The sequence below is a fragment of the Ranitomeya variabilis genome, chromosome 5 (genome assembly GCF_051348905.1).
Source record: "Ranitomeya variabilis isolate aRanVar5 chromosome 5, aRanVar5.hap1, whole genome shotgun sequence".
NCBI lineage: Eukaryota > Metazoa > Chordata > Amphibia > Anura > Dendrobatidae > Ranitomeya > Ranitomeya variabilis.
Window position 1 is genome coordinate 190,560,352 of NC_135236.1, and position 144,179 is coordinate 190,704,530.

Here is a 144,179-nt window from a genome sequence, read left to right on the forward strand (position 1 = left end):
ATTTCTTTTGCAGTTTCACATTTACATACATGCACAATCATCACCTATACAGTCATCACCTATACAGAGGGAGACAGTCCTTTGTCCTTTTGAATCCTTCTCATTCTTCTGGTAGTGGGTCAGGTCTAGACTCGTGTGTATTTTCACATACTGTCTCTTATCAGCAGCATCTTTACCTTGAATGTCCAGGATTGGTATTCCTGGTTAGTCAGATTTGGCACTGACCTTCACAGAGTTGCTGCTGGTGGCCATCTTTGCGTCTTCTTAGTACATTCTTGTGCTCTCTGCTGTGGGCTATTCTCTTGGTCTTTGGGTTTCTGGGTCTTTATTTTTCTGGGTCCCAGGGTCTCTGGGCCCATAAACTTTTTGCAGCAGCTTAATCTCTGTACTGTCCAGCCTTTCAACAGTGAATATATATTTATTCAAGTACAAAGATAACAATGCTTACAACTGGTATTTCTTGTAGCTTAAGGTACCTTCACACATAACGATTTCGTTAACAATATCGTTGCAACGTCAAGCTTTTCGTGACGTAGCAACGATCCCGCTAACGATCTCGTTATAGTGTGACAGCGACCAACGATCAGGCCCCTGCTGGGAGATCGTTGGTCGTAGGGAATGATCAGTGTAGCGCCCCCACTGCCGCAGGGCCGAGGGGTACCCGGTACCGGGCCTCTGAGTCTCTGCTCTGGGATTGTCACGGTGGCTAGACCCGGTCCGTGACCCTGCTGAGGGGCGTACAATGAAGGTGGTGGTATGGGATGTCGTTATGGTGTGGTGAAGTGCCGGTCGCGGTAAATAACGAGGACACCAGGTTGCAGTCTCTTTACCTCTTTACTGAAGGCTTCAGGGTCCTCAGTCCGGAATATGGTTAACCAGGCTGCGCAAGTCCGGCCGGTCCGATGGCACCTCCAGAGTTCCCTTTGCAGGTGGAAATCTGTGCCTACCTTCTAGCGCTTGTGTGTTGCGGTCCTCCCCTGCTGTGCTCACGGGATAGTCCCCACAACTGTTGTGTCTGTTTCTCGTGTTCCCTCACAACTCGATTCTGATGTTCTTCCATGTCCCCCCAGATCTTATGGTTAGGACGCACCCGTATAACGGGGAGGCTCAGAGCTCTTCCGTGACTCTAGCGTCGCCCCACTCCTGTTGTTACCCCCCTGTGTCTTCCTAGGTCAATTGGGTGAGACAGCCCGCCTATAACTGACTGTCCTGCCGTAGGTTTGAAGTTTGGCCTGGAGCTCTATACTTCCTCGGCGTTCCGGCCACCGGTTATGCGCCTCAGTGGGATGTTGCCTCGTCTTACAGCACGACTCCTACTGGTATTCTCCTTGTTGCGTTGATCTCGTTTCTCACTCAGCACAATAAACCTCGCTTCTTGTCCTTTCTTGGGGTACCACCGCTATATCGTGCAGGCGCGGTCCCGTAACGTTCTCTCCGGTTGCTAGGCCTCTGTCAGGATCCCACCCCTGACAGGGACCCCTCTGAGTCTCTCCCCGCAACACCCCATGCCACAGGGTGTTGCCTGTTCGATTCCCAGTCAGCTTTCTCATCTAACTTCCTGCCTAACCCCCGGTTTTACCAGATTGTGAGGAGTGGCCTAATACATAGAACCCTTAGCTCCCCCTGGAGGCCAGACTGTGAAGTGTATTGGTGTCTATGATACCTGGTCAGATGAACTCCTTCAGTGCCATCAGATGTACCATAGCCCCCCTTAGCGGCGGAGCAACAGTACTGCAACGACCAGGACTCTGGGGTGCTGCACTCCCCCCCGGTTAAATCCAGTACTCCTGGACTGGGAAGAAAACAACAATACATGTCAGCAAAAAGACATACAATTTTGAAAATGCAAGTACAAGTAAACTTTTTAACAGAGCTTCCCTTTATGGGAGGTGAGGACACTTGAACGTTACAAACATGGTTAAATACTTTAAATAACATACTATAAATACTTTTCTTACCCAACCGGGTATTCTACTAAGTGCAAAATTTTTGAACAATAATTTAACATTGCCTTTAAGGACGTACTCGCTGAATCCACTAAAGACCTTCTTATAAAACATTATAAGGCTAATCAACTTTTCTGCATTCTCCTTCTTCACATCTGCAGGACCGCCTGTCCTAACTGCTCCAGGCCTACTGCCTCTCCTTTCTGTTACAGGACCGCCCCTTTCCGCCCGGGCCTACTGCCTTTCTACTACTATACACGGTATAGAACTTATCATCCATCTTTCAGTTCGGATTACTGAACCAGCTCTGTATGGCTCCTAGGAGGACTCACTGACTAACCCCTAGTCGGGTTGTAGCAGCAAAACATCAGAAGGACAAACAGTTAACTATATACATATTCAGAAGATCAGGATATTTACTTGAACCAATCAGGGGGCAGCACCGGCGGAGGCAACCCCTTTGGATATTGCCCGCCGCCTGGTACTGCGTAAGGGGGAGTACTGTCCCATCTGGGGGTCTGCGTACCCACTGTCTTCCGTTCTGGGGCAGCTGGAGCACCGACCACCTGGGAGGACGCCCCCTTGGCCACGACAGTGGTTGAGGTGACAATGTTGCAGGTCATGGTTTTAATGACAGTGTACGTCGGAGTGACCTCGGTGGTCTTGGTGACGATCAGGGGCTGACCACGAGGGGGCACCTCTGTCACGGGGGTCAGCTTCACTGGCACCTTAGTCGGGGGTGTCACGGGGCTCTGCTTCTTGTGGACATTCAGGGCGAACCACCCTTTTTCCCCAAAGTGCCTGGTGTAAATAACTTCATCCCCCGGGCAGAGATCCTGGTCTGGGTGGCCCTCTCTGAGATGAGACTCCACATCCCATCGGTTAACAAAGACTTCGGCGTACAGGCCCGGCTCTTTGATAAAGCCCCAGCCTCCGCGGAGCTTGAAGGCGACAACGGTGCCCTGCCTGCGCGGGGCCTGGTGAGCGCTGGGGTCCTTGCGGGTCCGGTCCTTGACCGCCAAGTCCTTTTGGTGGTAGGCCTCTAGCCCAACCTGGTACGCCCTTTCTCCCTCCTCCCACTGCTGTTCCAGCTGGACCTGGTATTCCTCCCAGCTCAGGGCCTGTACCATCTCCCCTTTCTGTGTCTTCACCCCGGGGAACCCCATGAGGTCGGGTCCTAGGTTCACCAAGCGGCATACTGTACGCTCCGCATGGACCTCACTCAGCGGGGTAATTGGTGAAATCGGGGCTTTCAGGAAGTGTTCCATACCCGTTGTCTCCTCCCACGGTAACAAGCGCTGGAGTCTATGGGTCCCAGGGAGAGGGGGTGCCACGACGGGGCCTATCAACAGACCCTCAGCCAGCGGGGCAGGGTCGGCGGACTCACCGGTCGGCGCGTGTCCCTCCTCCTCGGTCGGCTCCGCCAGCGGTATGGTCAATGGGAGCATCGGCTGAGGTTCCGGCAGCAACGCAGGGTCCGATGTTAGAAGATCCTCCGCTGGCGTCTCCATCCGCAGCTGGAGGAGTTGTTCGATCAAGCCCTCCATCTCCATTTGCAGGAGGCCGGTCCCAATCGCGGAGAGCTGGCCACTGGGCTCGTCCGGGTGGCTGGGGAAGTCTTCGGCTTCAACCCCGCATTCCTGGTCTGAGCGACTCATCATGGCATCCTCCGCATGGGTCGCCTCCTGGTTCTTTTCCCGCTCTCTCCTTCGTGGGCGGTTTCGTTTTCTCTGTCTCCGCCCACCATTGAGAATCAGGAGGCGGATCTCGGCCGCTGACGGACACGTCCTCACGGTGCAGAAATATTTAGACTAAGCGGCCCATGTCTTTCGCGCTCTTCAGCTGGTCCACGCCTACTCCACGCCCCTCTTCTTCTCCTGCGCTCTCCTCAGCGCTGCAATGGCGGCGGTTTTTGGCGGCAAATGGCAATCCACAGTCTTTGCAATAAGTCACAGTCCAAGTATAATAAATCACAGTTCCAAAGCACACATGACCTGATTCTTCAGGCTTAAGTAGATCCTGTTCGTGACGCCAAGTTGTAGCGCCCCCACTGCCGCAGGGCCGAGGGGTACCCGGTACCGGGCCTCTGAGTCCCTGCTCTGGGATTGTCACGGTGGCTAGACCCGGTCCGTGACCCGGCTGAGGGGCGTACAATGAAGGTGGTGGTATGGGATGTCGTTATGGTGTGGTGAAGTGCCGGTTGCGGTAAATAACGAGGACACCAGGTTGCAGTCTCTTTACCTCTTTACTGAAGGCTTCAGGGTCCTCAGTCCGGAATACGGTTAACCAGGCTGCGCAAGTCCGGCCGGTCCGATGGCACCTCCAGAGTTCCCTTTACAGGTGGAAATCTGTGCCTACCTTCTAGCGCTTGTGTGTTGCGGTCCTCCCCTGCTGTGCTCACGGGATAGTCCCCACAACTGTTGTGTCTGTTTCTCGTGTTCCCTCACAACTCGATTCTGATGTTCTTCCACGTCCCCCCAGATCTTATGGTTAGGACGCACCCGTATGACGGGGAGGCTCAGAGCTCTTCCGGGACTCTAGCGTCGCCCCACTCCTGTTGTTACCCCCCTGTGTCTTCCTAGGTCAATTGGGTGAGACAGCCCGCCTATAACTGACTGTCCTGCCGTAGGTTTGAAGTTTGGCCTGGAGCTCTATACTTCCTCGGCGTTCCGGCCACCGGTTATGCGCCTCAGTAGGATGTTGCCTCGTCTTACAGCACGACTCCTACTGGTATTCTCCTTGTTGCGTTGATCTCGTTTCTCACTCAGCACAATAAACCTCGCTTCTTGTCCTTTCTTGGGGTACCGCCGCTATATCGTGCAGGCGCGGTCCCGTAACGTTCTCTCCGGTTGCTAGGCCTCTGTCAGGATCCCACCCCTGACAGGGACCCCTCTGAGTCTCTCCCCGCAACACCCCCTGCCACAGGGTGTTGCCTGTTCGATTCCCAGTCAGCTTTCTCATCTAACTTCCTGCCTAACCCCCAGTTTTACCAGATTGTGAGGAATGGCCTAATACATAGAACCCTTAGCTCCCCCTGGAGGCCAGACTGTGAAGTGTATTGGTGTCTGTGATACCTGGTCAGATGAACTCCTTCAGTGCCATCAGACGTACCATAGCCCCCCCTTAGCGGCGGAGCAACAGTACTGCAACGACCAGGACTCTGGGGCGCTGCAATCAGGACCTTTATTTGGTCTCTGATCACCCGCTATCATCGCTGGATCGGCGTGTGTGACACCGATCCAGCGATGTGTTCACTTGTAACCAGGATAAACATCGGGTTACTAAGAGCAGGGCCGCGCTTAGTAACCCGATATTTACCCTGGTTACCATTGTAAAAGTTAAAAAAAACCCACAGTACATACTCACATTCTGATGTCTGTCACGTCCCCCGCCGTCAGCTTCCCGCACTGACTGTGAGCGCCGGCCGTAAAGAAGAGCACAGCGGTGACGTCACCGCTGTGCTCTGCTTTATGGCCGGCGCTGACACAGTCAGTGCGGGAAGCTGACGGCGGGGGATGTGACAGACATCAGAATGTGAGTATGTACTGTTTTTTTTTTTTTTACTTTTACAATGGTAACCAGGGTAAATATCGGGTTACTAAGCGCGGCCCTGCGCTTAGTAACCCGATGTTTACCCTGGTTACCCGGGTGCTGCAGGGGGACTTCGGCATCGTTGAAGACAGTTTCAACGATGCCGAAGTCATTCCCCTGATCGTTGGTCGCTGGAGAGAGCTGCCTGTGTGACAGCTCCCCAGCGACCACACAACGACTTACCAACGATCACGGCCAGGTCGTATCGCTGGTCGTGATCGTTGGTAAGTCGTTAAGTGTAACGGTACCTTTAGGATCTTAGCATCTTGCCTGTCAGCTTGCAAAGTAAAGTGTTCTCCAGCTACACACAGTGAACAGGAACTTCCTGGTTCTTTTATTATTTTTTTTACAATGCTTTACTGGCATTATAACACTATTGTTGGAGACAGACACCCATGCACTATTAAACACTAAATAGCAATATATACAGTGATAAGCATTATTCCAACAGAGACTCGTATAATTTTTTGCATGCATGAAAAATAATGAATGTCTGAAATAGGTCTAACACATATTATGGCTACTTTCACACATATTTCTTTACTCCTTGTTGAAATAGGTGTTTTTCTTGGTTTTGCTGCCTTTAGTCTTAATCAGCAATGTGCACGACAAGGAAAACTACTGCATGAACAGGTGTGTCCAAATTTTAGACCGATGCTATACATCTAACACTTGCCAAACGTATGAAACGCACTTTCAGTTCTGTATCTCGGATGGACTACGTATTTTACCTCCTGATTATGGGTTTTCTAGTCTGTATCTGTTTGCTGCTTGTAGTAAGCAGAGTGACATGGCCTCCACACTTCTAAAGCTTCTCTTTTTGACATGTGAAGAGTGGTGAACAGCTGCAGGAGATCTATATTTGTCATCCTCCATTACTGCTGGGATATCAGTATTCCTGGGCACAATGTCTAAAATTACTTTAGGGCTTTCATGCTCGTCTTCCACAAGCTGATCCCAGAGTCTCCTCTATGCGGTTATCTCACACAAGGAGAGGAACCCAGATTATCAGGTAATTTTGTGCATGGCTAATTTATACCTCTAAGCCATTTATTAGCTTCATGCTGAGCTTCTGATGCCTCTTTCATGTGATAATGGCATGCCCTTTATAGTAAAAAAAAGTCAAAATCACATAAACTGCATCCAATATTGCATTTTAATACCTTGGCAGACACCAATTTCTGCAGTTAGTAGCTGGTTTATAGAAATCCTGATGTATTGTAGAATAAACTACCGTATATGAAATAAGAAGCTGCTTATTCTGTCTTGTTTCCTTACATACTTTTTTGTTTGTGTTCATTAGGAAGTCTACTTTTGCTCTTGGCTTCTGTATTTTATGTAATAGTAATAGTTAATGTGTGTCCCTGAAAAAATAGATCAGAAAATTGCATATCTAAAAATTCCCTAATAAATTCTCATAATTTAAATATGTTTCTTTAAAGCTTAGATAGTCAAGTAGTAATCTTGCAGCGCTTCTGTGAGTTCAATTTATAAATTATTGATATATTTTACTTGTACGTATAGGACAAGTCCAGCTCAGCATACACCGACCAACAGATGCACAGAGTTCAGAGCTACATATCCTATAGATAAATGGCGTGAATCCGGCATCAGATGCAATGTTAGAAATTAGCCCTCTAAGGCCGGGGTCACACATGCGTGTTTTACGTACGTAAGAGCGCAGAAACTACGTACGTAAAACTCGCATTACATACGGCACAATTATTCTCAATGGCGCTGCTCCTATTAGCCGTATATTACGGTTCAGTATTATACGGCTTTCTACGGCCGTACAAAATCGCAGCATCCTGCGTTTGTCAGCGTATTGCGCAAAAAAATCGCCAATGAAAGTCTATGGGGGCGAGAAAAATACGGATTCCACACGGACCAGCAGTGTGACTTGCGAGAAATACGCAGCGGTGTTAGTGAAAAGTCGGTAATTCAATTGCCGGCTTTTCATTTCTCCTGCACAAACCCGACAGGATATGAGACATGGTTTACATACAGTAAACCATCTCATATCCCCTTTTTTTTTTGCATATTCCACACTACTAATGTTAGTAGTGTGTATGTGCAAAATTTCAGCGCTGTAGCTGCTGAAATAAAGGGTTAAATGGCGGAAAAAATTGGCGTGGGTTCCCGTGCAATTTTCTCCGCCAGAGTGGTAAAGCCAGTGACTGAGGGCAGATATTAATAGCCAGGAGAGGGTCCATGGTTATTGGCCCCCCGTGGCTAAAAACATCTGCCCCCAGCCACCCCAGAAAAGGCACATCTGGAAGATGCGCCTATTCTGGCACTTGGCCACTCTCTTCCCACTCCCTGTAGCAGTGGATATGGGGTAATGAAGGGTTAATGCCACCTTGCTATTGTAAGGTGACATTAAGCCAGATTAATAATGGAGAGGCGTCAATTATGACACCTATCCATTATTAATCCAATTGTTTGAAAGGGTTAAAAAAACACACACACGATTTAAAAGTATTTTAGTGACATAAACACAGCGGTTGTTTCAGTATTTTATTGCTCTCTCAATCCATCAGCAACACCCTTGCTTGGAAAAATAATAAACGCACAAGATACATACCCTCAGCTGAACCGTCACGTCCCACGAGGTAATCCATGATCTGAAGGGGTTAAAATATTTTACAGGCAGGAGCCCTGCAAATGCAGCTGTGCTCCGTGCCTGTAATCCCCGGCAAATGAATGAAATGTAGGTCATTGACCTACATTTCCTTCAGTCGCGGTGATGCGCCCCCTGGTGGATGTCCTCATATGACCTGGAGCGTGGGAAAAAGTTCCCAGGCTGCAGTTCATGAGAACATCCAGCAGGGGCGCATCACCGCGACTGAATGTAAGTACAGATCACTGCTTTCCTTTCAGCACCCGGGGATTACAGGCACGAGCGAGTGGTTTATCGCAGCTCGTGCCTGTAATATTAGTTAACCCCTTCAGATGGATTACCTCGTGGGACGTGATCGGACATCAGAAGGTATGTATCTTGTGCGTTTATTATTTTGCCAAGCGAGGGCCTGGAAATGGATTGAGAGAGCAATAAATTATTACAACAACCGCTGTGTTTATTTCATTAAAATACTTTAAATCATGTGTGTGTGTGTTTTTTAACCCTTTCAAACAATTGGATTAATAATGGATAGGTGTCATAATTGACGCCTCTCCATTATTAATCTGGCTTAATGTCACCTTACAATAGCAAGGTGGCATTAACCCTTCATTACCCCATATCGCACCGCTACAGGGAGTGGGAAGAGAGTGGCCAAGTGCCAGAATAGGCGCATCTTCCAGATGTGCCTTTTCTGGGGTGGCTGGGGGCAGATGTTTGTAGCCACGGGGGGGCCAATAACCATGGACCCTCTCCTGGCTATTAATATCTGCCCTCAGTCACTGGCTTTACCATTCTGGCGGAGAAAATTGCGCGGGAGCCCACGCCAATTTTTTCCGCCATTTAACCCTTTATTTCAGCAGCTACAGCGCTGAAATTTTGCACATACACACTACTAACATTAGTAGTGTGGAATATGCAAAAAAAATGGGGATATGAGATGGTTTACTGTATGTAAACCATGTCTCATATCCTGTCGGGTTTGTGCAGGAGAAATGAAAAGCCTGCAATTGAATTACCGGCTTTTCACAGATATCGCGCTGAATGAAATCTAAATACAGAATATATATATATGTGTCTCAATGACATATATATATATATAAATATATATATATATATATATATATATATATATATATATATATATATATACTGTATATATGTTTTCCCTAACATTTGAGCACATAAATCCATTAGATGTCGGTTTTGCAAGCCTGCGCGAAAATCTCGCAGTACGGATGCCATACGGATTACATACGGAGGATGCCATGCGCAAAATACGCTGACACACCCTGACTACGGATCACTATTTTGGGAACATTTCTCCGTATTACGGCCGTAGTACGGACGTATAATACGTGGCGTATTGTCTTACGCCAAGTGTGACTCCAGCTTTACAGGAAAATAGGTTCTAATTGATAGAACATCACATAGTCCATTCTAGTACTAAAATGCTAATTTGGGCTTTAAACATTGGAAAAAATGTATCTTTGTGTGTCATATACCTTATTTGGATATTAAAATGAAGACTGAAGTTTTAAAGGGGTGGTCAGAAATACAACTGAATTTTCATTCTAAATCCCTATCCATTTAATGCTGTAATCTAAACTATTTTTTAATATACTTGAATTTAAAATTTCCCTTCTTTCCCCAACTCCACTATATAACTCTTTCTTTTTTTTTCCTGCCTCCCTTTTGATGACGCTTTGAGAATCCCAGTGCGTGCAGCAGCAGCAGCTGGAGTCACTTCCTAAGCATCTGCCCCCTTACTGAAACAAAACGTCTTCAGTAACCTTCATTATAGTGGCTGGACTAGTCCCAGAGAGATGTGCACAGTGACAGTGCGCTCTCTTGCAGGCTCTGATGAGCAGTTATGAGTCGGTAACAGCAGAGCGCACTGTCAGTGTGTGTTGTCAGAATACCCGGTGACAACACTTACGTGGTGATGCTCATCTCTGCATGACAGGTATTCTAAAAGCATGCACTGAAAGTGCGCTCTGATGGTGGTTCATTACTGCTGATCTAGGCTGCACAGAAAGCACGCTGTCATTTTGCACATTCCTAAGGGAGTGGCTCAGGGCCTGAAATGAAGGTCACTGATGAGGCTTTGCTTCAAGGAGGGGGCAGAGGCTATGACAGTGACCGCAGCCTCAGCATACACTGGGATTCTCAAATGCAAACAAAGCATCATCAATAAAGAAGTTGTAAAAAGAAAAGAAAAGCTGATAGATAGTGTAGTTAGGGAAGGTTAGAGAATTTTTAATTAAACTATATATTATAAAATACGTTCGATTATGGCAAAAATTAGATAGGGATTTAGGATGAAAATTAAGTTGTATTTCGGACCACTCCTTAAACAGATCAATTCTGGGCTCACATCATTTATTTGTAGACTTAGCTTCTTCAAATGTTCTGTTCTGTCAAGTTGTGAAGGAAGGGTTATATTTGTTTGTTATTCTGTTCAAATTGTGTTTTGCCATACAGTGGCATAGCTCATGCATACTTGTTAAAAAAATAAAAGTTTTCTGCACAGTATACTTTTTATAATGGCTAACTGTACAATAAACCCAGCATTTTTTTAGACAGTTAAATGTACACTGACTCTTTTGACACGCAACAGTTCTGTTGACCTATATAGATAAATTCAACATACGCAGAGAGAATATTTATTGCTAGACGTACACAAGAAACATCGTCTGAACAAGTTGTTAGTTACAACATTCTGTAAATTTATATTAAAAATTAAAGACAGTGACAGACACTGAAAGCACCTACAGCAGTTTCTCCCATCCTATCTAGAGTCTAAAATGGCAAATTTGCCAATCTGTACAACTGCATGGGTAAGGGACACGTAAACCAGTAGATTTGCATTTAACAAGTCTTGGAGAGGAGGATGAGAGATTATTATTAGTCTTTTAGATGTCCCAAAAAATAATTATAAAACACTGGAATAACAAAATCCTTTTCTTTCCTTGTCACTTTCCCTTGGCCATGATAAAACATCATGTAGATATTGGTGAGTCCAGTAATGGAGCTTGATAAAGTAAAGGAGCTTGAAGTTGTCAGATCAACTGATGATGATCCATCTATAGATCAAGCAGAACAATCAAAATCTAAAGAAGAAAAAGAGCCAGAGCAGAAGGGTCTGGTGTTTTATCATACTGATCTTTATGATTCGCACAGCGGGTTAGAAATATTTCCTGAAAACGAAGAGCAAGTACAAGAAGAGACATATGAACACAAAGACGTAAATAATTCTGGTGCAGAACAGACACAGGAGAATTTACAAAAAGAAGTTGAAGAATTGGCAAAAATGTATGGATTGTCTGAGGATAAAGATGCAGAAGAATTTCCATCCTTTACAGAACCATATCACCAAATGCCTACAAGACCTAATGTCCCTCACCCTGTGCAAACCAGTCAACACCCAAAACAAAATACAGAAAATAACCAATCTAAGCATGAAGGTGACATAAAACCTAAAGTTCTGGAAGATGTACCTCATACAGACAAACAAACTACAAAAGAGGATGTCGGAGAGGAAGTCGAAATTTCTTTAGATGGTGAAATTAAAGACAAAAAACAACTGCATCAAGAACATGTAAATCCTGAATCGTCTGATGACAGCTCTGGACATGTAGATGTCAAACAAGAAATCCCAGGACAACTTCCAGTTGACGGCTGTGCAGATGCGAGAACCAATGTTAACCAAGCAGATGGTACAGAGGCTTCATGCATCGAATCAAGTAATCAGGTCAATGAAGACAGAGAAGAAGCGCCAGACATTTTCTGTCTTGTATGTCAAACACCTATTAGAGCCTTTGAAAAACTATTTGGCATACACAAAGATCATGATGTCAAAGAAATCAGAGCGGCTGTAGAAGAAATCAAGGTACGATTTTTAGTACTACATGTATTTTAGTAATACATTTATTATACAGTTATTAATATCTTAAAGGCAGTTTGTCAGGTCAGAAACTGGTTTTCAAGCCTTTACAGTAAGAAGAGATGACATACTGTGCCTTAAGATTAAAAATCTGTGTTCACTAGGTTTATATACAAATGAGATACTTGTAGCCAGGAGCATACATAGAAATCAAGGGTTCCCATAGCAAAAGTTCTGATTGGATCCCCTGCCGACACATATTTGGCGGAGTAGGTGGGTTCATACCTTACTCCCAACTTTTCAAAACAGGGAGATGGACATATACCGTGGCACATGCATTGTACTTATGACAATACTAAAGCCTCTTGGTGTTCTCACCCAGTGCTACACACTTTTGATAACCCTTATAGAGTTTGATGCCCTAATAATGTCACTCCCCACACACACTGCATAATACTCCCACAGTAAATTCCCTCCCAGTACACAGAATTTCACTGCACAGTCCCTCCCACATTCACAGATTGATGACCCCGCAGTGCCTCCAGAAAAACTATAATGCCAGATGCCACAGTACTCAACTTACATTATGATGTCCCCACAGAGACCCCCACCACAATATAATGCCTCCCACAATACTCAACACAGCATAATTCCTCCCACAGCAATCATGCCCCTAAAGTGCACCCACACAGTATGTTTTCCCCGTCATTCCCCCACACCATATGATGGCCCTCACAGCTCCCTTATACACAGTATAATGCGCCCACAGTTCCCAATACACAGTATGATGCCCACATAGAACCCACATGTCACCAAAGCCCCTTGTACAGAATTATGGCTATCATAGTGCCCCTATTCACAGTATGATGGCACCATAAGCAACTCATATAGTATGGTGGCTCCTAGAGCTCCTCTATACAGTATGATGCCTAACTAGCTCCCTAAAAACATATGATATCCCCCACAGCTCCATATACACACTATTGTCACCCATAGCTTCCTATGTCACTCTCTGTTCCCTTTATGATAGCTGTGAAGCTACCTATACACAGTGTAACAGCCCCCACACACAGTATGATACCCCCATAGTTCCCTATACACAGTATGATAACCCCACAGGACACAACACACATGATCCACCACATAGCTCCCAGCACATATGATGGGCCCCACACAGCATCTTGTCCCTCATGCAAAATGATGGCCTGAAAGCCCCCCACACACACACTATGATGTCCCCTACACAATATGATGACCTTGCAGTCCCCTGCATAGCATGATCCCCCCACAGTTTCCCACACAGTATGATCGACCCTAAAAGTACTGGCATTTAAAATAAGTAAAGAATACTCTCATTCCGTTGTTTACCCAATGTGTAGCTTTGTTCTGTGCAGTGCGCAGACTGAGGTTCCATGCCTCCGGCACGATCAAGGGACATCATTGCACAGAATGGGCTGAGTCTCAGAAGGACGAAACAGAGGCAGGTCCAAGCACCTCTTGTCCTCGTGTCTCTTCATCCATTCTGAAGACTTCACCAATGTGGCCTTGTTGTTCTTCCAAATTCTAGAAGCCCTTGGAGAGCACTTCAACCTCAGGGATGTCAGAGGTAGTAGCTACATGGAATGAAATATTGGGATGTTGACCATACACAATAAAAAAAGAGAGACTTAGCACTGAACTCCCTCACATGGTTACTGTAGGAAAATTAGGCCCAAGGCAAGAGTTTGGCCCAGTCACTGTGGTGAACATTGATGAAATGCGGCAGGAAATTGGTTAAGATCTGATTGACTCACACTACCTTGCAGTTGGATTGAGAATGGTAGGCTGAAGAGCAGTCCAGGGTTACATTCAGTAGTTTACAAGAAGCCTTCCAGAACCGTGATGTGACCCATCAAGATGGGGGTTATGCTGTATGAACTTCTTTGCAAGCACAGGAGCAGAAGGGAGACAACAACGTAAAGTGGGCCATATTTGAGAAGTGATCCACAACTAGCATACACTGGAAATTCAGTAATGAAGTCCATCACAATATGCTGCCAGGGAGCTGCTGATATAGGCAGAGGTAGTAACCGACCGGGCAGAAGCTGTTTCTGAATCTTATTCTAGGTACAGAACAACAGGCCATGATGAAAACCACACTATCTTTGCGCCGGGATGGCCACCAATGATGCTGTGAAATGAAAAGAGCCATTTTCTTCTGCCTGTCATGAACACCCAATTTAGATGAGTGACCCCACTGAACAACCTGCTTCCTATCTTGTTTCCCGGTAGAACCTGAGACAAGTCCACAAAAGCGATAGTAAGCATCCTACTCCTGGACAGAAGATAAAAAAGACCTAGAAAGCGCATCCACCTTAACTTTCTTGTCCTCTGGCCGGAAATGGAGACCAAAATCAAAGCCAATGAAGAGCAATGACCTCCTGGTTTGACATGGATTTAACCTCTTTGCAGACTGCAGGTAGGCTAAGTTCTTGTGGTCAGTGTAAATAATTACTGGATGAACCACTCCTTCAAGTAGAAAGCCCCACTCTTCCAAAGCCAATTTAATTGAGTAGTTGTGTTCAGGAGCCCAGAAGGTTTTGGAAAAGAAGGTCACCATACGTCTGGTAGAGGACTTTTGAGTAAGAATGGCACTGGCCCCAGAGACAGAAGCATCCACTTCCAAGAGGAATTGCTTATTACTGTTAGTACTGTGCAGCACTGTAGCTGAAGAGGCCTGTCTTAGGGAGGCAAAGTCGCTTTCAGCCTTCAGAATCCAGACCCTAAGATTAGTACTAGAGATGGACGGACACCTGGATGTTCGGGTCTGGCCGGTTTGGCCAGTTTAAAAAAGTTTGGGTTTGGATACCAGAACAGTCCCCAGACCCGAAGCCCTTACCCTATTCACTTGTATGGGGGCCTGAACATCCAGTGTTTGCCACACTGTTATGTGCATGACATTGCCGGTCAGACAGCCGCAGTTCCCACGCTGTCAAAAGACAGAGTGAGGGTGCAGCTGTGATCAGAGGTATAAAGTTTACCTCCGGTCACTGGTATCAGCTGATGGGACTACTGCTCCCATCAGCCGATGCTTGCTGCCACTAATAACAGTGAGAGCAGGTGGCGGCTGATGGGAGCATTCATCATCCGGCGTCCGCATTGTAAATAAACAATTAGAAAAAAAAACGGCTTGGGTTCCCCTGTATTTTTGATAATCAGCTATGCAGAACTCACAGTTGGGAGCTGCAATTCTCAGCTGTCAACTTCAGCAAGACTGGTTATCAAGAATAGAAGGGTGCCCACACTGATTTTGTTAATAATTGAAATAAATAATTTAAAAAAAACCAACATGGGGTCCCCCCATTTTTGACAATCAGCCTTGCTAAAGCAGACAGCCCACAGTCGCTGAGAAAAGGCACATCTATTAGATGTGCCAATTGTAGCTCTTTGCCTGGCTCTTCCCACTTGTCCTATAGCGTTGGCAAGTGGGGTTCATATTTGTGGGGTTGATTTCACCGTTGTATTGTCTGATGACATCAAGCCCACGGCTTAGTAATGGAGAGACCTCTTTAAGATACCTATCCATTACTAATCCTATAGTTATATGCAGGTACAGACTGGGGCCGAAATTCAGCCCTGGCATTTGAAATCACACAGGCCCATGTTGTCTCCATCCCCAAGCACTAGATGGGATACATTACTAATATTTCCCTGGATGGAGGAAAGCAATATTTACTGCAAGACCAATATTTCTAATTATACCCGTGGCCTGCTGGGGTAAGTAATGCAGTCAGCAACTTTGTGCTCCATCACAACTCTTAACAGTATGGGTATCTTGAGAACTCCGATTCTGTTAATAACATTGCAGCAGGGGCGTAACTACCGCGGTCGCAGCGGTCGCAGTTGCGACGGGGCCCAGACTACTTAGGGGCCCCATGGACAGTAGTGAAGCCGGAGAATGAAATGACCCATGATTGCACCATTTGTGAGTGACCCGCGGCAGGGAGCCGTCACCGCTCTCTAATTATACTTACCTACTCCCGGCGCGGTCCCTGGAAGTCCCTACTTCTTCCAGCGCTGCAGATTCTTCCTGCACTGAGCGGTCACATGGTCCCGCTCATTACAGAAATGAATATGCGGCTCCACCTCCCATAGAGGTGGAGCCTCATATTCATTTCTGTAATGAACGGGACCATGTGACCGCACAATACAGGAAGAAGATGCAGCGGTGGAAGAAGCAGGGACGCAGCGCCAGGAGCAGCCTGCAGGTGACTGGTGGTGAGTATACAGCGCTGCACAGCGCTGGGCGATATTTACCTCTCCTCGTTCCGGTGCGGCTCTGTCATCAGCGTCCTCTGGCAGTGACGTTCAGGTTAGAGCGCGCGGTGACGTAGTCAGTGCGCGCCCTCTGCTGAACGTCAGTGCCGAAGACGGAGCCGCACGAGGAGCAGCCAGGTAAATATTGATAGTGCCGGGGGTCCTGAGCGAAGAGAGAGAGGTGAGGTGAGTATGTGATTTATTTTTTTTATGGCAGCAAAAGCAAAAGGGGCAAGTCGCAAGTGGCTATACGGAGCATCTTATGGGGCCATAACACTTGTGCAGCGCCAGCACTATAAGGGGCATTGACTGTGCGGAGCATCTTATGGGGCCATAACTCTTGTGCAGCACTATAAGGGGCAGTGTCTGTGCGGAGCATCTTATGGGGCCATAACACTTGTGCAGCACTATAAGGGGCATTGACTGTGCGGAGCATCTTATGGGGCCATAACTCTTGTGCAGCACTATAAGGGGCAGTGGCTGTGCGGAGCATCTTATGGGGCCATAACTCTTGTGCAGTACTATGCAGTGGCTGTGCGGGCTGTGCTCTATATACCCCTGTGCGGGCTGTGCTGTATATACCCCTGTGCGGGCTGTGCTGTATATATCCCTGTGCGGGCTGTGCTGTATATATCCCTGTGCGGGCTGTGCTGTATATATCCCTGTGCGGGCTGTGCTGTATATATCCCTGTGCGGGCTGTGCTGTATATACCCCTGTGCGGGCTGTGCTGTATATATCCCTGTGCGGGCTGTGCTGTATATATCCCTGTGCGGGCTGTGCTGTATATATCCCTGTGCGGGCTGTGCTGTATATACCCCTGTGCGGGCTGTGCTGTATATACCCCTGTGCGGGCTCTGCTGTATATACCCCTGTGCGGGCTGTGCTCTATATACCCCTGTGCGGGCTGTGCTCTATATACCCCTGTGCGGGCTGTGCTCTATATATCCCTGTGCGGGCTGTGCTCTATATACCACTGTGTTGGCTGTGCTCTATATACCCCTGTGCGGGCTGTGCTGGATATACCACTGTGCGGGCTGTGCTGGATATATCCCTCTGCGGGCTGTGCTGGATATACCACTGTGCGGGCTGTGCTGGATATACCCCTGTGCGGGCTGTGCTGGATATACCCCTGTGCGGGCTGTGCTGTATACAGTATATCCCTGTGCGGGCTGTGCTGTATATATCCCTGTGCGGGCTGTGCTGGATATACCCCTGTGCGGGCTGTGCTGGATATACCACTGTGCGGGCTGTGCTGCTGGATATATCCCTCTGCGGGCTGTGCTGGATATACCCCTGTGCGGGCTGTGCTGGATATACCCCTGTGCGGGCTGTGCTCTATATACCCCTGTGCGGGCTGTGCTCTATATACCCCTGTGCGGGCTGTGCTCTATATATCCCTGTGCGGGCTGTGCTCTATATACCACTGTGTTGGCTGTGCTCTATATACCCCTGTGCGGGCTGTGCTGGATATACCACTGTGCGGGCTGTGCTGGATATATCCCTCTGCGGGCTGTGCTGGATATACCCCTGTGCGGGCTGTGCTGGATATACCCCTGTGCGGGCTGTGCTGTATATATCCCTGTGCGGGCTGTGCTGTATATATCCCTGTGCGGGCTGTGCTGGATATACCCCTGTGCGGGCTGTGCTGGATATACCACTGTGCGGGCTGTGCTGGATATATCCCTCTGCGGGCTGTGCTGGATATACCCCTGTGCGGGCTGTGCTGGATATACCCCTGTGCGGGCTGTGCTGGATATACCCCTGTGCGGGCTGTGCTGGATATACCCCTGTGTGGGCTGTGCTCTATATATCCCTGTGCGGGCTGTGCTGGATATACCACTGTGTTGGCTGTGCTCTATATACCCCTGTGCGGGCTGTGCTGGATATACCACTGTGCGGGCTGTGCTGGATATACCACTGTGTGGGCTGTGCTGGCACCCAACACCATGTTGCAGTGCAGGAGATTCCTGCAACAGTCCGAGGCGTATCTAGGGGAAGGTGGGGGGGGGGCCCCATTTGGAAGTTCGCACCGGGGCCCATGACTTTGTAGTTACGCCACTGCATTGCAGACAAGGCAGCCCACAACCAGACAGGCCCTTCTGGCATTTGCCAGAATTGCCAAATGGCCAGTCCGGGCCTTGTTATATGGTAAATAAAGACAGCCAGAATAAAGTTCTTTATTTGAAATAAAACAAAACATACTTTTCCATTTTTATTTTAAAATGACAAGCACAGTTATACTCACCTAACGCCCATTCTACTTAAGCCCTCGTCTTTTGTAATACAACAAAAATAAAAAACAACAAAACAACAATATCCCTCACCTGTCAGTCGTTCTGTCCAATGCCATAATCCATGTTTGGGGGATAAACAGTTTTCAACCTGAACAGTTCCAAGATGTGACCATCCAGGCTGAGTACCACTGGTGAATGAGCTGCAGCGAGCGCAGCGTCAGTGACTAGTGATGATGTCATCGAGGTTACTGCAGAGCACGAAGGCTGCGTTCCCATCAGCTGCCGCCGGCTCTCGCTGTTATTAGTGGCAGCAAGCGTTGGCCGATGGGAGCAGTAGTCCCGTCAGCTGACACCGGTGAACTTTATACAGTACCTCCTATCACAGCTGGCACTCATGCAGCCTCTTGACAGTGTGGGAACCGTGGCTGTCTGACTGGCGGTGATGATTTTACCGCCTATCAGAAGCAATGTTTGCCGCACTGTCATGCACATGACAGCGTGACATATCCCCGGTGTTCAGGGGGCCAAACCCAAACAGTAACATGGACTTCCTGGTGAAGTCTGTGTTCGGTGTCCATGCCCAAACAGTAGGTGTTCGGTACGGATGCCAAACTTTACTCTTCGGGTTCGTCCATCTCTAATTGGGATGGTTCAAGAGGACAGATGTGGCATGAACTCGTGGTAGTAATTAGCGATTGCTTTCAGGCCATCAGGATGGGCCACTTCAGAACAGCAGACAGCTTCTCTGGATCCATCCTTAGTCCGGTCTCTGAAATAATCTATCATCGGAAGGAAAGAGAGGTTTTCTCGAAGACACACTTCTCAAACTTGGTGTACAAATAGTTCTCCTTCAACCTGTGCAGGACCTGGCAAAGTTCCCTCCTGTGTGTGGGCAAATCGAGGGATAACACCAATATGTTGCCCAAGAAAACCACCACACATGAGCAGAGGAGGTCCAGGAAAATAATGTTCACCAGTTCTTGGAAGACCACTGGGGCACTGCAGAGCCCAAACGGCATTATGTGATACTCATAATGCCCATCTGGGGTGTTAAAAGCAGTAGTCCATTTGTCCCCCTGGTGTATACGGATCAGGTTATATGACCTCCACAGATTAAGCTTAATAAAGACTCTGGAACCTCTGAGACGATCAAACAACTCTGAGATGAGGAGCAGAGGATACTTATTTTTCATCGTTATCTGGTTGAGGCCCCTATAATTAATGCAGGGGCGAAGTGAGCGGTCCTTCTCAACAAAGAAGAAATCTTCTCCAGTCAGGGATGATGACTTCTGGATAAATCCCCTAGCTAGATTCTTCTTTATATATTCAGACATGACTCAGGTCTCTACTTGGGACAGAGGGTAAATACGGCCTCGAGGGAGGGAAGAACCACAGAGAAGGGAAGTAATAACTAATAATAATAATATAGGAACTAATTTTTAATAGTAATTTAATAGGGAAATTAAGGGCAGTCGTACGGCCTGTGTGGAGGTAATGTTTCATCCTTCTTCTTCTTACAGAAGACATCCGTGTAAGTCCAATAAACTGGAGTCAAGCCAGGTAAACTCAATGGAGTAGCCGGAAGTCGAGCAGGACAGTTAGGGACAAGACATTTCTCATGACAGGACTGACACAAATGGAGTACCTCTCTGGATCTCCAATCCAAGACATGCTTGTGCACTTGTAATCATGGCAGGCCCAGGAGCAGAGGATGGGATAAAAGGATATCTTCTCTGAGTGGAACATTTCTTCCTAAAGTTGAACTGGCTTGGAAACAAAAAAGAATGGCTTCAGATAGGTCTCCCATTCACGGATGATACCACTAAAGGACTCTGACGACGTTGGATAGGGATCGGATACTGGTCCACCATGGCTTGTTTTATGAAACTTCCTGCTGAACCAGAGTCAAGATAGGCTGATTCAATGAACGGGTGTTGCCAAAGGAAGTTGACTGAGTCAGTGAGGTAGAGATGTAGCTCTCACTGAGGGTAGCCTCTCCAACTGAACCTAGGTTTTGGAGTTTCCCGGCGTCTCAGGTCAGGAGCAAATTAAATGTTCGGGACTACCGCAGTAGAAGCACATACCCTCGGAACAACGGACCTCCTGACAATACTTAGCAAGCTGCACACGGTCAACTTGCATAGTTTTGGAGGGGGAGTGTTAAAGCTGAGGTCAGTGGCATGATCGGCCTCTGGAAGGTGGGAGCCAGGCGCATAGATTTTTTTTCTCTTGGATCACCTCCCTGGAGCGCTCCTGAAACCTGAGGTCGAACATCTCAACTGGCCAGTTTGTCCTTAATTCTCCCAGATGGCAACTACCAGCGCCTTGTTATTTCAGATGAGTTTGGAGGACCGAATACGTAAATGGACAGTGTACTGGCCCACAGTGAGATTTCTCTGGCGCAGTCTGAGAAGGGAAGATGCTGCGGAACAAACATGGCCAGGCTCATCAAAGACTCTGCAGAAAGCCTCTAGGAATGTCTGGAGGTTGGCAATAAGGGGATCCCTTCTCTCCCATAGGAGTTGAGCCAGGCGAGAGTCTACTAGGTGGGACATGATAAATGCCACTTTGGCCCAGTGAGATGAGAACTGATGTGCCAATAAGTGCACTGATTGAGGAAACCACAGCATTGTGTAGGATTGCTGTCAAATTGTGGTGGAGCTGACAGATGGGATCCAAACTGGAACATAATAGTAGACTGGTCACAGCAGAGGTTGCCACAGCTTGGACAGGAGCAGATGAGGCCAAAGACGTTAGGTTGTGCTCACTGTCCGCAGATAGGACGTGATGGTCTTTCTGACAGGAAACCTCCTGTTACAGCTGAGAGACTGGGTGTGAGTATGTGCCCTAAGTGAGGTGTCCGAGGATCTGCCCCCGAGACCACAGCACCAGGAGGAAGCGTGGGACAAGGGCCGAGGTGATTAATCGGCGTACCTGCCGAGGAAGAAGAGTATGGGAATTGAGCAGGGACACCGGCCTACATTGTGATGAGCTTTGTGGGTAAGAATGATAAGTTTGTATTGTATTCTTTAGTAAAGGGGTGGGCGATTCATTTTACCTAGAGGCCACATGAGAGACCGTGACTTTTGTGGAACCAATAGTCTAAAATTAATTCTGCTCAATATTAATTTTAATGCATTAATTCTAATAACTTTACATTAATATTAATTGTATGACTTAATATTGAGCAGAATTAATTATGCTGACATCCCCCTATATACCGTATATACTCAAGTATAAACCGACCCGAGTATAAGCCAAGGCACCTAATTTTGCCATGGAAAACTGGGTAAGCTTATTGACTTGAGTATAAACCGGGTATGCATTGTCCCTTCATCCCTGTCCAGCTATGCGTGGCTTCCCCCGTCACTGTCCTGCTATGCGTGGCTTCCCCCGTCACTGTCCTGGTATGCCTGGCTCCACCCATCCCATCATTGCATGCATGGTTCCCCCGGTCTTTGTCGTTGTATGCATGTCTCCCCCTGTCCCGTTGTTGTATGCGTGGCTCACTCCTGTCCTGGTATGCATGCTTCCTATTACAAAAAAAAAATCCTACTTACCCTCTTCCTCCATGCCATCACAGGGTCTCGTTCCGGCTTCCAGCAGCTCTTCCTATGCTGAGGAATCACGTGGCACCGCTCATTAAGGTAATATATATGCGCTCCACGCCTATGGAAGTGGAGCCGTGTGCATATTCATTACCTTAATGAGCGGTGCCACGTGATCGCTCAGCACAGGAAGAGCTGCCGGCGCTAGGACCAACGATATGATGCGACGGCGTGGAGGAGGGTGAGTATGATGTCTTCTGGAAGCCAACGACTGCAGCTACACAGCAGCTGCACAGTTACAGCCACAGCCGCCGGCTCCTGCTGGTGCTCCGCCGCTCCCCTCCCCCGCCGGCTTTCTGGACAATGACTCATGTATAAGCCGAGGGGTGCATTTTCAGCACAAAAAAAGTGCTGAAAAACTCGGCTTTTACACGAGTATATATGGTACCTTATGAGCCCACACACAGCCTCCCTATATACCGTATGAGCCCACACACAACCCGGTGGGAATGGCACGATGCTGCCCGTGGGTCACTCTTTCAGCCCCTGGTCTGTGTTTGTCCAGGTCTTCTCTAGGGCATGAGCATTCGGTGAGGTGACTGTCACAGGATGGATGAATTCATGTAGCAGCTGGGCAAGTATAATAATCTGTGTGTTGCATTCTGGATAGATTGGAGAGGGGAGAGTTTAGTGAGATGAATAAAAGTAATAAAAGGGCGGATTGTGGAGATGTTTTTGAGGCAAAGGAGACAAAAGCATGACACTGAATTAAAAATCAAATTAGACATGTTGCCTTGTAGCTATGGTCCTATCACGTATAGAAATATCAAATTTAGGCAGGTTAGTAGGGTGTAAAAACACAAGAAATTCATTTTTTAAAAGACTAATTTTCAAATAGAGGTAATAATGGTGACGGGGTCCAGTGCTAACCACAGAGCCATAGTCCTACAAAATATTGCTTTGACTTAATAAACTTTAATAATTTATGCAATTCAAATAGATCATTTTATGTTTTTTTCAAAATTCCAGTAGCAAAATGGAAATAATAATTCCTTTTTCTTATGGATCATAAAATACATTTGTGGTGGACAAGTAATTACAAATTACCTAGATTTGTTGAGCTTTTTTAAAAAAAAAATTCTAAAACTGAGAATTCTATTCCATCTCAAGAACACACGTTTGCATAACAAAACTTTGTCTCACTCTTAAGGAAGAAATACACAAAAATATGTGTAAACTGGAAGAGCAGATCACCCAGATGGAGAATTTTGCAGGACACCTTGAGGAGATGTATACCACAATAGAGGTGAGTTATTTGGAGTGTATTTTTGTTTAGCTATTTACTAAATAATTAGTTATGTTGTAAGTACAGTGATAAATATCTGATATTTTATGGTATCCAGGAGAATTCGGGGAGACAGGACCAGAATCTTGAGTTGCATTGCACAGAAGTGATAGATACTATTGCATCTAAACTTGAAGACAAAATGCAAGCTCTTGGAGAAGAGAAGAGACTTAAACTGGAATCCTTATTTGAGCAATTAGTTGACTGCGGGAAAAGTCTTGACACTTCGAAAGATTTAATGGAGACTATACAGCAGTTATTCAAGCAGAATGACAAAGTGGAATTTGTGAAGGTATAAAAGCTCCTAAAGGTCTCAATTTAGTAATGAAATATATGTACATACTAATAGCATGCCAACAACATAAATATATTTGTAAATAGACAAAATTCTTGGTGTGAATGATTGACACTCAGGTTCAGGAGGTTTGAAATATTTGTTCTTTTAGGGCAGATTGTTTCATGCATTATGGCTGTACCTATACCCCTTCCCTTCATCCTCTCCCTTCCCTCAGTTGAACATGATTAAAACATTATTTTTTCAACCATATATAACTATGCCCATGTCAGCAGTGATAATTTATAAAGATTTAATTGATATTTGGTAAGCCGTGTATAGTTTTATGTGGTAGATAATTAATTCCTTTATTTTTACAAAATTTTCCTACATTTTTAAAGTAGTTCACAAGTCAATGTTGCTACTGCAGTAAAAGTGTTTTTTTTGTCACATGAAATGTATCATTTATCCAAGAGATAGGTGATAAATATCTGATCATAGGAGGCCCCAACAAATCCCCAAAATAGGGGTCACGATTGACAGTAGTAATTCACTTCAGTTGGGGTTGAATGGACTGGTTTGGTTGCACATGACCACCTCCTTTCCATTTAGTTACAACAGGAATGATGGATGTAGAGCAAGACTTACTTGTTAATGTATACTGTCCTCATATATAGGAATATTCCACAATGCCAATTTCTGAATTTAAACTTTATTAAACTTTTCAACATACAGTACTGGTCAAAAGTTTGGACACACCAGTTCATACAGTTGTTTTCCTTGTTATTAGAATGTGCAATTTGTTAATTTAGACTGAAGACAGAAAAATGACGAGGAGACACATGGAAACAAGGAGTACAGAAGCAAGGGTCAAACAAACCAAAATGCATTACATCTTAGATTACTCAAAGTATCCCTCTTTTACACAACTTTGACATTCCCTCAATCAGTTTCCTCAGATAGACACCTGAAATGGCTTCCAGTGAACATGTTTGCCTTATCAACAGATCATTTGTTATCACCAGCCTTAAGAAATTGTTTGTGATCATCAGGTGTATTTGGCAGAGGCTGCTCAGTACATATATCCTTACAACACTGATCCCAATTCATCAACGAGTCTAAGCCAAAATACGGCAAAACCCACTCAAATAAGTAAGGAGAAACAACAGTCCATTAATTTAAAGGGGTTGTTCAGTCCAAATCTGTGGACTTATGAATCCCCCAGTCCAGGAATTGTGTGCTGCAGGGGGTCGCCAGTTTCTGGGCTGAGACCGGTGGGTAAGTATGAGTTATACACTGGACGGACTCTAGCCGGGAGGATGTATAATGCATACACACCATCCGGAGCCAGCTCAGAAACCGGTGAGTACCCGCAGTGCACAGTGCATGCGTTGAGGGGGTTCATAAGTCTGCAGTGACACAGAGTGACTGCAAACTTATCAATTTGGACCAAACAACCCCTTTAAGACATGAAGGTCAGTGAAACTTGAACATTGCTAGATGACATGGCCACCACAATCACCTAACCTCAGCCTATGTGAGATGTTTTGGAATGAGTTGGATCAGAGTGAAAGCAAAGCAGGCAGCAAGTGTTCTCTCTGGGAACTCCTTCAAAACCTTTGAAAAGTCACCTAATGAAGCTGTGAGCGCCATACTCGTGCATGCCAGGCGCCATCATCCCTATGCACCAGTACCTGGTCTTTTCTTACATTATTGAATTTCCTATTGGCATTCTATGTTGCAAATTTGTGAGACCCTACAGGTATATCTTGATAAAGGCCAGACTTAGGCAGAAACGTCGTTTATTTATCTGAAATTCATTGGGCAACTTTACTTTTTTTGTCAAATAAACGTTATTTTTTGCAACATATTTCTGAGTGCCGAAGTTTAACGATCTATAATATTACCCAGTAGCATATCATGGGGAGACTGAAAGGGCAGTTTAATTGAGTGCTAAAGTCTATTGGGCTGCAAAAAAAATGTCTTCCCAAATCCTCAATATCAAATGGTCAGCACTGGCAAGTGAGGCTTCTTCTTGGAGTGGCACGCTGCCAGATTGAGTTCCCCCTTGCATTGCTTGTGCAGAACGCAGCACTCAAGATGACAAAGCTCTCAGCACAATAAATTAGGCTTTATCATCTCAGTCGCTACCTATGCAGAGCATAGATGATAAACTTATCTTGACTAATACGTTCTGCATAGGCAGCAACTGAGTTCACAGCAGCAAAGCAGCTAATGAATGAAGACAGTAATGAATCATGTTTACGTTATTCAATACTGGCTTCATTCATTTCTAAGAGCTGTTATTACATTTTGCATGTTTTCTAACCCTAGTTGGGCTAGTCTTAGGCTTACGCCTAGGGTTAAGAATAAGACTAGGGATATGGTTATGACATGCATTAGAGTGACAGCTAGGGAAATGGGTAATTTTAGGGCTAGGAAAAGAAAATTGTTTTCAGAAAAAATGTAAAAATATAAAAAGTTGAAAACGTATACAAGTATTATAACAATGTATTACTTGTTATTTTTAAGTTACGGTATGTCTGAATTGAGCAGAAAGCTGAAAAACTAAAGGATTAATGGCCACGCCATGAATACTTAATTTTTATCCTCAAACTTCAGTACATACGCTTGGGAAATTGGGGGTTAAAAACTAGACTGATGGATGGGAGTTAGGAAATAATAACGGTCCACAGGTTATGGGGCGCACAATACTTACATTGCCCTGGGCACTGGCAACCCATTCTACACCACTGCATTAGCAGTGATGTCACTTGCTATATTTTGAATTATTTGCATACTATTTGTACATATAAAGATAGTTTTATTCCGCTTAGTCATTTTGTTTGCTCACTTCCTACAAATCTACAAAGTTTGGCCAAATAAACCTTTTAGATTCATATTGGCTACTAACATTTTTCTTATTTTCTTTTGCAGGCTGCACTTCACACAACCAACAGGTAAAAACAATTATGATTTCTGCACTGTAGAAAACTTTCCAGTAGGACAGTGATTATAAAGGGTCATTTATTTGATCACCATGGGTTATGTTCTACGTCGCATGCTTTACGAGAGTATATAATAGGTTGTTATGTACTTACGGTAAAGAGTGTAATGGAAGCAAGGTGCTTGCTCAGGAATTGGAGCATATTGATAGTTGATATCACAAATACCAATGAGAAGTTTGTGGATTACATATCTTTATGATATGATTATTAGAGGTTAGCCATAACAGTATTTTATGTCGGCCTCCTCTGTTCTTCATCTCAGTATACTCTGGATCCGCACTGTATGCTGTATGCACTTTACATCTTGCCCATAAGACTGTCCTCTAGTATTGAAAATCGGCGGCTTCCAGGAGGAATAATGTTTTTGTGATGCTAGTCACAACCCACGGCCAGGCCGTGAATCAGCGAAATCAGACGTTCTGGGGACAATACCAAATGAGCACGTGGTAAACCTAGGGAAAAATCCAAAGTTGTAAGTCAGGTCACATGCCAGGGTCAGAATACCAGAGAAATAGCGGATAAGCAAAGGGGCAATAACAAAGGGGTAGTCAGAACACGGTCCAAAGGTCAGCAGCAGAATATCAGATGCAAAAGGGGCAAAGACAAACAGGCAGTCTGAACATGGTCTACAGGTCAGCAGAAGAAGATCAGATGCAAAAGGGGCGATAACAAAGGGGTAGTCAGAACACAGTCCAAAGGTCAGCAGCAGAATATCAGATGTAAAGGGGCAATGACAAATGGGTAGTCGGAACAAGGTCCTAAGGTCAGCAGCAGAATATCAGATGCAAAGGGGCAATAACAAACGGGTAGTCGGAACACGGTCCAAAAATCAGCAGCAGAAGAAGATCAGAACGTACAGCACTGGAATCAGGCGACCACACCAGAGAGCACAAGCTTAGAACAAGCTTTTGACTTGTAGTGATCTGAGCCAGACAGCTCACCTAAATAGCAGGGCAATTACCAAGAGCATGGAGCACCTGTGGAAATCTCCAGCACCTTCCAGTCAAATAGGTCAACTGAGCTGTCAATTAAAGCATCGACAGCTCAGCTCGCCCCAGCACAGCTTAGGATAACAGAACTGTCCATTACAGAGTCCCAGACAATCTGAGCAGAGGAATCATGACAGTTTTCTTCTGGGTATCACATTTTTGGTACTGCAGCCGGACCCCTTCATAACGCTATAAACATGTAGATTAAAAAAAAAATGGAAAAAATGGCATGGGCTCCCGTGCAATTTTCTGCGCCAGAGGGGGAAAACCGACGGCCGGGGGCCAATATTAGTAGCCTGGGAATGGGGTAATACCCATGGGCTTCTTCCCAGTCTATGAATATCAGCCCGCAGCTGTCTGAATAGCCTTTACTAGCTATTAAAATAGGGGGACCCCCCAAAAATGACGTGGGGTCCCCCTATATTTTATAGCCATAAAGACTATGCAGACAGCTGCGGGCTGATATTCATAGCCTAGGAAGGGGCCATGGATATTGCCCACCCAGCTACAAATACCAGCCCCTAGCCGCCCCAGAAATGGCACATCTGTAAGATACGCCAATTCTGGCACTTAGCCCCTCTCTTTCCACTTCCATGTAGCGGTGAGATATGGTTGTAATAAGGGGTTAATGTCACCTTTGTATTGTAAGGTGACATTAAGCCCGGTTAGTAGTGGAGAGGTGTCAATAAGACGCCTATCCATTACTAATCCTATAGTAGTGAAAGAGTTAAAAAAACACACATACATAAGAATAAAGTATTTTAACATTCTTAATTAAACCATACTTACAAGCACGCCTAATTCCTGCGACAACCTCGATCGCCTGCAAAAAATATAAAATAATAAATCAACCGTATATTCCCTTTCAGCCGTAGTCCAATTAATAACGAATGTCATGGTTAGGGATGAGCTAGCAAGCTGCAGGGACAGGTAGTGATGGCTACTTGCGGACATGTGCGGCACTTGCGATTTTGCACTTGTGGTGAGACAAAAAAACACTACTAGCAGCGTTTTTTTTCCATTGCTGCAAGTACCGCTTTTGCCGGATTGCAGCAAAACCGCAAGTGCCGCACATGTCATAGGGAATGAATGAGGCCGAACGCAGTGTTGCTGTAAGTGATCTATTACGTGGCAGATGCGGAAAAACTGCCGGATCTGCTGCAAAAGGCTACTTTCACATCAGCGATTTTTTTCCAAAGTCACTGCCGATAGTGTCATACTCACCAAAGGGGGAGGCAGCACTAAAAGTGCATAGGGCAGCAGAAACTCTAAATACTGCTGGAGATTCAATACATTTTCAAACTTTCTTCTAACAACTTTTGAAAGCTTTGAAAGACCTATTACTATTGCTTAAAGGGAATCTGTCATCAGGTTTGTGCTACCTAATCTGAGAGCAGCATGATGTAGGGGCAGAGACCCTAATTCCAGCGATCTGTCATTTACTGGGCTGTTTGCTAGGAAATTATCATTAGGGGACTAGTACACCTGCTTCCATGTAGTCCTCCATATTAATGAACTCTATTTGACCCCACCGTCACCACTGATTTGCAGCTTTCTGCCTATGCACAGTGTACACAGAAAGTTGACAATCAGAGGTGTGGGCGAGTTTATACAGAGAGAACTGCTAGATCCGCAGCAGATATACCGTTGACTTTATGAAAACTGCAGAAGGCAGCCTAGTAAGTGATACACCACTGGAATCAGTGTTTCTTTCCTTACAACATGCTCTCAGATGGGGTAGCAAAAATCAAGTGACAGATTCCTTTTAAAAATCAAGTCACTAGAATACAAAATGAACACTGCATACATTATTAAATAAATGTATTAGACTTGGTAAGACTTATGCACTTACTTTGAAAATTTATTCCAGAATGGCTGTGTAATTATAATGGTACAATTAGCAGTTTATGAGTCCATCTTTAACAGTTTATATGTAATAACAGGGGTGTAACTACAACATGTGCAGGGGTTGCAATCGCACCCAGGCCCTGGAGCCTAGGGGGCCCTAAAAGTTCCTTTGGCCTATAGAAAAAGACTATTGCTATTAAAGATTTAAAATATTTAGGGGCCCCGATGGAGCTTTCGCATCCGGGCCCATGAGTTTCAAGTGACGCCACTGTGTAATAATGTGTGCAGTTTGTATTGTGAGACAGGTGATTGATGGTCTTGAAATCTGTATGCGTACAATTCTGTTTAAAGTTGTGGATTTTTTTTTGCAGATTACACCAATACTTCAATACGGATATCAATTTAAATATTTCAACAAATGCAGATTTTAAAAGCATTACTTTAGACTACTCAGATGTGGATCAGCTTTTGGATTCCATCAATTCTCTCCCAGGTACTTGTACTTCCAGTGTAAGGCACATTGCATACTTCAGTCTCTGTGTTACTCTAATGATGCATAGTATTTTCAGTGATACTTCACATCTAGAGAGACTAACAGACGTAGGACGAAAGCTGTGTGTGCGATAAACTGACCATTGTCATTAATAATAATGAAGCTCATCTATATCAGGGTTTGCCAAACTCCAGTTCTCAGGGCCCCCACATGTCATGTTTTCAGGGTTTCCTTAGTATTTCACAGGTGATGGAATTATTATTAAGGTATTAGGTGAGTCTGTGGCAGTTTCTGTGTAATACTAAGGGAATCCTGAAAACACAATGTGTTGGAGGCCCTGAGGGCTGGAGTTTGGGAAACACTCATCTATATTGTATTCTATTCACATACAATGGCTTGCAAAAGTATTCACCCGCTTGGCTTTAACCTATTTTGTAACATTGCTACAACCTGTGTTTAAATATTTTATAATGTAATCTGATTTGTGTGTGATGCATCAGCACTAAATAGTTTAAGTTGGTGAAGTGAGAACAATATAAGCAAAAATTAAATTTATGAGATCAAAGAACTAAAAATTGGCATATGTATATGTATTCACCCCTTTTGTGATGAATCCATTAAAAACTTGTGCACGCAATTACCTTCATAAGTCACAAGCTTTAGTGAAAGAAAGCCCACCTGTGTGTAACCTAAGTGTCACATGTCTGTCAGTATATACACTTTACCTTTTCTGAAAGGTCACAGAGGCTGCAACACTATTAAGCAAGAGGCACCACTAACCAAACAACACCATGAAGACCAAGGAGATCTCCAGACAAGTCAGAGGCAAAGTTGTTGAGAAGTGCAGGTCAGGGTTGGGTTATAAAAAAAATGCCAATCTCTGATGATCCCCTGGAGCACCATCAAATCCATTATCATCAAATGGAAAGAACATGGTACCACAACAAACCTGCCAAGAGGCGGCTGTCCACCAAAACTTGCAACTGTAATTGCAACAGGAGGCTCTACAAAGTACTGACTTTATGAGGGTGAATAGTGAATCTGTCCTATTTGTTGTTTGCTTCAAAATAAAAAATAAAACCAAATGTTAACAGTTGTAGGCATGTTCTATACATGAACTGATGCAAACCCAAAAAATTGCAGGTTGTGAGATAGCAAAGCACGAAAAATGCCAAGGGGTGGGGGTGGGGGATTGAATGGTTGATTACTTTTGCAAGCATTGTATACTGTATTGAATGCACTTTATCCTTCGTTGAAATTTGAGTGTTCATTTAAGAAGTTACGGTGACCATGCACTTTCAATAGCTGTTGGCTGAATGTTTCTTTGGCCAACAGCTGTCATGCACAATGTGGAAAGACTAAGTGCAAAACAAGGGGAACAAAGCCCAAACGCTAGGGAAAGGGGGAGTGGAGACCTCTAGGCTAATCAAATAGCACCCTTCCTACCCTACAGTCCCTATATTGGTTCCACACCAGTCGCCGAGCAGAAAACCTAAGCCCTGTATATCCCTAGAGATAGGTCCTGAATAGAGAAGGGGGTGAGCACTGGTCAGTTCCCACTATACTCTAAAGACAAGAAGGGAGACAAACAAGGGAGAAGAAACTTAGCTTGAGCAGACTCCAGAGAAGTAACACCAAACGACCTTCAAGAGCACCAGAGAGGAAGTAAACCGACTGCTATAGCTCCAAGCCTTCACAAGGGAAAATGTGAATATCACCAGCGGCTCCTTGAAGCAGACAGAGTCTATAACACCCAGGTCCAGGTGTGTCAATTAGGGCAGGAGGGAGGTTGCCACTGGGTCCAAATGTCAGAAGGATTAAGAAGGCGTCTGCAATGCCAAACGCAGAGACCTTCTGCAGCCAGATGCAGAGCGATTGTCTGTTGCCGCTGACACACCCATGACAACAGCTATCTCTAACTAAATTTCTACACACCTGCATGCTCTATTCAACTGAATGTGCATGTGTTTTTCAAGGGGAGAGGGATGTAGGCCACTGCCAGAGACCTCTGATAACAATGAATCTTTTTTGAGAATATACATTCAGGGCATGTTGCCTGACCATGACATGAACATACACAGTCTAAAGTTCTTGGCTTTTAGCAGTCTTACTTTACATACCCTTCTACTGCATTCATATAGCAGCAACATTTTTGGGACTATTTGAAGCAGTGTCCAAATAAGTTTGAATGACTGGCTAGGAAAACAGTTTTATGGAAACTATTGTGGTTAGCTTTACATTATTGGAGCCCAATTTGTAGCTTTGCCTCTTCCGTTTTGCTGGGGCAGATGATTGGTGATATAGCCATAGAGTAAGGAGTACGAGTCAAATATCTGTGACTGCACATCCATGTATGCAAATAGCTTTTTCAGAGAGGAAGTGTCACGCTGCTGCAATGCAGGTAGTTGCAGCCTCCACTAGATGGCAGATGATTAGAATCAGGACTGCACCGAAACAGAGCTGGCCTGCAGTGCAGCAATGGGGCTAGCACGAGAGGCAGCAGAATAGTCAAACAAGCTGGGTCAGATCCTAGACTGTAACACAGTACGAAAGGAATAAGCAACCTCACGGTCAGAGACAAGCCAGGGGATCATTAACAGTCAGGAGCGGATAAGCCAGAAGACAAAAAACAGAAGCAGGTCAGGATACTGTACATGCCAAGTCAAAACCAGGGAGTCCGCACACTATAGAGAAACATTGAGTCAAGATGGGAATAGGGAAAAACAGAGACATGGGTTCAGACACCAAATGCAGCAGGACAAATCAGAGCAATCAGAGTCAGCTACAGCAGCCCTAGGCAAAAACTATAACTGACATCACCTGCAGGAAGCAGCAGCGATAAATAGCCAACCTGAGCCCAGACTTAGGCTTGGAAAGGTTAACTCTTGACATGATTAGACTGGGAAAAAGGGGAAACAGGACTCAAAACCCGGTCTGGATCATGACAGGAAGAGGGCTTGGACTCTAGTGCCACCTATTGGATGTAGCTATCCGCAAAAAATCAATATCTACTCTTTAAGGAGTTTTACCATAAGCACATTGGATTGCTGGCAGATTTTCAAGTCAATTCCAGGGCATCTGAATTCTCTGCAGCCTTGCAAGCATATTGTTTTGTTGTACAGGGAATCATTTCAAAAGTATAAATTATAAAGTTTATTCTGTTCCATATCATTTAAGTCTGGGTTCACCAAATATGAATCTAAAAGAACCTACTGTATATCTACTGTATGTACAAAACAATAATGGTCCAAAATTCCATTTGCGAGGTGTAAGAATCTTGTTGATAGTGATAGGAAGTAATTGATTACAGTTATGTATTCCAAAGGGTGTGCAATCAACTATTAAGATGAGGGGGCCAACAATTTTGTCTGGCCCATTTTGGGTGTTTTGTGTAAAATAGTGTCCAATTTTCCAATTTTTCTCAGTTTTTGTGTTGTTCCAATAAACACAAAGAAAATAAACATGTGTATAACAAAACTTGGATAATTGCAATAATTTTCTGGGAGAAACACTTAACTGACTGAAACAATTTCAAGGGTACCAACACTTTCGTCCATGACTGCATAATGCAAGTAGTACTAAAATAAAAAAAAATACTATATTATAATAAATTATTTCCTTGCCTCATTACTATGAGAACTAGTCACATAACTATGTATATGCTTTGTTACTATGAGCATTGTAGACATTTAGGATCATACAGTAGTTTTCGGGTTTTTTTCTATTCAAAGTGAAGGTGAATAGCTGTACAATGTTTGTGTAACTGAGCAATAATCTTTCATATTGCAGTTCCTTCTCCTCCTGTAATCAACCCACAGACACCCAATTCTGCCACAGCGACATCCCTCCGTGTGTGCTGGAGTCTGTTTTCGGATGACACAGTGGAGCATTATCACCTCTACTATAAACCAGTGTCCGATGTCACTCCAGGAGGGAATCGGGAAGGTACAGTAACTACTGTAAAATAAAAAGTATTCATAGGTGTAATAAAATATACTGTATATACAGCATTCTGCAAAAGTTTTAGGCAGCTGTGGAAAAAATTCTGCAAAGAATGCTCTGAAAAATAGAAGTGTCAATAGCTTATTTTTTCATCAATTTACAACATGCAAAATGTAAATCAAACATTATTGGTGTGACCACCCTTTGATTTCAAAACAACATACATTTTTCTAAATACATTTTCACAATCAGAGATTTTGTAAAATTCTAGTCAGGTATATGAGCAGATAATGATTATCACCTGTTTATGATCACCATTTTCATTGAAAACGAGACAAAGAGTTAGCAATGCAATTTTTAACACCAGGCACATAAGACGCCGTAACATACACACTAATGGACAAGCAAGACAAAATCAACTGACGAAGAACCCTAATAACTGGAGGCGAAGATGTCGTTAAACTGTTAATCGCACATACAACTGCCATAATGTCACAATTAAAATGGACACGTTTGTTTTGGAAATCATCTTTCCACAGATGAACCGCCACCAAAATTGGAAAGATCTCCAGCAACGTGATGTTCTTCACCAACCCAGCCACAAACCATTCTTTCGGCCATCTAGTGGTGCACCACCGGCCCCCAAAAAAGGCCCCAAAACCAATACCACCGGAAGCGTCAGTAAAAAGATCCAAATCCACATTACCCACCACCTCTTCCATTAACAAAGAACGACCATTGTAACGTGTTAGAAAACGGTCCCAAACCTCCAAATTGGCCTTGTGTTCACCCGATAAGCGAACAAAATGATGTGAGGCCTTAACCCTGGCCGTAGCACTAGCCAGCCGCCGGGAAACCCCTCCCCCCCCATTGGGGTAATCCTGCACGCAAAATTCAATTTCCCAAGAAGCGACTGAACTTCACGCAACGGCAACTTCTTCAACCGTCTGGCTCGAGCCACCTCACTCCTCAAATCAGTCACCTTTTCGTCAGGCAACCTAAACTCCCATCGCACTGAATCAATAACGATGCCTAAAAAAGAAATGCTCATGCACGGACCCTCAGTTTTACCGTGCGCCAATGGGACGCTGAATCACTCAGCTATCCTAACAACCGTTTTCAAAAGGAGTTCGCAATGGCTAGACTGGCCCGGCCCAATGCACAAGAAGTCATCCAAATAGTGTATCACAGAATCCAAACCAGACACATCCTGTACCGCCCATTCAAGAAAAGAACTGAAGGCTTTAAAATATGCAACGAGCAACCCATCGGCAAACGTAAAATCCCCCATTCCAATAACAGCCTAACAGCCTCACGCTATTGGGGTGAACCGGTAATAAACGAATAGCAGACTCAATATCCATCTTAGCCAACAACACGCCCCTGCCACAACTACGCACCCATCGAGCCGCCTCATCAAAAGACGTATAAACCACGGAACAAAGCTCAGGGTCGATCCCATCATTCACGGACCTCCCCTTAGGATAAGACAAATGCTGTATAAGCCTAAACTTGTTCAGTTCCTTCTTAGGAACCACACCTAAAGGCGACACCACCAAGTCGTCTAATGGAGAAACGGGAAAAGGTCCAGACATCCTACCTAAGGAAACCTCCTTACTCAATTTTTCTGATAGAGCAACCGCATGCAACTCAGCCGATCTGAGGTTTTTCAAAATCTGAGGTATTACAAAAGTAGGGGGCGGGTATATAGAAACCCTTGCTAAAACCCGCCAACAGCAGCTCCGCCCTATCCCTATCAGGGAATCTATTTAGATAGGGGACCATCACGTCCAGCCTCACCGGCGTCACCCCCTTTGGAATTGCCATCTGGCTTCCCTTTGCTTCTTAAAACATCTGGAGACGCCATGAGAAGAACCATTGCAGTGCGAGCACAAGTGCTTGAACTTACAAGTGGTTCCAAACTTTCACTGGCCCTCATTGAACTTATACGCCGTGTTTCTGACCTCCGGATTGTCCTGACTGACCCCCTGTACCTGAAGAACTGCCTTGCGAGGCGGCCTGGCCGGAAGTACCGGCTCCGCTTTGAAAGGAATGACCAAATTTTGTTGGAGCCATAACACGCAACCACAACCCTATGTCCTTCTGATCCCACCGAATTGCATGACGAACCGCCTTCCGCTGTCTAAACTATTCATCGTAACACAACCATGCTTGCCCCCCATAGGCTCTATGAGCCTCCCCTATTGAACCCATGTAGCAAAATAAGGCAGAACAATTCTCGGGAGCCTTCTCACCAATAACGCTTGCCAGAATCGCAACTGTCTGAAGCCAATTCACGAAAGTCTGAGGCATAAGGCTCCATCTCCGTTTTTCCTCGTCCTCCTTCTTGCTATCTTCCTTCTTATCCAAATTAAATTTCTCCAACGGCAAAAGCGAAAAAATCTCCACGTACTCATCCTTCCAAATCTTCTCACGCACTTCCTTTTTTAAATGAGCCCCCAACGGCCCCTCAAAACAAACAAACACCTCACCACGTGCCTTATCATCCAAGCGAATCCCACCATCCTTTTCCTTCTCGGTCTGCACGGATACAGATACCGGCTCGGCCGACCTGTCCCGTACCGTGGAACCGCTACCCAACAACTCAAGACCCAAATCTGGAGGTCCCACCCAAGCCGCCAAAGGAGATGGCCCAGACCTAACGCCACCCAACCATGTCAACAGCTCACGAGCATTCGACAAAAGCTCCCCCACCCCTTCAACACCACTATCAGCCCTAACGCAAACTACCTCACTCTGACCCACAGACCCCACAGCCTGACTAACAGCAACTGATGGAGACTGTGAGAACGCCGGTAACAAACGAGACATAGACGCATGCTCACCAGGCTGCAGGAGAGCTGTGATCCCCTCAGCCGTGGGGAAGCCCCAGACCCAGGCCCACCGTCTAGTCCGCTTCCATCACATCCTCCCGTCCTATAAAGTCCTGTCCCAGTTGCAGGTAAAAGAAGGGGTCTGGAATCTCCGGCCAGGTCCAGCAGCCCCGCCGCACCTGGAGTGCTGCCTGCTGCCGCATCTAAAGAGCTCCCCCACCGTCTGCTGCCGACGGATGTTGCAGGCCACCCGGCCTGGTCGTCACCATGGTGACCCTCCGCGACATCACACTGGGCCCTAGTAGACCTTGCGCGCGCAGGCCCCATCCCCGAAATGCGGGAGAAGGCCTGACAGCCGCCGCAGGCCTCAGCGCAGCTGGTGGATTCCTCCCAGACCGCGGCCTGCTTGGGCATTTGAGAGCAGGCGCACAGTTCGGAGGGTCCCTGGAGGGGCTCCTGCGCCGCCGCTGGGACGTCTGAGGCAGGTCAGGGGATAAGCGCTCAGGAGGCCTCACGCGCCTGGACCGCCGCTCTACGGAACCGCTCGCCGGGGAACCCCCGCTGCCGCCACCCAGGATACCGGACACCTGGGATTCCAACCAGCCGGGGGGCTGATTTACAGCAGCCGCCGCAGCGGGTCAAGCACCTGATCCACAGAGCTCATCGCTGGTGAGAATGGATGTCCTGCTCCACGGCCTCCTGAGTGGGAAGTGACCAGGCTCCACCCCCCAACACTTTCAAAACCTTTCCATCTAATTCCCTCCCCCTCGATAAACCCCACCTCGCCTACCCCTTTGCTCCAAACCCCCTGTCATGACTGCTTGCACGTACGCCGCTCGTGGGAGGGGGTGGGGCGGCTCGCTCCAGCCTGCTCTGTACAGCAACAAGATACAAGCTACTTACACTGCATCAGCCAGGTTTCTCCCAGGCAAAGATTTCAAAGTAGACAATAGTTTCAAGATCTGCTGTTCAAGCTCCTTTGAAGAGACACCAAAAATTGGGTATTGTTAAAGGAGTTGTCCGGTCCAAATTGATAAGTCTACAGTCACTCTCAGCATCATCCAGTCTCTATTGGATGAAGAGACAGAAATATTTGCACCAGCCTACATTCACAGAAAAACTGTAATTTTACCTGCCGAGTTCCTTCTAAAACTTTGTTCAAGACTACCTAGAGGAATTGATGCAGCTTTGAAGGCAAAGGGTGGTCACACAAATTTTGATTTGATGTAGATTTCTCCTTTGTTTATTCACTTTACATTTTGCTAATTGTTTTAAAAGACTTGGGCATAGCTACAGTGGCATGTCAAAGGTTGGGCACCTCTTGTCAAAATGACTGTTATTGTGAACAGTTAAGTAAGTTGAAAATAAATGATCTCTAAAAGGCCTAAAGTTAGAGATGACATATTTCCTTTGTATTTTAGGCAGAAAGAAATATTGTAATCCTTTACATTTTAGAAAATTGCAAAAAGGTAAATGGGATAATGCAAAAGTTGGGCTCCCTTGGGGAATTGTTCTCAGAAAACTTTGACCAAAGTTTCAGACCTTAATTAGCCTGTTATGGTTATGGCTTGTTCACTATCATCATTAGGAAAGGCCAGGTGATGCAAATTTCCCAGTTTTATAAAAACCCAGCCTCCTCTAACCTTGGGCCAAAAAACAGCAGCCATGCGTTCTTCTAAGCAGCTGCTTAGCACTCTGAAAATGAAAATGGTGGAGGTCCACACAGCAGGAGAAGGCTATAAGAAGATAGGAAAGCATTTTCAAGTTGCGCTTCCCTAGAAATGTAATAAAGAAATAGCAGTTAACAGGAATAGTGAAGGTCAAGACAAGGTCTAGAAGACCAGGCAAAATTTCAGTGAGAGCTGCTAGTAGGATTTCTAGAGAGGTAATTCAGAACCTTGTCTTGACTGTGGAGCGCCCACTAGGGCCATGGGGTACTTGGGCCAGGTCCGGTGGTCGTTAAAGTGGCGTTGACCCGGTCCGTGGCCCTCGATGTCCAAGTTAAAGGAAAGGTCTTTAAAGGGGTTGTTTTGAAAGAAAATAAAGAATGTTCGTGATGCCACCTGTGGTATTTGGTCAGGGATGACTGACGACGCTGAAAGGGGTCCACTGGGGATGATGTTATTGCAGCAAGGATGGTATGGCATTCTACAGGTGAAGCTTAGTCCCCAGGGCTCCCGGTGTGGTGGCAAAGATGATAAATGGTGTAGTGCCAGAAAGAAGTGGAGGACACAAGGTTGCAGTCTCTTTACCTTTTACTGCTAGTATGCAAGCACAGTCCAGAGTACCGGTAACAGGTGATGGTGAGGTCCAGCCAGCCTGGAAGCGATTTGAAATCCCCTTAGCCAGGTGGGGTTGGAAGCCTTCTTTACTGAGCTGTAGTGTGCGTCCCTTGCTGCCTGAGACTTTGCATAAGGTCCTCTCTCTCTCTGTCCTATTTGTAGGACAGTACCGGCATGGCAGGCAACTTGAGCCTTTTTACAGGTGTCCCTTCTCGTGGTGACTCACGGCTCTATATGTGTAAAGATTATAAGGAATAACTCAGGAGACTCTTTGCATGGAGCAAGACAACTACAGGACACAGTTTTATAAGTGGTAAAGTCTATATTATCACACAGTGATTCAAACAGGTGCAGAGAGAAACTCAAGTCCACAACACTTGGTGTAAATATTAAACGCAGCTTAACAGTCTATAGGAAACTTCAGAGGAAAATGCAATCACGCAGAAAGTCTATGAAGCACAATTATTCTTAAGAATACTTGACACAAATAAGTCCTTGGTAGTCCAAACACAGATAGATATGCTTATAAGGCAGTTCAAATAATATCTTAGCACAACCAGGGAGGCCTGGGTAAAAGTCTCAGGTTTAAGCAGAGCAGCAACAGCTTACATGTCCAGCAAATGCAGATGGAAACAAACACAAGCAGCCAGATGGAGAATTACTGGAAACCGATGTATGCAGCAGAAACTCAGAGCTGAGTAGCAGGATCTCCACACAGGTTCACAGGAGCAGGTGCAGGTGCAAAGCCAGGGAGTCGTCAGGAGCTGGATGCAAGGCAGAATATTCTAGCACAGACTAAAGGCTGGGGTGGAGTTATATAGCAGGAAGACACAGTGCACATGAGACCAAAGATGCCATCTTGGAAAAGGGCAGTAATGCACAAAAGGTATTCAAAATGTTCAGAGTCCTGACATTATGCTGCTGTGCCTTTGGGTGTAATGGTGGCCAGGAGACTTGAAATCTCCTGCCCACCGGTTTCTGCTGTGGGGCATACAGTTACCCCCACAACCTTGGAATTCCGGCCTCCGGTTTCTTGGGTTGATTCTAAAATGAGCCCTCTCGCAGCTTCACTCCCAGTATATTTCCTCTCCTTTGCCTCTTCTCCCCTCACTGTCTCCTACAGACTGCTCTGTCAGGAGCTGCAGAAACAGATGTCTTCTCAGCTCCAGTTCTTCTCTGACTAAATTCACTCCTCCTCCAAACCAGAATATATCTAGGGAAGCTACCCTGAAACCGGGTTCAGAGCTTCCCCTTCTGGCCTGGAGTCACAACAGTGTTGTATGTGCATGTTACCTGTTAAAGGGATCCTTGTCGCTTCCAGACATGGCATCATCCTCCCCGAGAGGAAGGCAATACCACTGTGGTACCCGAACCTCTGGGGTGCCACAACTGCAAAAGACCTTCAGATAGACTTAGCAAATTATGGAGTTGTGGTACATTGTTCTACTGTTTAGAAACATCTGCACAAATATGGCCTTCATGGAAGAGTCATCAGAAGAAATCTTCTCCTCCCTTCTCACTATAAAATTCAGCATCAGAAATATGCAAAAGAACATATAAACAAGCCTGATTCATTTTGGAAACAAGTCCTGTGGACCGATGAGGTTAATTAAAACTCTTTGGCAACAATACAATGATCAACGGTATTTATGGAGAAAAAAAGAGCACAGAATTTCAGGAAAAGAACATCTCGCCAACCATTAATCATGGGAGTGGATCAATCATGCTTTGGGGTTGTGTTGCAGCCAATGGCATGGGGAATATTTCAAGGATAGAAGGAAGAATGGATTCAATAAAATTTCAACAAATTCTTGAGGCAAACATAACACAATCTGTAAAAAAACTGAAGTTGAAAAGAGAATGGCTTCTACAAATGGATATCAATCCTATACACACACATTAAAAACCGCAATATACTATTTCAAAAGGTGCAAGCTGAAGGTTTTACAATGGCCCTCACAATCCCCTGATCTGAACATCTTTGAAAATCTGTAGCTAGACCTCAAAATAGCAGTACATGCAAGACAACCAAAGAATCTCACAGAACTGGAAGAATTTTCCAAGGAAGAAAGGATGAAAATCTTTCAAACAGGAATTGAAAATCTCTTGTCTGGCTACAAAAAGCGTTTACAAGCTGTGATACTTTCAAAAGTGTGTGCTATTAGGTACTAACCATGCAGGGCGCCCCTTTTTTGATACAGCCCATTTTTCTTTGCATATTTTTTTAAAATATAGAAGATGACATATATTTGCCTAAAATACAAAGTAAATGGGTCACCTTTAACTTTAGCCCTTTTAGAGATCATTTCATCTTCAACTTGCTTAACTATTCACAATAATAGCAATTTTGACCAGGGGTGCCCAAACTTTTACATGCCACTGTATAGTGGGCTCAATTAGTACCCAGGCTGTGGATCCTAAGTGGTTCCAAATGGTTCCTTTAACCCATATGAGAGTACCAATACTATAATGATGATTGTACTGCAATATTGTTTCACAGAATTTATGATAAGAGCCAAAGAAACCTACTGCACAGTGTCCAACCTGCTGCCAAACACCCAGTATGAATTCTGGGTTATTGGAATAAATGCTACTGGTGAGAGCCCGGCAAGTGAAAGTGCTGTGTACGTGACAGGTAATTCTAAGCACCCATCAATTCTGGGTATATATAAAACGGGATGGTAATACTCACTGCACAAAGAATAAAGAACTGAACTGTTCAACAATGCTAATATATCAGAGTTGGGCTTAATCTGTTTCCATAGAGAATACACCATGAATAATTGGGCTTGGGAAATGTTGGTATTGTTCTAACACAGTTTTTTTGCTCTTAGCATTATAAATTATACATCAACAATAATCTTTCCATTATGTGTTCTCCATTTTGTTAAAAGGGGATTTCCACATAGAATTAATAGCTGTGATCGAACACAAAGAACCTTGTATTCCCACCCTATCTAGTAATATATAAGCTCTATGGGAGTAATGGAGATGCTGAGACCTGTGAATAGTCCAACATCACACATGCCCAGTTGCCATTTCTTTAAAACTACATATGGTTTGAGGAAAAGATGATCCTAGAAACCTGACTTTAGTGTTGAGGAAGTGATCGGTCCTTAAAGGGGCTGGATAACCCACTTCATTTATGCAACATTTTTTATGTACCTAGTCAGGGGCAAAATGCTTGTGGTTGGAATTCCGTTTTGAGTTGCAATACAAAATAGCAGAGGTTATCAAATCATTAGCGAGGAGAGGATGCATTTCAGCAGTCACAATGATGTACCGGTACTTTATGTTTGTAGCACCAGCCCCTCCTAACATTAAAACCAGGGAATGTCTGAGTTGTCAGAACGCAGCTTTAATCTGCTGGGAATCCGGGAACATTAACCCCGTTGAATCGTATACAGTGGAAATACTCAAAGTGGCAACCGAGGCACAGGATAATTTGGTGACTGAGTAAGTACAATCCCTGCACCCGAGACAAATTATGTATGATAAACTGCTAGTGAAAAGTCTTATTACCAAGGAATGTCCAGAGGGAACTGAAACGTCCCTCAAGTCTCTAAGAATCTTTACAATGTCATTTCTATAAGCTGTTGTGAGTGCACATGTGTGTAGCATTTTTTCTCGCTATCATATGAAACTTTTCATTTTTTCACCAGTTTTAGCTTTTGCATGTTTCACCTCTGATTGTAAGTTTGTCTTGAGCTACTGGCACAGCCTCAGGAACAATTGATATTAACATTGTGAATTTATAGGATAGATTACTCATGCTTACCTTTATACCAGTGGTAACTTGCTTGTAAAATGAGACTATTGAATCCTCATCTGAATATTCACAATATATACACATTACATATTGCATTAATATTAAATATTGCTATCACAGTGACCCTCTTCTACGTCATCCACATGTTCTAAGGGAGCAAACGGAGAAGTGTTGTGTTGTGAGGACGGATTGTTTAACAATATGTAAGAGAAATTCACGAATTAGAATTCAGAATAGGTTTGCAGCTTAATATTCTGTAGAAATACTTATTTTCCTGTTATTTGAAGGTGTGACGCACATAATTCGCAATTTCTTTCACAGATCTATTGTTGGGATTCCCATCTGTGAATGTCTCATCCAGCTGAAGCCTAATGAGACTTATCGCATTAGCGTCAGAGCTGTGAATGTCGGAGGCCCAAGCGAGAGCAGCAAATCTGTGTCCATTCACACTACAGGTAGTAGAGCAACACCATCAGCGGTGTGGATTGTATTATTACTCTTCCTGTGAAGCACGTCACATACTATATTAAAGAAGTATAAAAAACAGATTGCTCAGGGGCATGAAAATCCACGCGTTTCTTAGCAAAGAGCCTCTACACAGAGAAGAGAGCAGCGTCTCTAGTGCCAGCTATACGAAATAGCAATCCTAAAAGAAACTTACAATTACCATGTGACTTAAGATATACCGCCAAAACCAAATCTCCATTTACATACAGTACATACAGTAGGAGAATTGGTGGCTGGGCGAGAGGACTTTGATAGGCGTTTTAAACAGGAAACTTTGAATAGGTGGCACTAGATACCGTGTTCTCCTCCTCAGTGAAGGTGATATGTGCATCGCATGTCCTATAAGTCTCCCAACCCCAATATAAATTTTCAATTTTATTTGGCACATTGGTGTACACAGGTGTAAAATGACAAAATAGTGAAGTGGCGTCCTCATCCTCATCTTCTGCTGTTATGGTCTTAGTTTATTGGCTGAAGTGCTTACATCATGTCTCTAGTGGACATCACCACTGCAACAGATCACCGAGCTAAGCGGCTTGTGCAGTATACTGTTGACTAGTGATGAGCGAGTATACTTGTTGCTCGGGTGGTCTCCGAGTATTTGTGTGAGCTCGGAGATTTAGTTTTTGTCGACCCAGCTGCATGATTTACAGCTACTAGTCAGCCTGAGTACATGTGGGGGTTGCCTGGTTGTTAGGGAATCGCCACATGTATTCAAGCTGTCTAGCAGCCGTTAATCATGCAGCTGCGGCGATGAAAACTAAATCTCCGAGCACTTTCAAATACTCAGAGACCACCCGTGCAATGAGTATACTCGCTCATCACTACTGTTGAGGTCAGTGATTAGCTGCAGTGGTGATGTACACCGCACATATGACATCAGAACTGCATCCGATAAACAAGGACCAAAGCGGCGGGGAAGAGGATTGTGAGTACATCACTTGTTATTTTACACCTGTGCAGACCTATAGGCCAAAATAAATTGAAACAGGACAATCCCTTTAAGCAGAAACTTTACCTCGGTTTTCTGTTACATCATATTTATAGAATATATTTAGGCATAAGCACACAATGCCTATTTCTGGCATGTCTGCTCCAAAACCCATGTGAAAAAGTGCTTAAAAACAATGCTGAAAAGAAAGCACATATAACCTGCAATGTAAAAGAACTTGATTTGAATATGTTCAGTGTTTTAGAGTTAATTTTAACTAACACCATGAGGTTTCAAAAGTGATCTGAGTCCTATATTATCGTATAATAATATTATATAAAGAATGTAAAATATTGTAATGTAAGAAAAAAAAACAAGACAAAGTGTCATGAACAGTTCCACGCAAAGGACACCAAGAATGATGCTTCAGGAGGAATACCATTGGCATTTTCCTGAAGTCTTTTCTGTTGGCAAAACTCAGCAGGTCTGCGGATTTCGTTTTATCATCCTCATTGTTTTTTTATTTCCATTAAATATTTTTCCAGTAAATATTGTTAAGATAACTAGAAAGAGATATGGACTGAACATTCGAATATTACACATGTATTGCGGCTAGGCCAATATTTACAAGGTTCTCCGTTAACATTTTGCTCATAACTTTTAAGCAGACTGCAACATCACCATCGCGGCAGACAGCGCAGTGGAACCACTGTGCCCCCATGCCAGCAGGAGTAGCGACCCAGGTGCCCCATAGCACTCATGCTGCCAGTCAAAAACCCTATGCCTCATGGGTCTGAGTTACACAACACCACAACTCCATTTGCTTCCGCTTTCTTATCCTAAGTCACATGTCTGCATATGGAGTTTCTTATCCGAAGTCATGTGGTAAGGCTTGTTGAAAGGTTAATATAGACTTTTAGGATTGCTACATCTAATATGTGGCACTAGAGTTCTAGTTGTCTTCCTCTCTAAGGAATCTATTTGCCTAGTTAAATTCCCACATAAGCATTGCATGGCCTATTAGTCTCCTTACTCTGGCTTTGTACTCTATACAAGGAGAAACATTCCCCCTTAGAATCCCTCTGAAAAGGCTATTTGCATTTTCATAAACTAGACTTGAGAAAACCACCATATGGCAAAAAAATCCTCTCTGGAGTGCTGGGGTCACCTGTCAATCATCAACCCCTTTCCAATGTAGTATGTACATTTATGTCATATATCGGGTCCCTCTCTTTGAAGCAAGCTCAATAATTAAGCCTGCTATATTGACAGCAGATGATGAAGTAACGGAAGTGGTGGAACCACTGTGTCACGGCCTGATGAAAGGCTGCAGGGGCATGAATAGATAGCACCTGACTCTTCACTAGAGCCCCTAATAGTGGGAATAGGCTTGGCTCTCAATGGACACCAGGAAGACAGACCTTGGATACATTGCAGCTGACCCCCAAGGGACAAGTAGCTTGAATGGCCCAGTAGGAGAGTATAGCTGATATACGCTGGCAGGAACAGAGGAACCACAGATGCAGATGGGTACAGCAGGTGCTGATATGCAGACAGGCACAGCAGGTACTAGTTGTACCCAGGCTCGGACTGGCCCACCGGAGAAATGGCGGATTCTCCGGTGGGCCCAGGCACTGACACCAGCTGGCATACTGGCCAGCAGCTGCCTAGGGCCCCCACTGCTCCAGGAGCCCCCAGCTAGTGAGTCAAGGGGGCCCGCCCTGTGCCAGCGTAGCAGGAGCTTGAGACAGGATGCTAAAGCAAAATGAATATTCACGCTTCCCCACGCCCCTATGGGCGTGGAGAGGTGTGAATACCATTTCTCTTTAATAGCGGGCAGCGTTTGCTGCAGGCTGCAGCTAACACTGCCCGCATGTAAAGCCCCACCACCGCACCACACACGCACACACAAAGCACTGCACCACATACATACATACATACATACACACGCAGGCACACAGAGCAGCACATCCCGGCTTCCTGCCTGAGACAGGCAGCCCAGCTGGATGATGTAATCATGCAGCGCGCTGTCTGACAGAAAGCTGCCGGTGAGGAAGAGGCTGCTGGGATGTGATGCTGCTGCAGGGAGGTGAGCTGTGCTGTGTGTGTGCCTACGTGTGTGCATGTGGTGCGGTGCTTTGTGTGTGAGTGTGAGAGAGTGATGATGTGTGCGTGTGTGTGTGGTGGGGAGGCAATGATGCAGGTGACGGGCAATGATGGCAGTGGGGGAGACAATGATGGAGGTGATGGGCAACGATGGTGGGGGAGGCAATGATGGAGGTGATGGGCAATGATGGTGGGGGAAGCAATGATGGAAGTGATGGGCAATGATGGCGGTAGGGGGAGGCAATGATGGAGGTGATGAAATGGACAATGATGGTGGTGGGGAGGCAATTATGGAGGTGGGAGGCAATGATGGTGGTGATGGGCAATGATGATGAGGGGAGGCAATGATGGAACTGATGGGCAAGGATGGTGGGGGAAGCAAGGATGGTGGGGGAGGCAATGATGGAGGTGATGGGCAATGATGGTGGGGGAGGCAATGATGAAGGTGATGGGCAATGATGGTGGGGGAGGCAATGATGGCGGTGATGGGCAATGATGGTGAGGGGAGGCAATGATGGAAGTGATGGGCAATGATGGTGGGAGAGGCAATGATGGTGTGATGGGCAATGATGGTGGGGAGGAAATGATGGAAGTGATGGGCAATGATGGCGGTGGGGCGAGGCAATGATGGAGGTGATGAAATGGGCAATGATGGTGGGGAGGCAATGATGGAGGTGATGATGGAGGTGATGAAATGGACAATGATGGTGGTGGGGAGGAGGCAATGATGGAGGTGGTGGAATGGGCAGTGATGGGGTGGTGGGGGAGAAGGCAATGAGGGAGGTGGTGATGAGGACAATGATGGGGGTGGAGAGGAGCTGCATTATACTTTATGAGGGGCTACATTACAGTGCCTACAAGTAGTATTCAACCCCCTGCAGATTTAGCAGGTTTACACATTTGGAATTAACTTGGCATTGTGACATTTGGACTGTAGATCAGCCTGGAAGTGTGAAATGCACTGCAGCAAAAAAGAATGTTATTTCTTTGTTTATTTTTTTTTTTTAAATTGTGAAAAGTTTTTTCAGAGGGTCATTTATTATTCAACCCCTCAACCCACCAGAATTCTGTTTGGTTCCCCTAAAGTATTAAAAAGTAGTTCAGGCACAAAGAACAATGAGCTTCACATGTTTGGATTAATTATCTCTTTTTCCAGCCTTTTCTGACTATTTAAGACCCTCCCCAAACTTGTGAACAGCACTCATACATGGTCAACATGGGAAAGACAAAGGAGCATTCCAAGGCCATCAGAGACAAGATCGTGGAGGGTCACAAGGCTGGCAAGGGGTACAAAACCCTTTCCAAGGAGTTGGGCCTACCTGTCTCCACTGTTGGGAGCATCATCCGGAAGTGGAAGGCTTATGGAACTACTGTTAGCCTTCCACGGCCTGGACAGCCTTTGAAAGTTTCCTCCCGTGCCGAGGCCAGGCTTGTCCGAAGAGTCAAGGCTAACCCAAGGACAACAAGGAAGGAGCTCCGGGAAGATCTCATGGCAGTGGGGACATTGGTTTCAGTCAATACCATAAGTAACGTACTCCACCGCAATGGTCTCCGTTCCAGACGAGCCCGTAAGGTACCTTTACTTTCAAAGCGTCATGTCAAGGCTCGTCTACAGTTTGCTCATGATCACTTGGAGGACTCTGAGACTGACTGGTTCAAGGTTCTCTGGTCTGATGAGACCAAGATCGAGATCTTTGGTGCCAACCACACACATGACGTTTGGAGACTGGATGGCACTGCATACGACCCCAAGAATACCATCCCTACAGTCAAGCATGGTGGTGGCAGCATCATGCTGTGGGGCTGTTTCTCAGCCAAGGGGCCTGGCCATCTGGTCCGCATCCATGGGAAGATGGATAGCACGGCCTACCTGGAGATTTTGGCCAAGAACCTCCGCTCCTCCATCAAGGATCTTAAGATGGGTCGTCATTTCATCTTCCAACAAGACAACGACCCAAAGCACACAGCCAAGAAAACCAAAGCCTGGTTCAAGAGGCAAAAAATCAAGGTGTTGCAGTGGCCTAGTCAGTCTCCTGACCTTAACCCAATTGAAAACTTGTGGAAGGAGCTCAAGATTAAAGTCCACATGAGACACCCAAATAACCTAGATAACTTGGAGAAGATCTGCATGGAGGAGTGGGCCAAGATAACTCCAGAGACCTGTGCCGGCCTGATCAGGTCTTATAAAAGACGATTATTAGCTGTAATTGCAAACAAAGGTTATTCCACAAAATATTAAACCTAGGGGTTGAATAATAATTGACCCACACTTTTATGTTTAAAATTTATAACAATTTAACTGAGCAACAAAACTTTTTGGTTTGTAAGATTTATGCATCTGTTAATAAATCCTGCTCTTGTTTGAAGTTTGAAGGCTCTAACTTATTTGCATCTTATTAAACCTGCTAAATCTGCAGGGGGTTGAATACTACTTGTAGGCACTGTATATTCTGTGGGGGACTGCATTATTCTCAGGGGACTACATTATATTCTGGGGGGCTACATCATACTATATGACCTCCCTTGAGAAAGCGGTCTGTTGTGGACGCGAAACACGCGTTAGGGGGCTCTCTTTACACCCGGCCCCGGAATTCCTCCAACTTCTGCCCGTGGTAAGTGCTGGCTGGCCCCATACGATATTGTTTTGTTACTCTATTCACTGCATATTCTTTTCCCTGTTGGGGTAAACTGCATATATATGGGCTGTGCCAGCCTACCTGTGCCGTACTCTGTTGCACGTGCACTTTATATTTGATTAGACTACTAGGCACGAAGGGGCTTAAGTTGTTGGAGGCTTCTGGTTGCCCTGTTATCCTGTTTGCGCATGTGTCACTTTACTGGGTCTCTTTCTTTTTATACTATTGGTATTTATATGTAATGTGAATTTTTCAATAAACTTTTGTCTTTTATCTTCGCATACCCAAAAGAACTCTTGTTTCTCTTTATGAATATATGAGGGGGCTACAGTATACTCTATGGGGGGCTGCATTATATTCTGTGGTGGGGCTGCATTATTCTCTCAGGGGACTACATTATATTCTTGGGGGGCTACATCATACTATATGAGGGGGGCAGCATTATGCCCTATGAGGGGGCTACATTATACTCTATGGGAGGCTGCATTATATTCTGTGGTGTTTCATTATAATATATGAGGGGGGTTGCATTATATTCTATGGTGGGGACTGATTTATACCTGAGGGGGTTGGATTATATTTTGTGGGGTGCTGCATTATATTCCATGAGAGGGGGCTGCATTATATTTTATGAAGGGGGCTACATTATTTTATGAGGGGGGCTATATTATATTCTGAGAGGGCTACCCCAACTCCTGCTACATAATTAATTCATGTACTGCCTTATACCCTGATATTAACGTGTTTTACCACACAATTGGTGGTCTTGTATTTATTTCTATGTAGCTACATAGTGGGCCCCAAGAATGATTTTCTCTGGTGGGCCCAAGGTTCTCCAGTCCGACGCTAGTGGTACCGACTGAAATACAGACTGGCATGGCAGGTATTAGCAAGGATTGACAGGAACAAGGCAATAATCAGCAGGTAAAGCTAGGGACGGGCAGATACTAGAGGAACTAGCAAGTAGTAACGGATAGGGACTTGAGAACTAGCAAGTGTGCTGGGAACAGACTAACAACGTTACACAGGTATCTTCTTAAATAATAAGTGCCTCCTAGCCATTGCCTGGGGACACTTTAAGATGGTGCGAGCGGCCCATTTAAGAAGGAGGGAGCGCACACGCTCACCCTAAGCACAGGACCCGGGGATCTAAGCACTGTGCGCAGACCCCAGTCAACAGCCGGAGAGGAGGGAGAAGGAAATGCAGGACGGGGGTCGTGGCGGCTCAGGAAGAGGTTAATAACTCATTATTTTCTGTCAATAAGTAGAAATGGCTCAAACTGGAGTGTCTTTCTTGCACTCGTTTAGAGTGGTGCAGAATGCTTTCTATTAATCTATACAATTACTCAATTTCCTACTAATTTTCAGATTTTGGCCTAATAGCATCATCAAATTCACTGCAAGTAAAGACAAGTCATACAATTTCTTCGGAGTCAGCTGTTTAGTCAAACAATTTGTTGAATTGCACGTTACTGATGCGTGTACAGCCACGTTGACTCAATGACTGGCGTCAATTCTGATATTGCCACAAATGATCCATCATCCAGAATGGTCCAGATCTCCGCAGATTTTGGTCTGGTTCCTGTACGTCCTATAATTGAACGTTCTTCCTCTTTCCTTTCTGCGTAGATAAGTTCTGAATATTTCAGTGTGATGTAAACACATCTAATTACCTGCTTAATATGGAGTACGCTGAGCCGCATCTCTATCTCTCTAGGTTCATTTTTTTATCTTAATGAAGAAACTGCTCATCCACTCCTGTCTATTTCTGATAACGGATTTACTATTTCATGTGAAGAAGAGGAAAGTCTGGAGGATTTACCTTATCACTGCAACAAATTCTCAAGGTATTATTAAAAGTGCGTAAGAAATGTACAGTGCTTCAACAGTTTCCTTATATTTTCTGTAGTATTAGAGAAACCAAAAAATGTTTTTACGCACTTCAAAAAAACTGTCCCAATGCAGAAAGAATGTAAATATACAATTCATTAAAAAACTTGTCTTAAAAGCAAAACTTCAGAACAATTGTACACAGTTAGGGAAATAAATAATGAAACAATCAGGCAGCCATGTGAATGGCAATCAGTTCACAACGCACATCATAACAATATCTAAATATGTGTGAGATGTGACTTTGTAGTCCACAGAGGCACTTAGTGGAGTGACGTCATTTGGGCTGTTTGCAGTATTGGTGGAAGTGCAAGAATCGGTCAAAGCGTTTCCTCACGCCTCCCACTAGGAGCTGGGATAATTTTTCTTCACACCTATCATCTGTGGATTATTCAGTATGAAGGACTTGGAAACCAAATATGAGGATCATTGAAGTCAGTATCTGATTGAGACGCCATGCAGGTATTTTTGCCTTCTTCCTTTTTAACATTCCCCCATCTTGCACATTTATATATTCTTTATGTGCATTGTGAACGGATTGACGTTTGCATGGTTGCCTGATCAGTTTATCATTTATTGCTCTTACTACCTACCGTTATTCTGATTTCTGGTCCATTGCTTTTATCATACATTTTTTGCTGATGTGCCTTTCTAGTCTTTCTATATTGGGATAGTCTTTTTATTTTGAAGTGTGTTAAAACATTTTGTTGTTTCTCTTTTGGGAATATTTGAGTGCGTTTGACAGGTACTGTGATGCAGCGATCACTAGCGGGTTGGGGAATACTCGCTTGGCAGTGATATAACACACAGCAAGACCGTATTTTCCTTAACAAAAGTCTGTGCCTGGTTTATTATACCTCCATAAACTACGGTAGTGCATTTAAACATCACAGGGCCGACATATAGTCTTTTTCAGCTGCGGCTACTTTCATACGGTTCATTATATGCATCAACGGAACATAACAATCAGACAGTTCCAATAGCAAATACTTCTCTGCCATTATAACCCCCTTGCTGGAGTTACCTTCCTGGATCTCCAGCTCCACACACTGACCTCCTGTCAGTCCTCTCTCCTGGTGAAGCTGTCTTACTGGGATCACCGTCCTTGTGACCAGGGCACTCACAACAGTCCAGACCCGCAGAAGAAATGGTAGCTACCCCAACGCAGTGCGTCACAGACTCTGTTCCATCAGGACTGTGACCATACTCGGTAAAGTCCAAATTCAGGCTCGCTCTAAAGCCAAACACACACAGGCGTGGATGGATATATATATAGGGGAGCCAGGTTGGATATATGGTGGGGCCAAGATGGATACATGGGTGGCCAGGATGGATATATGGTGGAGCCAGGATGGATATATGGTTTAGTCAGGATGCATATATATATAGGGAGTCCAGGATGGATATATAGGGGGGCAGGACAATGGACCTTGCTGGAACAATTGATGGCGGTCTGTGCTAGATGAAGAAGAAAAGCAAAGATGAAGGACTTCAACTACAGACGTCACTGGTGGGTCAGTGTATTACATGTACACACAGACACTATACACTATATACTGTGTACAGGGATCTTGTGTATAATGTAATCTGTGATCACTGTATTACCTGTACACTGACACTGTATACAGAGCTCCTGTGTATAAAGTCACTGGTGATCACTGTATTCTTTGTACACTGACACGATATTCAGAAGTCCTGTGTATATCACCAGTCACCATCTTTGATATCACCTTCACAATTCTTGCATCCATTGAGTTTCTGCTTCTATTTCTTTGCATGAAGTCAGAATAGCCTCCCAGAGCTGCTGTTTTGATGTGAACTGCCTCCCACCCTCATAGATCTTTTGCTTGATGATACTCCAAAGGTTCTCTATAGGATTGTGGTCAGGGGAAGATGGTGGCCATACCGTGAGTTTATCTCCTTTTATGCCCATAGCAGCCAATGACTCAGAGGAATTTTTTACAGCATGAGATGGTGCATTGTCAGCATGAAGATGATTTTGCTCCTGAAGGCATATTTCTGCTTTTTATACCATGGAGGAAATTTGTCAGTTAGAAACTCTGTATACTTTGCAGAGGTCATCTTCACACCTTCATGAACCTTAAAGGGCCCTACCAGCTGTTTCTCCATGATTTCGGCCCAAGACATGACTCCTCCACCTTCTGTCGTTGCAGCCTTGTTGGGACATGGTGGCCATCCACCAACCATCCACTACTCCATCCATTTGGACCATCCAGGGTTGCTCAACACTTATCAGTAAACAAGACTGTTTGGAAATTAGTCTTCATGTATGTGTGGGCCCAATGCAACCATTTCTGCTTGTGAACACTGTTTAAGGGTGGCCGAATAGTAGGTTTATGCACCACAGCAAGCCTTTGAAGGATCCTACACCTTGACGTTCGAGGGACTCCAGAGGCACCAGCAGCTTCAAGTATCTGTTCGCTGCTTTGTAATGGCTTTTTAGCAGCTGCTCTCCTAATCCGATGAACTTGCCTGGCAGAAATCTTCTTCATTATGCCTTTATCAGCACAAACACATCTGTGCTCAGATACAGCCACAAATCTCTTAACAGTACGATGATCACCCTTAAGTTTTCGGGAAATTTGTAATGTTTTCATCCCTTCACCAAGGCATTGCACTATTTGATGCTTTTCAGCAGCAGAGAGATCCTTTTTCTTTCCCATGTTACTTGAAAACTGTGACCTGCTTAATAATATGGAACATCATTTTTAAGTAGTGGTCCAAACCCTTTCCAAATTTCCAGAAAAACTCTTCTCCTCAGGCACCGCTGCCCCAATCCTAGAAAAAGGACTGAAAGATGGATTCTTCCCAGTACAACAAAAGAATGGAGAACACCCAGCCGAAGAAGATGTATGATTATTGAGAGCAAACTCAGCTAATGGTAGAAGGGGAAAACTGACCCTGCACTATGACTAGGCTGAAACCCTACGATGGAGTGGTCGACCCATTCCTTGCAAATAGACCCACCGACGATCCTAGGTTAATCTCAAGCGAAGACCTATAGATAAGGGGAAGGGGTTCGCTAAAAGAACTAAGGACTGGGTACAAAAACAAGCCACCTCCTACTAGAAAACACAGAGAAGGCTGCAGAAAGCAATAGAAAACAGAAACAAAGGCTAGCAGAACCAGAGGTACCAGCACTGCACAAATAACACACACCGGACTCAAAGCAAAGCACCTAGCTAGAGCTCAAGCAGATTAACACTGTTGTCCGGCAAGGAATGGGAGGCAGATGCTGGTCAATAAAGAGTTATACAATCACCTGACCCAAGACAAACCCAGCACCAGATGAAAAAGACCAGCAGCCAGAACTCCACAAGAAAATGGCTGATAGTCACAAACTAAACAGATTCTAACAATAATGTCACCTGTGATCACTGTATTACCTGAACACTGACACTATATACAGAGCTCCTGTGTAAAATGTCATTGGCAATCACTATACTACCTGTACACTATATACAGATCTCATGTGTATAATGTCACTGATGATCCCTGTATTACCTGAACACTGACACTATATACAGAGCTCCTGTGTATAAATGTCACTGGTGATCACTGTATTACCTGTACACTATATACAGAGCTCCTGTGTATAATGTCACTGTGTTCACTGTATTACCTGTACACTATGTACAGAGTTCCATTGTATAATGTCACTGGTGAGCACTGTATTACCTGTACATTATTCGCTGTATACAGTGCTCCTGTGTATAATGTCACTGGTGGTAATAACAGTGTTGTTAGTATTGTGGTTTGTATTCATGATCATTATTGTAGCATTTGTTCACTATGTGATGGCAATTTGTGGTCTGGTCACAGTGTGGCGGTATTTGTTCCCTGTATCTAGTAGTATTCGGTTACTATGTGGTGGCAATATGTGGTCTGGTCACGGTGTGGCAGTATTTATCCCGTGCATATGGTGGTATTCGGTCACTATGCAATGGTAATTTGTGGTCTGGTCACAGTGTGGCTGCATTTGTTCCCTGTATCTAGTATTATTCGGTTACTATGTGTTAGTAATATGTGGTCTGGTCACTGAGTAGTGGTATTTATCCCCTGCATGTGGTGGTATTTGGTCACTATGTGGTGGACATTTGTGGTCTGGCCATCGTGTGGTGGTATTTGTCCTTTGTATGTGGTATTATTTGGTCACTATGTGGTGGAATATGTATTCTAGTTAGGGTGTGGATGTATTTCTCCTTGTATGTGGTTTTATTTGGTCACTGTATGCTGGTAATATGTGGTATTGTTCCATCACTATGTGGTCTGTTCATGGTGTGGCGTGTTTGTTCCTTGTATGTGGCATTATTCAGTCACTATGTGGTCTGGTCATGGTGTGATGGTATTTGTTCCCTGTATGTGGTATTTTTTGTCTTGGTATAGTGGATTGTGTTGTGTATGGTGGTCATTTGTTCTCTCTGATATTAAATAGGAGAAGATTCTTTATTTTGATTAGAGATTAAATACTTACAGGGATTCTCCTGTGAAAAAAAGGAATCACCTATCCACAGGATAAGTGATAACCTATTGATTGGGGGTGGTCTGACTGCTTGGATCCAATTGGCAGAATGTGGAGCTTTTATCCCCATTAGACTGGAGTGGCATGTGTGACTTCACCACTGATCCATTCATTCCCTGAGTGGCTGCAAGCACTGCACTTGTTTTTTTCTGGAAGCCCCAAAGATGGTGAGTGGAGCTGCGGTGAGACATCCCACCTGCCACTCCATTTTAAAATGGGGATAAGTGTCTTATCAGGGATAAAACTTCCTCATTCTTCTGATCGGTGCGGTTTCTAAGCTATCACTTATCCTGCGGAGCACATAGATTGGTGATAATAACTTGTTTTAACCAAAGAACTCCTTTCATGTAAACTACCGTAATTGTGCATCCAAGTTATGGTGACGCACAGTAGATGTGCAGGAGCTGCCTGTGTTTTACAGTCGACGCTCCACTATAAATAGGATAACTGGGCTACCAGGTATTGGCATATAGCCGTAGGGTGGGCCCCTAGGGCCATTTTTCCCTGTGGGTCCCAGACACCCCAGTCCAACCCTGACTATAGTCATTCTATGGTTGGGGTCACACTTGCGTGTGCCATGGGAGCAACTAGCACAAGTCTCGCGCATCAATACCTGGCACTGCCGCCAGCACTCGGGACCAGCTGCATGTATTTCTCTTCAGCTGAACGCTCCGGTCCCGAGTGCCAGCGGCTGTGCCGGGTATTGATGCGAAAGACTCGTGCGAGTTTCTCGCATTACACACACAAGTGTGACCCTGGCCTATGCAAAACTAAAGCATAAGGTAGAAGTTTGATATTGGCATTTTTATTTCCTGCCCATCATCATAGAAGGCCCAAGCCAATATTTATAGCTATTTACATTAGAAAGCATTACTTTTATGTTGTATTTCATGTACACAAAGTGCAATATGGTGGATATTGCACTCTATTATGGTGGTTGAGCTAAACACATCGCTTTTAAGTATTTTGGGTTTATTGAGACAGCTGCTGATGGGCTTGCATGGTTAAGACTTTGTTTAACCCCTTCACCCCCAAGGGTGGTTTGCACGTTATGGACCAGGCCAATTTTTACAATTCTGACCACTGTCCCTTTATGAGGTTATAACTCTGGAACGCTTCAACGGATCCTGGTGATTCTGACATTGTTTTCTCGTGACATATTGTACTTCATGATAGTGGTAAAATTTCTTTGATATTACCTGCGTTTATTTGTGAAAAAAATGGAAATTTGGCGAAAATTTTGAAAATTTCGCAATTTTCCAAATTTGAATTTTTATGCAATTAAATCACAGTGATATGTCACACAAAATACTTAATAAGTAACATTTCCCACATGTCTACTTTACATCAGCACCATTTTGGAACCAAAATTTTTTTTTGTTAGGGAGTTATAAGGGTTAAAAGCTGACCAGTAATTTCTCATTTTTACAACACCATTTTTTTTTTAGGGACCACATCTCATTTGAAGTCATTTTGAGGGGTCTATATGATAGAAAATACCCAAGTGTGACACCATTCTAAAAACTGCACCCCTCAAGGTGCTCAAAACCACATTCAATAAGTTTATTAACCCTTCAGGTGTTTCACAGGAATTTTTGGAATGTTTAAATAAAAATGAACATTTAACTTTTTTTCACACAAAATTTACTTCAGCTCCAATTTGTTTTATTTTACCAAGGGTAACAGGAGAAAATGGACCCCAAAAGATGTTATACAATTTGTCCTGAGTACGCCGATACCCCATATGTAGGGGTAAACCACTGTTTGGGCGCATGACAGAGCTCGAAAGCGAAGGAGCGCCATTTGACTTTTCAATGCAAAATTGACTGGAATTGAGATGGGACGCCATGTTGCGTTTGGAGAGCCACTGATGTGCCTAAACATTGAATCCCCCCACAAGTGACACCATTTTGGAAAGTAGACCCCCTAAGGAACTTATCTAGATGTGTTGTGAGCACTTTGACCTACCAAGTGCTTCACAGAAGTTTATAATGCAGAACCGTAAAAATAAAAAATCATATTTTTTCACAAAAATGATCTTTTCGCCCCCAATTTTTTATTTTCCAAAGGGTAAGAGAAGAAATTGGACCCCAAAAGTTGTTGTACAATTTGTCCTGAGTACGCTGATACCCCATATGTGGGGGTAAACCACTGTTTGGGCGCATGGGAGAGTTCGGAAGGGAAGGAGCGCCGTTTGACTTTTCACTGCAAAATTGACAGGAATTGAGATGGGACGCCATGTTGCGTTTGGAGAGCCACTGATGTGCCTAAACATTGAAACCCCCCACAAGTGACACCATTTTGGAAAGTAGACCCCCTAAGGAAATTATCTAGAGGTGTGGTGAGCACTTTGACCCACCAAGTGCTTCACAGAAGTTTATAATGCAGAGCCGTAAAAATAAAACAAAAATTTTTTCCCACAAAAATTATTTTTTAGCCCCCAGCTTTGTATTTTCCCGAGGGTAACAGGAGAAATTGGACCCCAAAAGTTGTCCAATTTGTCCTGAGTACGCTGATACCCCATATGTGGGGGGGAACCACCGTTTGGGCGCATGGGAGGGCTCGGAAGGGATGGAGCGCCATTTGGAATGCAGACTTAGATGGAATGGTCTGCAGGCGTCACATTGCGTTTGCAGAGCCCCTAATGTACCTAAACAGTAAAACCCCCCCACAAGTGACACCATTTTGGAAAGTAGACCCCCTAAGGAACTCATCTAGATGTGTTGTGAGAGCTTTGAACCCCCAAGTGTTTCACTACAGTTTATAACGGAGAGCCGTGCAAATAAAAAATATTTTTTTTCCACAAAAATTATTTTTTAGCCCCCAGTTTTGTATTTTTCCAAGGTTAACAGGAGAAATTGGACCCTATATATTGTTGTCCAATTTGTCCTGAGTACGATGATACCTGATATCTGGGGGGGAACCACCGTTTGAGCGCATGGCAGAGCTCGGAAGGGAAGGATCATCATTTGCAATGCAGACTTAGATGGATTGGTCTGCAGGCGTCACATTGCATTTGCAGAGCCCCTAATGTACCTAAACAGTAGAAACCCCCCACAAGTGACCCAATATTGGAAACTAGACCCCCCAAGGAACTTATCTAGTTGTGTTGTGAGAACTTTGAACCCCCAAGTGTTTCACTACAGTTTATAACGCAGAGCCGTGAAGATAAAAAAATAAAAAATTTCCCCAAAAATTATTTTTTAGCCCCCAGTTTTGTATTTTCCCAATGGTAACAGGAGAAATTGGACCCCAAAAGTTGTTGTCCAATTTGTCTTGAGTACGCTGATACCCCATATGTGGGGGGGAACCACCGTTTGGGCGCATGGGAGGGCTCGGAAGGGAAGGAGCGCCATTTGGAATGCAGACTTAGATGGAATGGTCTGCAGGCGTCACATTGCGTTTGCAGAGCCCCTAATGTACCTAAACAGTAGAAACCCCCCACAAGTGACACCATTTTAGAAAGTAGACCCCCTAAGGAACTCATCTAGATGTGTTGTGAGAGCTTTGAACCCCCAAGTGTTTCACTACAGTTTATAACGCAGAGCCATGCAAATAAAAAAATTTTTTTTTTCCACAAAAATTATTTTTTAGCCCCTAGTTTTGTATTTTCCCAAGGGTAGCAGGAGAAATTGGACCCCAAAAGTTGTTCTCCAATGTGTTCCGAGTACGCTGATACCCCATATGTTGGGGTAAACCCCTGTTTGGGCGCACGGGAGAGCTTGGAAGGGAAGAAGCACTGATTTACTTTTTCAACGCAGAATTGGCTGGAATTGATATCGGACGCCATGTCACATTTGGAGAGCCCCTGATGTGCCTAAACAGTGGAAACCCCCAATTATAACTGAAACCCTAATCCAAACACACCCCTAACCCTAATCCCAACGGTAACCCTAACCACATCTCTAACCCAGACACACCCCTAACACTAATCCCAACCCTATTCCCAACCGTAAATGTAATCCAAACCCTAACCCTAACTTTAGACCCAATCCTAGCCCTAACCCTAATGGGAAAATGGAAATAAATACATTTTTTAAATTTTTTTAATTTTTCCCTAACTAAGGGGGTGATGAAGGGGGGTTTGATTTACTTTTATAGCGGGTTATTTAGCGGATTTGTATGATTGGCAGCCGTCACACACTGAAAGACGCTTTTTATTGCAAAAAATATTTTTTGCGTTACCACATTTTGAGAGCTATAATTTTTCCATATTTGAGTCCACAGAGTCATGTGAGGTCTTGTTTTTTGTGGGACGAGTTGACGTTTTTATTGGTAACATGTTCGGGCACGGGAGATTTTTTTGATCGCTTTTTATTCCGATTTTTGTGAGGCAGAATGACCAAAAACCAGCTATTCATGAATTTCTTTTGGGGGAGGCGTTTATACCGTTCCGCGTTTGGTAAAATTGATAAAGCAGTTTTTTTCTTCGGGTCAGTACGATTACAGCGATACCTCATTTATATAATTTTTTTTATGTTTTGGCGCTTTTATACGATAAAAGCTAATTTATAGAAAAAATAATTATTTTGACATCGCTTTATTCGGAGGACTATAACTTTTTTATTTTTTCGCTGATGATGGTGTATGGCAGCTCGTTTTTTGCAGGACAAGATGACGTTTTCAGCGGTACCATGGTTATTTATATCCGTCTTTTTGATCGCGTGTTATTCCACTTTTTGTTTGGCAGTATGGGAATAAAGCGTTGTTTTTTGCCTCTTTTTTTTTTTTTTTTTTTACGGTGTTCACTGAAGGGGTTAACTAGTGATATAGTTTTATAGGTGGGGTCGTTACGGACGCGGCGATACTAAATATGTGTACTTTTATTGTTTGATTTTTTTTATTTAGATAAAGAAATGTATTTATGGGAATAATTTTTTTATTTTATTTATTTATTTAGGAATTTTTTTTTATTTTTTTTTTACACATGTGGACATTTTTTTTTAACTTTTTTACTTTGTCCCAGGGGGGGACATTACAGATCGGTGATTTGACAGTGTGCACAGCACTCTGTCAAATCGGTGATCTCACTTAGAGTGCAGCAAGCTTACCAGCGCCTGCACTGAGCAGGCACTCGGTAAGCCACCTCCCTCCCTGCAGGACCCGGATGCCGCGGCCATCTTGGATCCGGGACCTGCGGCGAGGAGGGAGGTAGGAGACCCTCGGAGCAACGCGATCACATCGCGTTGCTCCGGGGGTCTCAGGGAAGCCCGCAGGGAGCCCCCTCCCTGCGCGATGCTTCCCTATACCGCCGGTACACCGCGATCATGTTTGATCGCGGTGTGCCGGGGGTTAATGTGCCGGGGGCGGTCCGTGACCGCTCCTGGCACATAGTGCCGGATGTCAGCTGCGATAGTCAGCTGACACCCGGCCGCGATCGGCTGGACGTACTTTTTGCATTGATGAGATCACCAGTGCTTTCTTTCCTTCTCAGGATGTACCAAACTGTACATTTTGCCACTCCTAATATTGTAGCAATTTCTCGGATGGGTTTTTTCTCTGTTTTCACAGCTTAAGAATGGCTTGTTTCACCTTCATGGAGAGCACTTTTGACCGCATGTTTACTTCATAGGAAAACCTTCCAAATGCAAGCACCACACCTCAAATCAACTCCAGGCCTTTTATCTGCTTAGTTGAGAATGACATAATGAAGGGATTGCCCACACCTGTCCATGAAATAGCCTTGGAGTCAATTGTCCAATTACTTTTGGTCCCTTTAAAAACAGGGTGGCACATGTTAAGGAGCTGAAACTCCTAAACCCTTCATCCAATTTTAATGTGGATACCCTCAAATGAAAGCTGAAAGTCTGAACTTCAACTGCATCTGAATTGTTTTGTTTAAAATTCATTGTGGTAATGTCTATAACCAAAATGAGAAAAATGTTGTCTCTGTCCAAATATATATGGACCTAACTGTATATATACATACATATATACATATATATACACTCACCGGCCACTTTATTAGGTACACCATGCTAGTAACGGGTTGGACCCCCTTTTGCCTTCAGAACTGCCTCAATTCTTCGTGGCATAGATTCAACAAGGTGCTGGAAGCATTCCTCAGAGATTTTGGTCCATATTGACATGATGGCATCACACAGTTGCCGCAGATTTGTCGGCTGCACATCCCAAAGATGCTCCATACAAGGCAGGATGGATCCATGCTTTCATGTTGTTTACGCCAAATTCTGACCCTACCATCCGAATGTCGCAGCAGAAATCGAGACTCATCAGACCAAGCAACGTTTTTCCAATCTTCTACTGTCCAATTTCGATGAGCTTGTACAAATTGTAGCCTCAGTTTCCTGTTCTTAGCTGAAAGGAGTGGTACCCGGTGTGGTCTTCTGCTGCTGTAGCCCATCTGCCTCAAAGTTCGACGCACTGTGCGTTCAGAGATGCTCTTAGGCCTACCTTGGTTGTAACGGGTGGCGATTTGAGTCACTGTTGCCTTTCTATCAGCTCGAACCAGTCTGCCCATTCTCCTCTGACCTCTGGCATCAACAAGGCATTTCCGCCCACAGAACTGCCGCTCACTGGATTTTTTTTCCTTTTCGGACCATTCTCTGTAAACCCTAGAGATGGTTGTGCGTGAAAATCCCAGTAGATCAGCAGTTTCTGAAATACTCAGACCAGCCCTTCTGGCACCAACAACCATGCCACGTTCAAAGGCACTCAAATCACCTTTCTTCCCCATACTGATGCTCGGTTTGAACTGCAGGAGATTGTCTTGAACATGTCTACATGCCTAAATGCACTGAGTTGCCGCCATGTGATTGGCTGATTAGAAATTAAGTGTTAACAAGAAGTTGGACAGGTGTACCTAATAAAGTGGCCGGTGAGTGTATATATATATATATATATATATATATATATATATATAATATATATATGTATATATATATATATATATATATATATATATATATATATATATATATATATATATATATATATATATATATATATATATATATATATATATATACACACACACACACACATACGTACATATACATACACACGTAGCTCTTTCAAAAACAAGTTGATATGTAATATGTAATCACTTATAGCATTTTAAAGCAGGTCATAGAGGAAAAGAATCACATCTATATACTCATGAGGTGACAAAGTGCAATATAAAAGTATAATATGAAACATCCAGATGACTGTACTGCCACTGTATAAAAAGCATAAGTACACCTCAGAAGAAGCGTAGGCGAAACGGCGTCGGATGTGGGGAAGGACACGGCATCGGCTGTTCCTATCTGGTGGTTCCTCTTCAGGTATTAAAACTTTTATTGTCATTTTCCATCACTTACCAGTTCAGCTGTATACTATCCGTTTGCATCTACAGGTTGCTTTTGCTACTATTGACATTTTGGCGCTTTATACAGAGACAGTACAGATTTAGGATACAGGCTTATATTATGCATATATATTGCACTTAGTACTTTATCTTGTCACCTCATGAGTATACAGATATGATTCTTTTCCTATATGTCCTGCTTTCAGGTGCTATAAGTGGTTACATATTACATCTGTTTAAAGGGAACCTGTCACACCCAAAATCGAAGGTGAGCTAAGCCCACCAGCATCAGGGGCTTATCTACAGCATTCTGTAATGCTGTAGATAAGCCCCCGATGTAACCTCTTTTTCTAATCTTTCAGGATACATTATACTCACCCAGGGATGGTCCCGGTCCGGTTCTGGTCCGATGGGCATTGCGGTGCGGTCCGGGGCCTCCCATCTTACGATGACGTCCTCTTCTTGTATTCACGCTGCAGCTCCTGCGCAGGCGTACTTTGTCTGTCCTGTTGAGGGCAGAGCAAAGTACTGCAGTGCGCAGGTGTCGGGCCTCTCTGACCTTTCCCGGACTGCGACGCCCATTGGACCAGAACCGGATCGGGACCACCCCTGGTTGAGTATAATCTATCTTTTCTCTTTTTCTCATCTTTTAGGATACATCGGGGCTTATCTACAGCATTACAGAATCCTGAAGATAAACCCCTGATGCTGGTGGGCTTAGCTCACCTTCGATTTTGGGAGTGACAGGTTCCCTTTAAGCATTTTTCCTGTAGTATAGCTCTTGGATGGTATGACATGTATTATTATCCCTCTATTTCAAGATTGGGATCTATAGGTATCTGTGATTTCTCCTCCTATTTTTTGGAGGTTTTTTCGCCCTGTCTTTTTATTGTTGTTGAATTTTTATCATATTTTCAATAAATATTTGTTTTTATCATAAAGTTTGAAGCACTTTATACCTATTGGCTTTGACTATCGCTATTATATTGATTGTGAATGCAGCAAATATCACTTAGGCCCCTTTCACACATCAGTTTTTTGCCATCAGTCGCAATCCGTCGAATCCGACTTGTATTAGCAACGGATTGTGACGGATGGCCTCATGTTTCATCCGTTGTTTGCTGGATCAGTCGAAAATTGGTTGTCCGGCGGCCAGAGACAACGGACAAAGTAACGTTTTTTGTGTATGTCTAAAAAACAGACAGCGACGGATCTGTCGCCATCCGTCGTTTGCTAGAATAGAAGCCTATGGCGCGGGATCCGTCAAATGACGGAATCCGGAGACGGATTCAGTTTTTTTTTAACTAAGCATCCTCGGATCCAATTAGCCAGATCCGCTAGTTGGATCTGTCCAAAAAACAGATCAGTCGCATCAGTTTTTCACAATCTGCGATGGATCCGTCGAGCCAATGGATTGTGACTGACGGCAAAAAACTGATGTGTGAAAGGGGCCTTAGACTCATGGTTGACATTACTGTCATTATCAAGTGTGACAAATTGTGAAGACGTTTGGGACCTTTATATTATTACAGTAGTTCTTGCTCATTTTTACAACTGTTATCTTTAGAGAATGTGAACGTAGGGATGACATCCGTGCACTACATTTTTATATTTTCTAGGTGCATTGCGGTTTTAGCAAATCTCATCCCTTTCAAGGGGAGGCATTACTGGGAGGTAGAAGTTGATGAACATGCAGAGTATCGGATTGGAGTAGCCTATGAAGATATAAACAGGAGTGCAGTCCTCGGGGCCAACAACAGCTCCTGGTGTCTCCGACATGTCCGGACACCTGCAAGGTAATGTGACGCTGCCTACATACTAGTGAACTCCATACAAAGGAGAACCTGAACAAAATGGTATATAGCCCACATTGCAAATCCAAAATTAGATTTATTAATGTCTTCACAATGTGTATCACAAGAAATCAAGTTAACCACCGGAGCTACAAGCAAAGGAAGGCAGCAAAACACAGCAAGAGGCGACAAAGTGAATCAAAGTATATGCTGACCAGGTGAAGCACCAGTAGCCTTGGGCTGCCGTCACACTAGCAGTATGTGGTCAGTATTTTACATCCGTATTTGTAAGCCAAAACCAGGAGTGGGTGATAAATGCAGAAGTGGTGATGTGTTCCTATTATACTTTTCCTCTAATTGTTCCACTCCTGGTTTTGGCTTACAAATACTGATGTAAAATACTGACCAAATACTGCTAGTGTGAAGGCAGCCTTATATTGTATGTATATGGAAATCACAAAACAATTGATAGAAGCAAAAATCAAGGATGCAACTGTCAATAGGTGTGTATATATTTACTACTGCCAAGTGCGACCTGGACACATTTCAGATGGACGGTGACAAACTGGAAGGTGTAAAAGACTTCAACCGTCTCAGATCAACGATCACTCAAGATGCAGCGACGACACCGGAAGTCAATAGGAGAATAGCTTTGGACAAATCAACAATGAAGTCACAGGACAAGGTCTTCAAACAGAGGAACATTTCAATGGCGACGAAGACACAGCTCTTACATCGTTTTTTTTTGTTTTTTTTTAACAGATGCAAAACCGGGTTGATAAAGAAACGAGAAGAAGGATGAATCGATGCCTTTACAATGTTGTGCTGGAGAGGGATGTTATCAATACCATGGATGGCAAGAAGAACAAACAAATCAATTTTGAAACAAATCAAGCCAGACATGTCACCTGAAGCAAGGATCACCAAGGTACGACTTGCCTACTTTGGAAACATTATACGAAGAAAGCAATCACTGCAGAAGGACATCAGAAGAAGAATAGAAAGACCAATGCGAAGAGGAAGACCAACAACCCGACAGCTTGGTGCAATCAAGATCACGACAGAGAAGACCCTGATGGACCTATCTAAACTTGCACAAGATTGATCTTCCTACAGATTGTTCATCCATGAAGTTGCCATGGATCGAGACCAAGCCAAAGACTGTTAAAAAAAAAAAATAAATAAATAAATTAAAACGTACCCAATGGTTACAATTAACCAAGTACCAAGTGAATTGAAAGTCTGAAGCAAGATGGACCCATATTGCTCTTCTCCTGCTGGAATGGCGCCAGACTCTGACATAAGCCTTCATCAGGGAGGCATTGGATATGTCTAAAATGTGCACCTATTGAACGTTGTTGGACTCCCCCTCTATTATTCTTTACTTGGTCTCTTATGATTTGCATCCTTGTGATGTGCTGTTATCATTTGTCCTATGATTTCCATCAACAACAGTGGAGCTAATAAATGAGCTCACAGGCTGTGTCCGAGTTTATGGCACAAGCCAATGAGTTCAGTAACACAGCACTGACATCACATCTCCAGGACTGCAGACAATAAACTCTGGAAGCGGCAGAGCAGTCTCAGTGCTGGACATGGGGACGGTGAGTAAAGCACAGTTTATTTGTGTAAACAAACTGCAGATGGTTGGACAGGGTTTTATGGAAACAGGAAAACCCCTTTAACTTATATAATGTAAACACAATTTTTTTGGGGGGAATTGCTTTTTTTGAAAAAAAAAAAAAATATATATTTTGTTCACTCTCCCACAGGCACAGATATGAATTTTTGCACTGCGGCGTGTCTCCAGATATTCGGGTATCAATACCTTTATTGAGGATTGGAATCCTACTTGATTATGATTGTGAAAGATTATCATTCTTTAACATGGACATACTCCAGCACTTTTACACATTTGAATGCCAATTTCGCCATCTAGTGCACCCATGTTTTGCACTAGAAAAACCAGGACGCTTAAAGATACATAATGGTATTCCAATACCTCAATCACTGAATTTATCCTGAGGACATGGAAATTCATCACATGGACTGTTGGAATCCCTGTGGAATAGTGCACCTATGTATGCAACATATGGGAAAGATTCTTCTTGTGGCTGGGGTGCCAGCATTGCTGTAATATACTCCAATAAAACAGTAACTTGGCTCATGGAGATTAATGTGAAATTGATCTGTAGCATAACTATACATTTCTACGTAACAGTCCTTGCAGTAAGTTGATTCATAGTAGCGGCCATAGCTCAAAATAATTAAAGGGAATCTGGTAGCAGGTTTTACTACATAATCTGAAAGCAGCATGATGTAGGTGCAGAGATTCTTATGCCAGCAAAGTGTCACTTACTGGACTGCTTGGTGCAGTTTTGATAGAATCTCTGTTTTGTCAGTTGTAGATCTAGCAGTGCTCTGAATGCCAAGCTCTGTAGGACCCCACCCACACCCGATTGGCAGCTTCCTGCGTACACTGTACATTGTCTGCAAGCTGCCAATCAGTGGTGGGAACGGAGTTGCACAGATTAGCTGGACTGTCTTGCATGCGAGACTAATAATTGACATGTGCATATGTTATACCTCTTTTGCTAAGAAGCCCCTAAAAATATCTGATGCAAGCAATTACCTTCATTAGTCACATGCTTAGTGAAAGTAAGTCCACCTGTGTGCAACCTATCACATGGTCTGTTAGTATACACACTTTACCTTTTCTGAAAGGCCACGAAGGACCAGAGAGATCTTCAGACAAGTCAGGGACAAAGGTGCTGAGAAGTTGAAGTCAGGGTTGGTTTATAAAAAAAAATCTCAATCTCCGATGATCCCGATGCACCATTAAATCCATTATCATCAAACGGAAAGAACATGGTATCACAACAAACCTGCCAAGAGAGAGCCGCCCACCAAAACTCTCAGCCCAGGCAAGGAGGGCATTAATCAGAGAGGCAGCACAGACACCAAAGGTAACCCTGAAGGAGATGCAGAGTTCCCAAGCAGAGACTGGGGTATCTGTCCATATGACCACAATAAGCCATACACTCCATAGAGGTGGCCTTTATGGAACAGTAGGCAGGAAAAGGCCTTTACTTACATACAAAAATTGTAAGGTTAATTTTGAGTTTGCCAAAAGACGTGTGGGAGACTCCTCAAATGAATGGAGGAAGGTGCTTTGGTCAGATGAGACCAAAATTGAACTTTTTGGCCACCAAGGTAAACGCTGTGTCTAGCACCAAACCAACACAACTCATCACCTCAACAGCAACATCTCCACAGTGAAACATGGTGGCTGCATCATGCTTTGAGGATGTTTTTTGACAGCAGGGACGAGGAAAGTGGTCCAAATCGAGGGGAACATGGATGGTGCAAAATACAGTATTGTGATATTCTTGAGCAAAACCTGTATCAGTCTGTCAGTGATTTGAGACTGGGTTGGAGGTTCATCTTCCAACAAGTCAATGAACCAAAATATACTGCTAAAGCAACACTTGAGTGGTTTAAGGGAAATGTATAAATGTTTTGGAGTGGCCTAGTCAAAGCCCAGACATTAATCCATTTGAGAATCTGTGCTCAAACTTGAAGATTGCTGTTCAAGGAAACTATCTAGCTTGAAGGAGCTGGAGCAGGGTTGCCTTGAGGAATCGGCAAAAATCGCAATGACAAGATGTGAAAAGCTCATAGAGACTTATGCAAAGTGACTTGCAGCTGTAATTGCCGTAAAAGGAGGCTCTACAAAGTACTGACTTTAGGGTGGGTTAATAGTTATGCACACTGAAGGTTTCAGTTATTTTGTCCTATTTGTTGTTTGCTTCACAATAAAAAGAAAACCAATGTTCTCAGTTGAAATGATTGTTCTTTACATGCACTGATGTAAACCCTAAAAAAAACAGTGAAATTCCAGGTTGTGAGGTATAAACATACGTAAAAATGTCAAGGGGGTGACAAGGCACTGTATACATCCCATAGGATATGCTGGACCATATACATCACATAGGAGAAGCTAGGGCTGCAGCACATACAGTTAGGTCCATATATATTTGGACAGAGACAACATTTTTCTCATTTTGGTTATAGACATTACCACAATTTAATTTTAAACAAAACAATTCAGATGCAGTTGAAGTTCAGACTTTTAGCTTTCATTTGAGGGTATCCATATTAAAATTGGATGAAGAGTTTAGGAGTTTCAGCTCCTTAACCTGTGCCACCCTGTTTTTTAAAGGGACCAAAAGTAATTGGACAATTGACTCCAAGGCTATTTCATGGACAGGTGTGGGCAATCCCTTCATTATGTCATTCTCAACTAAGCAGATAAAAGGCCTGGAGTTGATTTGAGGTGTGGTGCTTGCATTTGGAAGGTTTTCCTATGAAGTAAACATGCGGTCAAAAGTGCTCTCCATGAAGGTGAAACAAGCCATTCTTAAGCTGTGAAAACAGAGAAAAAACCCATCCGAGAAATTGCTACAATATTAGGGTGGCAAAATGTACAGTTTGGTACATCCTGAGAAGGAAAGAAAGCACTGGTGATCTCATCAATGCAAAAAGACTTGGGCGCCCACGGAAGACAACAGTGGTGGGTGATCGCAGAATAATCTCCATGATGAAGAGAAACCCCTTCACAACAGCCAACCAAGTGACCAACACTCTCCCGGAGGTCGGCGTATCAATATCCAAATCTATCATAAAGAGAAGACTGCATGAAAGTAAATACAGAGGGTTCACTGCACGGTGCAAGCCACTCATAAGTGTCAAGAATAAAAAGGCTAGACTGGACTTTGCTAAAAAACATCTAAAAAAGCCAGCACAGTTCAGGAAGAACATTCTTTGGACAGATGAAACCAAGATCAACCTCTACCAGAATGATGGAAAGAGAAAAGTATGGCGAAGGCTTGGTACAGCTCATGATCCAAAGCATACCACATCATCTGTAAAACACGGCGGAGGCAGTGTAATGACTTGGGCATGCATGGCTGCCAGTGGCACTGGGTCACTAGTGTTTATTGATGATGTGACACAGGACAGAAGCAGCCAAATGAATTCTGAGGTGTTCAGAGCCATACTGTGTGCTCAGATCCAGCCAAATGCAGCAAAACTGATTGGTCGTCGTTTCATACTACAGATGGACAATGACCCAAAACATGAAGCCAAAGCAACCCAGGAGTCTATTAAAGCAAAGAAGTGGAATATTCTTGAATGGCCAAGTCAGTCACCTGATCTCAACCCAATTGAGCATGCATTTCACTTGTTAAAGACTAAACTTCAGACAGAAAGGCCCACAAACAAACAGCAACTGAAAACCACCGCAGTGAAGGCCTGGCAGAGCATCAAAAAGGAGGAAACACAGCGTCTGGTGATGTCCATGAGTTCAAGACTTCAGACAGTCATTGCCAACAAAGGGTTTTCAACCAAGTACTAGAAATGAACATTTTATTTAAAATTATTGAATCTGTCCAATTACTTTTGGTCCCTTTAAAAACAGGGTGGCACATGTTAAGGAGCTGAAACTCCTAAACCCTTCATCCAATTTTAATGTGGATACCCTCAAATGAAAGCTGAAAGTCTCAACTTCAACTGCATCTGAATTGTTTTGTTTAAAATTCATTGTGGTAATGTCTATAACCAAAATGAGAAAAATGTTGTCTCTGTCCAAATATATATGGACCTAACTGTACATTCCATAGAAGATGCTGGGGCTGGAGCATATAAATCCCATAGGAGAAGCTAGGGCTGCAGCATACACACCCCATAGGAGATACTGGGGCTAGATCATATACAAAACATAGGAGACATTTGAGCTGCAGTACATAAAGCACACAGCAGACACTCGAGCCTTGTTATATATACACAATAGGAGACAATGAGGCTGGAGTATATACATCACAGGAGACAATGAGGTTTGAGTATAAACATCACAGGTGACACTGAGGCAGGAGCAGAGACATGACAGGTGATGCTGTGGCAGGAGCAGAAACACAGGTTACACTAGGGCTGGATCAGAGACATCACAGGTGATGTTGTGGCAGAAGCAGATACATCACAGGTGACACTGGGAGGAGCAGTGATGCTAGGACAGGATCAGCGATACCACAGGTGACACTGGGACAGGAGCAGAGACATCACAGGGGATGTAGGGGCAGGAACAGAGATATTCCAGGTGACACTGGGGCAGAAGAAGAGACATCACAGGTGACATAGCAGCATGAGCAGAGACATCACAGGTGACGTGGAGGCAGGAGCAGAGACATCATAGATGAAGCTGGGGTAGGAGCAAAGACTTCAAAGGATACACTGGGGCAGAAGCAGAAACATCACAGGTGATGCTGTGGCAGGAGAAAAGACATCACGTGTCACAGGTTTACCACGGCAAGAGAGGAGTCAGAAGACCACAGCGTCTGATTTCTCCTACTCCTGCACGGATTAGAAGCACTTCACCTTCTTATTAAACAGTGTAAAGTTCTTTGGGCAGTGCAGGTGTGAATCTGCTCTGTTAAAAGCCCCTGGAGCGAAGGTTCTAAGAGGTGCACTATTAGCCACTCCCATCTCTTATATAAACTGGGTCTGGGCTGGCACTCATTGTCAGAATTAGCTTATGCTGCATGGCTGGAGGTTGTTGGTGGTAATTGAAGAAAGGAGTTTGGTGGATTTATATGTGACTGTTGCTAGGTTTTGAGTGTGTGATAATTCCTTTTCTTCTCCTACTTAGGTTTTATCTCATCCTACACTCACTGGTGCATACCTCTGTTGTTTATGTGTCTGTGTGTGTATATATATATATATATATATATATATATATATATATATGTGTGTTTGTTTATATGTGTGTATATATGTTTGTTTGTATGTTTAGTATTTTTCATTACAATTTTCATATTACCTTGTTAGTTTGGTTGGAGTATTACTGTACACTACTACTCCCCTCTTCCCTGGGTGGGGGAAGGGTACATGCGGATTCAGGAGCTAAGGCAAGGAATATAGCCCAGGCGTCTTCACCATCAGAAGAAACCTGGGAAACAGGGCGAGCTAGGGCGCCCCCTAGCAATAAGGACAGGGAGGGAGCCACTGGTCCTGTGACAACAGAGTCATGACAACAGCTGACACAAGTGTTTTAATCACAGCAGGACCATTACCCCTCCACAGAGAGATTTTAGTCTAAGAAGAGTATTCACAGTAGGTTCCCATTCAGATGAAGAAGTTTATTCTCAGCGAGGAAAGGAAAGTCTAGGTCCTGGTATATGAGAGATGCCTTAATGTGGCTACCAGGTACACATGAATTGGCCAATTTATGCGCTAAACGCTCTAATTTTTTTCATATTTCTAATGCAGTAATGCAGTTCAAGTTTCATTTTTGCATGTTTTGGCGCCGCAGTGTGCTGCCTTATTTATTTAACTGTATACGAGTTGGTGACTCTAGGTTCAGCACCTGTTCACACTTAGTCTATGTTTGGATGTGACGGTCAGTTTTTTTAAATTAGTATTTATGACGACTTTAAAGCGAGAAGGAGTGGACCCTCTGGACCGCGACAACGAACCCCTCACGGACGAGTTGGCCTGATGGACCTCCCCCTATACAGGGAGAGTTAGGGACAGGCCCGCAAGGGACTATTGCCACGGGAGCTGGGGGACCAAGATAAAAGGAAGATATTCCTAGCTGACGGAAGTGACAGCGGCTAGGGAAGGAGCAGGGGCAAGGAAAGGTAACCCAGGGGAGGCTAGGACACAGAGACGGACTGGGGTACCACAGGAATACAGGATACGGAAGGATACTGAGGACGTGGAGACTGGCAGGGACTGGACTGGAAACACTGGAACGAACAGGACAAACAGGGTACTGCGGAGGTGAAGACAGGCAGGAACTGGACTGGAACACAGGAGCGAACAGGGCACTGGACGGACGGAAGGGCTGGCAGACAGGCAGGAACTGGACTGGAACACAGGAACGAACAGGGCACTAGACGGAAGGAGAGAAACAAAAGATCAAGAGACAAGCACTGAGCACAGGAACGAAGAGAGAGCCTAGGGCAATGTGAAGCACAAATGACCAAAGGCACAGGAGAGAGGAAGAGGCGGATATATACAGGTCCTTCTCAAAAAATTAGCATATAGTGTTAAATTTCATTATTTACCATAATGTAATGATTACAATTAAACTTTCATATATTATAGATTCATTATCCACCAACTGAAATTTGTCAGGTCTTTTATTGTTTTAATACTGATGATTTTGGCATACAAGTCCTGATAACCCAAAAAACCTGTCTCAATAAATTAACATATCAAGAAAAGGTTCTCTAAACGACCTATTACCCTAATCTTCTGAATCAACTAATTAACTCTAAACACATGCAAAAGATACCTGAGGCTTTTAAAAACTCCCTGCCTGGTTCATTACTCAAAACCCCCATCATGGGTAAGACTAGCGACCTGACAGATGTCAAGAAGGCCATCATTGACACCCTCAAGCAAGAGGGTAAGACCCAGAAAGAAATTTCTCAACAAATAGGCTGTTCCCAGAGTGCTGTATCAAGGCACCTCAATGGTAAGTCTGTTGGAAGGAAACAATGTGGCAGAAAACGCTGTACAACGAGAAGAGGTGACCGGACCCTGAGGAAGATTGTGGAGAAGGACCGATTCCAGACCTTGGGGAACCTGAGGAAGCAGTGGACTGAGTCTGGTGTGGAAACATCCAGAGCCACCGTGCACAGGCGTGTGCAGGAAATGGGCTACAGGTGCCGCATTCCCCAGGTAAAGCCACTTTTGAACCATAAACAGCGGCAGAAGCGCCTGACCTGGGCTACAGAGAAGCAGCACTGGACTGTTGCTAAGTGGTCCCAAGTACTTTTTTCTGATGAAAGCAAATTTTGCATGTCACTCGGAAATCAAGGTGCCAGAGTCTGGAGGAAGACTGGGGAGAAGGAAATGCCAAAATGCCTGAAGTCCAGTGTCAAGTACCCACAGTCAGTGATGGTGTGGGGTGCCATGTCAGCTGCTGGTGTTGGTCCACTGTGTTTCATCAAGGGCAGGGTCAATGCAGCTAGCTATCAGGAGATTTTGGAGCACTTCATGCTTCCATCGGCTGAAATGCTTTATGGAGATGAAGATTTCATTTTTCAGCACGACCTGGCACCTGCTCACAGTGCCAAAACCACTGGTAAATGGTTTACTGACCATGGTATTACTGTGCTCAATTGGCCAGCCAACTCTCCTGACCTGAACCCCATAGAGAATCTGTGGGATATTGTGAAGAGAAAGTTGAGAGACGCAAGACCCAACACTCTGGATGAGCTTAAGGCCGCTATTGAAGCATCCTGGGCCTCCATAACATCTCAGCAGTGTCACAGGCTGATTGCCTCCATGCCACGCCGCATTGAAGCAGTCATTTCTGCCAAAGGATTCCCGACAAAGTATTGAGTGCATAACTGAACATTATTATTTGATGGTTTTTTTGTTTGTTATTAAAAAACACTTTTATTTGATTGGCCGGGTGAAATATGCTAATTTATTGAGACAGGTTTTTTGGGTTATCAGGAGTTGTATGCCAAAATCATCAGTATTAAAACAATAAAAGACCTGACAAATTTCAGTTGGTGGATAATGAATCTATAATATATGAAAGTTTAATTGTAATCATTACATTATGGTAAATAATGAAATTTAACACTATATGCTAATTTTTTGAGAAGGACCTGTATATGTGTGCTGCGCATTACCTCCGGGTGAAAGTCCTCCAAGGTGATAGAGAGGACAGAGCAGGAGGCGCAGGAGAGAAGCTAGAAGTGCGCACGCGCAGAATTGAACCTGGCGCGCGTGCGCACTAGCTGCCTAGCAGAGGGGGAGAGTGGACGCTGAGAGGACGCTGCAGAGGAACAGCCGCGCCGCGACGCCGAGGACAAGTAAGTATGGGAAGAGGCGGCGAGCGGCGTGACAGTATTCATTAGCCTTCTGACTGAGCACTCCACCTCTTAGCCACAGGTGTTTTAATCGCAGCAGGACCATTACCCCTCCACAGAGAGATTTTAGTCTAAGAGGATTCACAGTAAGTACCCATTCAGATGAAGACGTTTATTCTCAGCGAGGAAAGGAAAGTCTAGGTCCTGGTATACGAGAGATGCCTTAATGTGGCTACCAGGTACACATGAATTGGCCTATTTATGTGCTAAACTCTCTCATTTTTTCATATTTCTAATGCAGTTCAAGTTTCATGTTTGCATGTTTTAGCACCGCAGTGGGCTTGCTTTATTTAACTGTATACGAGTTGGTGACTCTAGGTTCAGCACCTGTTCACACTTAGTCTATGTTTGGATGTGACGGTCAGTTTTTTTAAATTAAAACAGCTGACACTATGGCAGGAACAGAGACATCATAGGTGACACTACGGCAGGAATAGAGACATCACAGGTGATGCTGGGGCAGAATCAGAAACATAACGGGTGACGCTGACGCAGGAGCACAAACATCATGGGTGACACTGGGGCAGGAGCAAAGACATCATGGGTGACACTGGGGCAGGAGAAGACATGATGAGTGACATTGGGACAGGAACAGAGACATCACAAGTGATGCTGGGGCAGGAACAGCTACATCACAGGATACACTGGGGCTGGAGCAGAGGTATAACAAGATACACTGAAGCAGGAGCATAGACATCAAAGGTGAAGCTGGGACAGTACCATTAACATCACAAGGTACACTGAGGCAGGAACAGAGACATCACAGGTTATACTGGGGCAGGAGCAGAGACATGCGTGACCCTGGGGCAGGAGCAGAGATATCAAGGGTGGCACTGGGGCAGGAGCAGAGACATCAAAGGATACACTGGGTCAGAAGCAGAAACATCACAGGTGACACTAGGGCAGGAACAGAGACATCACAAGATACACTGTGGCACGAGCAGAGACATCATGGGCGACACTGGGGCAGGAGCAGACATCATGGGTGACGCTGGGTCAGGAGCAGAGATCATGAGCGACACTGGGTCAGGACTCAGGAGCAGAGATCATGAGCGACACTAAGGTTACAGCTGCGGTCTTCATCTGTGGGACAGGGGCATAATGTTTGCCAACTCCACCCACAGAATACGTGCTGACAGGACATATTCCTTCAATGCAGCAGTAGTGACGAGCGCACGTGCTCGGATAAGGTCTTATCCGAGCATGCTTGTGTGCTAACCTAGTAACTTTGGTGTGCTTAAAAAACATGTTTGAGTGCCCCCATGTGGTGCTCTGATTAGCTAGTCATAATGCAGCCTGCTGACAGGTCACTGATCCCTCACTGACCTGCCCCCTAGTTTACATAATGAATATATGTACATATTGAAGGAAAAAAAAACCTTCTTCAGGCTGATGCCAGCCGTGCCACCTGCGCTGCAGCATAATTGAATGTTTAGTGTCCTAATAATAACTGTGCTTGATGCTATTCAGATAGTAGAACAAAAAAAAAAATCAATTTTAAAATGGGGCTTACCGCGCCTGCACAGTAGCAGCTATTGAATACAAACTCTTAGGCACAGCCCACATAGTGCAAACAGTGGTGCTCGGCTAACTGCCCATACCACTCATCGCAATAGCTGTGGATAGACTCCCACCAGATTGTAAACATGCAAAAGAAAATAGACTAATACATCCACCATGGAGTAAAGTTTATCACAAAATTTTATTACAATTAAAACAAAAAAAGGCGCTTCCATATTAATGGCAAGATTGCCAAGTGGCAGAATTATAACAAAGGAAAACAGGTGCAGCAAAAATACAACACCACTATACCAGTGCAAGAGGTAAAAATAATTTTGCATCCATGCATATCAATATAGAGTGACAATGCAATAAAGGGTTAAAGGTAATCTGTCACCCCAAAATTCTTCTATAAGCTAAGGCCACAGGCATTAGGGGCTTATCTACAGCATTCTGTAATGCTGTAGATAAGCCCCCGATGTAACCCGAAAGATAAGAAAAACAGGTTAGATTATACTCACCCAGGGGCGGTCCCCGCTGCAGTCCGGTCCGATGGGCGTCCAGTCCTTGTCCGGCGCCTCCCATCTTCATACGATGATGTCCTCTTCTTGTCTTCCTGCCGTGGCTCCTGCGCAGGCGTACTTTATCTGTCCTGTTGAGGGCAGCGTAAAGTACTGCAGTGCGCAGGCCTCTCTGACCTTTCCCGACACCTGCGCACTGCAGTACTTTGCTCTGCCATCAACAGGAGAAAGTACGCCTGTGCAGGAGCCGCGTCAGGAGGCAAAGAAGAGGACATCATCTTATGAAGATGGATCCAAGAACCCAGTGTGGTCATGTCAGCATAGACACAGTGTATCCTCAAGTGAGGTATTAATCCGAAAACTGAACATTAGGCCACAATCTAATCACATGATAATAAACCTCTTTCCCATGGCTGTGAGGGGTGCTGTAGGGTGTATTACTCTATTATCTCTTGCATGTTTACACAGTATCAGCTATCGGTGTATATATAGAGGTAATCCGATAGCTGCTATTGCACAGGTGCCGGCAGCACCATCTTGCTGGAGAAGAAAAAAAATTCCTCCTCCAAGATGGCACCGCCTGCACCTGTTCAGTAGCAGCTCTTGGAGATAAAAAAAAGGTACCTGCCTGCAGAAGTTTATTTTCTTCTTCAGTATGTACAGATATTCATTATGCAAACTATGGGGCAGGTCAGTGAGGGATCAGTGACCTGTCAGCAGTCTGCATTATGAATAGCTAATCAGAGCACCACATGAAGACCCCACCCAGAGGCCGGAGCACGAACATGTCATTAACTCAAAACTGAAAATAAAGATTAAACAACAATCACAAGACGGATTTCATGACCCAGGTATCATTTACACTATGTTCCAAATTATTATGCAAATGACATTTTTCTCGGATTTTCCGAAATGGTTGGTGTAAATGACAGTCAGTCTAATATAAGTCATCACCCGTTAGGGTATGTTTCCACGGTCCGGAGGGGCGGCGGTATCGCCGCTCGGCGCTAAGCCCCGCCCCATTTCTGGGACGCGATGGTGCCGGATGTGTACAGTACACATCCGGGATCATCGCACCCCTCGCCATAGGGCCCTGTGATATGCCTTGCGGGGACACTGCGTCCCCGCAAGGTGTACGGACATGCTGCGATCTTAAAAGACGCGCAGCATGTCCGGAGTCGCAGGGCCGCCGCGTGCGGGTTTCCACGCATAGTGGAGACGGGATTTCCTAAAATCCCCTCCACTATGCTGGAACATCTGGACGCTGCTTGTTTGACGCTGCAGCGTCAAACAAGCAGCGTTTACTTACCGTGGAAACATACCCTTAGAGTATACATAGAATTTTATTGAAGAAACCTCCCAATGATAACAGTATAATCTCCAAAATGAATAAAAACTCAAAATGCACTGTTCCAAATTATTAGGCACAGTAGTATTTCTAAACATTTGATATGTTTTAAAGAACTGAAAATGCTCATTTGTGGAATTTGCAGCATTAGGAAGTCACATTCACTGAACAAAAAAGCTATTTAACTCCAAAACATCCTAACAGGCCAAGTTACATGTTAACATAGGAGCCCTTCATCGATATCACCTTCACAATTCTTGCATCCATTGAACTTGTGAGTTTATGGAGAGTTTCTGCTTGTATTTCTTTGCATGAAGTCAGAATAGCCTCTCAGAGCTGCTGTTTTGATGTGAACTGCCTCCAACCCTCATAGATCTTTTGTTTGATGATACTCCAAAGGTTCTCTATAGGGTTGAGGTCAGGGGAAGATGGTGGCCACACCATGAGTTTATCTCCTTTTATGCCCATAGCAGCCAATTACTCAGAGGTATTCATTGTCATGCATGAAGATGATTTTGTTCCTGAAGGCACGTTTCTGCTTTTTAGACCATGGAAGAAAGTTGTCAGTCAGAAACTCTATTTACTTTGCTGAGGTCATTTTCACACCTTCAGGAACCTTAAAGGGCTCTACCAGCTGGTTCCCCATGATTCCAGCCCAAAACATGACTCCTCCACCTCCTTGCTGACGTCGCAGCCTTGTTGGGACATGGTGGCCATCCACCAACCATCCACTACTCCATCCATCTGGACCATCCAGGGTTGCTCGACACTCATCAGTAAACAAGACTGTTTGAAAATTAGTCTTCATGTATGTCTGGGCCCACTGCAACCATTTCTGCTTGTGAACACTGTTTAGGGGTGGCCGAATAGTAGGTTTATGCACCACAGCAAGCCTTTGAAGGATCCTACACCTTGAGGTTCGAGGGACTCCAGACGCACCAGCAGCTTCAAATAACTGTTTGCTGCTTTGTAATGGTATTTTGGCAGCTGCTCTCTTAATCCAATGAATTTGTCTGGCAGAAAGCTTCCTCATTATGCCTTTATTTGCATGAACTCTGCCTGTGCTCTGTTTCAGTCACAAATCTCATCAGAGTTAGATGATCACTCTTAAGTTTTCATGAAATATCTAATATTTTGATACCTTGTCCAAGGCATTGCACTATTAAACGCTTTTCAGCAGCAGAGAGATCCTTTTTATTTCCCATATTGCTTGAAACCTGTGACCTGCATAATAATGTGGAACATCATTTTTGAGTAGTTTTCCTTTAATTAGAATCACCTGGAAAACTAATTATCACGTGTTTAAGATTGATTTCAGTGATTCATTGAGCCCTGAGACACAAAAATATCCACGAGTTTATTTGAAAAACAAAACAATTAAATCTTTATGACACTTAAATCCAATTTGCATAATAATTTGGAACACAGTGTATTCAGTATAACGGCGCCAACCTGACACTGTCTGTAGGTTACTGTGCACAATCCAGCTGACAGGTTCCCTTTAAAGCTTTGTCATATATCATCTAAAACTATCACGTTATTCAGTGCCCATGATGCATTCCATAAATGCTTATATACTGTGGGGAAAAAGTATTTAGCCACAGCCACCAATTGTGTAAGTTCTCCCACTTAAAAAGATGAGAGAGGCCTGTAATTGACCTCATAGGTAGACCACAACTATGAGAGTAAAAATGAGAAAACAAATCCAGAAAATCACCATGTCTGATTTGGCAAGTTTTATTGTGCAAATTATGGTGGAAAATAAGTATTTGGTCATTAAAAAAAGTTCATCTCAATATTTTGTTATATATATCCTTTGTTGGCAATGACAGAGGTCAAACATTTTCTGTAAGTCTTCACAAGGTTGTCACACACTGTTGGTGGTATGTTGGCCCATTCCTCCTTGCAGATCTCCTCTAGAGCAGTGATGTTTTGGGCCTGTCGCTGGGCAACATGGACTTTCAAATGCCTCCAAAGGTTTTCTATGGGGTTGAGATCTGGAGACTGGCTAGGCCACTCCAGGACCTTCATATGCTTCTTACGAAGCCACTCCTCCGTTGCCCTGGCGGTGTGCTTGGGATCATTATCATGCATTTTCCCACTGTAACTCAGAGTCCCCCTGTATAATACCCAAAATCCTTTTCAAGTTCTCCTGCGCTGTATGTATCCGGTTTGATGGCCATAGCTTTGGGCCTCTCCATTCCTTCCCTCGGCTGCTGATTGCTATCCTCCTTTAATTGACTTGGATGTGCCAGCGCATTTTGCCTGGCCCTGCTGCAGGCGGAGCTGAAAACATAAGTCAGCATGCACCTGAGGTAAGACGAAGCTTACTGCTCAGGCGATTTCTGCGGCAATGTGGATGATGTGAGGTGTCATACACGTCAATTAGAGAAGGATGATGGCGATCAGTAGATAGTGGGACGGATGGAGAGGCTCTACAACACACCCATGAGACTGGACCGACTGGATTATCATACAGCGCGGAAGAACTTAAAAAAGGTTTTTGGGAGTAAATAGGGGGAGTCAGGGGATGATAAAAAAAAAAGCATTTAGTATGCACCGAGAAGCACTCATAGTCTCACGTCAATCTTTTGTTTTTATGAAACAATAATACACTTAGCGCCATATATCAATGTTATGTCAGATGGATGCAATGTGAATGCATTTATGTAAGCGAAAACACAGAAATCATTTTTTTATTCACCTATATTAATTTTTAACTTGTTTTGTAAGACTGGCCAAGCTAAAAGGTTGTACTGTATATATCCATAGATGTGTGAGTTATATATGTCATGATATGTACTTTTGCCCTGTCCTGTATTTGAATAATATGCCATTTGATGTATGTAACTGTTCTCTGGTTTCTATTAGCTGTAATATATGTATTTTCTTGTGCTGGGAGTTCACCTGTAACAATGTCTCCTTCCCCCAATACTTGCAGCCCTAAGCTATAATGTAATTAAGCTTTGTCAACTAGTGAAGGAATAGCCATTGTTCCTCACAGCAGGTGGCTAGTCAAATGTACATACTAGCTAGACTAAGCGGAGCCCACTAGTCTAGAATCTTCTGATGGACCCAACCATTGAATAGAAGGTGTGACCCCTACCCCCCTTCATGGGCGGATCCCAGGAGCTCAGGCAATCCATTCTTATTTTGAGATCAGATATGAGTTGAACTTTGAAGGAGAAGGAGTGGGGATTCTTAGCTGAGGCAAGACCCCACGTCCATCTGTGACTGCGGAAGTGAACGGGGCGAGACTTGAGCTGAGGACATATCTCGTCGTTCTTGAGTTTGTTTGGGATCCCTTGGACTCGTGTGGACTATTGCTTTGTTAGCGGGCACAAGGATTATCGGGAGGTGCCCCCCGAACCTGTTCCGTGGACTAATTGTGGACTCTGTAGATCTACCTGCATGTGTTGTTCCAGCGTTCTTGATAATAAATCTGTGGAATCATCCCTTGGCCTGTTGTCCCTTCTTGCTCTGCCGTACACCCCGTCACAATATACTGTAGACTCCTTAACATTGATATTACATCACCAAGAAGGAAAAGTCATGGAGTTATGAAAATTACAGGATGGCCAGACATGTTAATGATATGCAAATTATGAAAAAATGGAAGCATTTTCAAAACATCAATTCATTTAGTACTGAGTAAGAGCACCATCTTCAGGAATTCCTACACTTAGTTTTATTAGAGGTTATTAACCCCTTCCTGACCTGTGACACCACGTAGGCATCATGAAAGTCAGTGCCAATCCAACCTGTGACGCCTATGTGGCATCATGGTGGGATCACGTTCCTGCAGGTTGGGTGAACGGATTAACTGAAATGTCACCCGACCTGCAGGTATAGGGGGACATGTACTTGAGCCCAGGGGCTTTGCACCTCGTGGCTACGATCCCTCCTGGTGACCTATTTGTCACCCCCCCAGATCTGATTGGGGACTAAAAGATCATGGTTGTGGAAAAAATATGATTTTTCACGCCCGGGCGCTATTAAGTTTAGTGAAACACCTGGGGGTTCAAAGTTCTCACCACACATCTAGATAAGTTCCACAGGGGGTCTAGTTTCCAAAATTGAGTCACTTGTGGGGGGTTTCCACTATTTAGGTACATCAGGGGCTCCCCAAACGTGACATGATGCCCATGGACCATTCCATCAAAGTCTGCATTCCAAAACGTCACTACTTCCCTTCCAAACCCCAACATGTGCCCATACAGTAGTTTTCTCCCACATATGGAGTATCAGCGTACTCAGGACAAATTGGACAACTTTGGGGTCCAATTTCTCCTATTACCCTTGGGAAAAAAATTGGGGACTAAAAGATCATGTTTGTGGAAAAAAATGTGATTTTTTTTATTTTCACGCCCGGGGGCTATAAACTTTAGTGAAACACCTGGGGGTTCAAAGTTCTCACCACACATCTAGATAAGTTCCTTGGGGGGTCTAGTTTCCAAAATGCGGTCACTTGTGGGAGAGCTCCAATTTTTAGGCACCCAGGGGCTCTCCATATGCCACATGGTGTCCACTAACGATTCGAGCTAATTTTCCATTCAAAAAGTCAAATGGCGCCCTTTCCCTTCCAAGCCTTGCCGTGCTGTTGTGAACTCCGTTTTCAGGCTCCCTCTTGTGGTCACAGATGGTATTGTGTGACTTTGGTTTTTGGGCTCCCCCTGGTGGTTTGGTTTGTTATCCTGCGGGTCTGGCTGGATCAGCTGCCTCGTTATCCACCAGGGAGGCTCTTATTTAGCTCGGCTTCACTTCCACTTGTCGCCGGCTGTCAATGTATTCAGTGCTATTCTGAGTGCTCTTGATCATCTTGTTTTCTGCCTCTTCAGGATAAGCTAAGTTCTGTTTGAATATTTTTGCTCATCTGCCTGCAATATTATTTCTGTGTATGATGAGTCTAGTCCAGCTTGCTAATATATGATTTCTTTTTGCTGGTAAGCTCTGGGGTACGGAGTTGCTTCCCCCGCACCGTTAGTCAGTGCGGGGGCTCGAGCAATCTCTGCATGGATATTTTGAATAGGGTTTTGTATTGACCGCACAGTCCCCTTCCTATTTTCTGCTATTTAGTATTAGCGGGCCTCCTTTGCTAAATCTATTTTCATCTCTGCGTTTGTGCTTTCCCCTTAACTAACCGTTAATATTTGTGGGGGGCTTTCTATTTCTTTGGGGTCATTTCACTGAGGCAAGCGAGGACTTTCTTTCCCTCTAGGATTAGTCAGCTTCTCCGGCCGTGACGAGACGTCTAGGAATTTTTTAGGTAACGTTCCACGGCTACTTTTAGTTGGTTGCGGATAGGATCAGGTTGCGGTCAATCTAGCTACCACTTCCCCAGAGCTAGTTGTCCGTTAGTACTTAGCTTGTCAGACCTGCGATCCTTGCCACTGGGATCATAACACCGTGCGCCCAAACAGTGGTTTACCCCCACATGAGGTATCTGTGTACTCAGGAGAAATTGCCCAACAAATTTTAGGATCTGTTTTATCCTGTTGCCCATGTGAAAATGAAAAAATTGAGGCTAAAATAAAATTTGTGAAAAAAAAGTACTTTTTCATTTTTACGGATCAGTTTGTGAAGCAACTGGGGGTTCAAAGTGCTTACTATGCATCTACAGTAGATAAGTTCCAAAATGGGGTCACTTGTGGGGGCGCTCCAAACGCGACATGGTGTCCGTTAACGATTGGAGCTAATTTTCCATTCAAAAAGTCAAATGGCGCTCCTTCCCTTCCGAGCCCTGCGTGCGCCCAAACAGTGATGTATGACCACATATGAGGCATCTGTGTATTCAGGAGAAATTGCTCAACAAATTTTAGGATCCATTTTATCCTATTGCCAATGTGAAAATTAAAAAAAGCGAGGCTAAAAACATTTTTGTTGGAAAAATTAATTACATTTTTTCCTTCCACGTTGCTTTAGTTCCTGTGAAGCACCTGAAGGGTTAATAATCTTCTTGAATTTAGTTTTGAGTAGCTTGACCAAATGTGATGTGGTCCCTAAAAAATGGTTTTGTAAATTTTGCTGGAAAAATGAGAAATTGCTGATAAACTTTGAACCCTTATAACTTTCTAACAATTTTTTTTCCCCAAAATTGTGCTGATGTAAAGTAGACATGTGGGAAATGTTATTTATTAACTGTTTTGTGTCCCATAACGCTCTCGTTTAACAGAATAAAAATTGAAAATTGCAAAATTTTCTGTCCTACCAGCTAAAAATATAATTTTATTTAGTGTCAGCTATTCATTCACCCATAAAAACCTTTTATATTTCTCCTGCGATGTATGCTAATAGGGTCCATCCGGTCCGATGGGCATGGCTTCAGTTCACTCACTCCATCCCTCTCCTCGGATGCTGCACGCAGTCTTTGATGTGGATGGCGCAAATCGCTGTGACATATCGCGCCTGCACAGTCAAAGGCTGCCGTCACACTAGCAGTATTTGGTTAGTATTGGACATCAGTATTTGCAAGCCAAAACCAGGAGTGGGTGATAAATCCAGAAGTGGTGCATATGTTTCTATTATACTTTTCCTCTAATTGTTCCACTCTTGGTTTTGGCTTACAAATACTGATGTAGGGGGTGTGGCTTAGGCGCAGATGATGTAGGTCGCAAAACGTGCGAGCTCTTGAGGTAACCCTCTAATGCAACATATAACGTGATCTTTTTTGAACATTTTTACTTCCATTTATATTTACTTTTATTTAGAAATTTATTATGCACATTTTGAGACATTTTTCGCCTTAATCAGATAATCCTAGGATTGTTTATCCTATTTTGAAGACGACAGACTTAAAATGTCATCATCAAACGGCTTGTCCCTGTGAGTGACTAATTTTCTGAGGTAAAATAAACTACAGGACAATTTTTCTTTTTAAACATTGTGTTTTTTATTTTTTTATATACATTTGTGTGGATTTATGACATTTTTAAAACAATTCTTGCTTTTAGTGTTTATCTGGTGTCTGTGAGGTTGCTATGGTTACCTCAGTAACCTCTATTGCTCTGCTGAAGACATTGTGTTAATTTGTATTAATAACACAACTGGAGGTGTTTTGGGGTTGCCCCTGGCCATCTGGGTTTTTTTTTTTACCCTTTTTTGATTGAATTTGTACCAGGCACATCATCTTTGAGGGCCCTGTCACGGCTTGTCATAAGTGCTGGTGGTCTGGCATTTTTTCTTTCAGTGACATCACCGCTAATCGGGCGGTGTGACAGACTACCAAGAAACACCTTCCTCAATCTTCCTTAGGTGTGCCTCTACCAAACCGGGGGTTTTTCGCCCCTTTTTGACTACGTTTGGACCTGGCACACCGGGGGTGAAGATTCTGTCAGGGACCACTCCAGGCGCCATCTTCCTCCATCTCAGTGACGTCACCGTTAATCGGGAGCTGTAACAAACTACAACGGATCACCTTCCTTGGGTGTGCCCCTACCCTTTTTTCACCCCCTTTTAACTATTTGCACCTGTCACTCCGGGGGTGAAGCTTCTACCACGGGCCGCTCCATCTTCCTCAGCTTCAGTGACGTCATCGCTGCCTGCGATATTCTTGTAAGTGCTCAAATTGCTTCGAAACCACTTCAGAAAACTTCCTTCGGGTTGCCCCTTCTGAACCGGGGGGTCTGGGATCTATTTTGTTTGTTTTCATTGGGCACATCGCCCGGGAAGATCCTGTCACGGACCGCTGTTTCCATCGGTTCCCCGGCTTCTCCTCCTCTGGCGGTGACGTCACCGCTGACTGCGCCATCTTCTGGAGGTTGCAGAAGATTACAGCTGCTCTGTCTTTGCATAATATTGACTTATTGCTTGCTTGATTTCATTGAGGGTGGGGAAGGGGGGGTATTTTTATTGCCTGAAAAGGTCTTATTGGTCCATTTTCTTTTAGCAGTTACTTTTAATAAAGTGGGAGTTGGTTCGGATTAATATAATAATAATTATATAAAGCTTATAACAAATTTATTTAGTATATTTATATATCTACTTATTTACATATTAGGTCACTTTTACCTGTATCTTATTGGGAGATATATATTTTACCAACCTCTTACTTTAAAATGTTAACAAGTTTCTATGTCATAACCTATACAATATCACATTGTGGTGGGACCTTGTCTTACCTTCAATCACTTTTTTTATAATACCGCTGGACACCATGAGTCATCTCACCTCTAAATTGCTTAAGGCTAAATCATCTGGTTCTTCTAGAGCTCAAAAACAAAATAAGGACCCATGTGCTAATCGTGGTTCTTCAAGGGACTCGGTTAATTTGCTGAGTCCAGTTAAGTCTTGTTCTCCTATTGGGAGAGAGCTCTCAGTCCTCTGTCAAGGCCCTTTCTAATTCCGCATCCACGCCTAAAGCTTGCGTAGCAGAGCTCGGTGTGGAACTTCCCTCTTCACTCATTCCTACTGAGACCATGGACCTCTCTTCCTCTTCAAAGAGAAAGGGTCCCTCGAGTTGGGGGGGAACGCGGTCCTCCATTACCAATTCTTCGGAAGAGGACTCTACTAATTACTCTCCCAATCCTAGTCCAAAAAAGTCCAAACCAAGGACCGAGAAACCATCTGTGTCTTCCCTGTCTTCTTGTACCTTTCATGATGCAACGTCGCTTGGGGCGTGTATGGATACTCTGGTTGATAAACTTAGCACCAGATTGAGTCTTGATATGGACAACCAGACGAAAATATTTCAGGAGACTCTCGAGTTTTTCACTTCTCGGTTGGATAACCATAAAGTCAGACTGGGAGAATTGGAAATGACACATGCACTGTCCCTAAATGAACAGTCTGACTAAGTCAGAGATTCATCAGTTGAAGCTTAAGTTGGCAGATCTAGAGGACAGATTCCGTCGTAACCAGGGCTGTGGAGTCGGTAAGCCACAGTTGCGACTCCGACTCCTGGATTTTATCAGGTTCCGACTCAGACTCCGGCTCCAACTCCTTCATAAATGGCCAATTCGTAACAATAAATTTACTGTTGTAAAATATTAACATTGTGCTTATTCAGTTTCTCACCATCATATAAGTAATCAGACCACTTAGAGCAAAAACTATATTTATTAGAATACAATTAGAATATAGCAAATAACTTTTAGAAGCTTTTCTAAACTCTTGTAAGTAAATATGCAATAAACACTGTTATGCAGTTAATAAGAAGAAATCTATAAATTTGTCCTCAGTAAAAGTATTGCCTCTGTCAGATCCTCCTTCATAGATGCCCTCAAATCTGATCTAATTATTTTGAGAGCATTGAACAACCTCTCTACACTAACTTGGGTTGGTGGCAAAGCAGTAACCACTCGGGCAACATCTCTGACAATGTCAGGATACAGAGGAATCGCTTGTTGCACTGTTATTTTTGATGAACGGTCAAACTCCTCAATTTCTTTTAGTGCACATGAAAAATTCTGCTGAAATGTACTGGCTGTGTTCTTTGATGGGGATGACTCTTCTTCTATGCGGGAACGCTTTGCACGGTCCTTGTGATCCAAATATTTTTCGAAATTAAATTCGTCAGTTGATGAGGGTGAAGATGTGGCAGGACGACCAAATTCTTCTTGTTCCTCCTGACTGTTCTGCAACCCTTTCATCCTTACTGCTATTTCAAACAGAGCTTCTTTTCCTTTAGTTAGCTGTTGATCATCTAGAAGAATCCGATGCATTGGGTCTACATAAACAGCTGCCAAAAGAATGTTATTTTGTAATAGTAGCTCCTCTCTCTGTTTCATTGATGTAGCAATGCCACTTGCAATTAACCCTCCTCTTTGGGACAGGCGAAACATCAGGTTCTTCCACTCCTTTAAGAAAATATCTGGAGTTAAGTCCTCTGCTTGTAATTTTTTAGTCACTGTAAATGGGTGCTCTAGCAATTTTTCCAGCTCAGTCACCTGATTCCACTGACTTTCATTTAGCGTCAGTTGAGGGTTAGCCATGTCTACAAGAAAAGTTTTCAGTTCAACCAAGTGCTGAATCATTAAGTACTGCCCCATCGTGTGGCTTGATCAATAATTGCCCCTTTTCCAGCAAGTCTCTTCAAAATGGAGTCAACTTTAGGGGTTCTGGCAACAGTAGCCAATTTTCTCACCTTGCCAATCAGTGCAGCAGCATGTCCTTCTTGCAGACTGTCTCTTATAGCCAGCTGTAGCGTATGCACAACACAGCGCATGTGATGAATGAAAGAACGTATTGACACAGTTTCAACAAGATCATCTAAACTATCATGTTGCTGTTCATCTGAAGCAACTTCAGTTTGCTCCTCAGTTACAATACGGTGTTCCTCTATTTCAAACATTTCTGTGTCTGTGGACCCAGAATGTTCTTCTAGATGCTGGTCACCATCATTACTCTCATTCATTAGCTTAATAGTACTTATCATATTTGAAGCATTGTCAGTTACGACAGAAAGAACTTGCTCTTTTTTAAGTTCATAGTCTTGCAGAACCTTTTCCACCAAGACCTGGAGAAACTCACTGGTGTGATGAGCTTTGGTGTCTTTTACTGCCAATGTCTTGGTAACTATTTCATTTTTGTCACAAACAAATCGGACATTGATGGCAAAATAGTTCACTCTGTGACGTGTGCAGGCATCCATTTTAAGAAACAGAAAGCGTCCCTTGAGAGTTTTTTTAAGTTCTTCCTTTTGTTTAAAAGCTTCTTCGATTACTAATTTTCTAATACTCTCTCTCTCCAGAGAAACACCAAGCTTGCGGGCCATTTCCCCATTCAGACACATAAAAGATGGTCGTGAAAATAATGAAATAGGCACACTATCCTTTACAACAAGCTCTATGATCTGTTTTTTAAACGTATCTACTGTCATTGTCACAGTAACTTTGTCACTGACAAAATATCTTGCAACTGATGGCTGCAAAGTTCTCTGCTCCTTTGTTTGGCTGGAAGAGCTGGGCACTGGTTCGGATGCAGTCTTTCTCATCCACTGCTTTCAGTACTTCTGGATGAAAGCGCTGTAAATGCCTCTAGATTAGAAGCTCTGGTAGGAGCATTTTTATCTTTGCCTGAATATGCACTGATCTTGGCTTCACAGCATTTGTTTTCGTCTGGATCATTTGTCATACACTGACAGACAATGTTTTCTATCTTGAGTGATGGTGAAATGTTCAAATACAGCTGATTTAATGTGACGCTTCTTTGACATTCTCAGGTTTTTAATTCTGCATTCACATTCCAAATGACAATTGTTTTTCCTAAAAACAATTGTACAAAATTATTGCCAGGTCGTACAACTGATATAGTGGTCAGTAATACTGTTATTCCTCATGTACTCACAGCTAACTGATGCAAAGTTTGTTGAAAGGATAATACTTCTTACAGTCTTCCTCTTCTGAGTAGCAGCTGTGAGATGCTTGGAAGACGCACACCTAGTAAACATCTAGTCTAGAGGAGGAGCTTTACTACTAAGAATTTGCAACACATTTTCACTTTTAGTTTCATACATTGTAAGTAGGGGGGTTGGGGCAGCATGAGGTTAACCAAGTATAAGATTAGATAAGGGCAGTGGAGAACAGTGACATATAAGGAGTAAGAAATGTCTCTATCTCCAGCAGAACTGCTTATCACTGTTGTTCATAGTTTGATAGAACATATATATTTGAGTAACATTTATAAAATTCATATGAAAGTTCAAATATGAAATATTAATACATTTTTTTTTTAAAGCTGGAGTCGGAACATTTCTACCAACTCCGATTCCAACCAAAACTAACTCCAACTCCACAGCCCTGGTCGTAACAACATTAATACTAGAGGTATATCTGAAGATATCTCGCCCATTAAGCTCCCTAAGCTTGTTAAGGGGATTTTTAGGAGGATGATTCCCAACCTTTCGGATACGGATCTCATTATAGATCGTATCCATCGTCTTCCTAAGCCTCCTTCTGTCCCTAAAGACCTCCCTAGAGAGGTTATCATGAAAATTCACTTTTATCATATTAAAGAGAAAATACAAAGCCTGGTCAAAATGAACGGAGGATTCCCGGAACCCTATCACCATCTTAAATTGTTTGCTGACCTGTCCAAAGCAACTATTGAGGGTCGGAGGCACTTTAGATCACTCACCTCCATGCTGAGAGAGAAAGGCCTTCCTTACAAGTGGGGTTTTCCTCTGAGGCTCATCTTTAATTATAGGAGGAAAAATGCAGTTTTTCTTACACCTGAGGAGGGTCTCCTATTTTTGAAATCCCACGGTGTTTGATTTGCGAACCTGGGCTTTCTAATATTGTAGGATATTGTGCTTCAATTATTCATTTGCTCAATCTTAAATATTTGTTATTGATACTAATGAGGGTCTCCTTGGCCTTGCGCTGCACAGACTTTTCCGCCGGTACAAGAAGGAGAGCCATTTTCTTGGTTTCCCTCTAATGCTCTAGTACTGTAAGGCTGTGTGCACATGTAGCAGATTTTTTGCTATAAAAACGCTATAAAACCGCGGAAAAAACGCTCAAATTAAGTATCCTATTTAATAGAATGCAATCCGCATTTTTTGTGCACATGCTGCGTTGTTTTCCTGAGCAGAATCGCATTCCAGAAAAAAACGCAGCATGTTCATTAAATTTGCGGAATCGCAGGGATTCCGCACACCTAGGAATGCATTGATCTGCTTACTTCCCGCATGGGGCTATGCCCACCATGCGGGAAGTAAGCAGATCATGTGCGGTTGGCACCCAGGGTGGAGGAGACTCTCCTCCACGGACTGGGCGCCATATAATTGTTAAAGAAAAAAAAAAAAAAGAATTAAAATAAAAAATTGTGATATACTCACCTTCTGTGGTCTTCCCGCCTCAGCGGTGCACGCGGCCGCTTCCGTTCCCATGAATGCTTTGTGTGAAGGACCTGCGATGAAGTCGCGGTCACGTGACCGCAATGACGTCGCAGTCACGTGACGTCATCGCAGGTCCTGCACACAAAGCATCTATAGGAACGGAAGCCGCTGAGGAGATCAGGGGCCATCAAAAGGTGAGTATAACCATTTTTTTTTAAATTATTTTTAACATTCTATCTTTTACTATTGATGCTGCATAGGCCGTATCAATAGTAAAAAGTTGGTCACACTATGTTTGACAAGTGTGACCAACCTGTCTATCAGTTTTCCAAGCGATGCTACAGATCGCTTGGAAAACGCTAGCATTCTGCAAGCTAATTATGCTTGCAAAACGCTAGTTTTTAGCAGGAATATGCATGCCAATTCCGCATGCGATATACCCACGGCAGGAGTTGCAGAATTGCCGCGGAAACTTCCGTGGCAATTCTGCGACGTGTGCACTTAGCCTAAAGTTTAAAGTTTGTACTTTTTCTTGTTACTTTCCAGCCGGTGATTGCCTACTAACGCCAATTTTTTCTTTTTTTCTCTCAAGGTGCTTACTTTGGTTACCTATAATGTGAGGGGTCTTAATAGCCCGAATAGACGTTTTTCCTTTCAGCGGGAAATTAATAAATCTGTTGCTGATGTGGTGTGCCTGCAAGAGACTAAATTTAAGATACATAATCATCCTGCTTTTGCCCTAAAACATTACCCACATGTTTTTGAAGCCTTGGGTCCCTCTAAAGGGGCAGGCGTTATGACCCTGATCAGAGACTCCTTGTCATTTGAACTATTGGAGGAATTGGTTGATGTGAATGGTCATTTTCATGTCCTTGTTTGCAAGCTAAATTCCCAAATTCACACAATTGTAAATATTTATGCTCCTAATAAGGGTCAAATTAAATCTTTAGATAAGTTGCTGAAAAAAATTGAACCACTTAAAAAAGGCATTCTTTACTTTTAGGAGACTTTAATTTGGTCCCTGATAATATACTTGATGCCTCATCCTCAAATAGGCTTAACTTCCCCTCCTTAAATAATTGGCTTTCTACTCACGAACTTTATGACATCTTTAGATGTTTAAACGCCACTTCAAGGGAATACGCATTTTTCTGACTCCCATTTGTCAGCTTCTCGCATTGATCTGATATTATCAGTTGTGTTCTCCCTCCCTAGATTTTCCTCTATATCCATTGGTAATAAATCCATTTCGGATCATGCCTCTGTCATTGCCAAATTGATTGAAAGTCACTATCAATCAACCGTTGTGGAAGTGTAATGCTTCTATTTTTCAAAATCCTACATACCATGAGGAAATTTCTAGATCTCTTAACCTTTATTTTTCTGAGAATGTGTATGACACTTCCAAGCCATTCCTCCAGTGGAATGCGCACAAGGCGGTTCTACGTGGCGCTCTCATTCATATTTCCTCCAGTATTAAAAATTTTAACAGCCAAAAGATTAAACGTTTACAAGCCTTGATTAAAGAGGCGTTGGAGCTGGCATTGGCCAATAGCCCCACCCCTTGTTCCAAAACTTTGACTGATTTATCCCATCTTCGGAATGAATTGAGGGCCACAATTTTTTCATTTTATGACTCTGCGGTCAAACAATGAAAACTCAATCACTATATGTCCATTAATAAGCCCACTCGTTTTATGTTTAATAGAATTAAAAAGGTTAGAATACGTAACCGAATCGACATCATCATTTCTTCTAAGGGCATTTCTCTCACCCACCCACAGGACATTGCAAATGAATTTGCACAATATTTTAATCAATTATATAATTTACGGTCAGATCCCTCTCTTTCCATTCCAGGTGCGAGATCTATTGATGACTTTTTGTCTTGTTAATCTTCCACAACTTGATTCCATGGATGCAGACTTTTTGGCTGCTCCTTTTACTGCAGAAGAGATTAGTGACACAATAAAACAAGTGAAATCTTATAAGGCCCCTGGTCCTGATGGTTATAGCAATAATTATTATAAATCATTCTGTGAAATTCTTGTCCCCAGTTTAGTTCAAATTTTCAATGCCGCTGCATCCATTGGTTCTTTCCCTAGGGAAAATTTGGATGCCACAATTATACTTATTCCCAAGCTTCATACTAGTCCTGATTAAATACTTAATTACCGTCCCATTTCATTAATTAATAATGATCTCAAAATGTATTCCAAAGTCTTAGCTAACCGCCTTAACCTTATTTTGCCCAAATTAATTTCCATGGACCAGATTGGATTTATCAAGCACCGGCAATCCATTGAAGGTACCAGGAGGCAGATAAATATTAAATTAATTAATTCCCAAAAAATTAACTCCACTTTAATTCCTCTTGATGCAGAGAAAGCGTTTGATCGCTTAAATTGGACTTTTCTCAAATGTTCCCTACAAAAATTTGGCTTTGATTTGGACTTTATGAATAAAATTATGGCTTTATATTCCAATCCTCAGGCAAAAATTTATATTAATAATCACTTTTTTTCCCCATTTCCAATCTCTAATGGTACTCGGCAGGGTTGCCCCCTTTCTCCACTGCTTTTTGCCCTTGCCATAGAGCCATTAGCCCAGCTCATTAGAGATAATCCCTCCATAAAGGGAGTACACACGGATCGTAAGGAATTTAAAATCAGTTTATATGCTGATGATATTCTACTGTCCCTTACCAATCCTTGTCGTTCTATTCCACATTTGCAAACCCTTCTTAAAATTTTATTTTTTTCATATTTTAAAATAAACGAGTCCAAGTTGAAAATGTTTCAATTTAACCTCACCGATTCTCAAACTCGGAGTATAAAGGATATTTCGCCCTGGGGTTGGGCGGAGACGGATATTGTTTATTTGGGTCTGAGATTTTCTAGAAACCTTAGCTCCTTGATTCCCAGCAATATGGATTCTCTTAGTGCTTCCATTTCTAAACAGCTTAGATTTTATGATGATAAAGTATTATTGTGGTGGGGAAAGTGCCTTATTGTAAAATCAGAAATTCTTCCCAAGATTCTCTGTCTTCAGGTCCCTTCCTTTACTTGTTTCTACTTCCTATTTGACCAGTTTGCAGGCACACCTCAATCTGTTTGTTTGGGGCAACAAGAGAGCTCGTATAGCCTCTAGTCAAGTGTATAAACAAATTGCGTGGGGGTATGGGTCTACCTAATGTTTCGGCCTATTTCTCTAATTTAATTAAACAGAGTCTATTGGTGGTCTGCAGATCATACACCTTCATGGGTGGAATTTGAATTATATTTTAATAGAAATTCTCCACCTTGTAATATTATTATCAATTTATTTGCCTCTAAGTCTTTGCTTCGGTCTGATCATCTGATATTTGTAGCTGTTCTTGTGGCATGGGAAAATTTTTTCAAAATTAAAGGGAACCTGTCACCCCCAAAATCGATGGTGAGGTAAGCTCACCGTCATCAGGGGCTTATCTACAGCAGGGCAAAGTACGCCTGCGCCGCAGCGTGAAGACTAGAAGAGGACGTCATGGAATGAAGATAGGAGGCGCCGGACCTGAGACACCCATCGGACCCGGACCGCAGCGCAGCGGGACCACCCCTGGGTGAGTATAATGTAACCTCTTTTTCTCCTCTTTTAGGTAACATCAACAGAATGCTGTAGATAAGCCCCTGATGACGGTGAGCTTACCTCACCATCGATTTTGGGGGTGACAGGTTCCCATTAAAAGTAGCTTCACTAGGATGGAGCTTATGCTGAGACTTCCCCTCTCTTTTTTGGCGACTGTTTTCTCGTTTAATCTGCATTCAAATTGGGCTGACTGGGGAATCTCTAAACTACATGACATCTTTGATGGTAACAAGTTTGTGTCATTTACCGACCTTAAAGATAGGTTTGGTGTTCCCTCATCGGCTTTTATGCGGTTTACTATTTTAAAGGATTTTTTGAGGCCACTGGTGACTGATCGCCCTCTTTTATCAGAGCCGGCGATTAATATTTTATGCAACTCCGGTCATAGCATATTTTGGTCTACTCAATATATCTACCAGTGGTTTAATAACGATTACAAAATAATAAAATCCCCATACATGAGCAAATGGGAATCTACTTTGAATCTTTCTGTAGCTCTAGATGATTGGGAACTGGCCGTGTCCTTGACTTATTCTGCCACCATGTCCATGGCTCTTCATGAGTCTTATTTTAAACTTATCTCTAGGTGGTATATTCACCATCTCGCTTAGCATTTATTAATCCATCCATTTCCCCTCTCTGTTGGAGGTATTGTGGACATTATGGTAGCCTTTCCCATTTGTTTTTGTCCACGTATTAGAAATAAGAGAAGAGATTTCATCCCAAAAAGGTCCATTATATTAAAACGTTCTGGTTTTTCTCTGTCTCCTCAGTTGGCCCTGCTCTCGTTGAATGCAGATCAATTGACTCCACCTTTTAGGAAACTTGTTATACATCTGCTTTTAGTTTCTAAGAATGCTATTGCTTTTTTTTGGAAATGTTCTAAAATACCCTGTTCACAAGAAATTATTGACAAACTGGCTTTGCATAAATCATATGAACAAAAATTGTTAAAACTGAATGGCTGCTTTCCTTCCTTTTTGAAAAAATGGTCTCGCTGGCTGGAAATATTTCCATAAGAATTTACTGTATTTATTGTTTTGTTATTTTATTCTATTTTTACTTTTATGCTTCATGAATGTTTCATGCCATTGCATTTATGTTAACCTTGCTCTCTCTATGTCTTGTTTTGGTTGAAAGTTAATAAAATTTGGAAAAACAAATAATGATGTAAAAAACTGACCAAATACTGCTAGTGTGACGGCAGCCAAATGGTTTCTCGGGGCTGCTCACTTCTGCTTTTCGGCTTTGCCCGCAGTTGGGCAAAGAATACTGAGCAAGCGCAAGACACTATTTGCGGGTGCGATATCTCACAGCGATCTGCGTCATCCACGTCAAGGACTGCATGCAGCAGCTGAGGAGAGGGGTGGAGTGTGTGAACCAAAGCCACGCCCATTGGACAGACCCTATTAGCATACATCAGGGGAGAAATATAAAAGGTTTCTATGGGTGATACATGGGGAGTCAGGGGGTTACATAAGTATTTAGGGAATGCATAGCGGACACTGAATAAAATGATATTTTTTAGTTGCTAGGACAGAAAAGTGGTGACAAGTACCCTTTAAGAGAAGTAAAAGCTGGTTGTGCAAATAATGATAATGGAACACAGTGTTTTACAACAAGCTCTATGAGCCGTCTTTTAAAGAGAACCTGTCAGCAGGATTGGGCACAGTAACCTACACACAGTGTCAGGTCGGCGCCGGTATACTGATTGAAATGATACCTGGTGATGAAATCCATATTGTGGTTGTTGTTTAATCCTTATTTTCAGCTTTGAGTTAATGATATGTTCATGCTCTGGGGCGGCCTGTTGGGGGGGCATTCATGTGATGCTCTGATTAGCTATTCATAATGAAGACTGCTGACAGGTCACTCAGTGACCTGCCCCTTAGTTTACATAATGAATCTCTGTACATACTGGAAAAACACAAATTCTGTGCTGCAGGATTACTGTCCTAATAATAACTGTGCTTGATGTTATTAAGATAGTACCAAAAAAAAAATCTGTTTTAAAATGGGACAAGCAGGCGCCATCTCATCTTGCTGGAGAAGAAAAATAAATTTCCTTCTCCAAGATGGTACCGCCGATGCCTCCGCAGTAGCAGCTATTGGATCACCGATAGCTGCTACTGCGCAAGCGCGGTAAGCGCCATTTTAAAAATGATTTTTCTTCTTTTACTATGTGAATAACATGAAGCACAGTTATTATTAGGACACTAAAAATTAAATTATGCTGCAGCACTTGTGTCACAGCTGGCACCTGCCTGCAGAAGGTTTTTATTTTTCATCAGTATGTACAGATATTCATTATGCAAACTAGGGGGCAAGTCAGTGAGGGATCAGTGACCTGTCAGCAGTCTTCAGTTTGAATACCTAATCAGAGCACCACATTAAGCCCTCCCCCACTGGCCGCCCTGGAGCACGAGCAGATCATTAACTAAAAACTGAAAATAAAGATTAAACAACAATCACAAGACGGATTTCATTACTAAAGTATCATTGTAATCAGTATAAAGGCGCCAACCTGACACTGTGTAGGTTACTGAGCACAATCCTGACAGGTTTCCTTTAAACATATCTGCTGTCATTGTTACAAGATATTTTGTAAGTGACAAAGTTACTGTAACTAATGTTTAAGACGCTGATGTTGAGGCACTGATTTCTTGGTGTCACTGTGATCTTTCTCAGTCACAGCTTTGAAAACTTCTGTCTGTAAGCATTGTAACTGTCTGCTTAGGTTGGAAGCTCTTGTAGGAGCATTTTTATCACTGCCTGAGTATGCACTGATTTTGAGCTCACAGCATTTGTTTTCATCCGTCATACATGGACTCTAAAAATATTTTTATTTTGAGTTAATGTGAAATGCTCAGATACAGCTGACTTCATAGGAAGCTCCTTAGACATTTTGTAATCATAAATTCGCTCTCAAAATAATTTGGTCCTATAAAAATAAGCATATTGTAATTCCTGAAAGAATACGGAATCGTGTATAATTTTGGAAGGAAATAAAACAAACTTTGCATACATCAATAGTACAGATGATGACAATTAAAAAGTTTGCAATATGTTTTAAGATAGCTTTACTCTGAACTTTTAATCTCAAGAATTTCTCAGGGTACAGCTCAGTAAGGGTACGTTCCCACATTCAGGAATTGCTGCAGTTTTGATGCTGTGTATTATGCAGCGTCAAAACCGTAGCGACCAGAATTTACAGCACAGTGGATGAGATTTCTAGAACTGACATGTCCACTATGTTACTGTGTGCCACCATTCAGCCCGACATCCAGAACATAGTTGATCTTGAAGCTGATGACTAGAGATAACTCGGTCTCCGGCTGTCACGTGCACTGCAGTTCTCACGATCAGTTTAGCTCATTGAGAGAACTACAGTGTAGGTGTACTTCCAGATAAAACAAGGTACATCTTTATTTAAATTAGTACACATGCGTAGTAAGCTGCGCTCCCGCACTTAATACACAAGTGACTAGAAAGATAATGTGGTTTTACCGCATCTAATGAAAATGAATGGGTAATTTACGCAGCGGAGACTGAGCATCTCAGCTACATAAATTGACATTCTGCGGTATGGAAAGACGCGCCACATGTCCGTCTCCACAGGGAAGCTGGAGGCGTCTCAGCACATATAGTGGGCATTGGATTTCTTGAAATCCCCTCTACTATGCTGTAACATCTGGCAGCTGCGGATGTATGCAGCGTTCAACCTGCAGCGTTTACTGACCGTGGGAACATACCCTCAAGGGTATAAAATTCTGTGAGGCCCATGTGGTGTCAATATGAATACTGCACCACTAGATGAATTCATTTGGGAGTGTAGTTTGTAAAATGAGATCACATATATGAGGCTTCTGTTTTGGCACCTCAGGGGCTCTGCCAATGTGACATGGCACCCACGAACCATTCCAGCAAAATGTGAAATTCAATATGGTGCCTCTTCCATTCTGAGCTTTGCATTGTAGCTCAAAAGTAGTATTCCCCTACATATGTGGTATTGACATACTGAGGAGACATTGCATGGTGCAATTACTACTGTTTCCCTTACGAAAATGCAAAATTTGGGGCCAAAATAAGATTTTTGTTGGGAAAATGATTTTTTTTATTTTCACAGCTCAACGTTATAAACGTCTGTGAAGCACCTGGGGGTTCAAGGTGCTCGCCACCTATCTAAATACATTCCTTGAGGGGTCTAGTTTCCAAAATGGGGTCACTTGTGGAGGGTTTCCACTGTTTAGGCACATCATGGACTCTCCAAATGGGACATGACGTCCGCTAATAATTTCAGGTTTTAATTTTACTAATATTTATATTAGGTGTTATTCACACATCAGTGTTTGCCATCTGCATGCTTTTAGTTCTTCTCACTGGCAGCACGCTGACATATTATATGCGGCTAGTCTCGTTTTATGGACAGAATTCAAGTGAATTTAATTGATCAGAGAAAGAAAAAAAATGGATAGCACATTGATGTTATCCGTGTTGTCTATTTTTTACCAACTGGTTTCTGGAAAAAAAAAACTTATGAAACCATGAAAAAATATTGACGACAGACTGATATAAACAGACACTAACTAAAAACAGAAGAAAAAATTGATACGTTAATGGAAATTTTTTTTTTGTGATTTTGAAAAAAAAAAAAAATCAAGTATGAATAAGGCCATGGTATGTGGTGCCTGCATGCATGCAAACAGCTCTGTATCTATACTGTGAATAAGTCCCTCTTCACACGTCCAAATAATACCAGTACTGTAAAAAAAAAAACTAAAAAAAAAAAACTACTGCATCATCAGTGTTTTGGACCAGTATGACATCCGTTTTTCCCGGTATCCATTCCAAAGCTTCTTCTATACTTTGCAATACACATATAGCACACGGACGGCACACGGATGCCATCTGTATACTGTATGTTTTTTGCACAGACCCATGGACTTGTATTTGCTCGTCATCCGTGCTGCTGGGAAAAAAACAGACATGTCTCCGTGTGGATTACACACGCGGTCTGTGTAAAAACATGAACATGTGAAGATTACTCTAGGGTTTAATAGGTACGTGTGGATATGTGTCTCCGGTACATCTGAAAACGCATCCAACATGTACCGGAAACACATACATGTGAAGGGGGCCTAAGAAAGCATTCCCGACAAGAGATCACACGTCAAACCAATCCAACTAGCCATTACCTCCAAGCTCAAAGCTTGGACAAACTCTTATAAAATTGTACAGTTGCAAGGTTAATCTATGAATCAAAAATTTATTTCCCCAGCACAAAAATTATAATATTGTAACATTGTTACAAATATTGTAACATTGTAACCGAGCCGGTTTTCACCTCCATGACCATGCTAAATTTTACAATTCTGACCAGTGTCAATTTATGTGCTTAATACTTTTGGAACACTTAATAATAATAATCTTTATTTTTATATAGCGCTAACTTCCGCAGCGCTTTACAGTTTGCACACATTATCATCACTGCCCCCGATGGGGCTCACAATCTAAATTCCCTATTAGTAGGTCTTTGGAATGTGGGAGGAAACCAGAGAACCCAGAGGAAACCCACGCAAACACGGAGAGAACATACAAACTCTTTGCAGATGTTGTCCTTGGTGGGGTTTGAACCCAGGACTCCAGCGCTGCAAGGCTGCAGTGCTAACCACTGCGCCACCGTGTTGCCCTAACACTTCACTGGATCCCACTCGGTCTGAGAAAGTTTTTTACGTGACATATTGTACTTTATGATAGTGGTAAGATTTGCTTGATATGACTTGCATTTACTTGTGAAAATATCGGAAATTTGGTGACAATTTATAAAATTTCACAATTTTCAAACTTTTAATTAAACCAGAGAGTTAATTTCCATAAAATAGTTAATAAATACTGTAATATTTCCCACATGTCGTCCTTACATCTGCATCATTTTTTAAAGTCTGGAGGAAGAGTGGAGAGGCACACACTCCAAGCTGCTTGAGGGTCTAGTGTGAAGTTTCCACAACCAGTGATGGTTTGTGGAGTCATGTCATCTGCTGGTGTAGGTCCACTGTTTTTTCATCAAGAGCAAAGTCAGCGCAGCCGTCTACCAGGAGATTTTAGAGCACTTCATGCTTCCCTCTGCCGACAAGCTTTTTGGAGATGGAAATTTCATTCTCCAGCAGGACTTGGCACCTGTCCACACTGCCAGAAGTACAAATACCTGGTTTAACTACAACAGGATCACTGTGCTTGATTGGCCAGCAAACTCACCTGACCTTAACCCCATAGAGAATCTTTGTGGTATTGTCAAGAGGAAGATGAACAGACCCAACAATGCAGATGAACAAAGGCTGCTATCAAAGCAACCTGGGCTTCCATAACACCTCAGCAGTGCCACAGACTGATCGCCTCCATGCCACGTCGCATTAATGCAGTAATTGATGCAAAAGGAGCCCCGACCAAGTATTGAGTGCATTTACTTTACATAAATTTCAATAGGCCTACATTTAGGATATTAAAATCATTTTTCATGCTGGTGTTATAAAGTATTCTAATTTACTGAGATAATGACTTTGGGGTTTTCATTGGCTGTAAGCCATAGTCATCAACATTAACAAAGATAAACACTTGAAATAGATCACTCTGTTTGTAATGACTATATAATATGGGTTTCACTTTTTGTATTGAAGAACTGAAATAAATTAACTTTTTGATGATATTCTACTTTTGTGAGAAGCACCTGTAGATCCTTCAAAGTGACTTCAAATGTGATGTGTACCCTAAAAAAAATGTTTTTGTAAATTTTGTTGTAAAAATTAGATATAGCTGGTCAACTTTTAACCTGTATAACTTCCTAACAAAAAATAAATTGTTCCCTGATTTAACCATCTTATGCTTGTTTGGTCACACCATGGTTGCCTTGTTATTCTCTGGTTTTAAATAGTTTTTTTTCCACTATATGTGCGGTGTAACCTGTTTTCTTAATTATAACAAGTCTTTTGCCCTGATTTATTGTATTTAATAAGTTCTTTTTGCACTTTTGTACAAACAGGGTTGAGATTGAATTCTTTGTTATTCAGCATGCACACATACACTCACCGGCCACTTTATTAGGTACACCTGTCCAACTTCTTGTTAACACTTAATTTCTAATCAGCCAATCACATGGCGGCAACTCAGTGCATTTAGGCATGTAGACATGGTCAAGACAATCTCCTGCAGTTCAAACCGAGCATCAGTATGGGGAAGAAAGGTGATTTGAGTGCCTTTGAACGTGGCATGGTTGTTGGTGCCAGAAGGGCTGGTCTGAGTATTTCAAAAACTGCTGATCTACTGGGATTTTCACGCACAACCATCTCTAGGGTTTACAGAGAATGGTCCGAAAAAGAAAAAAAATCCAGTGAGCGGCAGTTCTGTGGGCGGAAATGCCTTGTTGATGCCAGAGGTCAGAGGAGAATGGGCAGACTGGTTCGAGCTGATAGAAAGGCAACAGTGACTCAAATCGCCACCCGTTACAACCAAGGTAGGCCTAAGAGCATCTCTGAACGCACAGTGCGTCGAACTTTGAGGCAGATGGGCTACAGCAGCAGAAGACCACACCGGGTACCACTCCTTTCAGCTAAGAACAGGAAACTGAGGCTACAATTTGTACAAGCTCATCGAAATTGGACAGTAGAAGATTGGAAAAACGTTGCTTGGTCTGATGAGTCTCGATTTCTGCTGCGACATTCGGATGGTAGGGTCAGAATTTGGCGTAAACAACATGAAAGCATGGATCCATCCTGCCTTGTATGGAGCATCTTTGGGATGTGCAGCCGACAAATCTGCGGCAACTGTGTGATGCCATCATGTCAATATGGACCAAAATCTCTGAGGAATGCTTCCAGCACCTTGTTGAATCTATGCCATGAAGAATTGAGGCAGTTCTGAAGGCAAAAGAGGGTCCAACCCGTTACTAGCATGGTGTACCTAATAAAGTGGCCGGTGAGTGTATATTTGACTAGGTAGCTAGGGATTTAAGCTCCCACATTTTCTTTATTGCTAACCAAAAAATAAAAAAGTGGTTTCAAAAATTGTGCTGATGTAAAGTAGACATGTGGGAAATGTTATTTATTAACTATTTTGTTTGACCTTATCTGATTTAAGGGCATAAAAATTAAAATGTTGAAAATTGCAAAATTTTCACTAAATTTCTGTTTTTTTTTTACATAAATATATGCAAGTCATATCGAAGAAATTTTACCACCATCATGAAGTACAATATGTCACGAAAAAATATTCTCAGAATCAGCGGGATCTGTTAAAGGGTTCCAGAGTTATAATGTCATAAAGTGAGTGTGGTAAGAATTGTAAAAATTGGCTCGGTCATTAACATGCAAACCACCTTTGGGGGTAAAGGGGTTAATGGATGCAAAAAATCTGCAACATCAAGAACTCGCCAAACGCTCACTGTGGGAACATATAGGGACTGTCAGCACAGAATGACTGTTCAAACCAATTACAGGCGCTTGGTGCTGCCAAACATTGGGACCAAACATTTATATACACCTCCTACCTGCTTGTTTTCACTCTGTCTCTGCCCTTCTCTGGCTCTATGAAGTCAGAACTGTCAATCAAAGAAAATAAAGTGGTGGCTGAAGGGAAACAAGTAGGTGGGAGGTGTATATAAATGATTGGCCCAGCCATGATGGACCGAGCGCCTGTATTTGGTTTGAACAGTCATTATGTGCTGACACAGTCCCTTTAACCTTGCACGCAAACCGTTGTTTCATCTACAGGGCCACACAGGTAATTGCGATGGCCTTGCAGTTGTTTCACATCTTTGCAGGTGAAACTTCTGCAAAATCACAGGGCCATCACAATTAACAACTGTTTCACCTGCGGATTGCCTGCAAGATTAAGTGAGTAGGCGGGGAGGGGAGACAGTAGAAACGCCGCAGTTTACAGGGCTGATGTGGTTTAAATTCTTAGTCTCACTGCTAGTGCGCATGTAGCCAATCAATTACTGTATGTGAATCCACTCCATCTGTTCTCTTTGTATATAGCTCTAGGGATAAAATATATTAAGAACTTCTACTTATGAATGCTCTAATGATGACATCATTACAGAAAGACGAAGAAGAAAAAGTACCAAAAGTTGACAATTCGTAAAATATACACTTTATTGTAACTGGTGCTTATTGTGAATGTCTTATTTAATATGTGAAGGTACATACCTTTCCAAACTGGAATAAAGTAATAACCTTGCAAAAGAAAATAGAGAAGCTATAAAATGTTTAAATATATTTTACGTCCCCCTCCATCTTTGCTGTGGAATGCATTGTAGAAATATTGTAGAAAATAAGGCAGACTCCTGATAGGGAACCAAACTGTAAAATGTGGGGGAGTGGAGAGCGCTCACTGTCCTCTTCCCATAAAAGCCAGCAGACCTGCCAACACATTGCATAGCAATTCCTGGCGCCCACTGGCATTGCAAGCTAAAATCAACTGAGAGAACTAGAGCCATCACCAAATTAAATAATGTAAAATGTCTAAAGCAACAGGATCCGCTGCATCATCATCAGGAAAAGAAAATCATCAGAAATCAAAACAAACGATTTACCATCCACGTGAGTTGTACAGTGCAATACAAATATGAGATTTGATAATATTCTTGGATTTGCATTCTGAAAATAAAAGGTCTAATAATAATCGCAAGTAGTTGTGAAAATCTGTTGCGCATCTAGAGTTGGCTTTGGCTTTTTGTTTTTTTTTTTTGTAATTTTTTTTATAAAGTCATAGAAAATATTGAACATCTAATAAAATAAATAAAACATTTTAATCATAGATGCTAATGATCTGTGTATTTTATACAATTTGCTACTAAACAGCCTTGAGAAAGCTCCCTATCAGTAGTGTGCAGAGGTGAATGATTGCCCCTTCCGTGATATTAAAAAATAGAGTAGATCTATTTTTCAGAGATCAAAAACTCCTTCATAAAGAGTGCATTTAATGTGTTGATTGTTACAACTATAAGTGCTTTAAAAAAAAAGCAGAGTGTTCTCTTATAAAAGCCGCGAGACACCAAAGATGATTTTCCTTCACTTGCAGGTTTGAGTCTTTATCTGAGCAAATCTTTTGAAGAAAACTTTTATCCAAAGGAATCTTCAAGGTTTTCATACAGGTATGAAGAAAATTCACTGATATTTCTGTAGAACCCGTCAGTACAGATATTGCAGCAATCCAGTGTAATTTAACTTGTGACATAAGTTAATGCAAAAGGCTTTTTTTATTTATATAATTTCATATTAAAGTTTACTGCAGGGTACTGGAGGTATCTTTTGACCTGACAATTCTTGTTACATGAACATCCTGTAGGATAAAGAAGCAGGTTCTGGCAACGAGGAGTGAACCAAGCCTAACTGTGTCCCTTTATAAGGGAGGGCTTCATTGGCTGCGAGGTGGTATTGGATGCCAGAATCTGCTATTCGGGGGGCGGTCGCAGACTTTTCAGCTGTCTTTCGTCTAGTGATTTCCAATATTTGAAATTGCTATCCAAATGTTGCATTAAATTCGGCAAGTCAGCAAATGCTGCAAAAAAAAAAAAAAAAAAAAAAAGTCAAGGCTTTAGAAATTGGTAAAGAGTAACTATAATTTTTGTCATCTAATCATCCCTGAGTTATAGTAAAGTTACCAATTTTTTTTTCACTGTGCTATTTCAAAGCCTAGTTCATGCTTCTTTAGAAGCTACTTTCAACTGCTACTCAGCAGTGTCTGTATGCTATATTCAGACAATAGGGACAAGATTTTCCGAGTATGGGGGTGAGGAGTAGAGAGACTGACTGTAGTTTACAGACCTTTTTGAGCAGATGTTAAAAGGATCTTTTCAATGGAATGTGTCTGATCATTGATGGATCTTCAATGGAATGATCTGATCATTAAAGGGAACCTGTCACCCCCAAAATCGAAGGTGAGCTAAGCCCACCAGCATTAGGGGCTTATCTACAGCATTCTGGAACAGGGCAGACAAAGTACACCTGCATCGGAGCCGCAGCGTGACTACGAGAAGAGGACGTCATCGTATGAAGATAGGAGGCCCCGGACCGGACCGCAACGCCTATCGGACCGGACCGCCCCTGGGTGAGTATAATCTAACCTCTTTTTCTCATCTTTCAGGATACATCGGGGGCTTATCTACAGCATTACAGAATGTTGTAGATAAGCCCGATGCTGGTGGGCTTAGCTCACCTTCGATTTTGGGGGTGACAGGTTCCCTTTAAATCCTCTGTTTGTGATACATTGATTTCTATTACATCTATGACTTAAACATTCTTTGGAATAGTTTATTTTTGCATATTATGGTATTAAAAAAAGAGAACACAGAATTATTAATCTTTCAAATTGTACCCACTTGGACTTTTTTTTTTTTAGACTCAAATTTATTGTTTCAGGAAACACTTTACATTAGCCACAATCAACAGACTCCTTCCCTACCTTTTGTATAGAAACATTTAAAGAAGCATTCCCATCAAAGTGTTTATCTTCTTAATATATTGCAGTCATCATATTATACAGCACTGTGCACTTATAATTGCTCATTTTGCCTCTCTACCTGGTTACTTCTTCTCTATGTGTGTAGATATTGGAAGTCTCTTTTCCCCGTAAGGCTATGTGCACACGTTGCGGATTTGGCCCTGCGGATCAGCAGCAGTTTTCCATCCGGTGTACAGTACCATGTAAACCTATGGAAAACCAAATCCGCTGTGCACATGCTGCGGAAAATTCCGCACAGAAACGCTGCGGTTTATTTTCTGCAGCATGTCAATTCTTTGCAGCGTTTTACACCTATTCCATAATAGGAATACGTAGGTGTAAAAACGCAGGCGAAACCCGCACAAAAACTGCACAAAATCCGCAAGTAAAACACAGGTCATTTTACCTGCGGATTCTGCAGGTTCCACACAGAAAAATCCTCAATGGAAACCGCAACGTGTGCACATAGCCTAAAACTCATTCCCCTCTTCAACTTCTCATCTAGCTGCTCCCTTCCCGCTGCCAGAGACTTTTGCTGTGATGTACGAGTCATGCAGAGAAAAAGAAAACTCCTGTTACTACATAGAGCTTAGAAGGATTCAGCTAGCCTGTTTTTAATCACTTGAAGCCATAGACCTAATGGAAAAGACAAGAAATAGCTGGGTAGAAAGGCAACATGAGTAGTGTTGAGCATTCCGATACCGCAAGTATCGGGTATCGGCCGATACTAGCGGTATCGGAATTCCGATACCGGGATTCCGATACTTGCCGCGTATCGGATACCGGAATCGGAAGTTCCCAGATTCAAAATGCAGAAATTCAGCCAATGAGAATGATTTCAAGTGTGGGCACATCCTGTTCAGCATGGAGGGCATGAAACTACTGGCATGGCTGTGATTGGCTGCTGAAATGATGTCATGATGCAGTTTAAAAGTCGCTGGCGCCATTTTGCGATCACTCTGCTGTGAATTCAGTTAGTGACAGGACGCTGTTTGCTGACTGAGGGACAGTTTAGAGATAGCGATTTGCTTCTTTGTGCTTTCCAAAGGCTAATTTAGCAACCGCTGTGTTCACCTACTATTCACCTTCCTTTTGCCTTGTAGCGCTGTTTTCACAGCGATCTGCAAGGTCTGTGTGTGTGTGTGTGTGTGAGTGCAGCCCACTCTCTAGTCTGAGTGCAGCCACATAGGCCATCCATAGCTGGTTGTATTCAGTTCAGGGAGGGTGGTTCATTGCCTCATACTGTCCTTTTTTTTTTTTTTTTTGAAGTAGTGCAAGCTGCTGCACATTTTTTCCAAAAATTCCTATTAGTGTCTTTCCACCCGTCTCCAGCTAATTTGTGGAAAAACACTACATAGGATAAAGTAGAGGAGGGTTTTTGGGCCTTGCAGCGCCGTTTACGGCTGTCTGCACGGTCTCCGTGTGACTGCAGCTCGCCCTGTAATCTGTGAGCAGCTATAGCCTGGTTGTCTCCAGCTCAGGGTTTTTCACTGCGTCATACCGCCAAATCAATTTTCTTTTTTTTCAAAGTAGTGTAGTCTGCTGCTAATTTATTTTAAAAAATCCTATTAGTGTCTTTCCACCCGTCTCCAGCTAATTTGTGGAAAAACACTACATAGGATAAAGTAGAGGAGGGTTTTTGGGCCTTGCAGCGCCGTTTACGGCTGTCTGCACGGTCTCCGTGTGACTGCAGCTCGCCCTGTAATCTGTGAGCAGCTATAGCCTGGTTGTCTCCAGCTCAGGGTTTTTCACTGCGTCATACCGCCAAATCAATTTTCTTTTTTTTCAAAGTAGTGTAGTCTGCTGCTAATTTATTTTAAAAAATCCTATTAGTGTCTTTCCACCCGTCTCCAGCTAATTTGTGGAAAAACACTACATAGGATAAAGTAGAGGAGGGTTTTTGGGCCTTGCAGCGCCGTTTACGGCTGTCTGCACGGTCTCCGTGTGATTGCAGCTCTATCCGTTGTCAGTTCAGCCCCAAAAAAATAAATAAATAATAAAGTTCACCAAACACACCAGTTACACACCACTTTACATTTGTGTAGGCCACATTAGCTCATATTCAAGTCTAGTCCACACTTTAGAAAATTAGTGTGTCTTATACCTGTTAGGAGGAGTTGCTCAGGAATAAGCACACAAAGCCGTTAGTACTTTTCTGCTTATCTTTATCAGTCAACCAAGATGAAGAAGGCAGTGAGTAAGGCACGTGGGCGTGGGCGTGGGCGCGGAGCAGGGAGGGGACGTGGGGATTCTGTGCCTGCTGCGGGCACCGGTGAGTCATCAGCACCCACTTTCACAAGGGAACAGTCGTTCATGCGCAGCTTTGTCGCCGAGCGCCGTACACCGCTGCTGCGTGAAGACCAAATTGAAGCCGTTGTGGGATGGATGGCAGCTAATGCATCAACTTCCATTAGTGCCACATCCTCTCAGACACAGAGCACTGGAGAGCAGCCATCTGTCTCTTCACCACCTGCAAAATTGCCCAGGCAGACAGAGATCCCAGGACAGGAGCAGTCTCTACTTCTGTTCTCGGAATCATCTCTTGGCTTGGAAACAGGGGGCCAGCCAAGCAGCATTGGAGAAATGGAAGAAGAGGCAGGGTGCAGTGATGCCCAACCGCTTTTTCTGTCTTCCTCTGAAGAGGCGGGTGGGCCAGTGGCTCCGGTCACCACCTCGCAGGCCGCATCAGCTGATGATGACACTCAGGTGCCACTTACTGGTGCGTGCTCTGCTGCTGAGACTACCCAGGAGGAGCAGTTGGGGGCAGAGGGTAGTGTAGATGATGAGGTCCTTGACCCATCTTGGCGTCAGGGACAGGAAGGTGGTGGGAGCAGCTCTGAGGAAGAGATTCCCCGTACGGCCCAAAGAGGGAGAGGGAGGGGGAAGACTGCGGATCCTGCAGCCTCCGCTTTGGCACCCGTAAGGAGCATGTCTCTTCCAAAAGTCAAAAGGGGGGCTCCCAAGACTTGCAGTGCCTGGTCCTTTTTTGACACAGTTGCAGATGACATTTGCTATGTCAGATGCAAGGTGTGTCATCAAAAAATCAAAAGAGGTCAAAAAGTCGCCAACCTCAATACCTCCAACATGTGGAAACATGTGCGCAACAGGCACCCGGCGGAGTTAGACAAACACACTGAAGAGCTAGGCCAACCAACAGCGGCAGCTACCACCTCTTCAGCTCGTGTTGCCTCTTCCTCTAGCTCACACGCAGCTGGTTCGGCTTCCTCCCAGGATCGCCGTGGAAGAACCTCTGGCCCTGTTGTCCAGAGACCCGCTGTCATTCCACCCGCAGCACCACTTTCCCAGTCATCCACACACTCCCAGCCCAGTCTACAGCCATCGGTAGTACAGGCATGGGAGAAAAGGCGGCCTTTCTCGTCAAACCACCCACGAGCACAGGCTCTGACTGCAGGCATTGCCAAACTTCTGTCACTGGAAATGCTGTCATTCAGGCTGGTGGAGACTGACAGCTTCCGTGACTTGATGTCATTGGCAGTCCCACAGTACAATGTGCCCAGCCGCTTTTACTTCAGCAGGCAAGCCGTCCCTGCCCTGCACAAGCATGTGGAGGGACACATAAAACACGCGCTACTGAACGCCGTCAGTAGCAAGGTCCACCTCACCACCGATGCGTGGACCAGTCAACATGGACAGGGGCGATACCTTTCCCTCACTGCCCATTGGGTTAATGTAGTTGAGCCGGGTACAGACCGTGCGAGTGGCGCAGGACGTGTCCTGCCCACTCCAAGGATTGCAGGAATCCATTCTGTACGCATTGACTCCTCCTCTTACACCAGTTCCTCAGAATCATCGCTGCAGGAGCCGTCACAGTCCACCTCCACATGGACCCGTGATGAACGTGTACCTGTTACGACCGACATGAGCACAGCCGTGGCCAAACGTCAACAGGCCGTCTTGAAATTAATTTTTTTGGGGAATCGTAGCCACACAGCGCAGGAGCTCTGGAATGCCATCAAGCAGGAGAGCGATGTGTGGTTTGAGCCAGCGAATCTCCAGCCAGGCATGGTAGTGTGTGATAATGGCCGAAATCTGGTGGCAGCCCTGGGCCTCGGCAACCTCACTCACATCCCATGTCTGGCACATGTGCTCAATTTGGTCGTGCAGAGTTTTTTGAGGGACTATCCGGATCTTGATGCACTGCTGCACAAGGTCCGCCTAGAGTGTGCTCACTTGCGGCGTTCCAGCACGGCAAAAGCGCGCATTGCGGCTCTGCAGCGCCGACACCGCCTGCCGGAACATCGCATCATATGTGACCTACCTACCAGGTGGAATTCCACGTTACATATGTTGGAGCGGTTGTGTGAGCAGCAGCAAGCTGTAATGGAGTACCAGCTGTATCAGGCGCAAAAAAGTCGCAGTCAGCGCCGTACAGACTTCACAACCACAGAGTGGGCCACTATGAAGGATGTCTGCCAGGTTTTGCGTCCCTTTGATTATTCCACGCGGATGGCGAGTGCAGATGATGCACTAGTCAGCATGACTGTCCCCCTTATCTGCCTGCTTGAAAAATCACTGCAAGCGCTAAGGGATGATGTTGTGGAAGAGGTGGAGGATGAGGATTCACCACTTCCATCATCTTCTGGACAGTCAGCGCCACGTGGTTCCTCACAAACGCGTAGGCAGGGGACAGTTTGTGAGGAGGATGAGGAGGAGTCAATGGAGGAGGAAGACATCCGTCCAGAGGAGGGAGTTACACAATTGTCCAGTACTCAGTGTGTACAGCGAGGGTGGGGTGATGACGAGCGGGCAGAGATCACGCCTCCAGCTGGGGACAGCGTTTCTTGGGCAGTTGGCAGTCTGCAGCACATGGTGGATTACATGCTGCAGTGCCTGAGAAACGACCGCCGCATCGACCACATTCTCAACATGTCTGATTATTGGGTGTTCACCCTCCTCGATCCTCGCTACCGGGACAACGTAGAAAGCCTCATCACACCGTTGAACCGGGAGCGAAAAATGCGGGAGTACCAAGACACACTGGTCAGTTCCATCATCTTCTCCATTCCAACTGAGAGAAGTGCTGCTACTGCATTCCAAAGCAGCTCAGTGCGTCCAGGCAGTGGTGGAGGCTCTGCACAAAGAGGGAGCAGAAGCAGTGCCTCTGCCCAAGGCAAGACCAGTATGGCCCAACTGTGGCACAGTTTTGTGTGCCCCCCACAAAAGTCTACACCATCACAGACGGCTCCAGTCAGCAGGAGGCAACGGTTCCGTCAGATGGTGACAGACTACATGTCTTGCCCTCTTGCTGTACTCCCAGACGGCTCTTCCCCTTTCAAGTTTTGGGTCTCAAAGCTGGATACATGGCCAGAGCTAAGCCAGTATGCATTGGAGGTGCTGTCTTGCCCTGCGGCCAGTGTATTATCGGAACGTGTCTTTAGTGCTGCAGGTGGTGTACTAACTGACCGTCGCATGCGACTATCCTCCGATAACGTTGACCGGCTTACTTTTCTGAAAATGAACAAGGCCTGGATCTCGCAGGAATTTGCCACTCCTCCTCCTGATTAAATAATTAGGTCACTGTATACGTTATCCAGGTCTCCTGTTGTGTTCATCTTTCTACCACCTGAACTTAAATTCCTGGGCTCCAACACCGCCAGTTGAGGCTCAGACGTGCCGTCTGCACAGTCAAAACATACGACCCAGTGTTATTGGGTTTCAGTAACGTCAGCTGATCCCCAGCTGTGTAGCCGGCAATGTGTCATGCGACCGCCACGCTGACACAACAACTGAAATGTAAGGGAATCTGTCCCCCCCCCCCCCAAGGCGTTTGTTACTGAAAGAGCCACCTTGTGCAGCAGTAATGCTGCACAAGGAAAAAGGTAGCTATTTTGGTTTTGCTCCTTGCACACGCAAAACTTAACACTTATAAAATGTGTCCACTGATACCGTAAAACCGTCCCGGAGGTGGGACTTTCCTTCGTAATATGACGCAGCACAGCCGTCATTCCTACCCCCCCGGCGCCGCGCCCCGGCTCCTCAGCGTTGTTTGATTCCGTCCCGGAGCCTGCGCTGTTATGTTATCCCGTGGCCAGGCACACTTAGCGCTGCCCGTCTTCTGGCATCATTTGGTGTCAGGCTGGCTGCGCCTGTGCGGCCACGCTGGCCGAGAGCCCGCCTCGCAGTGTCTTCTGATTTAATCCCACTGGGGGCCTGGGATCTATGGACATGCGCAGTGCATATCTGAACCTCCACCTCTCACTCATCTCCCTATGGCTTCTTCAGACTGTTCGGTGTCAGCTGGTCCCTAATAGCATGCCACGGCCGTGACACCGCACAGTCTGAAAAAGAAGCCGTAGGGAGGGGAGTGAGAGGCGAGGATATGCACTGCGCATGGCCATGGATCCCAGGCCCCCAGTGGGATTACATCAGAAGACACTGCGAGGCGGGCTCTCGGCCAGCGCGGCCGCACAGGCGCAGCCAGCCTGACACCAAATGATGTCAGAAGATGGGCAGCGCTAAGTGTGCCTGGCCACGGGATAACATAACAGCGCAGGCTCCGGGACGGAATCAAACAACGCTGAGGAGCCGGGGCACGGCGGCGGGGGGGTAGTAATGATGGCTGTGCTGCGTCATATTACGAAGGAAAGTCCCACCTCCGGGACGGTTTCACGGCTTCAGGGGACACATTTTATAAGTGTTTAGTTCTGTGTTTGCAAGGAGCATGATGAAAAGAGCCACCTTTTCCTTTTGCATCTTTTGTGCTGCACAAGCTGGCTCTTTCAGCTACAAACGCCTTGGGGGGGGGGTTAAAGGTTCCCTTTCGACTTTCTCAGGCTTCGGCCTACATTGTGTTCCTCTGCTTTTCCACCTGCCCCTGGGCTCCAACACCGCTAGTTGCCGTCCAGAAGTGCTGTACGCACAGTCAACAGTCGCTCCTCTGTTATTGGGGTTCAGTAACGTCAGCTGTTCCCCTGCTGTGTGTGTGGCAATCCCTCCTACCTCCTCCAACCTCCTCCTCCTCCACCTGTCCCTGGGCTCCAACACCGCCAGTTGCCGTCCAGAAGTGCTGTACGCACAGTCAACAGTCCCTCCTCTGTTATTGGGGTTCAGTAACGTCAGCTGTTCCCCTGCTGTGTGTGTGGCAATCCCTCCTACCTCCTCCAACCTCCTCCTCCTCCACCTGTCCCTGGGCTCCAACACCGCCAGTTGCCGTCCAGAAGTGCTGTACGCACAGTCAACAGTCCCTCCTCTGTTATTGGGGTTCAGTAACGTCAGCTGTTCCCCTGCTGTGTGTGTGGCAATCCCTCCTACCTCCTCCAACCTCCTCCTCCTCCACCTGTCCCTGGGCTCCAACACCGCCAGTTGCCGTCCAGAAGTGCTGTACGCACAGTCAACAGTCCCTCCTCTGTTATTGGGGTTCAGTAACGTCAGCTGTTCCCCTGCTGTGTGTGTGGCAATCCCTCCTACCTCCTCCAACCTCCTCCTCCTCCACCTGTCCCTGGGCTCCAACACCGCCAGTTGCCGTCCAGAAGTGCTGTACGCACAGTCAACAGTCCCTCCTCTGTTATTGGGGTTCAGTAACGTCAGCTGTTCCCCTGCTGTGTGTGTGGCAATCCCTCCTACCTCCTCCAACCTCCTCCAACCTCCTCCTCCTCCACCTGTCCCTGGGCTCCAACACCGCCAGTTGCCGTCCAGAAGTGCTGTACGCACAGTCAACAGTCCCTCCTCTGTTATTGGGGTTCAGTAACGTCAGCTGTTCCCCTGCTGTGTGTGTGGCAATCCCTCCTACCTCCTCCAACCTCCTCCAACCTCCTCCTCCTCCACCTGTCCCTGGGCTCCAACACCGCCAGTTGCCGTCCAGAAGTGCTGTACGCACAGTCAACAGTCCCTCCTCTGTTATTGGGGTTCAGTAACGTCAGCTGTTCCCCTGCTGTGTGTGTGGCAATCCCTCCTACCTCCTCCAACCTCCTCCAACCTCCTCCTCCTCCACCTGTCCCTGGGCTCCAACACCGCCAGTTGCCGTCCAGAAGTGCTGTACGCACAGTCAACAGTCGCTCCTCTGTTATTGGGGTTCAGTAACGTCAGCTGTTCCCCTGCTGTGTGTGTGGCAATCCCTCCTACCTCCTCCAACCTCCTCCTCCTCCACCTGTCCCTGGGCTCCAACACCGCCAGTTGCCGTCCAGAAGTGCTGTACGCACAGTCAACAGTCCCTCCTCTGTTATTGGGGTTCAGTAACGTCAGCTGTTCCCCTGCTGTGTGTGTGGCAATCCCTCCTACCTCCTCCAACCTCCTCCTCCTCCTCCACCTGTCCCTGGGCTCCAACACCGCCAGTTGCCGTCCAGAAGTGCTGTACGCACAGTCAACAGTCGCTCCTCTGTTATTGGGGTTCAGTAACGTCAGCTGTTCCCCTGCTGTGTGTGTGGCAATCCCTCCTACCTCCTCCAACCTCCTCCTCCTCCATCTGTCCCTGGGCTCCAACACCGCCAGTTGCCGTCCAGAAGTGCTGTACGCACAGTCAACAGTCGCTCCTCTGTTATTGGGGTTCAGTAACGTCAGCTGTTCCCCTGCTGTGTGTGTGGCAATCCCTCCTACCTCCTCCAACCTCCTCCAACCTCCTCCTCCTCCACCTGTCCCTGGGCTCCAACACCGCCAGTTGCCGTCCAGAAGTGCTGTACGCACAGTCAACAGTCGCTCCTCTGTTATTGGGGTTCAGTAACGTCAGCTGTTCCCCTGCTGTGTGTGTGGCAATCCCTCCTACCTCCTCCAACCTCCTCCAACCTCCTCCTCCTCCACCTGTCCCTGGGCTCCAACACCGCCAGTTGCCGTCCAGAAGTGCTGTACGCACAGTCAACAGTCGCTCCTCTGTTATTGGGGTTCAGTAACGTCAGCTGTTCCCCTGCTGTGTGTGTGGCAATCCCTCCTACCTCCTCCAACCTCCTCCTCCTCCACCTGTCCCTGGGCTCCAACACCGCCAGTTGCCGTCCAGAAGTGCTGTACGCACAGAGCCAAACACCTCGCCTATGTGTTAGTGGGGTTCAGCACCGCCAGCTGTTCCCCTGCTGTGTATACGGCAACGTGTACTGCGACCACCACGCAGGCACAACAAGTTAAATTTAAGGGAACCTGTCCCCCCCCCCCCCATGCGTTTGTTACTGAAGGAGCCACCTTGTGCAGCAGTAATGATGCAAAGGGAAAAAGTGCCTCTTTTCGTGGTGCTCCTTGCATATGCTGAACCTAACACTTATGAAATGTGTCCCCTCACAGCGTTCAACCGTCCGGTAGGTGGAACTTTCCTTTGTCATGTGACGCAGCACAGCCGTCATTTTTACCCCCTTGTCGCCGTGCGCCGCCTCCTCAGCGTTGTTTGAATCTGTCCCGGAGCCTGCGCTGTTAGGTTACCCCTTGGCCATGCACACATTTTGCGCTGCCCGTCTTCTGACATCATTTGCTGTCAGGCTGGCTGCGCCTGTGCGGGTGCGCTGTCCGAGATTCAGCCTCGCGGTGTCGTCTAATGTAATCCCACCGCGGGCCTGGGATCCGTGTCCATGCGCAGTGCATATCCTCGCCTCTCACTCCCCTCCCTACGGCTTCTAAAGACTGTTCGGTGTCAGCTGGTCCCTAATAGCATGCCACGGCCGTGACACCGCACAGTCTTTAGAAGCCGTAGGGAGGGGAGTGAGAGGCGAGGATATGCACTGCGCATGGACACGGATCCCAGGCCCGCGGTGGGATTACATTAGACGACACCGCGAGGCTGAATCTCGGACAGCGCACCCGCACAGGCGCAGCCAGCCTGACAGCAAATGATGTCAGAAGACGGGCAGCGCAAAATGTGTGCATGGCCAAGGGGTAACCTAACAGCGCAGGCTCCGGGACAGATTCAAACAACGCTGAGGAGGCGGCGCACGGCGACAAGGGGGTAAAAATGACGGCTGTGCTGCGTCACATGACAAAGGAAAGTTCCACCGACCGGACGGTTGAACGCTGTGAGGGGACACATTTCATAAGTGTTAGGTTCAGCATCTGCAAGGACCATAATTAAAAGAGCTAAGTTTACCTTTTCCAGCATTAGTGCTGTACACGATGGCTCTTCCAGCTACAAACGCCTGGGGGGGGGGTTAAAGGTTTCCTTTCAACTTGCTCCAGTGCAGGCTTCGGCCTACACTCCGCTCCCCCTGCTCCTCCTGCTGACCCTGGGCTCTAACACCGCCAGTTGGGGCCCAGATGTGCTAGCTGCACAGAGAAAAACACCTCGCCAATGTGTCAGTGGGGTCCAGCACCGCCAGCTGTTCCCCTGCTGTGTAGCCGGCAACGTGTCCTGCAAAAGCCACGCAGACACAACAGACCCAAAGCTGCCGCCAGTGCAGGCTTCGGCCTACACTCCCCTCCCCCTGCTCCTCCTCCTCCTGCTCCTCCTCCTGCTGTCCCTGGGCTCTAACACACCGCCAGTTGGGGCCCAGATGTGCTAGCTGCACAGAGAAAAACACCAGCCAATGTGTCAGTGGGGTCCAGCACCGCCAGCTGTTCCCCTGCTGTGCAGCCGGCAACGTGTCCTGCAAAAGCCACGCAGACACAAGAACTGAAATTGAAGGGAACCTGTCCCCCCTCCCCCAGGCGTTTTTACGTTATCCAGCCACCTTGTACAGCGGTAATGCTGCATGTGTGCAAGGTGGCTCAGAAACGTATTCTCCTCGCACATGTGGAACTGAAAACACGTCTGAAATGTGTCCTCTGTGTGACCATTTAACCGTCCCGGTGGTGTGACTTTCCTTTGTAGTGACACGCTGCAACCCCCTTGGTAGCGCTGCCCGTCTTCTGGCATCATTGTTTGGCTGGCTGCGCCTCTGCGGCCGCCCTGACCCACACAACGCCCCTCGGTGTCTTATTTATTGGGACTGCGAGGGTGTGATTCATGGGCAGGATCAGTGCATCAGTTCGCCTGTCCCTCCTCTCCTTCCGCCTTCTTCGGACTGTGCGGCTTCATGGCCGTGGCATGCGATAAGGGATCAGATGACGCCGCACAGTCTGAAGCGGGTGTAAGGACCCGAGTGTGAGAGGCCAACATATGTGCTGCGCCAGGCCCTGAATCCCAGCCCCGCAGTGTTTTAACAATGTTAAGACACTGCGGGGCTGGGATTCATGGTCATCGCGAACCGCACCGGCCGACATTACATGATGCCAGAAGATGGGCAGCGCTAACGGCGCTAGGCCAGGGGATAACACGACAGCGCAGACTCCTGTACAGCAAATAACAACGCTCGGGAGGCTGCACCCAGCACCAAGGTGGGATTCTTGACACCTGTGCTGCGTCTCATTACAAAGGGAACTCGCGCCTCCATTACACAGTTTGACTGTATAAAGGGCTGAATGTTATACGTGTTCCATTCAGCGTGTGCAAGGAGAAAAATTACAAGAGCAACCTTTGACTTGCGCAGCACTGCTGCTGCATAAGCTGTGGCTCTTCTACTTTGTAACCCCTGAGGGGGGGTTAAAGGTGACTTTTGAAATCGGTTCAATTAGGCTTCGGCCTACACTCTGCTCCACCTGCAGAGCCCGGGCTCCAACAACGCTAGTTGCTGTCCGGAAGTGCTGGCTGCACAGAGCCAAACACCTCGCCAATGTGTCAGTGGGGTCCAGCACCGCCAGCTGTTCCCCTGCTGTGTAGCCGGCAACGTGTCCTGCAAAAGCCACGCAGACACAACAGACCCAAAGCTGCCGCCAGTGCAGGCTTCGGCCTACACTCCCCTCCCCCTGCTCCTCCTCCTCCTGCTCCTCCTCCTGCTGTCCCTGGGCTCTAACACACCGCCAGTTGGGGCCCAGATGTGCTAGCTGCACAGAGAAAAACACCAGCCAATGTGTCAGTGGGGTCCAGCACCGCCAGCTGTTCCCCTGCTGTGCAGCCGGCAACGTGTCCTGCAAAAGCCACGCAGACACAAGAACTGAAATTGAAGGGAACCTGTCCCCCCTCCCCCAGGCGTTTTTACGTTATCCAGCCACCTTGTACAGCGGTAATGCTGCATGTGTGCAAGGTGGCTCAGAAACGTATTCTCCTCGCACATGTGGAACTGAAAACACGTCTGAAATGTGTCCTCTGTGTGACCATTTAACCGTCCCGGTGGTGTGACTTTCCTTTGTAATGACACGCTGCAACCCCCTTGGTAGCGCTGCCCGTCTTCTGGCATCATTGTTTGGCTGGCTGCGCCTCTGCGGCCGCCCTGACCCACACAACGCCCCTCGGTGTCTTATTTATTGGGACTGCGAGGGTGTGATTCATGGGCAGGATCAGTGCATCAGTTCGCCTGTCCCTCCTCTCCTTCCGCCTTCTTCGGACTGTGCGGCTTCATGGCCGTGGCATGCGATAAGGGATCAGATGACGCCGCACAGTCTGAAGCGGGTGTAAGGACCCGAGTGTGAGAGGCCAACATATGTGCTGCGCCAGGCCCTGAATCCCAGCCCCGCAGTGTTTTAACAATGTTAAGACACTGCGGGGCTGGGATTCATGGTCATCGCGAACCGCACCGGCCGACATTACATGATGCCAGAAGATGGGCAGCGCTAACGGCGCTAGGCCAGGGGATAACACGACAGCGCAGACTCCTGTACAGCAAATAACAACGCTCGGGAGGCTGCACCCAGCACCAAGGTGGGATTCTTGACACCTGTGCTGCGTCTCATTACAAAGGGAACTCGCGCCTCCATTACACAGTTTGACTGTATAAAGGGCTGAATGTTATACGTGTTCCATTCAGCGTGTGCAAGGAGAAAAATTACAAGAGCAACCTTTGACTTGCGCAGCACTGCTGCTGCATAAGCTGTGGCTCTTCTACTTTGTAACCCCTGAGGGGGGGTTAAAGGTGACTTTTGAAATCGGTTCAATTAGGCTTCGGCCTACACTCTGCTCCACCTGCAGAGCCCGGGCTCCAACAACGCTAGTTGCTGTCCGGAAGTGCTGGCTGCACAGAGCCAAACACCTCGCCAATGTGTCAGTGGGGTCCAGCACCGCCAGCTGTTCCCCTGCTGTGTAGCCGGCAACGTGTCCTGCAAAAGCCACGCAGACACAACAGACCCAAAGCTGCCGCCAGTGCAGGCTTCGGCCTACACTCCCCTCCCCCTGCTCCTCCTCCTCCTGCTCCTCCTCCTGCTGTCCCTGGGCTCTAACACACCGCCAGTTGGGGCCCAGATGTGCTAGCTGCACAGAGAAAAACACCAGCCAATGTGTCAGTGGGGTCCAGCACCGCCAGCTGTTCCCCTGCTGTGCAGCCGGCAACGTGTCCTGCAAAAGCCACGCAGACACAAGAACTGAAATTGAAGGGAACCTGTCCCCCCTCCCCCAGGCGTTTTTACGTTATCCAGCCACCTTGTACAGCGGTAATGCTGCATGTGTGCAAGGTGGCTCAGAAACGTATTCTCCTCGCACATGTGGAACTGAAAACACGTCTGAAATGTGTCCTCTGTGTGACCATTTAACCGTCCCGGTGGTGTGACTTTCCTTTGTAATGACACGCTGCAACCCCCTTGGTAGCGCTGCCCGTCTTCTGGCATCATTGTTTGGCTGGCTGCGCCTCTGCGGCCGCCCTGACCCACACAACGCCCCTCGGTGTCTTATTTATTGGGACTGCGAGGGTGTGATTCATGGGCAGGATCAGTGCATCAGTTCGCCTGTCCCTCCTCTCCTTCCGCCTTCTTCGGACTGTGCGGCTTCATGGCCGTGGCATGCGATAAGGGATCAGATGACGCCGCACAGTCTGAAGCGGGTGTAAGGACCCGAGTGTGAGAGGCCAACATATGTGCTGCGCCAGGCCCTGAATCCCAGCCCCGCAGTGTTTTAACAATGTTAAGACACTGCGGGGCTGGGATTCATGGTCATCGCGAACCGCACCGGCCGACATTACATGATGCCAGAAGATGGGCAGCGCTAACGGCGCTAGGCCAGGGGATAACACGACAGCGCAGACTCCTGTACAGCAAATAACAACGCTCGGGAGGCTGCACCCAGCACCAAGGTGGGATTCTTGACACCTGTGCTGCGTCTCATTACAAAGGGAACTCGCGCCTCCATTACACAGTTTGACTGTATAAAGGGCTGAATGTTATACGTGTTCCATTCAGCGTGTGCAAGGAGAAAAATTACAAGAGCAACCTTTGACTTGCGCAGCACTGCTGCTGCATAAGCTGTGGCTCTTCTACTTTGTAACCCCTGAGGGGGGGTTAAAGGTGACTTTTGAAATCGGTTCAATTAGGCTTCGGCCTACACTCTGCTCCACCTGCAGAGCCCGGGCTCCAACACCGATCGTTGCTGTCCGGAAGTGCTGGCTGCACAGAGCCAAACACCTCGCCAATGTGTCAGTGGGGTCCAGCACCGCCAGCTGTTCCCCTGCTGTGTAGCCGGCAACGTGTCCTGCAAAAGCCACGCAGACACAACAGACCCAAAGCTGCCGCCAGTGCAGGCTTCGGCCTACACTCCCCTCCCCCTGCTCCTCCTCCTCCTGCTCCTCCTCCTGCTGACCCTGGGCTCTAACAAACCGCCAGTTGGGGCCCAGATGTGCTAGCTGCACAGAGAAAAACACCTCGCCAATGTGTCAGTGGGGTCCAGCACCGCCAGCTGTTCCCCTGCTGTGCAGCCGGCATCGTGTCCTGCAAAAGCCACGCAGACACTTGCTCTTGTACCTTCTGCTCCCCATCCTGGTTCCAGTACCGTCAGCTGGTTCCGGGCAGAGCCTTTGGCTTAGGTGCCTCCCTTTGGTATCCGAGTTCCACCAACGTCAGGTGGTCCTTGGTAGTGCTTTCAGGCACGGGTACCTCCTGCTTAGTAACCGGGTTCCAGTAACGTCAGCTGGTCCTCGGTAGTTCCATTGGCTCTTGGACCTTCGGCTACCCATCCGGGTTCCAGCACCGTCAGCTGGTTCTCGGCAGTGTCTTTTGCTCTTGTACCTTCTGCTCCCCATCCTGGTTCCAGTACCGTCAGCTGGTTCCGGGCAGAGCCTTTGGCTTAGGTGCCTCCCTCTGGGTATCCGAGTTCCACCAACGTCAGGTGGTCCTTGGTAGTGCTTTCAGCACAGGTACCTCCTGCTTAGTAACCGGGTTCCAGTAACGTCAGCTGGTCCTCGGTAGTTCCATTGGCTCTTGGACCTTCGGGTAGCCATCCGAGTTCCAGTTCCATCAGCTGGTTCTCGGCATTTTCTCAGCCTTCTTGTACCTTCTGCTACATTTCCAAGTTCAAGAGACTAAACACAATGACCCAGAAGACCACCCCTAAGATGACGACGACACCAGAGACGACAACCACCGTGATGACGACGACCCTGGAGACGATGACCCCGAAGACCACCCCGATGACGACGACCCCGGAGACGACGACCCTGAAGACCACCCCGATGACGACGACCCCGGAGACGACGACCCTGGAGACGACGACGACCTGGAAGACCGAGAAGCAGAAGAACAAGAGGCTGCAGAACAAAGAGCAGAAGAACATTAAGCATAACACTAAATATCAGAGCAAAAAATATTATCTAAATTATAAGCAGAAGAAGACTAAGCAGTGTATGGGGGTGAGTCCGTTCCTCCTCGTGGTGCCCCTGGATAAAGCCTGATGCTGCAGGCCAAACTGAACGCGGACAAATGTAACTGTTTTGTGACAGGCAGAACGGAAGGTGTAATCTTCAAACTTTTATAGATAACAACTACGGGAATGCCTGTCACAAATAAGAATATGATGAAGAAGTTGAATATGATGAAGATAATAGTAAAATAAAAAGAATATGAACAATGTAACCCAAAAAATAATAGGTAGAAGATGAAGAAGAAGATGAATAAGGTGAAGAAGTTGATGTCAAAGAAGCTGATGATGAGGATAATTAAGAAGAAAGCGTGGGAGAAGTAAAAAAGAAGGTGAAGGGCGTGGAAGTAGTGAAACATCAATATCTGACATAAAAAAAAAAAAAAAAACATAGTCAAATTCTTTCTAACGCCGAACTTCATAAAAAAAAATAAAAAATCCTGCTATTCTATTACATTGGGCTAAACCTCTGTCCCTTTAATATCTCCGCCACGTCCCCCAATACATCCTACAATATTCTTAGTTGTTTTCCTTCATGTAGAATGAACCTACAAGTGTATAAAGGGTTTATTTTAATTCCGATATTTTCGTCCCATTGACTTGCATTGGGATCGGGTATCGGTATCGGATTGGATTCCGATACTGTGACGGTATCGGCCGATACTTTCCGATACCGATACTTTCCGATATCGGAAAGTATCGCTCAACACTAAACATGAGCAATTGTAAGTACACAGTGCTGTATCATATGATGATTGCAATATATTAAGAAGATACAAATTTTGATGGGAGTGCTTCTTTAATAAATGTGTGCAAATGTCATTTTAAAGGAGGAGAGAAGGAAGTAAAATAAGTTATTACATATTAGATAAATTCATAACTTTGCAGTGCCTGGATGATAATTAAATATGCAGGTATCACCACCATATTGGTCATGTGGGTGTACAGCATTTCATTGCTGCAGAAATATATATAAAAAAAAAGACTAGTGGGGACCACCAGAGTGGTGGAACTGTAGTGACCGAACATATAGCAGGTGAGTTACGGTTTTCTTTATTTTTTCCACCATTTTCACACATTCCCTGCTGTTAGACATGGTTTAAACAGCACTTGGCAATATATAGACTATTGTGCGCTAAATGTGATTTAATGAAGCAATGATTCAATGCAACAGGAACATTGCAGTCTCTGCATACACACATGGACAAAATTGTTGGTACCTTTTTTTTTTTTAAGTAAAAAAAGTTCACAATGGTCAGTTAAGTAACTTGAAACTAACAATAACCTTTAAACATACTGAATTAGGTTATTAATATATATATATATATATATATATATATATATATATATATATATATATATATATATATATATATATATATATATATATATATATATATATCTCATTATAACTAATGAGAATCATATTGGTTTTTTTCTATTGAACCAAAATTCAAAAACAAACTAAGAAACTAGCCTGGACAAAAATAATGTTACCCTTTATTTATTGTTTTGTTGCACAACCTTTTGAGGCGATCATTGCAAACAAATTATTTATTTCTGTATCTCTCCATGGGGCTTCTGCACCTGTCCAGAGGTATTTTGGCTCACTCCTCATAAGAAAACTGCTTCAGCTGCCTCAGGTGTGATGGTGTCTCCTCCAGACTGAGGGTTTTAGCGCCTTACAGAGATGTTCAATATGATTTAGATCGGCTCATAGAAGCCACTTCAGAATAGTCCAATGTTTTGATCTTAGCCATTCTTGGTTCCTCCAACAGAAAAATGACCCGAATACACAGCTAAAAACATCCATGACCTGCAACTCAAACCGTGGGTACTGACACTGGGCAGAACATTTTGCTCCAGAATGCCTTGATATTTCATTGTACCAGTTACATATTCAAGACACCTTGTGCCAGATGTAGCAAAGCACCTCCACAACAGGACTGTGCCCTCTCCATGTTTCAGGGTAGGTACAGTATGGTTTTCTTTGTATGTTTAAGTTTTGCATTTGTGAACATGGAGCTGATGTGACTTGCAAAATGGCACCAATCTTGCCTCAGCTTCTAGAAGAATGCCCTTGGAACAGATTTTGTGGCTAGTCAATGTGCATTTTAACAAATTCCAGTCTCACTTTTTTACGATTTGCTTTCAACAGTAGTTTTTAAGCTTGGTCGTCCTCCATGAAGTCCACTTTGGTCAAGAAAGCGACAGATGGTGTAATCTGACACTGATGTACATTGACCTTGGAGTTCACCTCTAATCTCTTTGGAAGTTGTACTGGGCTCTTTGGTTACTATTCGTATTATCCCTCGCTTCAATTTTCCATCAATTTTCCTCTTGCGGCCACATCCAGGGAGGTTGGCTACAGTCTCATAGACCTAAAACTTGTGAATAATATGTGCAGCTGTAGTAACAGGAACATCAAGCTGTTTGGAGATGATCTTATAGATTTTACCTTTAACATCTTTTGCTATCATTTTCTTTCTAATCTCCTGAGACAATTCTCTACTTAGCTTACATTGTTCCGTGTTCAGTGTGGTTCACACCATGATACCAAACAGCACATCAACTACTTTTCAAGCTTAAAATAGGCAGAATGACTGACTACAAGCTTGTAGACAAATGTGATGCTAATGAAAGCGTACACCTTGTTTACCATGTCTCTATGGTCAAATTATTTTTAATCTTTTTTCTAAGAGTACCATCATTTTTGTCCAGGCTATTTTGATAAGGACTCAATCACATGTCGTTTTTTTACGCACAGCATTCGTACCTTGGACAGTCTGTGTAGCTGTGCACATCACCATGAATTTTTTTCAAACTGAACAGTCCCTGCAAAAAATGTAGAGACATGTCCAATATTGATCACAATGTTGGATCAAACTTAGCAATAAAAATCTATAGGCCTGTACAAAATAAAAAAAATAAATAAAAATCATACAGCACTCGGATGCATCTGTGTGACAGATAGAAGGTAGATGAACTTTTTTTCACATCAGTGAAAAAGAACTGAGGAAACTGATGAAGAGCACTGATGAAGCGGATGAAAAGCACTGATTGTCTTTGGTCCATTTTTCTGATACATCAAAAAAACTAGTCTTAATGAAGCCTTTGTTTTTTTTTGTTTTTTATTTTTCCGTTGAACCACAATTCAAAAGTAATGTCAGATTTTCATTAGTTGATATTTAGTAAATATAAAAATTGATAATTACTTTTGTTAGTTTCAAGTCATTTATGTGAATATTGTGGGTTTTAATTACTTTAACAGAAAGGTACTGACAATTTTGTCCACGTGACACTTATGCATATACACATGGAACGTTTTAGAAACATCTTAAAAGGGAACTGGACAGCTGAAAGAGTCCAGCAATCCAGGGCAGCATGTATCAGGCTGTCGCTCTATGATTTCATCCATATATGTTTAACTCTGAAATGCTTCAGAGAAAAATAGTTTAATAGCCACTGAGCTGCATGGGAGACTAGTCAGACAGGCGAGTCAGACCGGCAGGCAGTCTCTTGTATGGCTTGGGTCCTGGTGGCTATTAAAATGTGTTTTTCTCTAAAACTCTGCAGCGTTTCAGTGTGAAACATATTTGGCTAAAATCACACAGCCATGGTATGAGACATGCTGCCAGATCCACGGGCAGAATGTATCAGCATTAAGTGGTCAATGCACTGAAGTGTTACTAAAAGGTGGATCGCCCAGTAACTATATGCATATTTATATAACAGTTCTAAAGCAATGCATTAGCAGGTAGCATTTACCAAAAATGCAATGTGAAAGCGCCTAGCTTTTTCAGTAATTTTGTGGTATGGAATCTCAGCTCCAAATTGTGGTTGCAGTGCTTGGGGACATCTATTGTGCTAGTGATCAGGAAGTTTTCAAGCTGCTAGACCTCTACAGAAGCTAGCATTTATATTACTTAACATATCACTTATCAGGGATATTTGCTGAAATATCTAAAACACAAAAGGAATCTCTTAACAAGACAACCTCTTCTGTGATGATCTCTATTCCAGTGCTTAGGGTCTGGTAGGTAAAGTTTCAACCAGCATCAAGATTCCCCTGCAGCAAAATTGTATCATCTATTCAAATGAATGAGGAATCATGCAATAAATGGCCTATGGTGCTATTGATACTTTCTACCCATTTTCAAAATGCCGAAAGCCCGTACAGACCTAGCCTGATACAGCTAGAGTCAACAATGTAGGTAAGAAATCTCAATCTGGAGATTAGGACAGATCGTCTACATTGATACATTAAGTTGCAAACTGTTACATACAAAAACAAATATGATACACATGTAATTAGTGATGAGCGAGTGTGTTCGTTACTCGGGTTTTCCGAGCATGCTCGGGGGTTCTCCGAGTATCTTGGGCGTGCTCGTAGATTATGTTTGCGTCCCCGCAGCTGCATGATTTGCGGCTGCTAGACAGCCTGAATACATGTTGGGATTCCTTAACAAAAAGGCAATCCCTGCATGTGCTGAGGTTGTCTATCAGCCGCAATCATGCAGCTGCGGGGACATAAACACAATGTACGAGCACGCCCAAGATACTTGGAGAACACACGAGCATGCTCTGAAAACCCGAGTAACGAGAACACTCGCTCATCACTAGTAAAAATCAATTAGCTCTTACCATCCCATGCATCAAACATGTCAGTGATGAAATAATCCACAAATGAGATCTGAGATTTCGGAATACTGCACGTATTCCTGTCAAACACCGGCATTACCACGGGTAAACCTTGTCGCTTCTCTTCATCTGTCTAGAAAATAAGAAAAATGTACATAGGAAAGCAGGATCAGAGTGGATTTATGCTTCATGCCGTGTTAATAAATGGTATCAGGGTCTGACTGGTACTAAAATTCAGCCCTGTTATTTTAAAGGCCACAGGCTCATGCTGTAACCATCCCCTTTCCTAAAATGGGGTCTCTGTTACTAGTATTACCATGCTTGAAGGAAGTAAAGATTTACTAATGCCTAGATTTCCAATAATACCACTATACAAGATATAATAACAATAACAACAACAACAACATCATGGTGGTGGCAGCATCATGCAATGGGGTGTTTTTTCAGCTGCAAGGACAGGACGAGTGGTTGCCACTGAAGGAAACATGAATGCGGCCAAGTACAGAGATATCCTGGATGAAAACCTCATCCAGAGTGCTCTGGACCTCAGACTTGGCCGGAGGTTCACCTTCCAACAAGACAATGAGCCTAAGCACACAGCTAAAATAACAAAGGAGCGACTTCAGAACAACTCTGTGACCATTCTTGACTGGCCCAGCCAGAGGCCTGACCTAAATCCAATTGAGCATCTCTGGAAAGACCTGAAAATGGCTGTCCACCAACACTCACCATCCAACCTGACGGAACTGGAGAGGATCTGCAAGGAAGAATGGCCGAGGATCCCCAAATCCAGGTGTGAAAAACTTGTTGCATCATTCCCAAGAAGACACATGGCTGTACTAGCTCAAAAGGTGCTTCTACTCCATACTGAGCAAAGGGTCTGAATACTTATGACCATGTGATATTTCAGTTTTTCTTTTTTTAATAAATTTGCAAAAAATTCTACATTTCTGTTTTTTTTTTTCAGTAAAGATGGGGTGCAGAGTGTACATTAATGAGAAAAAAAAATGAACTTTTTTTAATTTACCAAATGGTTGCAATGAAACAGAGTGAAAAATGTAAAGGGGTCTGAATACTTTTTGTACCCACTGTACATGTGGCTAACCCCTTTCATATTGCCATTGTAGATAACTTTTGGCTGAAACTTTGCAGTATCACGTATATTGATTTGATTCCTATAAAAACTAGACGCAATGGGATGAAACTGAATGGGAGGAGAGACATTAGATATTAGCAAAACTTTTTGACAGTTGGGGTGATCAATGAGTGGAACAGGCTGCCACGAGAGATGGTGAGTTCTCCTTCCATGGAAGTCTTAAACAGAGGCTGGACAGACATGTCTGGGACGTTTTAGTGAATCCTGCTTTGAGCAGTGGGTTGGACCAGATGACCCAGGAGGTCCCTTCCAACTCTACCATTCTATGATTCTATATAAAAGCAGAGCACCTAGAGGAAAGCCAAGCAAACAAGGGGAGAACATACAAACTCCTTGCAGTTGTTGTCTTTGGTGGGATTTGAATCCAGCACCCGAACGTTGCGAACCAATAGCGTTAACCACTGAGCCACTGTGCTGCCCATGTCCATACTGTTCAGAGATACAGGACTACAATGTCTTTCTTACCTGTGCAAAATACTCTTCTGATATCCTGCCTGCCCACTCAATGCATTGCTCCAGCGCTCGGCATGGGTTGGAGATATCTGCACACTTGATGAGCATCCTCTTTATAAGTATTCGATTTTCTGGAGATGTCAGTATGTTTTTGACAGAGTCATCTTCACTGATGCTTCCCTATGTAAAATTAAATGTAATTATCATCAATATATGTAAACACCAGAAACTTCCAACTACTCACTGCCAAGTCAGGAAGTTATAAAGTCTACCTACATCACTGATTGCATGCCCAGTAGGAAATACACTTATTGTAGGTTTAACATCTGAAGGAAAGCAGAAATAAAAGACAATGGGGCGGGGCGATGTAACGGAGCTGAACAGACGCGCCAGGCTGGAGCTCCCATAATCCTGCAGAATCCTGCGTTATATACTTACCCCGGAGGGATTCGGTGAGCACCGCTGGAATCCTCTGGGTGCCTGGGGGTCCCCGGCTTCTGAGAGGGCGCGAGGTGCGGCTTCGGTCGGGCGAGATCCCCGAGACACGCGGACGGAGGACAGAGAAGACAGGAGGCGGCGGCCATTTTCCTTGCAGCGCGCGGTGGAGTCGGAAGGCGTGAAGTGTGCCCTGGGGCTCAGGAGGGAGCTGGCTGAAACTTGCCACAACTAACGGAGGTACCGAGGGGAATTGTGCGGTGTGAGTCCTGGAAGACGGACCCCGTACTCCCCCTCGTTGCTGCCGCACTATATTATATAGAGCCGACTGGCTCCGGTGCCGCCCATAACATTAAAACCTCTCCCCTGCACGGCTACCCAGACAGGAGTTATAAATCCGCCGTGATCTCCGGACAGCCGACCCTATAACTTGCGCTCTGGGAGACAGAGCCTACAACTAATATAAGAAACTGAGCCTTATTTGTGGTGGGGGCTGCTCCTGGGACTCTCCCCTCCTTTGTATCCATAGTGGTGAGCTCTGCACTATACTGCTGCTTCGGCGAGGTTGCACAGGGAGGACCCTGCCGGCTGTGCATTGTGACTTGGTGGCTTGTTAACTAAGTCATATTCTGCTGCAGTGATATTTTAATCCTTAACACTCATTATGAGCCGCTCTAAAAACTCGGGCACAGCTGATAAACTTAAAAAGTTTGCACGACTGGATCCACCTGATAGTATACGTTCAAAAAAAACTTCTCCTTCGCCTGTGAGCAAACTTGAAAACCAATCAAAAAACTATGCCTCTGATGGTGAGGAGGATGGAGATCAGGAGGACTTGACACTGAAACAGGCATCCGAGCAATTGATGCAAGCTATATCACTGACCAGGACATCACTATCGGGGAAGATAGAGGAGGTGCACTCTGAAGTGGGGCGCCTCAGACAGGACATGCAGACCATGGGAGGACGTATTACAGAGGTTGAATCACGTGTGTCTCGCTTGGAAGATAATTATGGGCCTATGGAGACTAAATTGACAAAGGTAGCTGGCTCTATAAATGCATGGAAACAGAAGGCGGACGATCTTGAAAACAGACTGCGACGGAATAATATTCGCATCATTGGCCTGCCGGAGCGGTCGGAGGGTCAACACCCCGAAACATTCCTGGAGGATTGGCTTAAGGATACTTTGGGTGATGGATTCTCCGCCACCTTTTCTGTGGAAAGAGCCCATAGAGTGCCGACAAAGCCTCCCATTCCCGGCGCTCCACCGAGACCCTTTCTGGCACGTCTTCTTAATTGCAAGGACAGAGACACTGTCCTTCGCTTGGCTAGACAAAAAAGTCCTATCAAGTATAACAATGCCACTATCTCTGTGTTTCCAGATTTCTCCATGGAATTGCAAAAACAACGATCTCAATTTATGGAGATTAAAAAACGGCTCAGAGAGAAAAACATCTTATATTCAATGCTCTACTCTGCCAGGCTCAGAGTGGTATACCAAGGCTCTTCTTCCTTTTTTGCAACTCCAGCTGAGGCTGAGGAGTGGATGCGGTCGTTTGTGGGGGCGGGCGGGGGAGGAGAGAAATCCTAAGAGGACCGCTGTCTTCATCTATCTAGAATTTGGAACTTTCTCGCCGGATTTTCCTTGACGGTGAGGGGAGCTCCTTTGCCAGCGTCCTGGGAAACAACTTTACCGAACTCTGCGTTCAGAGATGGTATCCCCTTTTTTGAACTGGGTTATGTGGAGCACGATTTTTTGCTCCCTTATGAAGCACTTCTTGCTTATCAATGTTTTGATTTTGTTTATTGTTAGCTACTTAGAAATTACTGCCATGTTTTTCTCCACTACAGGTGTAGCAGAAGTTCGACGTGACACTATACATTCTAAACTGATGAGATATGGCGTCTGACATAACATGCATGACGTGGAATGTAAGGGGCCTTGGGTCACCTCGTAAGAGAGTCAAAGTATTTTCTCAGATACGACGTTATCACCCTCATATAGTAGCTTTGGTCGAAACACATCTGACTAGGGACTCAGCCCGTTATGTGCAAAAACCTTGGGTACAATGGTCTGTGCATGCATTCCACACTAGTTACTCTAGAGGAGTATCTCTGTTAATTCATAAGGATATCAGATGGGAGGTCAGAGAGGTTCGGAGAGATCCGGAAGGTCGTTTTGTGTTTGTGTACGCGACTGTGAATTCAGAGGACTATGTTATAATATGTATATATAACCCTCCCCCTGCTAAGATGTCGGTTGTCAAGGCGGCAGTTGACTTTGCCTTAAATTATCCAGATGCGCATGTTCTGTGTATGGGAGATTTCAATATGCTAATGGATGAATGTATGGATAGACTTCGGCTTGATGGGAAGATCACGGATGTAAATCCTTCACCATCTGGATTGTCAATATTCATGGAAGGTACTGGTTGGTTAGATCTCTGGAGAACATGCCACGCCGACGTAAGGGAGTTTACTTGTCACTTATCTGTCAGACGCACTTTATCTCGCTTAGACTATATATTTGGCTCTAGTGGCCTGGCGGTACGGGTGGGAGAGGTGTGTCATGGGAATAGAGGTGTCTCAGACCATAGTCCAGTGATTCTTAAACTTAAGCTGAGTCGGGTGAGGAACATTATAAATTGGAAAGTGAATCCATTCTGGCTGAAGTTAATAGGCCCGGAAGACCGGACTGTTGACCAACTGGACTGTTTCATTACATCCCACCCTATGCCGCAAAATATTACTATTCTTTGGGATGCCCTCAAAGCATATCTGAGGGGTTGTTTGTCCTCTACCATCTCATATATTAAGCGCTTGACCTCAAAGGAAGATGATGACATGGATAGACGTTTGAGAGACTCGGAGGCGGCCTATATAGCTAATCAGACAAGTGAGAACAGGACGGAGTGGTTACACTTGCACAGACTTCATAGTCAATATACGGACACTAAATCCAAGCGTAAATTATTTTTAACTAAGCAGACTTACTTTGAACTGGGAAACCAGTCCAGTAAACTCCTAGCATATATGGTACGTCAGCACAATACATCCAACACCATACTTAAAATCCGGAAGTCAGACGACTCTGTAGTGACCTCGACAGATGACATACTCCAATGCTTTTGTGATTATTATAAAAAACTATATAGTTCCAAAGGAGATTCTGATACTTTGGAATGCCTAAATTATCTATCAGACTTAGTATTCCCTACGTTGAATGCTGCACAGCAAGCCTTTTTAGACGCAGACTTTACTCTTGACGAGGTAAACAGCGCCATAACAGATATGGCTTCTGGCAAGGCGCCAGGCCCGGATGGTTTCCCTATAGAAGTATATAGAAAATATAGAGATGCTCTGGTTCCAATTCTTTTGAAAGTGTTTCAGGGGATTTGGGAGGGTGGTTCCTTGCCGGATTCTTATTATGAAGCAAATATCATAGTCTTAAAAAAGGAAGGGAAGGACCCCCTAGACTGTGGATCTTATCGCCCTATTTCACTAGTTAATGTGGACTATAAGATTTTCACTAAAATTCTAGCTACTAGGTTAAATACGGTAATATTAGATATAATACATCCGGACCAGACGGGTTTTATGCCGGGCAAGAGTACCTCTATTAACATCAGGAGGGTTCAGTCAATAGCTCAATATAGTACGTTGGTACCTGAGAATAAATGGGCCATGGCCTCGCTGGACGCGGCTAAGGCATTTGATTCTCTTGAATGGCCCTTCCTATCTGCATGTTTACAACGATTTCAATTTGGTCCTAAATTCCAAAAATGGATTGCAGCATTATATTTGAAACCAAGAGCTCGGATAATTATTAATAATTCTATTTCTGAATCATTCCCCTTAGAGAGAGGGACTCGCCAGGGATGTCCTCTATCTCCGGCCTTGTTTGCCCTTGCAATAGAGGCCTTGGCGATTCGTATGAGGTCCTCCCCACTTATTAGGGGTATTACGATAGCAGACCGCACGGATACTATTGGTCTATATGCGGATGATATGGTGGTGTTTCTTGATGAGGTGGAGGAGACCTTGCCACATGTGATTAACACTATAGAAGGATTCGGTAGGCGTTCAGGATTATATATTAATTGGGACAAATCTGCCTTGATGCCTCTTTTTCAAGGCTCGGTGACACACCTCAATACTTTATCCCCATTACCGGTTGTTACTAGCTTTAAATACCTAGGAATAATTATACCAAGATGTAGTAGACTTGATCTACAGTTTAATGTTTTCCCGTTGCTGGAGCTTGTTAAACATAAATTTGCAATATGGAGTAAACTGCCTTTATCTGTCTCGGGCCGCATAAATTTGATAAAAATGATACTTCTCCCGAAGCTTAATTATTCCCTCCAACATAGTGCAGTACCGGTCCCCAAATCCTTTTTTGCCAACTTGAACTCATTAACTACATCTTTTATTTGGGGAAGAGCTAGACCCAAACTTAAATTATCCACCTTGCATAGATCTAAACCGATGGGAGGGGCGGCGTTGCCAGATTTCTTCTTATACTACTTAGCTGGACAACTTAGAGCTCTGGGAAAATGGATGCCGGGGGGAGATTTACCGAACTCAGAACACCATCTGGCTCAGGCTGCCAAGATCAACTGCCCGTTGGGTTTCTTGGAGGTGAACAAACCCTCTGTCTCTAGATTACTGCCATTGCTTCGGCTGGCAAGATTGATTTGGCGACAAGTGAAAAGGGTAATTCATTTTGATGGTATTGTAGCTGAACTGCCATTATGGGATAATTAATATTTCCCGAGCTTGCTGAATCACCCCTCCGCTCAATTCTGGACACTGCATGGTGTTTCGTCGCTTAATGATCTTTATGAACAGGGAACCCTAATGTCCTTTGAACAAATGCAGCATAAATATGATATACCGAGACCTCAGTTCTTCCGATATCTTCAACTCAGATCAGCGATTCAGTCACGGTTTCGTAGCGTGGAAATGGCACAAGCAATGTCCTCTTTCCCACTGATAGGGATCTTCAAGTCACAGGGACCCCGGGGTCTTATCTCCGTATTGTATACTTATATGTTGTCCGTGGGTGCTGATGCTACCTTACTGCCGATAAGGGAAAAGTGGAGGGTCCTGATACCCGATCTGCAGGGTGAGGACTGGGAGATGGCCCTTGAGTCCCCAACCAGGGTGTCACCCTCGGCTAACAATAAAATGATACAGTTATATATTTTGCATCAATCATATCTAACCCCTCTGCGACTATTTAAAATTGGGTGGTGCCGGTCTTCAGAATGTATTAGATGTCATATGGAGGAGGCGGATTTCATACACATGATATGGGAATGTCCAGTTATTATGACTTATTGGAAAGAGGTGACCTCGTTGTTGCCTTCCCTTGTACAAATTCCTGTTCCCCTGACCCCATCAGTGTGTTTGTTTGGGATACTGGAGGAGGAGATGTGGGGCCACCATGTTCAAATTTTTTTGAGAGAGACGCTTTTTCTGGCAAGAAAATTGATTGCCTTGCGTTGGATGGGCACTTCACATCCGTCTCTTAGGGCCTGGATAGAGTTGGTAAATCTAATCGTGCCATATGAACGCACTTTATACCAAAATAGAGGCTGTTTGGATAAATTTAATAAAATCTGGGACTTGTGGAACTCGTCATACCTCACTGTGTCATCACGTAGTTGAGAGCCTAGATTCTGTATAGTAAAGACTTGAGAAACCGAGTGTTTCACGCTGAACATTAAAACTGCTATGCTAAGGTGATGGAGACCGTTTTGTTTTGTTTAGGCAGTAAGATAGTTTGAGTTTTAGGATTTTCAGTATATGTGACATACTATTATATTTCAAATTTGCATGACTCGATCGGTGTATAAAGTATTATGTTGATGAATCTATCTTTATGATGTACCTGCACTGACATGGAAATATGTAAATTGTGTATGTTCATGTGAATTTAGTGTTCTAATAAACGAATTTAAAAAAAAAGAAATAAAAGACAATAACACCTTCCTTTCTAAAGTCCACAAGCAACAATAGAAAGTGGGTATTTTAGAGAACATTCTTCATATGGTCATCAAGACTTTTTCTAGGTTAATGACACCGAACATTTATCTTGGCATTTGTTTATGGATGCACATCTTAATCCCTTAACGACTGTGACACGCCTTTTAACGGCGGCAGTTAAGGGTACTTATTCCTCGGAGAAATAATGGTATCGCAACCCCCTCCCCTCAGGAGAAATTGCACAACAAATTGTGTGGTCCACTTTCTCTTGTTACCCTTGTGAAAATAAAACAGTTTGGGTCTAAAGTAATTTTTTTTCTGAAAAATTGTTTAAATGTTCATTTTTTCCTTTCACATTGCTTAAGTTGTCGTGAAACATCTGGTTAGTAAACCTCTTTGAATGTGGTTTTGAGCACCTTGAGGGGTGCAGTTTTTAGAATGGTGTCACTTTTGGGAATTTTCTGTCATATAGACCCCTCAAAGTCACTTAAAATGTGATGAGGTCCCTAAAAAATGGTTTTGCAATTTTGTTGGGAAATTTAGAAATTGATAGTCAACTTTTAACTCCTATAATTTCCTAACTAAAAAAAATTATGTTTCCAAAATTGTGTTAATGTAAAGTATTAACTATTTTGTGTGACATAACTCTTTGATTTAAGGACACAAAAATTAAAAGTTTTAAAATTGCAAAATGTTAGCCAAATTTCAATTTTTATCATAAATAAATGCAAGTCATATTGAAGAAATTTTACCACTATCATGAAGTACAATATTTCACAAAAAAGAATCTTAGAATCAGTGGGATACTTTGAAGCGTTCCAGAGTTATTACCACATAAAGTGACAGTGGTCAGAATTGTAAAATTTGGCTTGGTGATTAAGGTCAAAATTGGTTTGGTCACAAAGGGGTTAAAAAGCCAATTCCATAATTTGCTGGAGGCATTCAATATATAAAATTAGAAGATAACAATCCAGTGTTTTTTCTTAAAATACATTGACTTTAAGGGTACGTCTCCACGGTCCGTTTCGCCGGCGGGATCGCCGCAGCGGCGAAGCCGCTCGGCGCTAAGTCCCGCCCCCTTAATGGGACGCGATGGTGCCGGATGTGTACAGTACACATCCGGGATCATTGCACCCCTCGCCATAGGGCCCTGTGTTATGCCTTGCGGGGACGCTGCGTCCCCGCAAGGTGTACGGACATGCTGCGTTCTGAAAAGACGCGCAGCATGTCCGGAGTCGCAGGGCCGCCGCGTGCGGGTTTCAACGCATAGTGGAGACGGGATTTCATAAAATCCCCTCCACTATGCAGGAACATCTGGATGCTGCTTGTTTGACGCTGCAGCGTCAAACAAGCAGCGTTTACTGACCGTGGAAACATACCCTAAGCCAAACAAAATGCTGATCCTATGACATTGGGAACCCTTGTAAAAATAATGTTGAGAAAGAACAGGTAGATCTAAGCAGTTCTTGGATTACACGTGAGATACAGTGTCTCCGGTTGGAGGGGGAAGTGGATACCTTGCGTTCTGAACAGGATATAAAGGACATAAGTGTGACTCAGAGGAGAGACAGAAGAAGGTTAAAGGAGGAAGAAAGACCTTCAGGGAGAGAAGATGCCAGTGAGATATGGACTGCAGACAGAGATCCTAGTGTGTGAACAGTTCCTTTCTGGTAACTATGACATTATGTGAATGGCCGCAAGATATAATCTGTCAGCAGGTTTTTGCTATGTAATCTGAGGACAACATAAGGTAGGGATTAAAACACAGAATTCAACAATGTGTGTCATGTCAAGCTTTGCGCTGTTTACTTAAGACTGTGATTAATCACCTGGTGATTATCATTGCTGTGACTAGCTGGCATGCGCTTCCAAGTCCAACTCCGCCCCTTCTGTGATTAGCAGCTCACTGTCAATAAACAATGTACATAGATGTGTGGGCGGGGTTAGCTCTCTCAGCTCTGCTGCATTGCTAAATCTAAACATTCAGACTCCGTCAGAACCGGGGCATCAAGTAAACTGAGTGATACATCGTTGGATTCAGGGTCTGTTTGCCTATATCATACTGCTCTCAGATGAGGAAGCAAAATCCTGCAAACAGATTCCCTTTAAGGAATGTATGCGTCTTTGTTGCAATATCAGAATGATTTTTGAATGGTTATCTGTTTTATCAGTTTTATAATTTACATTTCATTCTGGGTATAAAATGGTTTCCTTTTATACACTTTTTGGTGTTTTCTTGCGGACAGTGCCTTAGAATCCAAGTAGGGATATTGTTGTTGTGCGATATTTTTATCTTTTGATATTGGTATTGCCAATAATAATAGTTCTTGATGGTATTGTTCGGTATCTTTATCATTCAAAATTGATATTGTTCGTGGTATTTCTTACACTAGCATAACATATATAGGGACTTATATATTACATGGCTTCTTAACCATACTTTATGGAAAGTAAATTTTGTTCCAAAAATCTATGCTGCTGGAAATATTGTAAGTTTTCATATCTGCCGTGTTCTGAATTACTTTACTTCTTGTAAATACACATTTAGGAGCAACAATGAATTTGTAACATTCAAAAAATATTTTATAGAGAAGTAATATTTCCCATTCTGCTTACCCCGTTCTCCTCCAATGCAGCTAATGGCTTATTGATGCTGTTGACAAACTTGTTGACATGTTCAAAGTGCTTTGTCATTTCTGTTGCTAAAACCATGTCGATAATTGCTTGACGCAAAGTCCGGTACTCATTTCTGCTCGAATAAGAGAACATGAAGCAGGTAAATGTACATTGATATAGACTATACAAAATGCACACTGGTAATAACACATCAGAACCCCCCCACACACAAATATTAACCCCCCTTAACGACTGCCAATACGCATTAAAACGGCAACCGCTAAAGGACCTTATTCCCGTTTCGCCGTTTTAAAACGGTGATCTGGAATAAGAGTATAGTGCCCCCCCCGATATATATATCGTCTCATAGGAGGGTGGGGGCTGGTCACATGGGGCCTGTCACCATCATTCTCCATGGACGTCAGACAAGTCACAGAAAGAAAGAACAACTGGTAGCCATGACTACTTCAGACTTCATACAGACAGATGGCTTTTACCATTCAGAACTTTGGGAAAGATGTGGAACAAACGCTGATAGGAACAAATGGACAATCTGTTCGTAACTATTTCATCTATTTTATGTTTTGTTGCAATGTGGTTTTTCTGTGGACAATTCAATAAACCACTACATTTTTTATGAAAATATCATGACATTTTTTCTTTAAGAGTATCGCACCTGGTAGAAAGTACTGATTAAATAAATGTGCAAAATAAGCATATTTAACACATGGCAATCCTCGCTTTTTTTTTTTTTTTTTAAATCTCTATCAGCCACGAAACATGCGGGGCCTCGAGCATGTCACTCGGGCACCCACGATACTCTGTGCATAGTGAGCACTTGCGCTCAACACTAATGACGACATTCAATATGATGACCTAATGTTATCAAATTCTGTATAGTACCTTTGGGTTCAAAATCCTCAATATAACCCTGGATAAATGCCTTGAGAGGTGTAGTTTTCAAAATCGGGTCACTTGTGGGGAGTTTCCACTGTTTTGGCACATCAGGGGCTCTCCAAATGCGACATGGTACCCCCGCCATCCATTCCAGCCATTGTTGCGTTCAAAAAGTCAATCTGTGCTGCTTCCCTGCCCAAATAGTAGTTTTTCACCCGCATATGGGGTATCTGCGTACTCAGGAGAAATTGCACTACAAATTTTGGGGTTCATTTTCTCCTGTTACCCTTGTGAAGGTAAAAAAAAATTGGGGCTATTTAAGTTTTTGTGAAAAAAAGTAAAAAATATTAATTTTTATCTTCCACAGTCCATTAATTCCTGTGAAGCACCTGAAGCATGTATAATCTTCTTGAATGTGGTTTTGAGGACTTTGAGGGGTTCCGTTTTTAGAATGGTGTCACTTCTGGTATTTTCTATCATACAGGCCCATCAAAATCACTTCAAATCAAAACAAATTATGTTTAAAAAATGATGCAGATGTAAAATAGACAAATGGGAAATGTTATTAACTATTTTGAGTAGTATAACTATCGGATTTAAAAGCATAAGTATTTAAAATTTGAAAATGGCTAAATTTTCACCTTTTTTGTGCCAAATTTTCAATATTTTCATACATATACGCAAACCACATTGACCACTGACATTAGGTAAAATATGTCTAGAAAAAAACATTTCAGAACCACTGGGATCCGTTGAAGCACTCCAGAGTTATTACCTCAAAGAAACACTGGTCAGATTTAAAAAATTTGGCCTGGACATTAAATCCAGGAAAGAAAATAAAAACTACCTGCTTGTGATGTAAAAGTATTTGCAAACAGGTCCAGCAGCTTTTTCTGATCCAGCTTCTTGAAGGGTCTGGCGCAAAAACGAATGCACCGGAAGAATGTGAACGATCCTATAGCAATCCATTTTCACAACAGTTTCCCTCTGGTGTTTTTTTCCATGCCGCAGTGATGTAAAAAAAAAGCCGCCCTTAGCCATCAGTAGTTGTTTAAATAGATTCAAATTTCATGGAAGACTATATTATTTCATCTGCATTATTGAAAATGGATACAGTATTGACATTGACCATGATGGGGTCAATCCAGGTTGGTGACACTTGGGAATCTCAACATTGCAGCATAGTAAAAACACATAAAAGTAAAGAGATTTTATCTATGAGTAAAAGTTACACATCCTGCAATAAATGAACAGTTTCATTCATCCGTAAATATTATTGCACTAAGTGGCAACTATCTGCTGTGCCATCTTACCTTTCCATGTTTTTGAATATATTGCACTTGTCATCTCTCGTTGTCAGCTGGAACGCCAGCGCTGCATGATGGCTCTCCAACACTGCTGTATCATTGTACAGGATGGCCAGTTCACTCCCTGCATTGCATAGGAATGAATTCGTTCTCCCAGGATGATCCACGTCATGAACAGTGGCAGCAATGAGAGCGGCAACCTCATCGATCTGGTCCAGGCTTTGCTAAACAGATACGTCACATCATTAGTATGGTGGCTTATAGAAGAGTAACACTTGCAGAATTACCGTATATACTCGAGTATAAGCCGACCCGAGTATAAGCCGACCCCCCTAATTTAGCCACAGAAAACTGGGAAAACTTAATGACTCGAGTATAAGCCTAGGGGGGAAAATGCAGCAGCTACTGGTAAATTTCAAAAATAAAAATAGATACCAATAAAAGTAAAATTAATTGAGACATCAGTAGTTTGTGTTTTTGAATTTCCATATTGAATCAGGAGCCCCATATAATGCTCCATACAGTTCATGATGGCCCCATAAGATGCTCCATACAAAATATGCTCCATACAGTTTATGATGGGCTCCATAAGATGCTCCATATTAAAATATGCCCCATATAATGCTCCATACAGTTTATGATGGGCTCCATAAGATGCTCCATATTAAAATATGCCCCATATAATGCTCCATACAGTTTATGATGGGCTCCATAAGATGCTCCATATTAAAATATGCCCCATATAATGCTGCACAAATGTTGATTATGACCCCATAAGATGCTCCATAGACACATTTGCCCCGTAGAATGCTCCACAAATGTGGATTATGGCCCCATAAGATGCTCCATAGAGATATTTGCCCCATATAATGCTGCACATGGCCCCATATAGATATTTGCCCCATATAATGCTGAACATAGCCTAATAAGATTCTCCATACAGATATTTGCCCCATATAATGCTGCACATGGCCCCATACAGTTATTTGCCCCATATAATGCTGCACATGGCCCCGTAAGATGCTCCATACAGATATTTGCCCCATATAATTTTGCACATGGCCCCATACAGATATTTGCCCCATATAATGCTGCACATGGCCCCATAAGATGCTCCATAGAGATATTTTCCCCATATAATGCTGCACATGGCCCCATATAGATATTTTCCCCATATAATGCTGAACATAGCCTAATAAGATGCTCCATACAGATATTTGCCCCATATAATGCTGCACATGGCCCCATACAGTTATTTGCCCCATATAATGCTGCACATGGCCCCGTAAGATGCTCCATACAGATATTTGCCCCATATAATTTTGCACATGGCCCTATACAGATATTTGCCCCATATAATGCTGCACATGGTCCCATAAGATGCTCCATAGAGATATTTTCCCCATATAAAGCTGCACATGGCCCCATATAGATATTTGCCCCATATAATGCTGCACATAGCCTAATAAGATGCTCCATACAGATATTTGCCCCATATAATGCTGCACATGGCGTAAAGCAACGTATGGAGGGCACCATCTAAAGGACTAACTGTCCACACAAGAGGGGTCAATCCCACAGCGTACAAAAACACTATAATTAAGACAAGAAAAAAAAGAGGTGTACGCTAAAGAAGGGGGAGACCACCAAAATAAGTAAACCAATAAACTTTATTATAAAGTGCACACAGACCTACAGCATATAAAAACATTTAAAAACAGAATTATACAATATACTCTGTAAGATGTAAAAAAAACCCCATCCCCCCTAATCATACTGTTAAGTAATGAATATTAAAGTACAGATAGAAATAAACTCCAGCAAACAGATGGTATGCCCGAACCACAAATGCAGCTGAAATGAAAGACACCTGTATAATGAAGGGTGTAAAACTGACTGCAGAAACAGATAGCTGCCAATAGATATAACTATGGAACACCTCCACACATCATCTAAGCGTACTGACAAATATTTAGTACATAGCTGTTGAACATGATCAATGCGCAACCCGATAGAGGGTAAAAAGAGACAGTATAGTCATACATTACTTTGTGCGGCCAGAAACAGCAGGTAGTCACGTGGTCCTATAGATCAAGAGCTGGAGCAGGCAATATGCGACCGAGGTGAAGAAAAAAGGGGGGAAGGAGCCCAAAGCCCAACGCGTGTCGCCACTCGGAGGTGGCTTCGTCAGGAGCAGAGTAAGTGTCATATAATGCTGCACATGGCCCCATAAGATGCGCCATACAGATAATTGCCCAATATAACGCTGCACATGGCCCCATAAGATGCTCCATACTGATATTTGACCCATATAATGCTGCACATGGCCCCAGATATTTGCCCCATATAATGCTGCACATAGCCCCATAAGATGCTCCATACAGATATTTGCCTCATATAATGCTGTACATGGCCCCATACAGATATATGCCCCATATAATGCTGCACATGGCCCTATACAGATATTTGCCCCATATAATGCTGCATATGGCCGCATAAGATGCTCCATACAAATATTTGCCCCATATAATTTTGCACATGGCCCTATACAGATATTTGCCCCATATAATGCTGCACATGGCCCCATAAGATGCTCTATACAGATAATTGCCCCATATAATGCTGCACATGGCCCCATAAGATGCTCCATACAGATATTTGCCCCATATAACGCTGCACATGGCCCCATAAGATGCTCCATACAGATATTTGCCCCATATGCTCTTGCTGCGATTAAAAAAAATAAAAAATTACATACTCACCTCTCAGGCTCCCGCCACTTGCTATATTCACCTGCTCCCTATTCCACCGCCGACTGCTGCTGTGTCTTCCCTGTCCTCTGCACTAATCGCGACATCGCGCCCTCTAACCTGCGAGTCACTGCAGAGGACGCGGAAGACGCAGCGGCGCCGACTGCTCCTGGCGCAGTCCCTGCATGTCTGTTCCCCGGCGCCGGCAGCTTCTTCCTGTATTGAGCGGTCACATGGTACCGCTCATTACAGTAATGAATATGCGGCTCCACCCCTATAGGAGTAGAGTCGGGTCCATATTAATTACTGTAATGAGCGGTACCATGTGACCGCTCACTACAGGAAGAAGCTGCCGGGGAACCAGGGATGTGCAGGGACCGCGCCAGGAGCAGGTGAGTATTATTACACAGCTCCGCTCCCCCTACCCTGCCGACCCCTGGGTGTGACTCGAGTATAAGCAGAGAGGGTTACTTTCAGCCCAAAGAAGTGGGCTGAAAATCTCGGCTTATACTCGAGTATATACGGTAATTAACCAGTGTGCGACTGAAAAATGTGTAATAAGTGAACTAATGCATAGTCATATTTTGGCTGGGGCTACGTGGTGACGTGTAGTGTGCAGGAATATTTAGAAAAGTCGAGCACAAAAACACATCTGAGCAACTTGTCTGTGTCCTTGTGACATGCTACTATTCTAGAGCTGTGATTTTGCAGTAAAAAAGGGCCAAACAGAAATCTCAGAGGCTAGTTGCAGTCGCATGTGACTTACAATGAAGTTTATGGCCAGTGAGTCGTGTGTGACTTGTGATCAGTGCCAGAAAGTCAAACACTTTTGGGAACATTTTCGACTTTGTGTCGCAGTTACAGGAGGGTTGCAGTGCCACTCCATAGGAAACCATTATAGGTGATGCCACAATGCGACACTGCAATATCAGGCCCAGCCATATCGTACACCATGCAGAAAAAAATTCTAATTATATAGACATTACATAGTATGGATGGCACTTAGTTTTGTGGGTGGCAATACACAGGGGTGGAAAACTGGCTGACAGTGTATGGAAGTATTGTGGTGGATATTGTTACATAAGACAACTGGTGCAGACACTGGTGGCGGACATGAAATTCACTATTCCTCTACAAAAAGAGGCTCTGCAGCAGCACAGATATGTAATTAAGGGATAATGTAACCCCGGCTTTACAGTTAAGAATATGAGAAGTCGCCAAAGGGTTCCCTGAACATGGCTTCATGCTTTAGGAAATCAGTGACTGTTACAATTCAAAGTACATATTCTCAAATAGAGTGAAATAATCAGGATTAAATTACAATAATCCAAACAGAACACTGCACTTTACATATGTGGAAGCGAAAACGTACCTGCAATTTTATATGTGAATACTACATTTTTAGCTACGTCAAAGCATACATGCTCTTCATTATGGGAGCCTAGATAAGTGGTCAACAAAATGTTGCACAACAAGCTTGTTGACTGTTTCTAATGATAACCAGAAAAACTTGAAAGGGAACCTATGAGCTAAATATTACAGTCTTCAGCATGAAGGGGTTATTTACAAGGGCTGGATATGTTGGCGGAAATCCATATAACAGTAGCAGCAAAGTAAATAAAAGTTTATCAAAACTTGACCACACTCTTCAGAAACAAATCCACATGAAAATGTGACGCAAATTTAACATTTATGTTGTAGATCAGTTGCAGACTTGTGGATTTTTCCCACTGAGTTCAATATACCGCATTTACAGCGACCTACTAAGAAAGATCAGATATTCACCTCTTAGCCAAGTGAGGAGAGCAGTTAGAATATCTCCTGCTCTGCTGGACATGACGAGGGATTGTGGGATAGATTTGTCTGTAGGTTTCCTGACGCAGATTAAGTCTAGCGCCTTTTTTATTTTAATTTCACTCTATTTCTCCAGGTCTTTTCTGACTCCCTGACCTATTGTTTTGCCAGTCTAATCCAATCTACTGTAATGATGTCTGACAGGCTGCAGCGGTCACAAGGAGAAGACAACATTGCAGGAGGCTGTGCTGTATGGAAAATAACAGAAGACTGGACAAGGGAATTACCGTACGTCTTTATCTTTATTTTACAATATCTGCGGTGGCAAATCTGCACTAAAATCCCCAACCGTGCAGAATAATGCAGGGCGTGACAGGTCCAACAGAGAGAATTACACGCTTTGTAACTGCTCTCCAAACTAGAGAGAAGAGGATCCTGAGAAAGGACCTCACCTATACACTCAGGACTCAATAACAGTGGTAATCTTCCTAGTGATAACTCAACTTTTGTCTGTTCATGTTAATATCACAATAACTGCAAAGCTATAGACATTTTTCCCACCCCACGGGTAATAATCCTTGGGTTTTCTTACCTTCACCCTCTCTTTGCACAGGAAGTAAGCAGTGGCATGTAAGACATCGGCGGAATGTGTTGAATTATGGTATGCATTGCCTGAATGGTAATTGGACTCAATGACATGCAGCCAGGACCTCAGGGTAACTTCTGAGCAGTTAAGGAAGGAACAAACCCCAAACCGCGCAAACATTTTAAGGCCAAGATAAAC

The 144,179-nt window shown here is 44.2% G+C and overlaps 2 protein-coding genes across 14 annotated transcripts in view; one reads left to right on the forward strand and one right to left on the reverse strand.

The window, feature by feature from the left end:
• The first annotated feature begins 6,297 nt into the window (after positions 1-6,297).
• On the forward strand, positions 6,298-66,792 carry FSD2 (fibronectin type III and SPRY domain containing 2). 3 transcript variants are annotated; one of them, XM_077263652.1, is made up of 13 exons: positions 6,299-6,549; positions 11,168-12,049; positions 23,333-23,428; positions 23,526-23,759; positions 26,679-26,701; positions 29,958-30,079; positions 33,869-34,024; positions 41,638-41,772; positions 42,440-42,593; positions 43,228-43,361; positions 50,804-50,933; positions 64,448-64,624; positions 65,384-65,807. In XM_077263652.1, the coding sequence occupies exons 2-13, from the start codon at positions 11,186-11,188 to the stop codon at positions 65,421-65,423; spliced, it is 2,265 nt and encodes a 754-aa protein (XP_077119767.1). In that variant the 5' UTR covers positions 6,299-6,549; positions 11,168-11,185; the 3' UTR covers positions 65,424-65,807. The 3 variants fall into 3 exon arrangements, with proteins under 3 accessions (XP_077119768.1, XP_077119767.1, XP_077119766.1); XM_077263651.1 differs by lacking the exon at positions 65,384-65,807 and adding an exon at positions 66,394-66,792 and having other exon boundaries at positions 6,435-6,549; XM_077263653.1 differs by lacking the exon at positions 65,384-65,807 and having other exon boundaries at positions 6,298-6,549; positions 50,804-50,945; positions 64,448-64,577.
• Positions 66,793-104,059: 37,267 nt separating this feature from the next.
• The window catches only part of LOC143775481 (high affinity cAMP-specific and IBMX-insensitive 3',5'-cyclic phosphodiesterase 8A-like), a 534,058-nt gene continuing 493,938 nt past the window's right edge, over positions 104,060-144,179 (reverse strand). For 10 of the 11 annotated variants that reach the window (XM_077263662.1, XM_077263660.1, XM_077263664.1 and 7 more), the window contains 6 exons: positions 143,988-144,179; positions 138,858-139,075; positions 136,648-136,780; positions 127,615-127,782; positions 125,997-126,126; positions 104,060-104,890 (listed from right to left, as the gene is read on the reverse strand). The exon at positions 143,988-144,179 is cut by the window's right edge and continues 7 nt beyond it. In XM_077263662.1, coding sequence (XP_077119777.1) covers positions 104,784-104,890; positions 125,997-126,126; positions 127,615-127,782; positions 136,648-136,780; positions 138,858-139,075; positions 143,988-144,179 — 948 coding nt within the window. In that variant the 3' untranslated portion in view covers positions 104,060-104,783. Of the gene's footprint in view, positions 104,891-124,128; positions 124,188-125,996; positions 126,127-127,614; positions 127,783-136,647; positions 136,781-138,857; positions 139,076-143,987 lie in introns of all 11 variants that reach the window. The other variant, XM_077263659.1, reaches the window with a different exon arrangement.

Bases quoted from the DNA above. Each gene is read 5' to 3' on its own strand.
- FSD2 (XM_077263651.1), top strand. From the start codon at position 11,186: ATGGAGCTTGATAAAGTAAAGGAGCTTGAAGTTGTCAGATCAACTGAT. The intron at 12,050-23,332 runs GTACGATTTTTA...CTCACTCTTAAG, and splicing joins CGGCTGTAGAAGAAATCAAG to GAAGAAATACACAAAAATAT. The intron at 50,934-64,447 runs GTATTATTAAAA...TATATTTTCTAG, and splicing joins CACTGCAACAAATTCTCAAG to GTGCATTGCGGTTTTAGCAA.